General features: G+C 44.9%; 1 protein-coding gene and 1 pseudogene across 2 annotated transcripts; one reads left to right on the forward strand and one right to left on the reverse strand.

Annotated features, from left to right (window-relative positions):
- Positions 1–2,201: 2,201 nt before the first annotated feature.
- LOC100655480 (microtubule-associated protein RP/EB family member 1-like) lies at positions 2,202–3,750 on the forward strand (annotated as a pseudogene).
- A 37,502-nt stretch (positions 3,751–41,252) lies between these two features.
- Positions 41,253–95,384, reverse strand: COPS8 (COP9 signalosome subunit 8). 2 transcript variants are annotated; one of them, XM_003417901.4, is made up of 8 exons: positions 95,214–95,378; positions 93,286–93,356; positions 92,085–92,133; positions 90,730–90,862; positions 87,315–87,422; positions 83,339–83,401; positions 82,504–82,545; positions 41,253–81,726 (listed from the first exon to the last, which is right to left on the reverse strand). In XM_003417901.4, exons 1-8 carry the CDS (start codon positions 95,289–95,291, stop codon positions 81,647–81,649), a joined length of 624 nt encoding a protein of 207 aa, XP_003417949.1. In that variant the 5' UTR covers positions 95,292–95,378; the 3' UTR covers positions 41,253–81,646. The 2 variants fall into 2 exon arrangements, with proteins under 2 accessions (XP_003417949.1, XP_010595903.1); XM_010597601.3 differs by lacking the exon at positions 87,315–87,422 and having other exon boundaries at positions 95,214–95,384.
- Between the last annotated feature and the right edge of the window lie 48,795 nt (positions 95,385–144,179).

A 144,179-nucleotide genomic window follows, 5' to 3' on the forward strand; every position in this document is an offset into this window, starting at 1 on the left:
CCTGGTGCTGTCTTTGGTCTTACATTCATAGACTTTTCTAGGATGTATGAGAAAACGAACGGTGTCCCTGGGTGATGCAAATGGTTAAGCGCTTGACTACCAGCCAAAAGGCTGGCAGTTCAAATCCATCCAGAGGTGCCTTGGAAGATAGGCCTGGCTATCTGCATCCAAAAGGTCACAGCCTTGAAATTCCTATGGAGTAGCTCTACTCTGCATATAGGAGGTCGCCAGGAGTCAAAACTGACTTGATGGCAACTAACAACAACGACACAGAGAAAACAAAGAACCACTCTGGAATATTTGGTAAAATTCCATTGGAATAACAAAATTTTCACAGCACATTCAAGCTCAGCTTCTAGAAAGGAAGGCTAATGGGCCCCGAATTAGCCCAAGTGTAACCCTTTCTAAGGATTCACACTCCATCACCTTCCTTCTGTTTTGTTCCTTATTTTATTGATCTCAAATGTGGAATATTTAATCAATGTCCTGTTCTCATTCTGTGTTGGACTGAGTGTCAGCCGACATTCTTGAGGAGTGGCTGATTTATTTCTTGACTTGAAGCAAGGATATATCTCTTCTACTTTTTTTTTTTTTTAATTTCCTTGCTTTGGATACTCCTGAGAAGAAGAGCAAATCCATGTGCTGGTACAACCTCTTCTGGAACAAAGGAAGCAGAGCAGCTGGAACCCATTTGATAGGAAGGCTGTTTATCCTGGCCGAACAGCCCCGAGTCAGTTTGTGAGTGGTGGGAGTGTATAGTTGGCAAGTTCAGTAACTACTCCCCATCCCAACTCCTTCTGTGCCATTTTCTTATCCACAAGCGGTGGCTCCACTCCCTTCCACGGCCACGGGTTTACAGCTCCATCTTTCTTTTCTCCTGGCCTTATCAAAACCTGATCTCAGGAAAAGAAAGCCTATCCTAAGTTAATTAGTATTAATTGAAGAAAATATGCCATACTCTCTTCTTCCTTTGAATCTGGTTGTTTGGCGAAAAGTTTCGCCCCTGTGTAAATAATTTAGCTTTAAGCCTAATTGGAGGGGCCCTCAAGCACACTAATGGGCTTCTCTTTCTGCTTTCTCAGTGATTGAAAGGTGAGGCAGTCAGAGTGACTCATATTAATATTACACCCTTGTTCTAAATCTCAGTATATTTAGGAATATTGACCTTGAGCTCCCCAAGGGCAGGGAACCACATCCTACACAGCATTGTTTCTCCAGAGCCTAGCATGGGGCTGAGAGCATGTGAAGCCTCAAAAATGTTGCTTAGAGGGAAGTACTGTGCTATCTCATCAGAGGGAGAGCAGTTAGGAGTGTAGAGCAAGGCTTATGTAAATTTTTATATGAGAGACTGACCTGATTTGTAAACTTTCACTTAAAGCACAATAATAATAATAAAAAAATGTTGCTTAAAGGGACTGAACTGGTGCCTAAGAAACGCTTTAAGTAACAGAGGAAAGCAAGCACACTGTGGTGCAGTGAATTGCTTTAATACGGCCCTTCTAGCCATGGTCTTGTGACTCCCACAAAATGATTGGGTGGGACTATGTAAATAAGGTGCTTGTGGCCCACTAAGGAGATTGGAGAGTTTTGCTAGGTACATGGAACTCTTCCAGGGGTGGGACCATGCAAATAAAGTATATGTAACCCTTGCAGGGGATTGGTCTACTTTGCCATCCTGTTAGGCTTCAGTGTAGCCAATCCCAGAGACCTAGAGAAAGACCTCACTACCATCAAGAGGAACAGCCAGGAGCAGGGCACATCCTCTGGACCTACGGTCCCTGTGCTGAGAACCTCCCAGACCCAGGAAAAGAGACAGCGGTAACACCATATGGCAGCAGCATGAGATGGCAGAAACCAGGAGACATGTGAAGCAATGGGTTTCCTGGCCCACAAAGTGAGAGAGCTGACTGCCTTCAGGCAGGAGGCTTCTAGGTGGAGTGGGGTGTCTCCGGGCACTTATCAGTGGAGCTAAAGAGCTTTATAACACTTATCCAAGCAGGGCAGAGGCCAGCCCAAGGGCTGAGGGCTGAGAGCCGAGAGCTGAGAGCAGAGGGCCAAGGACTGAGAGAGAGGCCTGCCTGCAGGCACAGCCAAGAAGAAGCTGTTCTGATGAAAGAACTGTATCCTACATTGTTCCTGTCACTTTCAATTTGATCCTGGTCCTGTGTTGCAATCTGTTACTTCCCTAATAAACCCCGTAGTCGCTGCTGTGCAATGGGGGTGCGTGTAAGGTCAATGTATGGGCAGGTGAGCAGGGTAGGGCGGTTTGAACAAGACAAGACAGAACCGGAGCCAGAAGATGGCAGTGAACATACAGGTGACATCAGTCACCGGTGATAACCTAAATTGACATGACATGCTGGCTTGGATCAATGAGTCTCTGCAGTTGAATCTGACAAAGATGGAATGGTTGTACTCACGGGCTGCCTATTGTCAGTTTATGGACATCTGGTCCTTGGCCTCCATTGTCTTCAAGAAAGTGAAATTCCAAGCTAAGTTAGAACATGAATACACCCGGAACTTTAAAATACTACAAGCAAGTTTTAAGAGAAGAGTGTTGACAAAATAATTCCAGTGGACAAATTAGCAAAAGGAAAGTTTTGGGGCAATTTTGAATTTGTCCGTGGTTCAAGAAATTTTTTGATGTAAACCAGGATGGAAAAGACTATGACCCTGTAGCTGCCAGACAAGGTCAGGAAACTGCAGTGGCTCTTTCCCTTGTTGCTCCAGCTCTGAGGAAACCAAAGAAACCCCTCAGCCCGAGCAGTGCAGCTCCACAGAGGCTCATTTCAACAGAGAAGTACTGCACCTTCTAAGGCTGGCCCGGGCGTGGGGAGAAAGAGTCCTGGTGTGGAGAGGACGAAGCAGCTGACTTGATGCAGCAGGGCAACGTGTTAAAGTTTACCGTCGAAGATTTGGAGAAGGAGAAATCTCTGCTCTCGGAAGCTAAGGAACATTGAACTGATTTGCCAGGAGAATGAGGGGAAAAACGACCCTGAACTGCAATTTACTGCAAAGGACTGTGGACATTCTCCATGTCACAGATGACGGCTTTGTGATACCTGATGAAGGGGCCCATAGGAGGAACAAGAAGAGGAATACCAGCCTGGACCAGCAGAGCAACATCTGAATTCTTCACTCCAAATCATGGGCTTAACTGTAAAATACTCCCTCTTAGGATTCTTACAGGACTCATTAGTTTCTTTTCATGAGCAAAAAGTACTGCTTCTTCAAGTGCACTTTGCAGAAATCTCTCCTCTTTTTCCGTAAGTTTGAGTCAAAATCTTTTACCTCATAGCAGAGCAGTATTAACATCTAGGTGGCTCTCCTAGAGAACAGAGAGGTTGACCATGTGGCTCGCCATGTGGTTGCTGAAGAAGGTGTCAATAGAGAATGTAAAGGCTGAATTAATTTTTAAGCTAGTGTGAAATCTTGAAAGAGAATGTTTTATAAATAAATGCCTTCAGAGTATTTAAAAAAAAAAAGAAAAGCCCATAATTGTTAGTATGGTTTGAGTTTTGTGTGGCCGCTGCAACAAATTATCAAATCCAGAGAGTGCTATGGGAGGGACGGCTGGTGTCAGAATTGGTAAAAAGGATGGAGAGCAGAGGTATGTCTGACCTCTGCCTCACTGGAGTCAACTCTGGGCTGATGGTGATCTTGATTCTCTCTCCTCCCTCTGAAATTAGACAAGGTCGGATGCCATGCCATTTTTACACAGCCCCAAGCCAATGATGGATGGGAAGTGGTGATCCAACACCTGGAGTCCTTGCCCTCTCAGGTGGATGTAGTTTGGTTTTCCAGTGGGACTGAGTCCATCAATGTCATTACTCATTAATGTCCCTTGTATTTGCTTTCTTCTCTCCCCAGTCTCTACATCAAATTTTGAAGACTCATCCATTGCATTTCTTACCCTGCTGGACATCCCTGGCCAGGAGCTAGGGCAGAAGGCTCTTGCTAAGGCAAATTGTCATGAAGTACATTCTGGATGACCAACTTGCTGGCCCAACACACATGTTGCCATGGCTATTGCTCCGAGTGGGACAACAAGGATACCCCAGTCCTCAGAAGATATTTCCTCTGAACCCATAATTCCATGAGTTTGCATCTGGATGTTTTGTTCTTCACAAAGTACAGGCTTCAGATTATTTCCCAGATGCTGGCAACAAGGCCTTTTAGCATCACTCATGCTTTGTGTCCACACTGGGGAGAATGAGCTAACCAAATAAATAACACCTGCCACAGTTCTCCCCCCTAATCTATCCCCGTTTGAGATCAGCCAGTGTGGTTTGTGGTGCGGAAGCATTTCCCAGGTAGAGATGGGAAGTTTTCCTAACATTTGCTGCAGGTGAAGCTGGTGCCCAGACCACCACCTCTGTCCAAAACCAGAGATCTCCTTGTAGAAGCAGTGCCAAATGTTGGGCTTTCTCTCCCTTGGGCAAAAATCATGATAAACGCCTATCAACTCCAGGAAGAACGTAGATTTTCTTTCACATTTCCTGGCCCCAGGAGTGACCCAGTTAGCACTTCTCTGAGCTGACCTTGAGAAATATGAAAACCTTCTGTAGGACACGGTCTTCCCCAGCTGTGCTTTACTCCCATGGCACTCACCCACGCAGTCCTTAAAACCTCCAAGTCTTTCCCCTCAATGTCGTAGAGGGCTTTACAGTGAGTCATCGGCCATCTGAATCATCCTATCTTCTACCTTCTTTGGAGTCCTCCCCCATGTGTGCCTGAAGAAATGCTGCAGGGGCCTCTGAACTCATGGACAGAACTGGTCAAACCGCTGTGGGTCTTCCCATCTGAATGCAGTCCTAGGGACCTCATGACCCTGGGAATGGAGACCAGACCTGTTTGCAATATCCAGAAAGGAAAGACCTATTCCCAACACCTTACGTATTCTGATATCACTTGGCAAATAGCCACATAGTAGCAATGGAGTCCAAATACAACTTAATCCTCAATAATCAACATGAAAGACAGCGTAATTATTAACAGTATCCTCTTTCACCCCAGAAGTGCCCTGATTCATGCAGGAAGTCATATGGTTGCCCTTCCTCTGATGAGTTGGTTGCTAAGTCAAGAAGTCGCTCTAAGTATGGCACATGCCACCCCTACTTTCCAACTTCCCTAACGTCTGATCTCAGTGTTTTCACTGAAGGTGGCCCACGAATATTGATCTCACCTTTCACTGGTCATCCTACCCCTGCTCAAATCTTCCTGGGTTCTGCCAGAGGCCATGTCATTGCCACAGTCAATAAGGGGATGTGGGCATGCCTCAGGCACAATTTTTGATTGAGGTAAAATTTATATGCAGTGAAATGCATATCTCTGAAGTGTACAATTCAATGACCTTTGACAAATGCATATACAGCTGTGTAACCAACACCCATCAGGATAAAGACCCCCCCCCACCCCCCCGCCAAAAGCTCCTTCATGTCCTTTCCATTCAACCTCTGCCACCTTGGGCAACTTGATTTACATCAACATAAGGCAGTTTTTCCTGTGTTTGAGATCCTCAAAAATTTTCTAGCTCTTCTATTTTCATCGACTTCTAATTCAATTCTGTTATGATCAGACTGGGAAAAATTTCAGTCTTTTGGAATTTATTTTGATCTATTTTAGGATCCAGCACAAGACCTTCCTTGGTAAAAAGTTCCACACTAACTTGAAAGGAATATATATTCTGCAATTATTGGATGAAGTGCTCCATAAATACCAATTTATTGGAGTTGTTGGGTAATGTTGTTCAAAGAACCTATATCCTCACTGACACTTTTGTCTATTTTTTTCATCGTGTCATGCTTTGCTCATAGGAAGGGCAGCTGTTCTCAAAGTTGAGTCAGCCAATACAGTTCCCATTCCCTGTGCGTATGTTTATTTAGCTCAGGCTGCAGAATCATGCAAGAGGTTAGTCGTGTCTCTGCTGGGAATGTATACAGAGAGATGGCCAGCATCTAAAACTCCCAGGCCCTGAACTACCTGCTTGCACAGGCAGTCATGTGGGATGAGTTTGGATGCCCTCATCCTGCTATCCACTCTTCCTTCCCTATAGCAATTCTCTACGGGAGTGATTCACCCAGGGGCCAATGGCCAAGTGTGAGACAAAAAAAAAAAAAAAAGCCCACTGTCATGGAGTCAATCCAACTCGTAACAACCCTATAAGATAGAGTAGAACTGCCCCATAGGTTTTCCAAGGAACAGCTGGTGGATTCAAACTGCCAACCTTTTGGTTAGCAGCTATCATGGACTGAATTATTTCCCCCAAAAGATACGTATATCAACTTGTTTAGGCCATGATTCCCAGTATTCTGTGGTTGTCCTCCATTTTGTGATTGTAATTTTATGTTAAGAGGATTAGGGTGGGATTGTACCACCACCCTTACTTGGGTCACCTCCCTGATCCAGTGTAAAGGGAGTTTCCCTGGGGTGTGGCCTGCACCACATTTTATCTCTCAAGAGATAAAAGGAAAGGGAAGCAAGCAGAGAGTTGGGGACCTCATACCACCAAGAAAGCAGCACCAGGAGCAGAGCACGTCCTTTGGACCTGGGGTCCCTGCACCTGAAAAACTCCTTGACCAGCGGAAGATTGAGCACAAGGACCTTGCTTCAGGGCTGGCAGAGAGAGAAACCCTTCCCTTGGAGGTGACACCCTGAATTTGGACTTTCAACCTACTAGACTGTGAGATAATAAATTTTTCTTTGTCGAAGCCATCCACTTGTGCAGCACTAGATGACTAAGACAGCAGCCGAGCTCTTAACCACTGCGCCACCAGTGGGAGACAGGGCACTGGCTTATCAGTGGCTGAGCAAGTGTCTGACAACGTTCTTCCCTACCCCCTACAAAACGTAGGGCCTCTCTGGAGGGCACCGAATTGGAGGCTATGACTTAGGTAAGCAGTCCCCACATGAAGCTTCTTGCACCCCATGCTTCATACCCCCATATCTATAGAGCAGACCCCAAGTTCACTTGACCAGCTAGTGGGCAGAACAGAGCTGAGGGTTCTGGTATAAGCTGTCTGGGATGTTGTCGTTAGCTGCGGTTGAGTTGACTCCAACTTATGGTGACCTTATGTACGATAGAAAGAAACGTTGCCTGGTCCTGCACCATCTTCATGATTGTGGGTATGCTGGGGTCCACTGTTGCCGCGGTTGTGTTAGTCCAGCTCACGGGGGTGGTGGGGGGCTTCCCTCGAGAAAACGCTACAGATCACAGCAGAAAACCTGCTATGCTAACACACAACACAGGAAGCCAGAATAATAGGAATGGGAACTAACTAGCCCTAGTGACCCCGTTATACAAAGAGAGCCAAATGGCTGGTCCCTGCCCCCTTGGAGAGGAGCTGTCCAGGGAGCGGAGAAGAGAAACTGAACATTCAGAGTGAAGAGACAGCCAGAACGCGCTGCCTCCATGGACCAAGGTGAAGGGAGAGGGGGAAAAAAGCAAGCGGTTAACCTCCCAACACCCTCAACTCCCCTGTCTGGTTTTTCACAACCTCTTGGGCTTCACACCAGCTGGTCTGCAGTCTCCTGGTTGTGTGTCTGCACATAACTGATAACTTGTGAGGAGGGTGGGGGTTCTAGAAAACCAATGTGAAATAATACTTTGGAGTATGAAATTGGTAAATCTTGGACCTAAAGACAGAGAGGAGCCCTGGTGGCGCTGTGGTTAACAGCTTGGCTGCTCTCCAAAAGGTTGGCAGTTGGAACCCACCAGCGGCACCTTGGAAGTCCTGTGGGGCAGTTCTACTCTCTCCTATAGGGTTGCTATGAGTCAGAATTGACTCGAAGGCAACGGGCTTGGTTTTTGGTTTTAAAGACAGAGAAGAGACTAAAAGCACAGAGGCATTGTTGAAAGCTTTGCTCTGACAGCAAAACAGATGCCCTGAGACATTTGCACAACCAGCCACAATGGCAGTAATGTTCTGCTCCGAGAGAAGGCAGAGCATTTTCATTAACACAGTTCTTTCATCAGGTGACACCGTTTGGTGTTGCAGAATACCAGTGGCACCTACTAGTAAGAATTTTATTTTACAAATGGGTGAAGCTTGTGGTACGCAGAGCAGCACTTGGCTCTTGGATGCTGTGTGGGGGTCCTGAGAGAAGAAGTCAGGACAGACTGTTCCGTTATCACCGAAACCTCGAGGCTGGGCAAGCCTCCACGTGGCTGAGGCACAGAGCTGACAGTGAGCCCGCACCATCTGCAATGAGGGCGGGGCTGCTGTATGAATGGCAGAGGGGGGTCCCCAGGGACTGACCATGTGCCTGAGCTCTGGGAGTTCATCTGGCCACCATCGTCAGTGTTGTCCTTATACAGTGTGGGGAAAAATGGTGAGATTTGAAAATCACCAAATTCCATCCCTGAATACATGCAGTATCAGCACATCGTGCAAAGAAATGGGCAGAGAGCATAAGAATCTGTTTGTTTTCTACTGATTTGCAAGTGGTTTTCAAGGAGGAGTCCCTGGGTGGTGCAAACGGTTAACATACTTCTCTGCTAACTGAAATCCTGGAGGTTTGAGTCCGCCCAGAGGTGCCGTGGAAGAAAGGCCTAGTGATCTACTTCCAAAAGACCAGCCATTGAGAACCCTGTGGAGCATAGTTCTACTCTGACTGACATGGGGGTGCAAGTTGGAGTTGGCTGAACGGCAAGTGGTGTCTAAGGAGAAAGTTGCTCCCCTGGATTTCTGAAATGAAGGAAGAGATTTAACACCTCGTTTTCATTACTCTAGTGGTGCCAGCTTGAATCATTCTTTGATTTTAAGGGACCTGGTCAAATGGACTAGTTCAGCAATACTTAAATGCCTTGAATAGCCTAAATCTAATGCTTCAGGTTTTTTTTTTTTTTTTTTAAGATGAGATAATGAGGTTTGTTAAAGAAGCCACTGTGTGCAGACGGCTGGAATGCCAACAGCTTGACTCTCTGCTCTTCATTTTCTTTACCAGGCAGAGAGGGTGATACTGATGGGGGCCTTAAACCTTCAAAACCACATCCAAATGCTGCAGCAACAATGGAGAACTGCTTCCCAGACTGGAGGTAGCCACGCAGTGGGTTTGAAGTTAATATAGACATAATACGTATTCTTTGCAAATTTCAAAACAGAGCACAAAATAAAAATGAAATCCCTCTCCCCACACCTCCCACTCACTGGAGACACCCAGTCCTAACAGTCTGACAGGTTCCATTTAGGCTTTTCTTCTGTGCACACGCAGACGCTCACACATACAAATGCACACACAGAGATGTGGAAACCCGATGTCAGATGAGGTAATTTGTCCTTCGAGACTCAAATAAAATTGTCTGGGGCCTCATGTCACAGGATGGGTAGTCGGCACTCCTCCCACCATCTGGGACTCACTTAGGGATGGGCATGGGTTCACACCCCTCCTGTCCCCTTTGCCTGTAAGCTCCAGCTTTCATGGTGGTAGTTCAGGGACTGGCTGCTTTGCTATCCTGAACATACAGTACTCATTTTCTATAATCCTCAGGGGCAGAGGGCTGAGTTAATTATACTCGTTAGTTCATGGAGCATTACCATTGGGGATCTATGCTAGGTTTCCTTGCCTGTCTATTTTTCTGTCTATTCATCCATCCATCCAGCCACCTATCTGTTCATCCACCCATCCATCCATCCATCCGTCCATCCATCCATCCAACCATCCATCCACCCCCCCACCCATCTATCCATCAGTGGACTCAAACACACCGATGATCATGATCACGAGGATGGCACAGGACTGGGCAATGTTTTGTTCTATTATACATAATGTTGCTGTGAGTTGAAGCTGATTCAACAGCAACTAACAACAAGTAGGGTTAAAACCACTGTGGTGGTTTGTGTGTTGCTCTGATGCTAGAAGCTACGCCACTGGTATTTCACATTCCAGCAGGGTCACCCATGGTGGACAGATTTCAGTGGAGCTTCCAGGCTAAAACAGACTAGGAAGAAAGGCCTGGCCACCCAATTCCAAAACTTAGCCAAAGTAAACCCTGTGGATCACAACAGAATATTTTCTGACATAGTGCCGGAAGGTGAGCCCCCTAGGCTGGAAAGCATGCAAAACACACAATGGTCACAACAATGGACTTGAGCATACCAATGATGATGAAGATGATGCAGGGCTGGGTGACATTTTGCTTTGCTGTACATGGGGTTGCCATGAGCTGAGCTGACTTAACAGCTGCCAACAACAAAAGTGGGGTGTCATCCAGCAATCCCACTCCTTGGAATACATCCTAGAGAAATAAGAAACTTTACACGAACAGGTATATGCACATCCATGTTCACTGCAGCACTGTTTACAATAGCAAAAACATGGAAGCAACCAAGGTGCCCCTCAACAGATGAATGGATAAATAAATTATGGAATACTCACACAATGGAATACTATGCATCAATAAAGAAGAGTGATGAATCTGTGAAAACTTTCATAACATGGAGGAACCTAGAAGGCATTATGTTGAGTGAAATTAGTCACTTGCAAAAGGACAAATATGGTATAAGACCACTATTACAAGAACTCGAGAAATAGTTTAAACAGAGAAGAAAATATTCTTTGATGGTTACAAAAGGGAGGGACGGAGGGAGGGAGAGAGGAAGGGTGGGAGAAGGAAATTCACTAATTAGATAGTAGATAAGAACTATTTTAGGTGAAGGAAAGACAACACACAATACAGAACAGGTCAGCACAACGGGACTAAACCAAAAGCAAAGAAGTTTCCTGAATAAAGATGTTTCCCGAACACTTCAAAAGCCACCGTAAGACAGGCAGGGGTTTGGGGACCATGGTTTCAGGGGACATCTAAGTCAATTGGCACAATATAATCTATTAAGAAAACATTCTGCATCCCACTTTGGAGAGTGGTATCTGGGGTCTTAAAGGCTAGCAAATGGCCATCTGAGATGCATCAATTGGTCTCAACCCACCCGGAGCAAAGGAGAATGAAGAACACCAAAGACACAAGGTAATTATGAGCCTAAGAGACAGAAAGGGCCACATAAAGCAGAGACTACATCAGCCTGAGACCAGAAGAATTAGATGGTGCCCAGCTACAACTGATAAGTGCCCTGACAGGGAACACAACAGAGAACCCCTGAGGGAGCAGGAGAGTAGTGGGAGGCAGTCCCCAAATTCTCATAAGAAGACCAGACTTAATGTTCTGACTGAGACTGGAAGCACCCTGGAGGTTATGGTCCCCAGACCTTCTGTTAGCCCAAGACAGGAACCACTCTCAAAGCCAGCTCTTCAGACAGGGATTAGACTGGACTATGGGATAGAAAATGATACTGGGGAAGAATGAGCTTCTCGGATCAAGTAGACACATGAGACTATGTTAGCATCTCCTGTCTGAAGGGGAGATGAGAGGGTAGAGGGGGTCAGAAGCTGGCTGAATGGACTCAAAGAAAGTGGAGGGAAGGAGTGTGCTATCTCTTTAGGGGGAGAGCAATTAGGAGTATATAGCAAGGTGTTTATAAATTTTTGTATGAGAGTCCGACTTGATTTGTAAACTTTCACTTAAAGCACAATAAAAATTTTTTAAAAATTAAAAAAAAAAAAAAGGTGGGGTGTCTTAGTCATCTCGTGTTGCTATAACAGAAATACCCCACATGGATGGCTTTAACAAAGAGAAATTTATTTTCTCACAGTTTAGTAGGTTAGAAGTCCAAAATCAGGGCATCAGCTCCAGGGGAAGGCATTCTCTCTGTCGGCTCTGGAGGAAGGTCTTGTCCTCAATCTTCTCCCGGTCAAGGAGCTTCTCAGGCCCAGGGACCCTGGGTCCAAAGCACGCGCACTGCTCCCGGTGCTGCTTTCTTGGTCGCATGAGGTCCCGAACTCTCTGCTTGCCTCTCTTTCCTTTTATCTCTTAAGGGATAAAAGGCGGTGCAGGCCACACCCCAGGGAAACTCCCTTTACCTTGGATCAGGGAGGTGACCTGAGTAAGGGTGGTGTTACAATCTGATCCTAATCCTCTTTACGTAAAATCACAATCACAAAATGGAAGACAACCACACAATACTGAGAATCATGGCCTAACCAAGTCAATACACACATTTTGGGGGGAACATAATTCAATCCATGACATGGGGTCATAGAAGTGAGTCAAGCTAGTGCCCTTTCATGGCAAAGGAATTCAATCCGTCAAAACTACTTTCAGAGAGAGATAACACTCGATTTTTAGTCATTATGTATTAGTAAACTCAAGTCCAGTTTAAGACCTTTTTTTTTATTGGATTACATATAAGTTCATTTCATGTCTAGGAATTTTTTAAGCCAAATTTTAGTATGCTATTCAGATGCTGGAAAATTGCTAAATAAAGCTCTCCAGTCTTCAAGTGTGATTGTAACCGTAACATGGAAGATAGAGTTCTCATTAGCTACCTAATTTCTGGAAGGAATGTGACAAGGAAATCCTTGCTGTCAATCATCTGCAGCAGAATGTTATAAACAGTCTATCCTGCTATCTGTCTGCTTCTTTAGAGGCACCAAAGGCTAAGAACAATGCAGCAGTTGCCAAGTGCCCTTCAGCCTGGCTAGGGCGTTAAACCACCTCCCAGGGGCAAGCGAGATAATCAAAGCCACTTCTGTCAGCGTCAACCTATAATCCATTCTCAGCCTACAAATAACAAGGTGAAGAAATTACTGCACAGTTGAAAAGGGTGATAGTGAGGACATTTTGGATATCATATATACATCATATGTCATTTTGATGACTAACGTGGGTCTGACCCAAGCCATGGTCTTTTCAATCACCTAACATGCATGTGAAAGTCAGATAATGGAAAAGGAAGACAGAAGAAGAATTGATGCATTCAAACTGTGGTGTTGGTGATGAATATTGAATATACTGTGGACTTCTAAAAGAACAAGCAGCTCAGAAAAAATACAACCAGAATGTTTCTTAGAAGTGAAGATGGCAAGGCTTCAGCTTGCTTAGTTTGGCTACGTCATCAAGGAAGGCCAATAGCTAGAAAGGACATCACGTTTGGTAAAGTTGAGGCCCAACAAAAATAAGGGAAACGCTCTATGAGATGGGTTGACCCAATAGCTGCAACAATGGACTCAAACTTACTACAATCAGGATGACGGTGCAGGACTGGACAACTTTGCTTCTGTTATACATAAGGTTGCCATGAGTCAGAGCTGACGCGAAAGCAACCAACAACAACATATATATGTTGTTAGTGCATATATGTCTACATGTATATACATGTCTATATGTGTCTACAGGCACGTGTGTGTATATATACATATATGAAGAAAATATTGAAGTTGTCAGGGATTTGGTTTTACTTGGATCTACAACCAAAGACCTCTTTAAAGTGTTAAAAAGCAAAGATATCACTTTAAGGACTAAGGTGTGCCTGACCCAAGCCATGGTATTTTCAATCTCCTCATATGCATGTGAAAGCTGGATGATGAATAAGGAAGACTAGAGAAGAATTGATGCCTTTGAATTATGGTGTTGGAGAAGAATATTGAGTATACCATGGACTGCTAGAAGAATGAACAAATCTGTCTTGGAAAAAGTACATCCAGAATGCTCCCTGGAAGCAAGGATGGCAGGACTTAGTCTTATGTACTTTGGACATGTTATCAGGAGGAACCATCATGCTTGGTAAGGCAGAGGGTCATTGAAAAAGAGGAAGACCCTTGATGAGATAGATTGACACGGTGGCTGCAGCAATGGGCTCAAACATAGAGATGATTGTGGCTTTCCAACCACCTCTGAGGGTGAAAGTGAAGAGGACTTGAAGCACTTACTGATGAAGACCAAAGACTACACCCTTCATTTCATTTTATTTCGATCCACAATCAACAGCCATGGAAGCAGCAGTCAAGAAATCAAAAGACGCACTGCATTGGACAAATCTGCTGCAAAACACCTCTTTAAAGTGTTAAAAAGCAAAGAAGTCACCTTGAAGACTAAGGTGCACCTGACTTAAGCCATGATGTTTTCAATTGCCTCATATGCATGGGAAGGCTGAACAACGGATAAGGAAGACTGAAGAAGAACAAATGCCTTTGAATTGTGGTATTGGTGAAGAATATTGAATATACCATGAAGCACCAAAAGAATGAATAAATCTGTCTTGGAGGAAGTACAAACAGAATGCTCTTTAGAAGAAAGGATGGAAGGACTTGGTCTTATGTACTTTGGACACGTTATCAGGAGGGACCAGTCCCTGGAGAAGGACATCATCCTTGGTAGAGGGTCAGTGAAAAAGAGGAAGACCCTCAATGACATGGATTGACACAGTGACTGCAAAAATGGGCTCAAGCACAGCAAATATTGTGAGGATGGCACAGGACCAGGTGGTGTTTTGTTCTGTTGTGCATAGGTTCTCTATGAGTCGGAACCGACTCGACGGCACCTATCAACAACTCTCCACCCATGGAAGGGGTGTTGCATCCTCACTCTCCTTTACCTTCAGTCAAACGAAGGACCTTCAGATCTTGCCTGTGGAGTGTGAAGGATGCTGAGATGGAGGGAACATGATTTATGCATGAAAAAATCTAAAGGCAAGAGGCTGTGACCACACTGGCCAACCTGGTGGCAGACTTGGTAGTCAGCTTACTGCATGCACTGCACACTTCTGGAGTTGAGGAGATCAGGGGTGCAAGCGTTTCCTCTGAGTCCTGCAAAGGAGCCTTCTCATCACCCCTCTCTTCTGCTTCTACCCTGGAAGAGCCAGATTTAGCCCAGTGACTTCAGGGAAAGAGGAAGGAGGAAAAATGAAAAAGAAGTCAACCTCCAGTCATCCCTGAACTGTGGGCTTCTGAGCCCAAGGTTTGTCTGAGAGAAAGAAAGGGTATCTACCAAAAATCACAGCAGACGCCATAGTCAGTTTGAAGCTGTGAAAATATTCTCTTTAATTCTCATGAATATCAGGGACAAAAAAAGCTATCTGTGATCACAGTTTCTGTTTATCATTTCACTAGAAATTCCAAACAGTGAAAACAATAACAACAAAATTAAATAATAGGCAAAAGATTAGAAAAAAGAAATGAAATTGTCCTTATTCGCAGATGATATGATTGTCCACAAATGAAATTAAAAGAATCTACAAACGTGTCTGTCAGTTTGTCGTACTGTGGGGGCTTGTGTGTTGCTGTGATGCTGGAAGCTATGCCACTGGTATTCAGATACCAGCAGGGTCACCCATGGAGGACAGGTTTCAGCTGAGCTTCCAGACTAAGACAGACTAGGAAGAAGGACCCAGCCAGTCTACTTCTGAAAAGCTTTAGGCAGTGAAACCCTTATGAATAGCAGCGGAACATTGTCTGATATAGTGCTGGAAGATGAGCCCCCCAGGTTGGAAGGCACTCAAAAAATGACTGGGGAAGAGCTGGCTCCTCAAAGTAGAGTCGACCTTAATGGCGTGGATGGAGTAAAGCTTTCGGGACCTTCATTTGCTGATGTGGCACGACTCAAAATGAGAAGAAACAGCTGCAAACATCCATTAAAAATCGGAACCTGGAACATACGAAGTATGAATCTGGGAAAATTGGAAATTGTCAAAAATGAAATGGAACGCATAAACATCGATATCCTAGGCATTTAGTGAGCTGAAATGGACTGGTATTGGCCATTTTGAATCGGACAATCATATAGTCTACTATGCTGGGAATGACCACTTGAAGAGGAACAGTGTTGCATTCATCGTCAAAAAGAATGTTTTGAGATCTATCCTGAAGTACAACGCTGTCAGTGATGGGATAATATCCATACGCCTACAAGGAAGACCAGTTAATATGACTATTATTCAAATTTACGTACCAACCACTAGGGCCAAACATGAAGAAACAGAAGATTTTTATCAGCTGCTGCAGTCTGAAATTGATCGAACATGCAATCAAGATGCACTGATAATTACTGGTGATCAGAATGCGAAAGTTGGAAACAAAAAAGAAGGATCAGTAGTTGGAAAATATGGCCTTGGCGATAGAAACGATGCCAGAGATGGAATGATAGAATTTTGCAAGACCAAAGACTTCTTCACTGCAAATATCTTCTTTCACCAACATAAAAGGTGACTATACACATGGACCTCGCCAGAAGGAACACACAGAAATCAAATTGATTACATCTGTGGAAAGAGATGATGGAAAAGCTCAATATCATCAGTGAGAACAAGGCCAGGGGCCGACTGTGGAACAGACCATCAATTGCTCATATGCAAGTTCAAGCTGAAACTGAAGAAAATCAGAGCAAGTCCACGAGAGCCAAAATATGACCTTGAGTATATCTCACCTGAATTTAGAGACCATCTGAAGAACAGATTTGATGCATTGAACACCAGTGACCGAAGACCAGATGAGTTGTGGAATGACATCAAGGACATCATCCATGAAGAAAGCAAGAGGTCACTGAAAAGACAGGAAAGAAAGAAAAGACCAAGGTGGATGTCAGAGGAGACTCTGAAACTTGTTGTTGAGCGTCAAGCAGCTAAAGCAAAAGGAAGAATTGATGAAGTAAAAGAACTGAACAGAAGATTTCAAAGGGCAAGGAGCTGGAGATAGAAAACCAAAAGGCAAGAACACGCTCGGCATTTCTCAAGCTGAAAGAACTGAAGAAAAAATTCAAGCCTCGAGTTGCAATAGTGAAGGATTCCATGGGGAAAATATTAAATGATGCAGGAAGCATCAAAAGAAGATGGAAGGAATACACAGAGTTATTACACCAAAAAGAATTAGTCGATATTCAACCATTTCAAGAGGTGGCATATGATCAGGAGCCGATGGTATTGAAGGAAGAAGTCCAAGCTGCTCTGAAGGCATTGGCGAAAAACAAGGCTCCAGGAATTGATGGAATATCAATTGAGATGTTTCAACAAACAGATGCAGCGCTGGAGGTGCTCACTCGTCTATGCCAAGAAATATGGAAGACAGCTTCCTGGCCAACTGACTGCAAGAGATCCACGTTTATGCCTATTCCCAAGAAAGGTGATCCAACCGAATGTGGAAATTATAGAACAATATCATTAATATCACACGCAAGCAAAATTCTGCTGAAGATCATTCAAAAGCTGCTGCAGCAGTATATCGACAGGGAACTGCCAGAAATTCAGGCCGGTTTCAGAAGTGGATGTGGAACCAGGGATATCATTGCTGATGTCAGATGCATCCTGGCTGAAAGCAGAGAATACCAGAAGGATGTTTACCTGTGTTTTATTGACTATGCTAAGGCATTTGACTGTGTGGATCATAACAAACTATGGATAACACTGAGAAGAATGGGAATTCCAGAACAATTGTGCTCATGAGGAAACTTTACATAGATCAAGAGGCAGTTGTTCAGACAGAACAAGGGGATACTGATTGGTTTAAAGTCAGGAAAGGTGTGCGTCAGGATTGTATTCTTTCACCATACCTATTTAATCTGTATGCTGAACAAATAATCCAAGAAGCTGGACTATATGAAGAAGAGCAGGGCATCAAGATTGTAGGAAGACTCATTAACAACCTGCATCATGGAACCTTGCTTGCTGAAAGTGAAGAGGACTTGAACGACTTACTAATGATGATCAAGACCACAGCCTTCAGTAAAGAAAACAAAAATCCTCACAACTGGACCAATGAGCAACATCATGATAAATGGAGAAAAGATTGAAGTTGTCAAGGACTTCATTTTACTTGGATCCACAATCAACAGCCATGGAAGCAGCAGTCAAGAAGTCAAAAGACGCATTGCATTGGGAAAATCTGCTGCAAAGGACCTCTTCAAAGTGTTGAAGAGCAAAGGTGTCACCCTGAAGACGAAGGTGCGCCTGACCCAAGCCATGGTATTTTCAGTCACATCATATGCATGTGAAAGCTGGTCGATGAATAAGTAAGACAGAAGAGTTGACGCCTTTGAATTGTGGTATTGGTGAAGAATATTGAATATACCATGGACTGCCAAAAGAACGAACAAATCTGTCTTAGAAGAAGTACAACCAGAATGCTCCTTAGAAGCAAGGATGGCGAGACTGCGTCTTACATACTTTGGACATGTTGTCAGGAGGGATCAGTACCTGGAGAAGGACATCATGCTTGGCAGAGTACAGGGTCAGCGGAAAAGAGGAAGACCCTCTAACAGGTGGATTGACACAGTGGCTGCAGCAATGAGCTCAAGCATAACAACGATTGTGAGGATGGCGCAGGACCGGGCAGTGTTTCGTTCTGTTGTGCACAGGGTTGCTTTGAGTTGGAACCGACTCAACAGCACCTAACAACAACACAAACAATTCTTAAAAACGGAATTCAGCAAGGTCTCAGCTATAAGGTTGATATATAAAGAGCGACAGCATTCCCACACACTAGCCACTCATAGTGACCCCATAGCGAACCCACAGCGAACCCTATAGAATGGAGTAGAAGTGCCGCATAGAGTTTCCAAGGAACGGCTGATGGATTCAAGCTGCGACTTTTTGGTTAGCAGCCGAACACTTAACCACTGAGCCACCAGGGCTCCAGAAACAAATTAGAAAATATAAAATTAGATGCCTATCTCATTCATGATAGCATAAAGTTATAAGGCATCTTGTTGTTGTTAGGCGCCATCGAGTTGGTTCCAACTCATAGCAACCCTGTGTACAACAGAACGAAACACTGCCCGGTCCTGTGCCATCCTCACAATGGAAAGAGTAAAAACAAAAGCTGTTTGGAGAGAAAATAATAAAACTTTATTGGAGGATATAAAATATGAATTTAACACATGCAGAGAGGAAAAAAAAAAGAAAGATGGGGGAAGGCTATACTCCCAGAAGGGAGTACTCAAATTCTCCCACAAATTAATGTGTGAATTTAATGCCGGCCAATAAAGCCCTAACAGGGTTTTTAATGAACTCAACAAGCTGATTGCAAAATTTGTGTAAAAGAGCAAAAGGCCCCAAATGGCCAGGCTGTTTAACAAAGAATAAGTAGGAAGGATTCACCCAACCAAGAACTGGGACTTCTTATAAAGCTCTAATACTTAAAACAGTGAGGAATGGGAAAAGAAATAAGGCAATGGAATAGAACCCAGAGCCAAGAAAGATGCTCACACACACACAGGAAGCTGGAGATAGATCACGAGGGCATGTCCAGAGTGTGGAAGGAAGAGCCTATTTAGGAAATAGAGCAGGGACAGCTGATTGAAGACCTACATGTGAAAAGCATTACAGCCCTGGGACTAAGAAGAATTTCTTAAAGAAAATACACACTACATACCACACACATACACACAGTTTGATAAATCTGACTAACTATGGAAACCCTGGTGGTGTAGTGGTTAGAGCTGTGGCTGCTAACCAAAAGGTCGGTAGTTTGAATCCACCAGGCGCTCCTTGGAAACTCTATGGGGTGGTACTGCTGTGTCCTACAGGGTTGCTATGAGTCAGAATCAACTCGACAGCAGTGGGTAGGGTTGCGGGGTCGTGCAACAAACGACATGTTAAAGTTAAGACAAGTCGCTGACTAGAAGTCACATGCAACATATAAAATCTAACAAAGGATCGGTGTTAGGATTTACAAATGGATATTTCATTGTTGTTGTCAACTGCCACCTTGCCGCTGAATCAACTCTGACCCGTGGCAACCCATGTACAACAGAACAAAATGTTGCTCTGTCCTGCACAGCCTTCTCCATCGTTTGTGTGCTCAAGTCCACTGTTGTGGCCATCATGTCTGCTGAGTGCCTTTTGAGCCAATAAATAAACACTTTAAATAAAATAAATACTTTAAACCCAAATAAACAAGCAAACAAATAATAAACACTGTAGTAAAAAAGGAAACCCTGGTGGTGTAGTAGTTAAGAACTCATCTGCTAACCAAAAAGTCAGCAGTTTGAATCCACCAGCTGCTCCATGGAAACCCCATGGGGCAGTTCTACTCTGTCCTATAGGGACACTATGAGTCGCAATCAACTCAACAGCAATGAGTTTGGTTGGCTTTTTTCTTTTTTTTGGTAATAAAAAAAATGGACAAAAGACATGAGTAGTCAATTAATTAAAATATACATATATGTATATATACCCAAATGACTAATAAACTTTTGAAAAGATATCTACTCTCATTAGTTAAATTCATTAAAATATGAATTTGGGGGAAATCCAAATTAATGTCAATTAAAACAAAGTGAGGTGCTTATCTGTTCAAACGGTAAACTTTGAAGGTAAGGCACTAAAAACTATAACTATCAAACAAAACTAGCTTTGCAAAGATTTGCAAGTGGTTTTCAGACATCAGTAGACCCGTAAGTATTCAGTACGGTCCTGGACCCCCGGGGTGTAGCCCTTGGTTAAACCATCAAACAGGCAGCACAGGATCTGCCACCTGCCTGCTTGTCTCACTTCTCTCGTGTGCCCTAGTCCCTCGCCGACACCCCCGTGACTGCCTGGCCTATCCTCTTTCTTAAAACTAAGCTTTCCTGAAAAATATTATGCCCTGCAAGGAAGACAGGAGTCCCAGGTGGCACAAATGTTAAGTGTTTGGTTACTAGCCAAAAGGTTGGAGGTTCGAACCCACCCAGAGGCTCCTTGGAAGACAGCCCTGGAAATCTGCTTCCAAAAGGGATAGTTTTGGAAAGGAAACTTTTTTCAGTTTTTGTTTCCACAGAACCTAGGAATGGATAACCAAGAGGGTGTGGGGGGAAAAAAAAGGATAAAGAAATGTCTTTGATCGGGAGTCTCTCTCCTGAGCCTTCTGGAGAGCTCCCAGTTCTTTCCTCTCCAAACCTCTTTCCTGAAAAGCCTATGAAGTTAGTACACCTCTGCCCACTTGTGGTTGTTGTAAGTTGCCATCAAATCGATTCCTACTGATGGCAACCCCATGAGTGCAGAGTAGAACTTCTCTGTATACACGGAGTTGTCATCAGTAGGAATCGATTCAACAGCAACTTATAACAACAACAAGCAGGAACAGGGAGAGGGTACTAACTTATCCCATTCTGATACAGTCATCCTTCTCCAGGTAAAGATGGGTAAGCTCCCAAGTAGCATGGTGACCTGTCAAAGGGGTCTCCAATGACCTCATCCAAGGGCGTGTCTACAATGGAGATTTCAGAGCCTTGGACAATCCAGTGAGCAGACATCTGGAGAGCAGCTGACCCTTTGATCAAACTTTCTCAGTCATGCTCCTAAGCCAAAGGCTGTCACTGAGCAGCTGCCATAGATGTCACAGAACGTTCACTCTTCACTACACTCTATCCCCCGCCTGTCCCTGCTTAGTAAGAACCTCCAGGGATGTCCCTCCCACCACTTCCTTTCCACAGCTATCCCATTGCAGAGTGAGAGCAATTTTTCAGCTTTTTAGTCTAAATGTTCTCTTTTCCTGCTCTTGCCCTGCCAGATTCTACTTGTCCCCCCAGACACATGATTCCTTTCCCCCAGCTTTTAGCCTTTTGGGAGATATCTTTCATTATTCTGCCAAGCTAAAGAGCTTCCAAGTAGAAACGGCGTGAAGCACTGTGGTTAAGTCTTTGGGTAGAAGTTGGAGTTTGCCATTTCCTGATTCCCCCTAATGACTTCTCATGTGATGTTGGCTGGATATTTAAACTTCGTCTGGTCCAAGTTTCTGTACTAAGCTATTTAGGACATTTCTCAATTAAAAATGAGGTGTCACATGGTATTTTTTTCAGTTTCCATAGAACCTAGGGATGGAAACCAAGGGGGCGTGGGAAAAAAAAATGATAAAGAAATGCCTTTGATTGGAAGTCTCTCTCCAGAGCCTTCCTGGAAAACTCCGAGTTCTTTCCTCTCCAGGCCTCTTTCTTCACCCAACAGATGGCTCTACTTAATGCCGATTTTGGTTGTTTGTAAGACACTCTCATAGGAAATATACAAAGAAGGGAGTAGGACTCACCCATAATTCAAAACAATCAAAGAAAAACATTTTTAAAATTTGTTAGCTTTTTTTTCTTATGCATTTCACAAGACTGTATCACATATAAACTTTGCTATATGGCTTTATTTCATAGCCATCACATTATTATAATTCCCCTTCTTCATTAAGTAGTCTTCAGAAATTTGACTTTTCACACTGACTAGTACACTAGTCTTGACTATTGGAAATATAATCATTTACTATTTTCACTATTACAAATAATGCCACAATGGGTATTCTGAAACATAGATTTTTTTTTTTTCCATTATCAGTACTACGGATGGGCTTATTGGGTCAAAGTTGACATATGTGTTCATTTATTTTGAAAAAAATGCAGTTATAGTGCCTTGGAGAGAGGCTGGGCTGGGGAACCATCCCCCGCAGCTGGTGGAGAAGAACACCTCCCCAGATTTTGTTCATGTCCATCAGTGTTCTCTGTGGCCTGAGGGCTCACCACGTTGAAGCCTTCTCTACATCACGGCTCAGCTTCTGGGTTTCCCTAGTAGCCTCGACCCCATGGTGACACCGCCCAGGACCTCTGATCTAGGCCCCATTGCTCCTCCCTTTGGTCTTCGCCAATGGTTGGCCCAAAGCCGACTTAGCAGCCTGAGCTGGTCAGTCCCCGGTCGCCATTGCAGCCCTTCATTTTATCTTCTAACATGGAAGCCTTGTCTCTTCATTCCAGCCCACGGTCTTAAGGAACTCTCACACGTCCCCAGGGAAGTGGGTTGGAGGGTCTTTGAGAGCCATAGTCTCCAAGCACCCCTCCCTGCTGACAACAGGGATTCAGCCCCACATCAGAGTCTTCCTGATCTCCAGTGATTAGAGTGGTTAAAGTACTAGTGTGCTGGCCAATGTCAGAAAAAGGAGTTCTCTGGCTGCTCCAAAGGACACTGAAGAAGTTAGAGGTGACCAGGGTGGGCCACGTATGTTCAGCTTTGTCTTTCCTCAACACAGTTCTTGGCGGTGCACCTTGTGGGTGAGAAGATGAACACCCTTCCTCTCCCACCCCTCTAGGACCCCCCCGAAGTCTTTTAAGGCCTCCTTTGCCTTATTAAAAAGAACCCTAGTGATGCAGTGGTTAAAGCACTCAGCTGTTAACCAAAAGGTGGCTGATTCAAACCCCTGGGAGGAAGATGTGGCAATCTGTAAAGATTTACAGCCTTGGAAACCCTATGGGGCAGTTCTACTCCATCCTATAGGATAACTATGAGTCGGAATCGACTCGAATTCAGTGGGTCTGGTTTCTGGTTTGCCTTATTAATCAGATGATTAAAAACTACCTGGGCATGTAGAATGCGGCATTGTTAAAGTTAGGCTTTTCATGTGACAACAACAAAAGCTTTAAAGAAGGGCATCCCAAGAAAACTCCAATCCTATTATCTAGCATTTCCTTGCGTCTTTAATAAGGCCATCTTGCATTGGTTCACAAGCCCCGTGGCGAGGGGGGCGGGGAAGGGGGGTGGCCCGTGCTGCTTTCTCCCAGCTGCGTGTCTTCACCGCATCCTTCACATTGATCTCTTGCTTCTTGTGCCCAGTTTCCACTGACTGCCGAACCTTATGACTAAGGCCCAGTGAGGTCCAGAGCGGAGGCACGAAGCCCTTCTGGGTGGCTCCTCAGAAAAGTAATTTGTCATTTCCCTTGGAGTAATCCACAGACAGAACCCCAGCAGCTAGTCTGCTTTCTAGCCAATGAACAGGATGTGAGGACTGGTCTAATTCATTTATACTGAGGCAGTTTGAGTTTGAGAGGACATGGTAGCAGTACCAAATGTGGGCCTCATTCAAGGGGCATTTGAGTGTGTAGATCTCTTCCCAAGTGTAACTGTAGTAATGGTTCAAGAATTATGTACTTTCCCAATCTTCAATTATAATTCCACAATTGATAACTAGATTTTCCCCAAGGGTTCCTTTAGCATGACTCAAAATTAGAAGAAACAGCTGCAAATATCCATTAATAATTAGGATGTGAAGTATACGTAGTAAGAATCTAGGAAAACTGAAGTCATCAAAAATGACATGGAAAGTACAAACATCAACATCCTAGGCATTAGTGAGGTGAAATGGAACAGTATTAGCCATCATATGGCCTACTATGCCAGGAATAAAAAATTGAAGAGGAATGGCATTGCATTTATTGTCAAAAAGAACATTTCAAGGTCTATCCTAAAGTACAATGCTGCCAGTGATAGGATAATACTCATATGCCTACTGGCACCTGAAATATGAAAGATGGAAACAAAGAAGAAGGATTGGTATCTGGAAAATATGGCCTTGGTGATAGAAACAACACTGGAGATTGCATGATGGAATATTGCAGAAGCAATGACTTCTTCATTGCCAATACCTTTTATCAACAACATAAACGATGACCATGCCCACTGACTTCACCAAATGGAATGCATAGGAATCAAATCGACTACATTTACGGAAAGAGGAGATGGAAAAGCTCAATATCATCAGTCAGAACAAGGCCAGGAGTCGACTGCGGAACAGACCATCATTTGCTCATATGCAAGTTCAAGTTGAAGCTGAAGAAAATTAGAACAACTCCAAGAAATCCAAAATACAATCTTGAGTATTTACCACCTGAATTTAGAGACTATCTCAAGAACAGATTTGACACGTTGAACACTAACGATCGAAGACCAGATAAGTTGTGGAATGACATCAAGGACATCATACATGAAGAAAGCAAGAGGTTATTAAAAAGACAGGAAAGAAGGAAAAGATCAAATTGGGTGTCAGAAAAGACTTCGAAAGTTGCCCTTGAATGTTGAGTAGCTAAAGCAAGAAGAAGAAATGAAGTCAAAGAGATAAACAGAAGATTATAAGGCGCTGGTCAAGAAGACAAAGTAAAGTGTTATGACGACATGTGCAAAGACCTGGAGATAGAAAACAAGAAGGGAAGCGTATGCTCAGCATTTCTCAAGCTGAAAGAATTGAAGAAAAAATTCAAGCCTTGAGTTTCATTTTTGAAGGATTCTTCAGAGAAAATACTGAATGACTCAGGAAGCATCAAAAGAAAATGAAAGGAATACAGAGTACTGTATCAAAAAGAATTGGTCAATGTTCAACCATTCATTGTTGTTGTTAGGTGTCATCGGCTCTGTTCCGACTCATAGCGACCCTGTGCACCACAGAACCAAACACTGCCTGGTCCTGTGCCATCCTCACAATCGCTGTTACGCTTGAGCCCCTTGTTGCAGCCATTGTGTCAATCAATCCATCTTGTTGAGGGTCTTCTTCTTTTCCGCTGACCCTGTAATTTACCAAGCATGATGTCTATCATGGATTGAATTATGTTCCCCCAAAAATGTGTGTTATCAACTTGGTTAGGCCATGATTCCCAGTATTCTGTGGTTGTCCTGCATTTTGTGACTGTAATTTTATGTTAAAGAGGATTGTAATACCCTTACCAGGTCATATCCCTGATCCAAGGTAAAGGGAGTTTCTCTGGGGTATGGGGTTCCTGCACAGAGAAGCTCCTAGTCCAGGGGAATACTGACAAGAAGGACCTTCCTCCAGAGCCAACAGAAAGAGAAAGCCTTCCTCTGGAGCTGACACCCTGAATCTGGACTTCTAGCCTACCAGACTGTGAGAAAATGAATTTCTCTTTGTTAAAGCCATCCACTTGTGGCATTTCTGTTATAGCAGCACTAGATGACTAAAACAACGTCCTTCTCCAGGGACTGATTTCTCCTGACAACATGTTCAAAGTATGTAAAACCCAGTCTAGCCATCCTTGCTTCCAAGGAGCATTCTGGTTATACTTCTTCCAAGACAGATTTGTTTGTTCTTTCAGCAGTCCATGGTATATTCAATATTCTTCACCGACACCACAATTCAAAGATGTCAGTTCTTCTTTGGTCTTCCTTATTTATTGTGAAGATTTCACACGCATATTATGCGATTAAAAACACCAAGGCTTGGGTCAGGTGCATCTTAGACTTCAAGGTGACATCTTTGTTTTTCAACACTTTAAAGAAGTAAATTTGAGTCCATCGTGTGTCTACTGTGTCAGTCCATCTCGTGGAGGATCTCTCTTATTTTCTCGGACTCTCTACCAAACATGATGCCCTTTTCTAGTGATTGGTCTTTCCTGGTGATGAGTCCAAAGTGAGCCAAAATCTTAACATCCTCACTTCTAAGGAGTATTTTGGTTACTATAAGTGATAAATTTTGAGTATTTGTTATGTTTGCTGATCATAGTTTAATAGCAATATATATAGTTTAATTTTTAATGATGACTGTGTTTAACAACCGTCTCACATACTTCTTGTATTTTAGCACTCAGCGCCATGCACCTTCCTGAGCCAGCTCCTCATACCCCTGCCTCTAGGTAAGACAGGCAGTCTATCTGCCCCAGAAAATAGCAGCACTGAGATCCAGAGAGAAGGAGTCTAAGATTCCTGAGGCACCTCTCCGCGTCACAAAGCTCTCCAGTGGGAGAGAAAATAGATGCACATGAATTACACCAAGTCAACAAGAAGGAACCTCGTAAAACAGCAGAGCAGCAGGGCAAAAGCACATCTTTTGATCCAGTAGGCAAACCTGGTTCCGCATTCTTTGCCCCGTGTCTAATCTATGACATGCAGTGTCTGAGGAGGAAGGGGTGTGGGGATGCAGACAGACCCCGGGCTCTGAAGCCGGCAGCCTCAGCTCAAATCCTGGTCCTGCCGCTCAATAGCTGAGCGACCTTGGCCAGCTCACACTCTGGCCTCCAGGCTCTTCTCCTGTGACACAGTGACAGAGTCCATCTGAGGAGCAGAGGTGTGTCGGGCTCCCCCGTGGTAAGCGGATGAAGCTGTCGGCTGTTGTCCTGATGCCCCGGTTCTTCGCCGTGGTCCTAGAGAGGCAGGACCCACAGTCACCTCCTCCACATCCCAGAGTGGCCAAGCAGAGAAGAGAGGCAGGAGGAAAACTGGCATCCTCGCCTGTCCACGAGGAGGACACGGACCCAGGGGTGGATAACCAAGCACAGTACACATGGGCTTACAGTAAGTAAGATACCTGTCATGGATTGAATTGTGTCCCCCCAAAAAAAATGTGTGTCAGTTTGGCTGGGCCACGATTTCCAGTATTGTATGATTGTCCACCATTTTGTCATCTGACGTGGTTTCCCTACGTGTCGTAAATCCTATCACTATGATGTTAATGAGATGGATTAGCGGTAGTTACATTGATGAGATCTACAAGATTAGATCGTGTCTAAGCCAATCTCTTTTGAGATATAAAAGAGAGAAGCCAGGAGAGATGGGGGACCGCATACCACCAAGAAACCAGTGCTGGGAGCAGAGCGCATCCTTTGGACCTGAGGTTCCTGTGCTGAGATGCTCGCAGGCCAAGGGAAAGCTGATGACAAAGACCTTCCTCCAGAGCCAACAGAGAGAGAAAGCCTTCCCTGGAGCTGAATTTGGACTTCTAGCCTACTGGACTGTGAGAGAATAAACGTCTGTTTGTTAAAACAATCCACTTGTCGTATTTCTGTTACAGCAGCACTAGATGACTAAGACGGTACTCATGAGCTTAACTGTGCTTACTAACCTATAGTCAACAATTTCACATGGGTTTCACCACATCTTTGACATGGTGAAAACCAGGTGGAATTGTGCACTACAGATTAGTAAGTAAGCACAATTAAGTCTGCGTGTACCTTGCTTATTGGGTAATTGTCCCATGATGGACCCGAGAGAGTTAGGAAACCTGACGGAGGCGAGAATGCTCACTTTTCCTGACCCAGGCTGAGGCACTCGGCTCCCTGGCTGCATTCAGTGTTGACCAGATGGCCACATCTCCTTGAGCGTCAGTGTAGGGGGAGCCTGGATGTGGGGGGCAGGGCACGGGGCCATTTCTGAAGTGCTTTTCAAGCTGCGTCTGCTGTTCTGGGACTCAGTGTGTGGTGGGGTTAAGAGTGTGGGCACAAATGACAGATGCCTGGAAATGGGTTCTGAGCCTCAGCTGCTTTAGATGTGAGGTGGCTGTAAGAGAGATGCCTTCATCCCAATTGCTTTGAGGACTAAATGAGATAATCCGTATCACACAGACGCTGTCACCGAGGAAGTAATAATAGGTTGTCCTTGCTGTTAACCTGGGCAGGGGAAGTGCAGTTTAAACGATAGCACACGTGGCTGCTACGCGGAAAAGTCTGGCAGGTCCTCGTACGATCCAACACGGAGTTACCACGTGACCCAGCAATCCCACTCCTATGCACGCAAGAGACATGGGAACACATGCCCCTGCAGAAGTGTGTACATGCATGTTCACAGTAGCACTATTCACAGTGCTCCCAAACCGAGAGCAACCCAGGTGCCCATCAGCAGATGAATGGATCAGCCAGTTGTGGTCCATGCATACAGTGGAATATTACTCAGCCATGAAGAAAAATGAAGCCCTGGTACATGCTAGGAGATGCATGAACCTTGAAGACATTGTGCCGAATGAAAGAAGCCAGATGCAAAAGGTCACATACGTTACAATTCCCTTCATATGAAATATCCAGAATAGGCAAATCCATAGATAGAAAGATCACTGGTTGCCTAGAGGTGTGGTGGTTAAGCATTTGGCTGCTAACCAAAAAGTCTGCGGTTCGAATTCACCAGCTGCTCCTTGGGAAGCTTATGGGGCAGTTCTACTCTGTTCTACAGGGTTGATGTGAGTCGAAGTCGACTTGACAGCAACAGGTACAGGGCTGGTGGGATTTCTGGGGAGGAAAGGGTGGCATGTACAGGGTATGGGTTTCTTATTGGAGGGACAGCTGCACACATCTGTGAGTACACTAAAAGCCAGTGAGTTGTATACTTTAAGCGGGTGAATTGTATGGTATGCGAACTAGATCTCAATAAAGCTGTTGAAAAAAAGGAGAGATTGAGCACTCAGAGCTCCACGGCCAGTCTGAGCAGCGTCCGGTGAGGACAGTGGACACGGAGGTCCAGTAAGAGTTGCTCGCTGACATAACCCCACACGCCAGCTCTCGCTGAGCGGGCGCCTGACTCACAGAGCTGCCCCCGGCCTGCAGCTGGACGCCCGGCAGCGGGGCCTCAGCTCTGACTCATGTTTTCCATGGTTCTCCTGTGACATGCAAACTGTCTGGACACACCAGCGCCCACTCGGATGTTCCTCATCGCTCTTTGCCCTGATTAGGAATTATTTTAACCTTCTTCCAGGTTTCCTCCCCAAGTCGCAGCTCCAAATTCTGCTGACACGTAGGATGCAGGGATATGTCTGCCTTCAAACCCAAGACCAAGTGACCCAGGGGGCGTTTGTCCAAGGGACTCAGAGGATGCGCGTCGAGCTCCCTGTCCACGGGCAGGGCTGGGGTGGCGTTTTAGGTCTTTCTCTGGTTTTCTGTTCTCTCTCGTGCAGCCGTTCCCTCACATACCAACCACAGAACATCACACGCTCTTTATTATTTCCCAGAGCGCCCCCAACAGGCCATTTTAGGGCCAACGTAGCACGGACTGTTAAACCTAATCAAACCGGTTGCCATGGAGTCAGAAGCGCCCCTATAGAACAGAGGAGAACCGCCCCATAGGGTTTCTAGGGCTGTCACCGTCACAGAGGCAGACTACCACGTCTTCCTCCTGCTGAGTGACTGATGTGTTTAAACCGCCCACCTTTTGGTTAGCAGCCAAGTGCTTAACCACTGCGCCACCAAGGCTCCTACAGACTGATAGAAAGGACTGTTAGAAATTTCTAATTACAATGCTTGAATTTGAGGAAAGGGGGGAGGAAGGGGTGTCACAGTAGCGGCCCTCAAAGTTAACCAAGTGCAGCCACCACCCATCTGTCAGTGGAGGCTTGAGTGTTGCTATGATGGACTAGGAGGAAAGGCCTGGCCATCTACCTCAAGAATCAGCCAACGAAAACCCTACGGATCACAGGGGTCTGGCCTACAACCAATCATGGGATGGCGCAGGACTGGTCAGCTTCGTTCCGTTGTGCGTGGGGTCACCACGAGTCAGGGTGGCCCGGCAGCAGCTAACAACAGCAGTGATGGATACCGTCCAACCTCCTCCCTCCTTTCAGTCTGTATCTCCAGGGCAGGCTGACCACTCCCCAGGAGAGTTTTCTCTGTCCCCTTGGCTGGCTAGGATCCCAGCGTCTGGGGGCCTGAGGTGGGGTCCCCGTCTTCTGAAGCAGAGATGGGTGCTCTGCACTGGACAGGTGGAGAGGATGGAGCAGAGAGGTGGGTCTGCAGGCCGCCGCCACCTCAAGGGACAGAACCTGAGGGCAGAAACTTTCAAGCTGCCTTAGAGGGAGCGCAGTGCCCAGGCGGCTGAGGAGGAGAGGGAGGAGGGGCGAGGATGTGGGGAGGCAGCTGGGAGCCAGGACACGGAGACATGAAAGCTGGAGAGGATGGAGGAGCTTCAGGAGGGAGTGGTCAACGCTGCCACACGGCGGGGAAGTCACGTAGGAAGAAAGCGGAACAAGATGTGGAATTTGGCAGCTAGGAGGCCGCTGGGAAAAGGTGCTTCTGCGGAATTGTGGGCTGGAAGTCGGATTCCAATGACCCTGAGAACAAACGCTGAGGTTGAACACCCAGACAGGGGGTGCACTTCTCTTTCTAGAAATATGGCAGGAGGGGAGGAAGGAAAAGGTAGGAACTTTCAGTGCAAGGACAGGGATGTTTTTGTCTGTTTGTTTTTTGATGGTGGGAGACTTAGGTATTTTTTTAAGCTTGGTGGTATAGGGGTTAAGAGCTACAGCTGCTAACCAAAAGGCTGGCAGTTTGAATCTACCACGCGTTCCTTGGAAAGCCTATGGGGCAGTTCTACTCTGTCCTATAGAGTCGCTATGAGTCAGAATCGACTTAACTGCAACGTTTTTTTTGGTTTGGTGGCGATCACCAGGGAGGGGCTGATTGATCCAGGGAAGACCAGGAAGAAGGTGGAAGGTGTGCCTGGAGAGGAGAGTTTCAGGCGGGATTAAGGGTGTCCTTCCCTTGCTCTCTAGGAGGCCCTGGGTGGCACAAGCAGGTAAGCAATAGACTACTAACCAAAAGGTTGATGCTTCAAACCCACCCAGAGGCACCTCAGAAGAAAGGCCTGGTGATCTCCTTCTGAACAATCAGCCGCTAGAAACCCCGAGATGCACAGTCCCGCTCTGACACACATGGGGCCGCCCTGAGTCGGAGCAGACTCCATGGCAATTGTTTTGGTTTGTTTTTAGTTCCCAGCTCTCGGCTGGAAAGGTCAAAGGTACCCTTTAGGGCCCCGTCCCAGGCGTCTTCTTCAGGAGAAGGGCCTCCTCCCTCAGGCTGCAGAGCAGGCTGCCCTCCGTCCCTCCCCTGCAGTGTCCCAGCTCGGCTGCTTCAGGGCGGTGGGCGTAACCGTCAGCATCTGGCATCCCTGCCTCCCCGGCTGGTGTTGGTGCCCTTGGCCAGGGCTTGCTGAACGCGCGGGAGATCTGAAGGCTGAAGTAGCGCCTGCGGGTCCCTTTGCTGGTCCAAGCCTTCATTTAGAAACTGCTGGCCGAGCAGCCCCTGGCAGCTGCTCTGAGGAGGGGAAAACACCTCTTTTTGTCTAGCAAAGAATTCATGGCTCAGAAGAGGATTCGCCTCTGGCAGGAAAAAGTGAAGCAGGACAATCTAGTCTTCTCATTAGGTGACCCTGCAGAAGAAGACCCTGGCCCTTAAAAGTTCCCCTTCCTTCAGAGCACCTTTTTTGGCCACAGTTGGCCACCTGGGGCCACCTCCCTGTGTTGCAAGGGTGCCATCTTGTGGAAGGCAGTGGTAACAGCAAGTACTTAAAACATTTCCTCACCAGGCCTTTTTCATTCAAGGCTGGCCATTCAATCACTTGGGCACTAATTATACTCATTACATTACCTTGCAATTAGTGGTGCAGTGGTTAGGAGCTTGGCTGCTCACCAAAGGTCAGGAGGTCAAATCCACCAGCTGCTCCTTGGGGAACCTACGGGGCAGTTCTACTTCAGCTATGAGTTGAAATTGGCTCAGTAGCAATGGGGAAGGGGTATGTGTTTCTAATTGACTCGAGGGCAGTGGGTATGTGTTTTTAAAAGGAGCTCTGGTGGCGCAGTGGTTAAGCACTCAGCTGCTAACCGAAAGGTTATCGTTTCGAACCCACCAGCTGCCCTTGGGAGAAAGATGTGGCTGTCTGCTTCTGTAAAGATTACTACAGCCTTGTGAAAGCTGGACAGTGAATAAAGAAGACTGAAAAAGAACTGATGCCCTTAAATTGTGGAGTTGGCAAAGAATATTGAATATACCACGGACTGCCAAACGAACGAACAAATCTGTCTTGGAAGAAGCGCGGCCAGAATGCTCCTTAGAGGCAAGGATGGCGAGACTGCGTCTTGCATACTTTGGACATGTTGTCAGGAGGGACCAGTCCCTGGAGAAGGACATCATGCTTGGTAGAGTACAGGGTCAGCAGAAAAGAGGAAGACCCTCAGCAAAATGGACTGACACAGTGGTTCCAACAATGGGCTCAAGCATAGCAATGATAGTGAGGATGGCACAGGACCAGGCAGTGTTTTATTCTGTTGTGCACGGGCTCACTATGAGTCGGAACAAACTCAACGGCATCTAACAACAACAGCAGCCTTGGAAACCCTATGGGACAGCTCTACTGTGTCCTAGGTGGTTGCTATGAATCAGAAATGACTTGAAGGTGACAGGTTACAGTATATGTTTCTAAGGAACTTTCACATTTTTTTTCTCTTAATCTTCACGATAGTCCTGGGACATAGTATTATTATTCCTTCAAGAAAAAGAAAGGGGCGGGGGGTTGCCATCTAGTGTGTCCCGACTCGTGGTGATCCCACGTGTTACAGACCAGAGCTGTTCCACAGGGCTTTCTGAACTGTTTTCTTTATGGAAGCAGATCGCCACGCCTTTCCTCTGTGCTGCTGCTGGGTGGGTTTGAACTGCAAACCACTTGCACCACCCAGGGCCTCACCAAAACGAACAACAACAAAAAACAGCTGCTATAGAGTCAATTCCAACTCATAGTGACCCCCGTGTATCACAGTAGGACTGTGCTCCATAAGATCTTCATGGCTGATTTTTCAGAACTAGATTGCCAGGCCTTTCTTCCAAGGCACCTCTGGATAGACTCAAACCCCCAACCTTTTGATTAGCAGCTGAGCATATTAACCGTTTGCACCACCCAGGGACTCCGAGTGGCCCCTACATGCTGGAAAAGGCAGGGAAGGGGAGTCTTCCCTAAAGGACCCAGAAGGAACCTTGGCTTTGGCCCAGTGAAACCGTTTCAGACTTCTGGCCTCCAGAACTGTAAGAGAATAAATGTGTGTGGTTTTAGCCACCCATCTTGTGGTAACTTGTTACAGCAGGCACAGGAGACTCATACAGACCAAGTCTAAGAGAGACAGAGACATCACACTGGCCACTGCAGTGCATAGGCCAGCAGGTGTGGTTTGTTTGTATGGTTTTGCTTTCACCAAATTGTAAAAGGTTTTTTAAATTATTTGCCAACACTAAAAATCATGGTGTGTCAGGTGAACATATGAATTTCTGGCTTTTCTCTGTCTGTACAAGGCCCATGTTCCCACATGGCAACAACACCCTCCAGCTGGGCAGACCTTCATGCAAACCCCCTTCTCTTCCAACACACTTTTTAAAACATTGATTTTCATTTTTCTCAACGTAGTGCACTCGCATAATTTAAGGAGACCAAGCAGTACTAAGAGGCTGGACCAAAAAGAAATTGTCCCATGAACCAAGCCTTCCCACCCCCAGTCTGTACTCCTTACCTTTAAAAACATTCTATTTTCTTTCGTATTTCTAAATCATATGCTCACCGTGGTATAGCTCGAGTAGGGAAATTCTCTATTGAGAGTCTAGAAAGGAAGACAAGGATTTTCTCTCTTAACCTCACACCTACCCCAGCTTCACCCCCATTTCTCAATATGATTAAATCATAAGGTTTTATGCTGTTGTTATTAAGTGCTGTCCAATCAGTTCGGACCCATCGTGACCCTATGCACAACAGAATGAAATACCACCCGGTCCTGCACCATCCTCACAACTATTTTTACACTTGAGCCCATTATTGCAGCCACTGTGTCAATCCATCTCCTTGAGGGTCTTCTTCTTTTTCACTGACCCTCTACTTTACCAAGCATGATGTCCTTCTCCGGGGACTACCCCCAACTGATAACATGCCCAAAGTATGTGAAACGTAGTCTCACCATCCTTGCTTCTAAGGAGCACTCTGGTTGTACTTTTCCCAAGACAGATTTGTTCGTTCTTTTGGCAGTCCATGGTATATTCAATATTCTTCGCCAACACCACAATTCAAAGGTGTCAACTCTTCTTTGGTCTTCCTTATTCATTGTCCAGCTTTCATATCTATGATGTGATTGAAATTACCATGGCTTGGGTCAGGCACACCTTGATCTTCAAGGTGACATCTTTGCTCTTCAGCACTTTAAAGAGGTCTTTTGCAGCCGATTTGCCCAATGCAATGTGTATTTTGATTTCTTGACTGCTGCTTCCATGGCTGTTGATTGTGGATCCAAGAAATACGAAATCCTTGACAACTTCAATCTTTTCTCTGTTTATCATGATGTTGCTTACTGGTCCGGTTGTGAGAATTTCTGTTTTCTTTATGTTGAGGTGTAATCCATACTGAAGGCTGTGGTCTTTTATCTTCATCAGTAAGTGCTTCAAGTCCTCTTCACTTTCGGCAAGCAAAGTTGTGTCATCTGCATAACACAGGTTGTTAATGAGTCTTCCTCCAATCCCAACACCCCGTTCTTCTTCATATAATCCAGCTCCTCAGATTACAAGCTCAGCATACAGATCAAATAGGAATGGTAAAAGGACGCAACCCTGATGCACAACTTTCCCAACTTTAAACCATGCAGTGTCCACTTTATCTGTTTGAACGATCGCCTCCTGGTCTGTGTACAGGTTTCTTATGAGCACAGTTAAGTGTTCTGGAATTCTCATTCTTTGCAATGTTATCTATAATTTGTTATGATCCACTCAGTTGAATGCCTTTACACAGTCTAAAACACAGGTGAACATCTTTCTGGTGTAAGATTTTATAAGATCTTGTAAATACTGTTTGCCATTAAAATTTTCTAGTGTATAACTTTTTGTTTTTCCTTGAGTTAGTTATCGCATCACTTTTTATTTGCTTTTCCAAATGACCTCTCTGACCCGACAAATTCCCAGCAGTGGTACTATTTTCCCAATGCTTGCAGACATTGCAAGAATCTATCAACCCCATCATTTCCTTTGAAATCATCAGAGACAGGGAGCCAGGATTCAGCCCAGGCTCTCAGGGTGCAGGGCCAGGGGCTTACTGCTTCTTACTGATAAAAAAAGGATAGATTTAAAAAGAAAAAAGAGATTCCCGGATGGCACAAATGGCCAAGCACTCAGCTGCTAACCAAAGGGTTTGAGGTTCAAGTCTAGTCCACCCGAGGCACCGCAGAAGAAAGGCCTGGAGGCCTAGTGGTCTACTTCCGAAAAAACCTGCTACTGAAAACCCTGTGGGGCCCAGTTCTACTCCGACACACGTGGGCTGCCGTGAGTCCGAGTCCACTCCACAGCAAGTGTTCTTTTTTTTTTTTTAAAGGAAGAGGTGGAGAGAATTAAGCGAACATTAAAAACTATAATTCCGGGAAAAAATGAGGAACAGTAAGCAGAGGGAAAAGGCCCCTGGGTGGCACAAACAGTACGTGCTCGACTGCTTACCTAAAGGTGGGCGATCCGAACCCACCCAGTGGTACCATGGAAGGAAGGCCTGGCAACCTGCTTCTGTTAAGACTGCAGCCAAGAAAACCCTATGGAGCAGCTGCACTCGGACACACACGGGGTCACCACGAGTCAGAGTTAACTCGGCAGCAGCTAACAGTGACGAGAAAGCAAAGACACTGTTTTTAAGGAGAACGAGTTATAGAAAGATGGGGAGGGGAGGTTGCATGCCCAGAGGAATGAAGATTCTCAGGCACTCTGGCCTGGGACAGGAGGTTCTGGAGGAGACCCTCTTGGAGTCCTAGAGTCAAGAGGTTGCTGGCAGAGAACGTGAACATAATCGAAAACCAAAACCAAACCCATTGCCATCAAGTTGATTCTGACTCAAAGCGACCCTACAGGATGCAGAAGAACTGCCCCATAGTGTTTCCAGGGCGTGGCTGGCGGATTTGAACTGCTGACCTTTTGGTTAGCAGCTGAGCTCTTAACCACTGCACCACCAGGCGTCATGAACCTCGTCAGTGCTGGTTAAATAAACGGGGTAGAGCCTGAAAGGTCACGTTCAGGGAGTAAAAGAAAAAAGCAAGTAATCTCAGCCTTGGGGAACCCCCAAGGGCCCTCTCAGTTTGGGAGACATTCTGGGAGGCCCCTGGAAACTTCTGTTTGGGGTTCCCTCTTCTGCCCTGGCCTCCCTGCTCTGAAGCCCAGGAGCAAGGCTTCCCCCCAATCCCAGCTCCCCTCCGCAGCTAAGGCTCGGCCTGCATGGTGCTGGGTCCAGCCCTTCTCCCGGCCAGTGGCCAGCTGCTATGTGCCATGTCAAGTGCTGTGAGGGCATCTTGTAACTGTCACTAACTGCTGATGGTATTTGGCACTCGTTTATCGTTTAACCAGACGAGAAGCATGTACCTGGAAAGTCACAGCCACAAGCTTTCTGGAAAGTTTGCTGCCTGTGATTTTAATTAAGGACAGCAGGAATCGCCTATCCAAAGTCGGAGCTGGGGATACAAGAGCAAGCCCAGAGCCAGAGGTTCTAAGGCTATCTCCTTGTTGCTGTCAGGTGCCATTCCATTAAATTCAGACCCATGGTGACCCCAAGTGACAGAGTAGTACTGACCAATAGGGTTTTCTAGGCTGCAGTCTTTCGGAAGCAGATTGCCGGGTCTTTCTCCTTAGGAGACATTGGGTGGGTTCAAACCGCCGACCTTTCAGTTAGACACTCCCCAAAAGCGAGTTTCAACTGAAAAGAGATGAACATGGAAGACAGAGTGGCGAGATGGGAAGGGGGCTTATGCTCTGGGTAGGACAGACAGGCACTGCCATTCGCTAGCACTGGGGCCTCCTGTAAGTTCCTTTGCCTCTCTGGGCCTCAGCTTCCTCATCTATAAAGTGGGGATAATAAAAACTGCCTGCCAGCCAGCTGTGAGAATCCAGTAAAATGCTCTGCTATGGGGTTCTGTCTTAGACATCTAGTGCTGCTGTAATAGAAGTACCACAAGTGGATGGTTTTAACAAATTTATTCTCTCACAGTCTAGTAGCCTAGAAGTCCAAATTCAGGGCATCAGCTCCAGGGGAAGGCTTTCTATCAGCCTTCTCATCAATCTTGCCCTGGACTAGGAGCTTCTCTGCACAGGAACTTCAGGTCCAAAGGACACGCTCTGCTCCCAGCACTGCTTTCTTGGTGGTATGAGGTCCCCCACTCTCTGCTTGCTTCCCTTTCCTTTTATCTCTTATAAGATAAAAGGTGGTGCAGGTCACACCCCAGGGAAACTCCCTTTACATTGGATCAGGGATAGGACCTGGGTAAGGGTGTTACAATCCCACCCTAATCCTCTTTAACATAAAATCACAATCACAAAATGGAGGACAACCACACAATACTGGGAACCAAGGCATAACCAAATTGACACATATTTTGGGGGGACACAATGCAAACCACGACAGATTACTTTGACTGGAGGAGTTTCTGGGTGGTGTAAATGGTTCAGCACTCTGGCTACTAATGGAAAGGTTGGAGGTTCGAAGCCACCCAGAAGCACCTCGGAAGAAAGGCCTGGAGATTTACTTCTGAAATACCAGCCATTGAAAACCCTGTGGGGCACAGCTCTACTCTGACACATGGCGGGTCACCACGAGTTGGGGTCGACTCAGCGGGACTCGATGGTAACCATTTTTTTTCCCCTCCGAGGCCTCCGGCCCAGGCCTCTCCTGCAGTGAGTAGCCAGGGAAGGCATACAGGCCCTTTGAGGGTTGCCAGCCATGGGTGGTGTCGGACACCCCACGCCCAGTCTGGCATTTACCAGGAGAGCTCAAGGTGGCCTAGTCTGTGATTCAAGTTGTCTACACCACAGTCCCCAGACACCTCTGCAGCCCACCCAGTGGCACACATGCATCCTCATGGGATGTCCTCGTTCCCCTCAGCAAACACTTGGTAGCAGGTCTGTTTACTTCCCAACGTCCTCGGACTCTCCTCAGCGGGGCCGAGGCCATGTATTCATGTCCTCCACCCTGTAGGGTCACTATGAGTTGGAATTGACTTGAGGGCAACGGGTGTGGTCTGGTTTTGGCCGGACCTCTTGTTGTTTGTTTGTTGACATCTCTCTTGTTCAGAGTCAGCACTGGCTGCCAAGAAACAATCTTAAAGCTTCCTTTTAACCGGTAGCTTGCTGGAGTTATTAGCCTGAAGTTATAGTCGCAAGCTCAGAAGCTTCCATTTCAATCTCCTTTTACAGCCTCCCCCAGCTGCCAGGGTGGACAGCATTCCTGTGGCCCGAGTCAGCCGGAGGATGGAGAAGATGCAGGAAGGGCCCAGGAGGGACCAGAAGTGGACTCACTGTGGAGTTCATTTTTATGTATTCTGGAAACTTCCAGCTTGTATTAAGTAGCCATTCGGCTTAACTAATGAACAGACGATAAGAACGGCAACGTCAGAACATCCTCGACGGGAGCCCAGGCGGTTTCTTGGATGCTGCTGTCAGAGAGAGGGGACTCAGCCCACCCCTGCCCCTGTGCCATTTTGCTCAAGGGTCCAACCCCCAGAGAGGAGAGTCTGATGAAGCCTGGGAATGGGGACGGGTGGGGTGGCGGGGAGTGCAGGTGGGATGGAGGGTGGTCGTCCTCAAAGGAGAAGCGGGAAGTTATTGTTATAGGAACAGGGATGGATGGGGTGCACACACGAGCCAGGCAGACCCCTCTATCTGCACCCAGAAGGCTGGCTGCCCCGATATGTAATCAGGGAATAAATCACGGAGCTGGCTTGCTCCAGCACCCTCTCCCTGCACGGTGGAACCTCTTGGCAAGAAGATAGGGTGAAGGTCACAGCTGGGGGAACCAGGCTGCCCCCACCCTATCACACACCACAGCACAGGGATACTTGTCACAGCCTGTGGGCTGGGTGTTGGGCCTGGCTTGCTGCAAACACTTCATCAACACAAGTTGTCAGTGAGAACAAAGCCTCCTCCACACACAGTAGACGCCCTGCTCATCTTCTGTGGCCCAGGGGCTGGCCTCCCGTTCTTAGGCTCACCTGGTGGAATGAAGTGGTTCCCAGAGATGGACTGAAGGCGGGGACAGAGCCTGTAAGGAAGTAGAGCCTCAGGCTGCTCCCCGGGACCCCTGGGGAGAGCTGAGTGCAGTCTTGGGGCAGAGCAGCCAGCAGCCCTGTACCAAGAGTGGAATGGAGAATCCACAGGGAGAAGGGCCACAACCTCAGGCTGGGGGCCAGGCTGCCACGCTGAGATCCCAGCTCCCCACTTAGAGGTGAGAGCTTCAGGTCGCAGGGCTCTAGAAGACCAGCGTCTTCCTCTTCACAGCTGGGAAAACAACAGCAGCCGCCTCTTCAGTGTGCCGCACAGATGTTCAATGTGCGCAGCTTACAGGTCGGCGGCGCTAAGTGCAGTCACAACATTGTATCCTCACGACTACCTATCCAGAAACTTTTCATCACCCCCAACAGAAACTTAATGGCCACGTAGCAATAACTCCCTGACTGAACTACCTAGTGCTGCTCCAACGGAAATACCACAAGCGGGTGGCTTTGACAAATGGGGGTTTATTCTCTCATAGTTTAGGAGGCTAGAAGTTTGAATTCAGGGTGCCAACTCTAGGGGAAGACTTTCTCTCTCTGTTGGCTCTGGGGGAAAGTCCTTGTTATCAATCTTCCCCTGGTCTAGGACTTTCTCAGCTCAGAAAACTTGGGTCCAAAGACCCAAGTCCTTCTTGCTTGGTGATATGAGGTCTCCCTGTCTCTCTGCTCACATCTCAAAAGAGATCAACTCAAGACACAACTCAATCTTGTAGACTGTGTCTTGCCTCATTAACATAACTGCCTCTAATCCTGCCTCATTAACATCATTTAAAAAAAAAAAAACAACCCATTGGCTCCTAGTGACCCTATAGGACAGAGTAGAACTGCTCCATAGGGTTTCCAAGGAGTGCCTGCGGGATTCAAACTGCTGACCTTTTGGTTAGTAACCATAGCTCTTAACCACTACACCACCAGGGTTTCCATTAACATCACAGAGGTAGGATTTACAACACATAGGAAAATCACAAAATGGTGGACAATAATGGACAATACTGGGAATCATGGCCTAGCCAAATTCACATACATTTCGGGGAGACACAATTCAATCCAGAACAATCCCCATCCGCCTCTCCTCCCAGCCTCTGGCAAATTGTATTCTACTTTCTGTCTCTATGAATTTGCCTATTCTAGATATTTTGTGGTCTTGGCAAAGAATATTGAATATACCATGAGGCACTGCCAGAAGAATGAACAAATCTGTCTTGGAAGAGGTACAACCAGAATGCTCCTTAGAAGCAAGGATGGTGAGACTTTGTATCACGTACTTTGGACATGTTATCAAGAGGGATCAGTCCCTGGAGAAGGACAACATGCTTGGTAAAGTAGAGGGTCAGCAAAAAAGAGGAAGACCCTCAATGAGATGGACTGACACGATGGCTGCAACAGTGGGCTCAAACACAGCAACGATTGTGAGGACGGCGCAGGACAGGGCAGTGCTTCATTCTGTTGTACGGAGAGTTGCTGTGAGTGGGAACCGACTCAGTAGCACCTAGGAACACAGCAACAGCTTCTTTTATCCCACTGAAAACACGGAAAAGTACAAGTTGATAGCAGGGTTAGGAGCACAGGCTGCTGTCCAACAAACGTCTGCTCTGTTCTAAAGGCTTCTCTGAGCCTTGATTTTCCTTTCTGTGCACTGGGCTCTGGGTGCTGCATTGCAGTGTTGTTACAACAGCATGAGGCAGTTTGCACCGGGTCTAAGACAGAGCTCAATAACTGGGAGCTTGAGAATGGATGTTAAACTTTTTTTTTTCCTTAATAGGCCTTATTTTTTGGAGCAGTTTTAGGTTTACAGAAAGATTATGCGGAAAGTACGGACAGTTCCCGTAATCCATCTCCCCCCATACACATTTCCGCTGTTACTAACATCTTGTACTTGTGTGTTACATTTGTTACAACTGATGAAAAGATATCGATACATTATTACTAACTAACAGGAGCGCTCACTCTGCCTGGTACAGTCCTATGGGTTCAGACAAACGCTCCATGTCCTGTGTCTCCCATATGGCATCCTGCAGAACACCTTCACTATCTAAGACCTAGTCTGCACGATGTCAAACTTTTAAATTGAGAAAACTTGTATTTCCCCATAACTTTATTATAGCCCTTTAGCACCTGGTAAAGATTATCAATAAGAGGTCTCAGCAGCTTTATTAATAATAAAAACTCACATTTCTAATCATGCATGTTTGGTGACTTTCAATGGTATTTTCTTGTTCATATCACTGCTCGTGACTATGATTTTATACGACACACACGTACTGGTTCATGCTGGGCTGGATACATTAGCCCTGGTTTATACAATAGAACCATGAACTGTATTGATACACCAAACAGCACCACAAAGAACACCACGGTTTCTAGGGGCCCAGCCACCCAAAACAAGATGGAAAACTCCTGCCATTGTATCCGGAGCTCATTGACATTGTTGTTAGTAGCCATTGAGGTGGCTCTGAAGCATAGTGACTGTCTTAGTTACCTAGCACTGCTACCACAGAAATACCACAAATGGGTGGCTTTAACAAACAGATTCATTCTCTCACAGTTTAGGAGGCTAGAAGTCCAAATTCAGGTTGCTAGTTCCAGGAGAGAGCTTTTTGTTTTTGATGGCTTTCAGGGGAGGTTTTTGTCATGAGTCTTCTCCTGGTCTAGGAGCTTCTCAGTGCAGGGACCCAGGGTCCAAAGGACACACTCTACTCCCAGCTCTCCTCTCAGGGTGGTATGAGGTCCTTCTCTTCTCTGCTGGCTTGTATTTTTTATATCTCAAAAGACGACTGACTCAAGACACAACTTGATCGTATAGACTGAGTCCTTCCTCATTAACACGACTGCCTCTAATCCTGCCTCAATGATTGATAACACATCAGATGACAAAATGGAGGACAACCACACACTACTGGGAATCATGGCCTAACCGGGCTGACACATATTTTGCGGGGACACAATTCAATCCATGACAGAGACCTTACGTGTAACAGAATGCAACGTTGCCCAGTCCTATGCCATGTTCGTGATTTTGGTATGTTTGAGCCCATTGTTGTAGCCATCGTGTCAATCCATCGCATGGAGGGTTTCTCTCTTTTTCACTGACCCTCTCCCAAACATGGTATCTTTCTCCACTGATTGTTCTTTCCTTACGACATGTCCAAAGCAAGTGAGCTGAAGTGTCGCCATCCTCACTTCTGGGGGCATTCTGGTTGTACGTCTTCTAAGACTGAGTTGTTTGTTCTTTTGGCCACAGAATATTCGGTATTCCTCGCTGAGGTTAAATGTGGCTATTGGTAAAGAAGGAACATAGAGGCCCACAACGGCCCTGGCTTCTTGCTGAGTGATGCTGGACACGCCAGCTCTGTCCCATGGGTGTCTGCAGGAGGGCTCACAAATGTGTATATAAACTGCGTGTGCCGACATGCCAGAACTGCAGGCCGCACAGATACGAACGGGCCTGAGGAAAAGACCAAAGTGAGAGCTGAAAGCAAAGAGTCGCCATGACGTGAGTTCTAAGCAAAGCTCTGGTTACACTTCCCATCATCTAATCCAGGGGTCACCAACCTTCCCTGTAAAAGGCCAGAGGGCAATGTGGAAGGTCCCAGCATAGTATGGGAGCCAGCATAGCTCCCATACTAACAGTACACAGAGGCATTTTCTAAGATCAGAAACAAGGTGGGGATTTCTGCTCTCATCATTTCTATTCAATGTTGTAACAGAGGATCTGACCAGTGTATTCAGGTGAAGGAATATATATACGTATATATATAATGCAAACATATTACAGACACACACACATATGTATGATAGGAAAGGAGTTAAACTATTTTTTTCACAGAAGACATGATTATGTACCTAGAAAAGCTTGGAGAATCTGCAAGAAAAGCCACTACAGCTAACAAGTGGATTTAGTAAGATTGTACGCTCCCTCCCCCCGCCCAAAAAAACCCCCCAAACAAACTAGTCACTGTCAAGTTGATTTTGACTCATTGCGATGCCACATGTGCAAAGTGGAATGGCATCCCACGGGATTTTCAAGGTTGTGACTTTTTGGAAGCAAATTGCCAGGCCTTTCTTCCAAGGTGCCTCTGCATGGGCTCAAACCACCAAACTTTGGGTTACATTTGAGCGCTTAACCATTTGCACCACCCAGAGACTCAGATTGCAGGATACAGGTCAATAAATAAATATCAACTGTATTTCTATATACCAGACATGAAAACAGAAGAAGAAAATTTTACAATACCATTTACATTAGCATCCCAAAACATGAAATATTTAGCCATATATTTAAAAAAAATACATATAAGACTTGTATGGAAACTACAAGACATTGCTGAGAAAGAAAAAAAAAACTTACATGAAGAAATACAGCATGCCCACGAATGGCAAGTTCAACATTGTTAAATGTCATCTCTTCCCAGATTGCCAGATTGATCAAAGGATTCAACAAAACCTTAATGAAAACTCCAGCAAGTTTTTTTTTTATAGGATTTTACAAGCTTATTCTAAAATTTATGTGAAAATGCAAATACCCTGTTGTTGTTGTTAGGTGCCATTGAGTCGTCCCGACTAAATCTATGTCTACGTACAACAGAACGAAACACTGCCTGGTCCTGCGCCATCCTCACAATCGCTGTTACGCTTCTGTCTTCCTTATTCATTGTCCAGCTTTCACATGCATATGCGGCGATTGAAAATACCATGGCTTGGGTAAAGCACACCTTAGTCTTCAAGGTGACATCTTTGCTTTTTAACACCCTAAAGAAGTCTTTTGCAGCAGATTTGCCCAATGCAATGCATCATTTGATTTCTTGACTGCTGCTTCCATGACTGCTGATTGTGGATCCAAGTAAAATGAAATCCCTGACAACTTCAATCTTTTCTCCGTTTATCATGATGTTGCTCATTGGTCCAGTTGTGAGGACTTTTGTTTTCTTTATGTTGAGGTGTAATCCATACTGAAGGCTGTGGTCTTTGATCTTCATCAGTAAGGGCTTCAAGTTCTCTTCACTTTCAGCAAGCAAGGTTGTGTTATCTGCATAGTGAAGGTTGTTAATGAGTCTTCCTCCAATGCTGATGCCCCGTTCTTCTTCATACAGTCCAGCTTCTCAGATTATCTTCTCTGCATACAGATTGAATAAGTATGGTGAAAGGATATAACCCTGATGCATGCCTTACATGACTTGATACCCAAGAAGAGTCAAAACAATAAGGAAAAAAAGAAAAAAAAGGTTGGAAGATGCCAAGTACATGATTTCAAGACCTTCTGCACAGCTATAGGAACCTAGACAGAGTGGTATTAGCAGATAGTAGATGTAAAGATCATCAGAACAAAATAAGGAGTCCAGAAATATGCCCACACATATGGTCAAGTGACATGTGACAAAGGTAATTCAATTTGAAAAGCATGGTTTTTTCAACAAATGGTCCGGGAACAATTGGATATCCACGTTGGGGTGGGGGTGGGGGGGCCGGGATTTAACCTTGACTCTTACTTCACCACACACACGAAAATTAATTTCAAATGGATCATCGGCCCAATCATAAAGGATAAAACTATAAAGTTTCTAGAAGAAAAAATAAGAGAACATCTTCATAACCACGAGGTATACCAGAATTTCTTAGTCAGGACCCAGAAAGCATTAACCCTAAAAAAGAAGAAAATTGATTAAATAATGGACTCATCAAAATGAAAACTTGCGCTCTTTGAATGACTCTTCTAAGAAAGTAAAAAGGCAAATCAGAGACTGGGAGAAAATAGTCTCAAAACGCATATTTGACAGAGAACTTATTTCCAGAACATATAAAGAAGTCTTGTAACTCCATAATCAGAAGACAGACAACATTATAGAAAGGGGCTGTCTTAGTCACCTAGTGCTGCTGTAATAGGAATATCACAAGTGCATGGCTTTAACAAAGAGAAATTTATACTCTCACAGTCTAGGAGGCTAGAACTCAGGGTGCCAGCTCCAGGGGAAAGTTTTCTCTCTGTGTTGGCTCTGAGGGAAGTTCCTTGTTGTCATCTTCCCCAGTCAAGATCTTCTCAGCGCAGGGACCCCAGGTCGAAAGAACAGTCTATTCTCCTGGCTCTTATTTCTTGGCAGTATGAGGTCCCCTTGTCTCTCTGCTCTCCTCTCTTTTATATCTCAAAAGAGATTGGCTTGAGACACAACCTAATCTTATAGGCTGAGTCTTCACTCATTAACATCTAAACCTCTAATCCTGCCTCATTAACATCATAAAGGTAGGATTTACAACAAACAGGAAAATCACATCAGATGACAAAATGTTGGGCAATCACACAATACTGGAAATCACAGCCCAGCCAAGTTGATACGCATTTTTGGTGGGACAAAATTCAATTTATAAAGGGGCAAAAATCTGAATAGACACTTTACAAAAGAAGATATATGAAGACATACAAATGGGTCATCAAAAAAGAGAAGACCCTCAAGGAGATGGATTGACACAGTGGCTGTAACAATAGGCTCACGCGTAACAACAATTATGAAGATGGTGCAGGACCAGGCAGTGTCTTCTTCTGTTGAACACAGGGTCACTATAAGTTGGAACCAACTTGACGGCACCTAACAACACCACCACCATGAATGGCCAATAAGCACATGAAAAGGGGCTCAACATCATCAGTGCTATTAGTCATCAAATGAAATGAACTGATAATTAAAATCCCAATGAGACACCACTACAGACCCATTAGAATTGCTACAGTTAAAAACTGACAACACAGAGGTGGCAGTTGGTGGCCAAATGGTGCCCAGAGGTTTGGGTGTTGCCTCCATGAACCGGGTCCTTGAGCTCCTACCCACGTGTGCAGTGCTGCTGAGCACTCCTTTCATTCTCTTGCCCTTCACCCTGGTTACAGGAGTCCTGCAGCATCTGGGCTGGCCTTGCCTCCAGCACAGGAGGACGCAGCACTGGCTTCCCAAAGGAGACTCCCTTTCCACCACTTTGTATCTTTCAAATGTGGTTCCCTTGCCTATCCCTACCATGCCCCCAAACCTCTGAACACACTTTGCAGGCCTCTCTGAGACACCTTGCCAAATTTAACAAGCGCCTAGGGCTCCTGGTCTCCAAAGACTCTCCCTTTTGCCCGTTTATGTGACAAAAGTGAAACCACCAGCGTTCCCTACAAAAAAGGAGACTAGCAGCCTCCTCCTTTCCTGGCTTTCTAGCACATCTAAAACTATAGAAATCCAACTGTTTCGAGTTTGGCAAAACACAAATGGGGTCTTGCCAAGCTTCTTGCCTTAATTGTAAAGTCTGTGTTAACTGAGAAAAACACGAACCTTCTGTTTCTGGTGTGTTTTTTCTGAGATCTTGCAAAATGGTCTTATGAGTTATTCAGTTTTCAAAGAGTCCTCTAGTATCGAGAGCTGGCAGGTTCCAGAAGGAAAACAATAAAAACTGCAATATGTTTGAGTATTTTTTCCACCTAGAAAGCATATGACTGGTGAGATTCTCCCCCAGACAACACTGTCTCTCACCCCTCCTGGCATGGCTCTGTGGGATAGACAAGGACACGGAGGGTAGGGACAACACGTATATTCTAAAGAGAAATTAGGGCCACATGGCTCTGTCTTCAGGACTTTCCCATTAATAGGAAGATGTGAACAGCACCCAAGAGGTTTAACCTAGGAGAAAAGCCAAGTGGGGACTCTGTTTCAGAAGTCAGACTCGGGTTGCTATGAGGAAACTGAAAACAGACAGCTCCCTGATGGTCCATTTTGAAACTAGAATAAGCCCAGTCAGTGTTTGGCTTTCTCTGGCTTCTTGCATGTAACTGGAATGTTTCAGAGAAAACGTAAAACTGGAGGTCAATCTTATGCATGTTGAATAGAGTAAAATCCTATTTAAATGTGGTTTTCCCCCACCCATTACCTTTTAATGCCTGTGAATATAAACGTAAACTCAAATCAAATTCAAAAATTGATGGAAAAAAATATCAACTCCACATGATAAATGCAAAGGTAGAAACCAGACTGAAGTGGACTGAGGAGGGAGAGAGACCTGGGAAGATGGGGACAGTGGCTGAGGACAATTGTTAGAGGAGTTTATCTGGGAAGGCAGGGAGAAGATGGGATGGTAGCTGTGGGATGATGAGAGCAGGCAGGGGGTGTAGTGCACACAAAGGGTTGTGTGTTGTTGGTGGAGGTGGCTTTGTGCATGCTAATGAAAAGTAGACAATAGAAGCAAAATGGCAAAGATACAGGAGAGGGTGGGACTCAGACTGGGAACAGGATACCAAGCAGGCGGGAAAAGGCTGGCTGCTTCTCCATCATAAAGGAAAGACATGAGTGGGAACGCAGACTTGATGGTGCAAAATTGGGGGAGCACCTATGCTGGTTTCTATTTTCTCTGGGAAGAGGGAAGAAAGCAAATTCATATGTTGAGAGAAAAGGGGCTCAACGGGGTCAGGGCTAAGCAGTGTGGAGACCACAAATCCGGGTGAGAGAGATTCCCTGAGGACATTCCTTGGAGTCTCTGCTTCCATCTCTCCTCCTCAAAGCTGGAGATCATGGGCAGCTACATCACCGACTCCAGCAGCCAGGCTTTTTTAAGTGCAAGGAATTTTGCAATGTAACATAAATTCGATGAAATCTCGAGTTGTTCTTTGGTGCTCTGGTTTTCATGCTATTTCACTAACCCAGCCAAAATTTTCATTTATTTTATTTTATTTTTTCCCCCAGACAGCCTCTATCAAAGTAGGAGCTTGGCAAAAAAAAAAGTCCACTTCTGTTCACACATAAGGAAGACAAGACCGGCTTCTGACCACCAGTAATCATTGACAGAAAATAGGCTGTGAAGCTTCTCTCTCATTTTTTCTAATAAAAAGAACAATAACGTGGTAGATAGTATTTTCCAAAGACATATACTTACATATTTATCTATACTTATCCCATTCCACAAACTCTCCTTACAGTTTGATTGAGATCCCTGCCAACGCGAGGTGGGGTCTAGTTCCCTACACTCAGATTTGAGCAGGGGTGTCTCACTTCCCTGACCAGTGGAGTATGGAAGAAGTTTGGTAATATGTGACTTCTGAAGCTAAGTCATAAAAATGATAGAGCTTCCTCCTCCCTCTCTCTCTCTCACTCTGTATGCTCACCTTTGGAATTAAGACACCATTACATGAGGAAGCTCAAGCCACATGGAGAGGAATGAGGCCTTCTGCCAACAGTCAGCACAATTTGTCAGCCATGAGAATGAGCCACCTGGGATGTGGACCCTGCTGCCTCAGTCCAACCTTCAGATGATGCAGCCCTGGCTAACACCTGACTGCAACCGCAGGGGAAAGGTGAGCCAGAACCACTCGGCCAAGCTGCTCCTGCATTCCTGACTCACAAGAAAGCGTGTGAAGTACTACATGATTTATTATTGCTCTGCAGAATCAGATAACCAAAACAAATGATAACAGTAAACTAAACAAATACTATCTCAGCATCCACCTATGTCTTAGTCAGGGTTCTCCAGAGAGACAGAACCAAGAAGATATATGGAATATATAGGATATATACACAGACAGAGGAGGAGGGGAGAGGAGACACAAGAGAAGAGGTAAGGGGAGGGGAGGAGAAGGGAGGGGAGGGGAGGGGCAGAGAGAGATTTATTTTAAAGAATTGCCCCATGCGACTGGGGCGACAGGCAAGTCTAAAATCCATAGCTCAGGCAGCAGGCTGGAAACTCTGGCAGTCTTGTGTCTGAAACCTGTAGAGCAGGTGGTAGACTGGAAATTCTGGCAGGATGTCTATTTCCAGTCTTGAGGCAGAATCCTTCTCCTTTGGGAAACCTCAGTTTTTTGCTCTTAAGACCCTCAACTGATTGGATGAGGCCTACCCACATTATGGAGGGTAATCTTCTCTACTTAAGGCCAGCTGATTTAAATGCTAATCAGATGTGAATATCTTCACAACGTCTAGACCAAACAACTGGGCACTGCAACCCAGCCAAGTTGACACATAAAATTCACCATCCCAACTCCTCTGTCTGAGCTGTCAGGGCCAGCACCAAGTCCAGGGTGAATAACGCAGAGCAGCCTTCCCGAAAGCACCACACCAAAATATGGAAAACGTTAGGCAGAGTTTCATTTCAGCATTTTTATCTCATAATAATCCTCACAAAAATCCTGCGTAGTAGGTGCTGATATTAGGACGATTTTACAGATGAGGAAACTGAAGCCCAAGTGTCACACAACTACAGGAGCCATATATCTGTCCCCGAGGCCACGTCTGAGATGATCTTCACGACCACAAAAGGCGGTACCCTAGGCTGCGTTCTCTAGAGGAGCAAAGCCAGTGAAGCGTACATTTAAATACATAGAGAGGGATTTATCACAAGGATTTATCAATTGTGGAGGCTGGCAAGTCCCAAATCCATGGGTCAGGCAGCAGGCTGGAGACCTCCTAACTCATGTGGTCGCAGGGGCTGACGACCCAAAATTGGCAGGTCAGGTGGCAGACTGCTGACTTACAGCCCAAGAACTGAGGGTCCGAGGATGATGAAACGGACACAGGGTTGAGAGAGAGAGTGCTTACATACTGGACGCGGGCCTCACCCCCAAGGGAACTTACCCTCCAACTGATTGGCTGCTCACACCAGATCACAAAATGGAAGATGATTGCATAATGTCTGCCAAACTGCTGAGAATCATGGCCTAGCCAAGTTGACACATAACAGTAACAACCATAGACAGGCTTTCCCACTGCCTGCCTTCTCACCCAAATCTGGCCCATCTCAGGGTATAGATGAAGGACTATCCAAGCGACCCGCTCATGAGCTTCTGGTTAAGTTTCTCCCTGCCGACTCCCCCATGTTCCCTGTCCACTAGCTGTCCCACTGCTTGTCCATCTCCAGAGACTCTTGCTCTGACTTTGGGGGTATTTGTACCCCCCAAAGACCCAATCATCTGTAAGAAGAAGAAGGGAGCTTCTGCTGGAGGCTAACAAGCAGTAGGCATCACCATGGCGGCTCTCAGTGTCTCCTGCTGGTGATTTGTGTCACAGCCAATGTAGGTTGGGACTGGCAGAGCACACCATGGCCTCAGCCCACCCAGCTGCTGACTTTGCCGCATCTGCTGAAATTGTCCCACAGCGCCTCACCTGCAAGACCTTAGCATTTTTGAGCTTGCGGCTCTTTAGGGCCCCTGCCAAAGACTCCCTCCACTTCCTTCCCAGGAACAGATTTCCAATGCACGCGAGATATGTCCAGCGAGGACATCCTTCTCTCAATCCCATCCATCTTCTCAGTATGTTGAAGACGTTTCACAAAGTTTCCTGCCTGTGGATCTCAACCTATTCTGTTTTCCAGTGCTAATTCAGTTCTTAGCACTATTCTTAGCATTGCTCAATCATGAGAATTTGGAGGAGAGAAAAATTCACTTTATGGGCTTTAATTGCCATCTGAAACCACAGATTGAAGATTTTTTAACTGTAAAAGTACCTCCTCTGCAGAGAGAGTTAATTCAGCATAGAGAGCAGAACTTCCGGCAGCCCAACACTGGGGAGATTGGAGGCAGGGAGCAGCCCCTGCCCCAGGCCTCTCTGACATGACACCTTTTTGCCACTTGGCCACAAAGCAGCTGTTCTCTCAGGAGAACAGGAAGAAACAGAGGCAAGAGGTTGGGTGTGCGCCCACGGTTGGAAACTCTAGCTCCCTAGATGATTTTTGCCTTTTCATTGTGGTTAGAGAGGGTATATAATGAACAGTACTGAGTATTCTATGTCCTGGAAATGCAATTTTCCCACCCACAGCTAAGGCAACTAGCCAGCAGCAGTTCCCTCCAGCCAAGGAAAAGATGGCCTGTGGGAACATGAGTCAATGGTCTTGGCCTTGGGGAGGGCAGTAGCCCCAAATTTCCAGCAAGGATCACTTAGTCTGGTCTCCTCCCACCTAAATCCCCTGGAAGCTACATGGCAGGAAACCCAAAGGTCATGATACAGCATTTATGGAACAGCAAGTAAGTCTCTAGGAAACTGGAGTGACCTTCTGGGGGGCCATGGTCTGCTTCGTGAAGTCTCCATGGAAATGAAGTCAGAGTCTCAGGCTCGGTCCCTACAATGGACAGTCTACTCTTTTCTGATTTATGACCTGAGGCTGGACCCTGATCCATATGGTCACGCCCTATTGGCCTAATCATTGTGTTTCCCCCACACTATGGTCTTCTCAACCTCACAAGACACCGCCGTCACCACCAGAGCCAGTGCAGAAGGGTATAGTGGTCTGGCTTCAGTAGTTCTCTGGTTCATGGAGTTAGGCTCAGTGCAGGACTTGATATGATCATTTTGGACAAATCTCCTTTTGTAAACTTAATATTACATCATAAGCAGTTTCTATATAATTTATTGGAAAGCTGCTTAGTGGCTCTACAGTATTGTTATCGCATATATCTGCAATAATTTTTAACTTTTCCTATGACTGAATGTGGAGCCCTGGTGGCACTGGGTTTAAGAGCTAGGGCTGCTAACCAAAAGGTTGGCTTTTGGAATCCAGTAGCCACTCCTTGGAAAACCTATGGGGGCAGTTCTCTTTCTTATAGGCTCTCTATCAGTCTGAATCAACTCGATGGCAACAGGTTTGATTTTTTTTTTTTAAATGATTGAATATTTCAGAATTTTTTGCAAGTTTACTATTATAAAATTGTTGAAATAAAACCCTGCCTAATATTTTACATATTTTGGTTTAGTCCTTAGAATAGATTCCCAGAGAGAAAATTAATGAGTAAAAGGATACAAACATTTTTCAGTCTCATGAAATGTACTGCAAAATTTCTTTCGAAAATTTTGAAATGATGTATATTCCCTCCAACAGTGTTTGAGAATGCTTATTTTCTCACACCCTTTCTAGCTGTGGACAGCCTCACTTAAGCACAGGGGAAAAACAAAACTTTTGCTGATTAAAAACAACTCCATACACAACATAATGCATATATGGACAGGGATACCTATCCACATACTTCAACAGAAAATCTCCTTCCCAGTCCAGAAGTTTACAGTATTTCATTCAGGTGACTGGAAACAAATCCGGGGAAAAACTAAGGCTGAAGTGTTATTTGAAATTCCTTAACTGACTCATGATTTTCTCATCAGCATTACTAATTTTTTTTCCTTCCTAAGAGCTAAACTACAAGCATAAAGGTAAATGAGCCGTTTGCTGGGCTCTCAAAACTTGACCTGAGATCAACCGACGAGGCCAGCCAGCCGGCTCTAAGAGCGAAACCCCCATGCAGCTCCCTTAGGAGCCATTTTCAGATTAGTCAGACTTATTCCGTGCTCTTGACATACAGTAACGTGTATTGCAAGAAAGGAAAAAAAGATGGCTAAGGAGGTACTTAGAAGCAATCTGGCTTCCAGTGGGTAGAGGTAAAACACAGGAAAGGAACCTGTGAACAGCTCATCTTTTTTCACACACAGGATGTGGGGGGAACCCAAAATAGAATACAAACAGTGACAAGTGAACCCAACCCTGTTACAGATAACTGAGAAGCAGTGACACCCCAGTAGCAGTGAGCACACCTGGTGCCTGTATCTTGGTTTCTACGTAACACTCTCCAGTTAAAGGAACCAGGGTTCCTTGGAGAAATAGCTGACACCAGGGCTGGGACATGGGAAGTACAAGAGGAGCCAGGAAACTTTTGTGTGGGTCGTGCCAAACTTTTGGATCATGCCAAAAAGAGAGCCAATTAGGAAGGATCTCACACTGACTAAGTCTGGGATGAATGGCGGAACTACCCAGGGTAGTAATGGGTTATAATCCATGAAAATAGTGGATTACAACTCATAAAGGAAAATAAATACCCGTGAGTCCATACTAGTACAAATAAATACTTCAATAAATAAATAGGAGCAAAAGGATAGCTCTTCTTTACGGTAGAATTCCAGCTAATAAATCTAGAAGGAAATTATGGGAATAGGACGTCATTATTTGGCTGCAGGCAAGGATCATTAACGCGTGCTAAAATTAGTGAGTGAAAGTTTGCTGAGAAACAGGTTATTCCCATACTGCATAATACATGTTATTGCTGTTAGCTGCCGCTGAGTGAACTCCGACTCATGGCGACTCCATGCACGATGGAACAAAATGCTGCCGGGTCATGTGCCATCTTCATGATCACTGATGTGCTTGAGTCCATTATTTTTGCAGCCACTGCATATTTTGTGTGTCTTCCAATGTAGGGGGCTCATCTTCCAGCACTATTTCAGACGGCGTTCTGTTGTGGTCCACAGAGTTTTCACTGGCTAATTTTTGAAAGTAGATCGCCAGACCGTTCTTCCTAGTTTGTTTAATCTGGAAGCTCCACTGAGACTTGTTCACCACAGGTGACCCCGCTGGCATTTGAAATATTGGTGGCATGGCATCCAGCATCACAGCAACACACAAGCCACTACAGTATGACAGACTGACAGAAAGGTTGTGGCAGAATATATACCCATTGTTGTCGAGTTGATTTCAACTCACAGCGACCCTAAGGGACAGAGCAGAACTACCCTATAAGCTTTCCAAGGAGCATCTGGTGGATTTGAACTGCTGACCTTTTGGTTAGCAGCCAAATTCTTAACTACTATGCCATCAGGGTTTCCGGCATGGCACATAGTACTTGTTAATTACAGAGGGAAAAATAGTAACTTCACAGTGAAGAAATCTGGTGGACACCTCATTAACCAGTAACCGAAGTTACCATCACTGGTAATAAGATGTACTGACCTTGTGTACCTCTGAAAAGATGTGTTGAGAATGGCACAGCATTGCTTCCGTGGTGTCCTTGGAAAAAATGTGTAACCTCAATCTCATGGCGAGAAAACATCAGAGAAATCCAAATCATCCACAAATTCTTCCTTTGTGTCAAGGTCACGAAAGACAAAGAAAGATTAAGGCACTTTCCCAGATAGGAGGAAACTAGGGAGTTTGATGACTGAGTGAAATGTGGGATCGTGGATTGGATCCTTGACCAGAAACAGGACATTTGTAGGGCAGTTGGTGATATCTGAATAAGGTCTATAGGTTAGTTAACGGTATTATATCTATGTTAATATCCTGAAGTTGATGATTGTACTATGGTTATTTTAGATATTAACATTTGAAGAAGCTGGAGGGAGAGTACACTAAACATTTTAAACTATTTTTGCATGTGTATTGTAAGTCTTGGAGCCCTGACGGTGCAGTGGTTAAGAGCTGCAGCTGCTAACCAAAGGTCAGCAGTTCAAATCTATCAGCCGCTCCTTGGAAATCCAATGGTGCCGTTCTACTCTGTCTTATAAGACGGAGTAGAATACTGGGTTCAGATGAGTTGGAATTGACTCAATGGCACACAACAAAACAACAATTATTTAAGTCTGGAATTATTTCCAAATAAAAAGCCAAGAAGAAGGGGGGACAAAAGGAAAAGAAATGGTGGGTACACATAACTGGCGCTGTCCCCAAATACGACGTCTAAGCTGGCTTCTTCTCCCCTTGTTCCTGATAGGCTTGTTTTTCCACAGATTATTTATGGCAGATGTATTACATCAAAACACAACAAAGATACAGAATGATTACTCTCAAGGCTACCGCCTACGAGACTGGTTGTTTCCCTTTGTTCTTATCCCTGTCTGAAGAGACAGGCTTTTGTAACACACGCGTTCTGGGCGTTTACCTTAAGCAAGCCTCATGTCCTCAGTGGGCTGTGGTGGCCTGCACCTTGGCAAATGGCTGGTTTCTCTGGCAGCCAAGACCTTTCACGTGCTCAACTAAGAAGGAATTTGTTTCCTTTTAACTTTATTTAAAAAAAAAAAAAAAAAAAGCACATGCACACAAATTCGAAGTTATCTTCACCTATAAAAGTGATGAACTGTGTCCTTCATTTCGGAAATTTCTTCACTAGCTTTCTTTTTCTGCCTCGATAACTTAATCCTTTATCTACCTCCAAATATGGTTCTTTTTCTACCCTAAAAAGACTACTTTTCTGATTATAGAGACAATGAATGAATGTTCACTGTGCACTATTTCAAAAGCACAGAACAGCACAAAAAAGAAAATGGATTTGCTGAGGGGGCACCGAGTTTCCGTGAACGGTGGTGGATATATCCGCTGGAAAAGGAGACGACGAAGGCGGCACCACACGGAGGATGTAATCAATGGCCCTGAGTTACATGCGTAGAAGTGGCTGACTTGGTGAGTGTTTTCTTGTGTATATTTTCATCGCAATAATAAAAAGAAAATAGAAATCGCACGTATTACCACCCCAGAGACCGCCACGGCAACCCTCTCGTGAATCATTTCGCACTTCATCAGTCTCAAATGGCTGTGTATTATTCCATCGCAGAGGCTAACAAAATCTGTTTCGCTGACTCCCTGTTGTTGAACATTTAAATTATGGGCAAATTTTCCTGCTATAACAAATAGTATGAAATGACCATTCCTTGCTTATAAATATGTGCACATCTCTCTCCTTCTGTTTGGATGATCTTCAAAGTGGCATTGCTGCATTTTAAAAAATGCATTTTTTTTGTTTAGGTTGTCCATTGCCTTTCAGAAAATGCTATCGATTAAGACTCCCATCAGCAGTGTCTGAGCCGTTATTCTTGGCACGTTCACCAGGGGTTAATCCGTATCTTCAAATCTTTAACACATTTGCTCTGATTATTTTATACTTAAGTAGGGAACAACTCTTTATTGAATCATCCATCTTTTTACCACCCATTTCAGCTATCATTGCTATCATGCACAAAACATTTGATTCTGGGTTTTCTATGCTTTTTGTCGTGTGTGTGTGCGCGCGCACGCGCACACGTGCACACCAGCATCACAATGTTTGATTCCTGATACATTTGATATAATTGCCGCATTTGAGTGCCAATGTCTCCTTTAAAAAATAATATTTCCTTGAATACATTTGTTCACCTTTTACAGATCAATTTTAGTGTATTTTTATAAAGTTTCAAAATGTGTCACTGGGACTTTGATTACATTGCATTTGATTTATTACTCACTTTAGGAAAAAACTGACCGTCTTAATAATACTGAGCCTTTTGTCAGGTCACACGGCTTGGTCTCTTCCTTTAAAATGAACAACAACATGTTGTTGTTAGGCGCGGTTGAGGCAGTTCCAACTCACAGTGAGCCTATGTACCACAGAATGAAACCCTGCCTGGTCCACCATCCTCACAATCGTTGCTGTGTTTGAGCCCACTGCGGCAGCCAATGTGTCAATCCATCTCGTTGAGGGCCTTCCTCTTTTTCGCTGACCTTCACTTTACCAGGCATGATGTCCTTCTCTAGGGACCGATCCCTCCTGATACCATGTCCTAAATATGTGAGATGAAGCCCCACCACCCTCACTGTTAATGAGCATTCTGGTTGTGCTTCTTCTGAGACAGACTTGTTCGTTTTTCTTGCAGTCCATGGTATATTCAGTGTTCTTCACCAACACCGTAATTCAAAGGCATCAATTCTTCTTTGGTCTTTCTTATTCATTGTCCAACTTTCACACGCACATGAGGCAACTGAAAAAACCATGACTTGAGTCCAGCACACCTTAGTCCTCCAAGTTACATCTTTACTTTTTAAGTAAACGTAGTTTACTGAAAAGTCTTGGAAGTAAAACTAGCTGAGGAAGTGGCTGTATTTTAGTGGTGAGCAACAGACCTAATAGTTATCCAAAATCAACTGTGCTGGGCTAGAGGGAGGTCATGCTGCACTAATTATACGAATCCCTGATGGACTGTCCTGTTTAAAACAGAACTGAAACTAGCATTTACAGGAACACTTAGCAAAGATCGAGAACCCCACAGAAGTATTTATGTCATCAAGGCACTTTTCAGAGGCATGCCTTTGACTTCCTGCAGCTGAGTTCAGACACAGGCCAATCTGCTCTCCTAGCTGAAGGCCAGCTTTGGATAATTAGCTAAGGGCGTCGCTGGAACACTGGAGTGCCATGTAAATTGCTGATGATCTGAGAATGGGCTAACAACAGGGCTTCCAATGGTTTGTTCCAGTTCGAACCCCTGCTAAGAATTTGCATTTTGAACAGGTTCCTGGGTAATGCTGCTGGTTAGGCACCAAGTCTGACAAACACTAGCAGAGCGGTGGTTCTCAAAATGTATTATACATAAAGGAATCACCTGGGGATCTTGGTAAACTGTAGGTCCTGATTCAGTTTATCTGGGGTGGAGATGCAGATTCTCAGCAAGGGTTCAAACTGGAATGAACTGGTTCAAAGCCCTAGCTAATAAGGTAGGCTCTCCAATTGGCTGTGGGCTTTATCATAAAATGAAGCAATAGTCAGAAGCCTAGATATCAAGTTCAGTCACACACAATCCCTCCTCTCTGCTTTTACTGTTTGGTGATGACAGATGACTTCCATCAGGGACCTTCCATAAAAGCTTCTGGTTCTAGACGACATCCCAAACTTTAGTATTTTTTATAACCATTACTCTACCAAATCCCCACAAAGAGACCTAACAGGATAATGGGCAAATTCTCCATCATCCTGGGAGCTAGAAAAAGGCACCACTCAACTTCCACAATCCCTGATGACTGTCAGTAAGAAATGGTACCAGAACAGAATGGAGTCAAGTAGCTTGCAGAGGAGGTTACAGATGCGGGGGTTCAGTTCATGGGAAATGAATTCCAGGCCTGCTGCAGCCCCAGTCGGGGGCAACCTCAGTCTTCGATAACTACAGGCAGAGAGAGGCGGGGAGGGTGGCTCTTTTGAGGGGCCGGGAGTTCTGTTCTGTCAGTCCTTGCTGAGGGTTGCCCCTCCCAAGTCAACTGACAAAGGGGGATAAAGGCTCAGTGCCCCCAGCTGGCTGGAGACCACCACGGCACGTGTCAGTCTGCGAGAGGAGACCCCATCCTATGCTATTTTTTAGGAATCCCAGAGCGGAAGAGGGAAATGCTATTGTTTCATCTTTGATTGTTGTTATTGTTTTTTATGGCAGGGTTTCTTAACCTCAGCACTGCTGACATTTTGGGCCAGGTAATTCTCTGTCACAGGGTGGTCCTGTTCCTTGCAGGATACTCAGCAGCATCCTTGGCCTCCACCCCTAGAGGGCAGTAGTCTCTCCCCTCCCCAGCTGTGACAAAGTATCTCCAACATTGCCAAATGTTCCATTTGGCAAAATTGCCTCCAGTTAAAAACCACTGATTTAGGGCAATAAAAACCAGTTGCCATCAATTCCGACTCATGGCAACCCTGTGTGTCCAGAGTCGAACTGCACTCCGTAGGGTTTTCATGGCTGTGACCTTTCCGAAGCAGATTGCCAGGTCTTTCTCTTGAGGTGCATCTGGGTGGGTTTGAACCGCCAGCCTTTTGGGTAGTATCTGAGGGCTTAACTGTTTGCATCGCCTAGGGACCCCTGTGATTTAGGGCAAAAGAGAAATTAAAGGCTTTGGACAAAATAAAGTGTATTTCTGACAACCACAACATCTCCGTGTATTTGCCTGGAAACAAGGGGCTGCTTTCCTGCTGAGTGGCAGCTAACCCCAGCAAGGTTAGGACTCAAGGTCAAACTCTTCACATAATTGCTTCCATTTTCCAAGGCTACTTTGCTGGGTAACCTACAGGCTCCACCCCAGCTCTAAAGATTACTTTTCTGTAACATATACTAAAAATATAAAGTTTTGTTTTCTTAATACCTTTACAAAATGTTTCAGGCCACACAAGATATTGAGGATGAAGGACAGGCTAGAATCAGACAGAAGGAGCTCAGAACCCTGGCTGCGCATTTTCCAGCTGTGTGGGGTCAAATTCCTGATGTCTCTGAGGTGCGATTCTTCTAGACTGTAAAATAGTACCTCATCCACGGGAGTCTCCTGAGGAGTAAATGATAGCAGATTCCTTAAGGCCTTTGCCTCAGCACTTCTCTCCTGTTGTAGGTGCCTGGACTTCTAGTCACTGCCCATCTTCTCGTGGTGTGCCCACCTACGCATCTTGCCCCAGGGGAGAAGAAACAGCAGAAAAACAGTGAGATGTCCTGTTGCTGTGTGGGATTTTATTTCTCCTCATGAACCGGGCAAAACCCAGAGCCCAGCTTCACCTGACTGAAAATAGAACATGCGACCTTTATAAACATCCCTGAATTAACACGGAATAACCCCCAAATAAGCAAACAGGTGTGGTACATTGAAAAAGAAGGCTTTGTGGTCTCACAACCCACTCAGACCAGGCCGGCAGAGGCGGCAGGGGTTTGGGTGGGGTGAGGGTGGAAGGTGGTTGATGGGGCCAAGATGACAGCTGATTTCATGGAGCTGACGTCAGTCGGCCCTGGCTGAAAAAGCCTTGTTTCAGAGCCCTTATTGGAGGAAGCAAATTTGGGGAAGGGGGAGGGGGAGGGGAGAGGAAAGACACATGTGTGTGCACTTGCACTCACGCAATTCACACTCACACAGACTGTCCATAAAGACTTTCACACACACTCCTATACAACAATCACACGCAGGCCTCACACACACACACAGACTCACACATTCACACTCATACACACAGGCTGTCCACACAGACTCTCACACACACTCCTACACAACAATCACACACAGGCCTCACACACACACACACACACACAGGCTGTCCACACAGACTCTCACACATTCACACTCACACAGACTGTCCACACAGACTCACACACTCCTATACAACAATCACATGCAGGCCTCACACACACACACACACACACACACACAGAGACTCACATTCACACACACACACACGCTGTCCACACAGACTCACACACTCCTACACAACAATCACACACAGGCCTCACACACACACACACAGACTCACACATTCACACTCAGACTGTCCACAGACACACACTCCTATACAACAATCACACACAGGCCTCACACACACACACACAGACTCACACATTCACACTCACAGACTGTCCACACAAACTCTCACACACACTCCTACACAATCACACACAGCCCTCACACTCACACTCTCATACTCACACACATGCACACACACTCCTACATGACAATCACACACAGCCCTCACACTCACACTCTCATACACTCTCACACACATGCACACACACACACTCCTACATGACAATCACATGCAGACCTCACAGACTATCACATAAACACACATGCACACAGACACACACAATCACACACATGCAGACACACACTCACAGACTATCACACACATGCACACACTCTCACAACCACACATGCACAGATGCACACACACACATTCACACACAGACTCTCCCTCTTACACACCCTCCCTCCCTCTTACTCACCCTCCCTCCCTCTTACTCATACACTCACACACACACACACACCCTCCCCCCCTCTTACACACACACTCACACACTCCTACGCAGTTTTAGTCCCTAAGAAGCGTCGCAGCTCCTGTTTCCCTCTCTGACTCAGGGCTCCCAGAAGGAAGAATCACCATCATGGGCTTGGCGCCCCAGCCCACTCCGTCTTCCCAGACACTCATCCTGTGGTGAGTCACAAGCCTCTGGTTTATTTAACCACTTCAACAAGCTGGATTTCCTCCAGGTGCTTTGTGGGGCAACAGGGAATGCGAACTGGGAGAGGGGTGGGAAGGGAAAGCAGGGATGACTCTTGACTAGCGGTTTAGAAACCAGCATGTTTCCCCCGTGCTTCCAGCTAGAATGGAGACCAGGCCGGGCCTCCAGGCGTTATTCAGACCAGTTAGGAGCTCTGACTTGGCGTTAGAGCGCCCCCCAGGGCCCAGAGGACACGGTAGCCTCATTCCACCCCACTTGGTGGACCCTGGGGCGCCATGGAACTTCGACAGACGGATTTGACTGAGGTGGGCTGTCCTGCCCCCAAAGAAAATAAGAACCCACCGCGAACCTCACGCATGAACGTAGCCTGACAAGCTGAGAATCAAGGCAGCTCGTAGGAATGTCTTCATTTTAGCTGATGTGGCACTCACAAAACCAGAGGAAACAGGAGATTTGAGTAAACAAAGACGCTGCCTGAAACTTTTGGGAAGGCCTTTATCTGACAACTGTTGATAAGATCAAGGCGAATGCCTAAATAATGTTTTCTGCATTTGTTTCTCATGCTGTTTAAAAAAAACTTTTTTTAAAGCAAAGGGGAAAACAGCTGCCAGGAGTGCACGAAACAAAGAGATTTAACTTCTTTTCAAAGCAGCTGAAATCTAGTGATTTACTGGGGCTCAGATGCAACTTTTATTTTTTTAATAATATTTTTATTTATTTTACTGTGCTTTAAGTGAAAGTTTACAGTTCAAGTTAGTTTCTCAGACAAAAATGTATACACACATTGTTACAGTTGCTCTCCCTATAATGTGACAGCACACTCCCCCTCCCCACTCCGGATTTCCTGAGTTCATTCGACCAGCTCCTCTCTGTCCCCTCTTGCCTCTGCCCAGGAGCTGCCCATTTAGTCTTGCGTATCTACTTGAACTAAGGACACTCTTCACAAGTGCTATTTGATGCCTGTGGTCCAGCCTAATCTTTTGAAGAGTTGGCTTTGGGATGGTTTAATTCTGGGTTAACAGAGAGCTGGGGGCCATGACTTCTGGGGTTCCTCCAGTCTCAGTCAGATCATTAAGTCTAGTCTTTTTACTAGAATTTGAGTTCTGCACCCCATTTTTCTTCTGCTCCGTCAGGGACTTCCTGTTGTGTTACCTGTCAGGGCAGTCACTGGTGGTAGCCAGGCACCATCTAGTTCTTCTGGTCTCAGACTGATGGAGTCTCTGGTTTATGTGGCCCCTTTTGCCTCTTGGGCTAATATTTTCCTTGCATCTTTGGTGTTCTTTAGTCTCCTTTGCTCCAGGTGGTTTGGGACCAATTGATGCATCTTAAGATGGCCGCTTGCTAGCTTTTAAGACCCTAGATGCCACTCACCAAAGTCGGAGGCAGAACATTTTCTTAATAAACTTTGTTATGCCAATTGACCTAGATGTTCCCCGAAACCATGGTCCTCATTCTCCTGCCCCTGCTACTCTGTCCCTCAAAGTGTTTGGTTGTGTTCAGGAAGCTTCTTAGCTTTTGGTTTAGTCCAGTTGTGCTGACTTCCCCCATACTGTGTGTTGTCCTTCCCTTCACCTAAGATAATTCTTGTCTACAATCTAGTTACTGAATTCCCCTCACCCTCCCTCCCCACCATCATAACCATTAAAGAATGTTTTCTTCTGTGTTTAAACCTTTTCTTGAGTTCCTATGATAGTGGTCCTATACAATATTTGTCCTTTTGTGAATGAGTAATTTTACTCAGCATAATGCCATCCAGATTCATCCATGTTGTGAGATGTTTCTCAGATTTGTCATCATTCTTTATCATTGCTTAGTATTCCATTGTGTGAGTATACCATAATTTGTTTACCCAGTAGTATGTTGATGGGCACCTTGGTTGCTTCCATCTTTTTGCTACTGTGAACAGTGCTGCAGTGAACATGGGAGTGCATATATCTATTCATGTAAAGGCTTTTATTTCTCTAGGGTATATTCCAAGGAGTGGGATTGTTGGATCGTATGGTAGTTCTATTTCTAGCTTTTTAAGGAAGTGCCAAATCAATTTCCAAAGTGGTTGTACCATTTGACATTCCCACCAGCAGTGTATAACTGTTCCAGTCTCTCCACAACCTCTCCAACATTTATTATTTTGTGTTCTTTTGGATTAATGCCAGCCTTGTTGGGATGAGACGGTATCTCATTGTAGTTTTGATTTGCATTTCTCTAATGGCTAGTGATTGTGAGCAATTTCCTCATGTATCAGTTAGCCACCTGAATGTCTTCTTTGGTGAAGTGCCTGTTCATATCATTTGCCCATTTTTTAATTGGGTTGTCTTTCTGTGGTTGAAGTTTTGCAGTATCTTGTAGATTTTAGAGATTAGACCCTGATCAGGTATGTCCTAGCCAAAACTTCTTTCCTAGTCTGTAGGTTGTCTTTTTATTCTTTTGATGAAGTCTTTGGATGAGGATAAGTGTTTGATTTTTAGGAACTCCCAGCTATCTGGTTTCTCTTCTGGTGTTTGTGCATTGTTAGTTATGTTTTGTATTCTGTTTATGCCATTATTAGGGCTCCTAGCATTGTCCCTATTTTTTCTTCCATGATTTTTATTATTTTAGATTTTATATTTAGGTCTTTGATCCATTTTGAGTTAGTTTTAGATTTTCTAACCAGAGGACTCCCTTTAGTATTTCTTGTAATTTTGGTTTGGTTTTTATAAATTCCCTAAACTTCTGTTTATCTGGAAATGCCCTAATTTCACCATCAAATTTGAGAGAGAGTTTTGTTGGGTATATAAAAATTCTTGGCTGGCAATTTTTTCTTTCAAGGCTTCATATATGTCATCCCGTTGCCTTCTTGCCTGTGTGGTTTCTCCTGAGTAGTCAGAGCTTAGTCCTATTGACTCTCCTTTGTAGATGGCTTTTTGTTTATTCCTAGCCACTCTTAAAAGTCTCTCTTCATCTCTGCTTTTGGCAAGTTTGATTATGTCTTGGCGACTTTCTTTTGGGATTTACCCGTGAGGGATTTGATGAGCTTCTTGGATAGATATTGTCTCATCTTTCAGGATAACAGGGAAATTTTCTGCCAACAAATCTTCAAAAATTATCTCTGTATTTTCTGTTATCCTCCCTGTTCTGGTACCCCAATCACTTGCAGGTTATTCCTCTTGATAGAGTCCAACATAACTCTTAGGGTTTTTTCATTTTTTAAAATTCTTTTATCTGATTTTTCCTTAAATAAGTTGGTGTCAAGTGCTTTATCTTCAATCTCACTAATTCTGACTTCCATTGCCTCAATTCTGCTCCCATGACTTTGTTTGCTGTCTCTCTATGGATTCTTGCAGCCTGTTAAATTTGTCATTATGCTCTTGTATAACCTTTTTAAGTTCCTCTCTTGCTTTGTCTGTGTGTTCCTTGGCTTGTTCTTCATTTTGCCTGATCTCTTGAAGAGCTCTATATGTTTATCTTCTGAATTTTACCTCTGGTAATTCCAAAAATTATCTTCCTTCAGAAGGTTTCTTGTTTGGTCCATTGCTGAAGCCATCATGGTCTGCCTCTTTATGTGATTTGATATTGACTATCGTCTCCAAGCCGTCAATGAGTTATTATATTTATTTTATATTAGCTGTGTCCTAGTTTGTTTTGTTTTGTTTTGATATGCCCAAATAGGCTGGTCATGTTAGCTAGTTTGGTTATTGGCATCTTTGAAGCTCTCATGTCCTGTCACCAGGTGGCTAGAGCTGTTACCAGGTATGTGAGCCCAGGAGTCCACTTACTTTTCTTGTATGGATTCAGCTCAGGTGTCCAGGTAGTCAGTTGCCAAGTGTGTGGTGCAGGCTCTCACTACAGTCCTAGACAGGCATGGGTGCTGGAGTACGCACAGGTATCTGGCTGTACTGGGGGTCATGTGCTGAGCAAGGCAGGGGGCTGATGGCTGCCCCTGAGTGTCTGGGTGGAAGGTGTGTCCCTGTTCCCTAAGTGGGTGGGTTTTGCCGCCAGACTATGGGCACCCAATGCTGTTGGCTGTAAGGGCTAGGAGGCACCACTTATTCTTGGACCCCTGTCACAGGTGACTAGGTAGACTGAGTGAGCCACCAGTCCTCAGGCCTCTAATGTGGGTAGGTGAGAACCCTGCTTAATGGGCATGGTGGTATCAAATGTCATGAGTTTGTCACTCCACCATATAGCTGTTAGACTTCAGTTATATACCCTGTTGTACTGTGCTAATGAGGGCCTATGCTGCTGAAATGGGTCCACACAGGTCTATGCAGGGGTAGAAGGCATTCAATGTCTGTGGACCCCTTATGCCTGTGCCTAGGCAAAGGGCCTGTGCCTGCCCTGAGTTTCCAGCTTAGGGGAGCTGGCAGATTATTGTTTCCTGTTTGTTAATTTGTCCCTCTCCAAAGCTGGGAGAACAGCTCAGAGCACACGACAGATCGACAGATCGTACTTCTGGCCCAAGGGGCACAGCAATCACTGAAGCCAGACTGGGACCCTGAGCAGAACAGGGACAGGGCAGGTAAACGGTAGAGAGGTATCTCCCAAAGGGGGGAATTTTTGATCCGCACAGTAAGTTGGACGCTTGTACTCATCTTTTGGTGATTGAGTGCCATTTCACCCTGGTTCTAGAGGTTTGTGCAGACTCTCCACTGCTCAGTCTCTCCCAATGTGGAAAACACATCCTGAGCACCACTGCCTGCCTCAGCCCACATGTGCCAGCCGATCCAGCCTGAAGGGTACTGGTGCCGGACAGATCAGGACCAGCAACTCCTTGTGGCTTCTGAACCATCTCTCCCTCCCCCTGCCGCTCAGTCCTACTCAACTTTGTCTTTGATGTTCAGGGCTCCTAGATTGTCATATATAATCGATTTGCTTATTTTTTCGGGTCTCTGTTGTAAGAGGGACCACAGGAAGTGTCTGACTACTTCTGCATCTTGGCCCCGCCTCCTCACAACCATCTTTAAAATGTTCCTTCTTCTCGCCAGACCAGCTGTCATATGTTTTGAGTTTTCCTGAACGAAGTCAGTACCTATCTCTCCTGAACACTGATGAGATTTGGGGCCAAAGGAGGAAGGCCTCCAACCTTCCCCAGAAGGAAACACAGGTTAGAGGGGAGCAGCCCTATGTGTGGAGACATCTCTGAAGAAGGAGTGAGCTAACCCACTCAGTATCTTTACTCATTCCTTACTACATTTACTGGTTCCGCAAGTACAAACACATTCTTAATTTGGATGATACCAGAATGGCTCAAAGTTTACACTTTAAACTTGGAAGGAAGAAAAAAAAAACTTCTTTGTGGTAGAAAAATTTAGCCAATTGAACAAAAAAAGGCCAACTCTAAAATCTTTTTCTTGTAATGCTAAGGAAATTCATTTCTAGACTTAGAAATTTTCATTTCTCAATTTTCAAAATGTTGCAAATTATTTTCAGAGATTGGCATTAAGGACATGGAACGTGTTGACATTCACATATTTAATGGTTCTTCAAGGAGCTCTGGTGGTGCAATGGTTAATTGCTTGGCTGCTAACCGAAGGGTTGGTGGTTCAAACACACTCCCTGCTCCTCAGGAGAAAGATGTGGCAGTCTGCTTCTATTAAGATTACAGCCTTGGAAACCCTATGGGGCAGTTCTACTCTGTCCTACAGGGTCGCTAAGAGTCGGAATCGATTTGACGGCACACGACAACAACAAGGGTTCTTCAATCCTAGTATGACATTTATAAAAACAGATGAAACATTTGCTGCCCCTCCCAGTTTTTGTCTAGACAGAAAAAAACACACATAACAAAATAGCTCAGCAAGTTTAAATTGACGCATTTGAACAATGGAAAAAGCTTCAATTTTTTTGTTTTTAATTACAGAATGGGTTTGTAAATGCAAAGGTTCTAAATATATTTTGGAGTTAATTCAGTGGTCAATTACTCCAGTAAAACATTTGCTGCCTTGACAGAGAAGAGGTACAGCAGGGATGAGGGGGTCCTTCTTGGGCACAAATTTTAGTAAGTTTTATTTTCATTTTCATCTAGTTCAAAAGATTTTCTAGTTTCTCTTGAGACTTCTTCATTAAGCCATAGGTTATTTAGAAGTATGTTGTTCCAAACAATTTTCAAATATGTGGGGATTTTCCAGCTATCGTTCTGTTACTGATTTCAAATTTAACTCCACTGTGATCTGAGAATATACTTGGTGTATCTTCTAGTCTTTTAGATTCACTAAGGAAATAGCTGCAAACATCCATTAATAATCAGAACACGGAATGTATGAAGTCTGAATCTAGGAAAATTGGAAGTCGCCAAAAATGAAATGGAACACATAAAGACCTATATCCTAGGCATTAGTGAGCTGAAATGGACTGTTATTGGCCATTCTGAATCAGACAATCATATGGTTTATTATGCTGGGAATGACAAATTGAAGAGGAATGGCATTGCATTCATCATGAAAAAGAACATTTCAAAATCTATTCTGAAGTACAACACTGTCAGTGATAAGATAATGTCCATACACCTACAAGGAAGACCAGTTAACGTGACTATTATTCAAACTTACAACCAACCACCAATTCCAAAGGTGAGGAAATTAAAGACTTTTACCAACTTCTGAGTCTGAAACTGATCAAACATGCAATCAAGATGAATTGATAATTATTAGAGATCGAAAGGCAAAAGTTGGAAATAAAGAAGGATCGGTGGTGGGAAAATATGGTCTTGTGACGGAAACCATGCCTGAGATCACATGACAGAATTTTGCAAGACCTTTTTTCAATGAACATAAATGGTGACTTCTCATGTGGACCTCACTGTATGAAAAACACAAGAATCAACTAAACAAGGCCGGGGGCAAGAGTGGAACAGACCATCACTTGCTCATATGCAAGTTCAAGTTAAAACTGAAGAAAATTAAGACAAGTTCACTAGAGCAAAAATATGATCTTGAGTATATCCCACTTGAATGGGGAGACCATCTCAACAATACATTTGACTCATGGAACACTAATGACAGAAGACCAGAGGAGTTGAGGGATGATATCAAAGGACATCATACAAGAAGAAAACAAAAGGTCATTGAAAAAACTAGAAAGACCAAAATGGATGTCAGAAGAGACTCTGAAACCTGCTCTTGAATGTAGAGTAGCTAAAGCAAATGGTAGAAATGATGAAGTAAAAGAGCTGAACAGAAGATTTCAAAGGGAGGCTCAAGAAGACAAAGTATTATAATGACATGTGCAAAGACCTGGAATTAGAAAACACAAAGGGAAGAACACGCTCAGCATTTCTCAAGCTGAAAGAACTGAAGGAAAAATTCGACTCAAGTTGCAAATTTGAAGGATTCTATGGGCAAAGCATTGGAGGACACAGGAGGCATCAAAAGAAGATGGAAGGAATACACAGAATCACCATACCAAAAAGAATTGGTCGATATTCAACCATTTCAGGAGGTAGTATATGATCAAGAACCGATGATACTGAAGGAAGAAGTCCAAGCTTCACTGAAGGCATTGGCAAGAAACAAGGCTCCAGGAGTTGACAGAATTCCAACTGACATGTTTCAACAAATGGATGCAGTACTGGAAGTGTTCGCTCATTTATGCCAAGAAATCTGGAAGACAGCTAACTGACTGGAAGTAATCCATACTTTTACCCATTCCAAAGAAAGGTGATCCAACAGAATGAGGAAATTACTGAACGATATCATTAATACCACACAAGTAAAATTTTGCTGAAGATCATTTAAAAGCAGTTGCTGCAGTACACTGACAAGGAACTGCCAGAAATTCAAGCCGGATTCAGAGGAGAACTTAGAACAAGGGATATCATTGGTGATGTCAGATAGATACTGGCTGAGAGCAGAAAATACCAGAAAGATGTTTACATGTATTTTATTGACTATGCAAAGGCATTCAACTCTATGGGTCATAACAAATTACTGATAACGTTGTGAAGAATGGGAATTCTAGAACACTTAATTGTGCTCATGAGGAACCTGTACATGGACCCAGAGGCAGTCATTCAAACAGAACAAGGGGATATTGCATGGTTTAAAGTCAGTAAAGGTGTGTACCAGGGTTGCATCCTTTCACCACATTACTCAATCTGTACGCTGAGCAAATAATCCAAGAAGCTGGACTATATGAAGAAGAACGCAGCATCAGGATTGGAGGAAGACTCATTCATGACCCGTGATATGCAGATGACACAAACTTGCTTGCTGAAAGTGAAGAGGACTTGAAGCACTTACTGATGAAGATCAATGACCACAGCCTTCAGAATGGATTATGCCTCAACATAAAAAAAACAAAAATCCTCACAATTAGAATAATAAGCAACATCATGATAAATGGGGAAAAGACTGAAGTTGTCAAGGATTTCATTTTACTTGAATCCACAATCAATGCCCATGGAAGCAGCAGTCAAGAAACCAAACGATGTGTTGGATTGGGCAAATCTGCTGCAAAAGATCTCTTTAAAGAGTTAAAAAGCAAAGATGATGCTTTAAGGACTAAGTTGTGTTTGACCCAAGCCATGGTGTTTTCAATTGCCTCATATGCATGTGAAAGCTAGACACTGATTAAGGAAGACCAGAGAAGAATTGATGCTTTTGAATTATGTTGTTGGCAAAGAATACAGAATATACCATAGACTGTCAAGAGAACAAACAAATCTGTCTTGGTAGAGGGTCAGCAAAAAAGAGCAAGCCCTCAATGAGATGGAATGACACAGTGGCCCAATGGGCTCAAGCATAACAATGATTATGAGGATGGGGCAGGGCTAGGCAGTGTCTCCATCTCTCATACATAGGGTCATTACAAGTTGGAACAGACTTGAGGGCACCTAACAACATTCATTTAAGCTTGTCTCTAACGTATCTTTATTCTTTGTCAGCCTACATATTTTATCAATTATTGGGACGATGTGTTGCATATCTCTGCTATGATTATTTGTTAATGCCTCCTTGTAATTTTTTTTTCCTGTCTTTATACATTTGACAGTGTATTGTCTTAGGACTTGGGACTTTCCAGCCTCTACAACCACATGAGTTATTTCCTTGAGATAAATCTCTCTCCCCACCCCTCCCCGTTCTACATATATATATACACGTTTCACTGGCTTTGCTTCTCTAGAGAACCCAGCCTAAGACAACATTTAATATAGCATCATCTTTTTTGCTTAATCTTGATCTGGTATCTATTCCATCTTTTCCCTACCATGGCGTTTTAGGTGTGTTCCTCATGTCAGGAGCATATACCTGAATTTTATCATGCAATCTGATAATCATTGTTTTTGAGTTTAGTTTGTTCACAGTTACCGTGACTGCTCGTAAGTTTGGATTACTTTTTACTATTTTAGTTTGTGTTTTGTATTTACCATTTTCTCTTTCCATACTTTTCCTTCCTTTCTTAATAGATTGAATTTGCATTCTTTCTTTCCCCTATCTAATGGTTTAAAGGAGTTCCCGAGTGGTGCACACTGCTAATGTGCCCGACTGCTAACTGAACAGTTTGAGGCTCTAGTGCACCCAGAGGTACCTTGGAAGAAAAGCCTGGTGATCTACTTCTGAAAACCAGCCATTGAAAACCCTGTGGAGCACAGTTCTACTCTGACACATGTGGGGGTGCCATGTCAGAGTCAACTCGATGGCAACTGTTTTTTTTTTCTTTCCCCAATGGTTTAAAAGCTATATACATTCTTGAGTACACTGCACTATGTTCACATATACTTGGTGTCTCTCTTTCCAGAGCTTCTCCTTACAGGAGGATTATATGCCAAGCCCTGTCGAGCTCTTCTCTCTCCGTAACGTTTCACACCAAGGCTGCTCTGTCACCTGGACCCGAGTGACAGTGACACAGAGCAGTGCCTTCGCTGACCCTCAGTGGGCACGTAGCATGGCACACAATAGACATTTGCCTTTGTAAGGCACCCACATTTGAGACTCATTTGTTAGTGCGGCGTAACTTAGCTTATCTTGACTAATACAGTAGCTTTCGCAAATAATGAGTTCAATCTAAAATATTGTTATTGTGCCCTCATTTTAGATTGGTAGTTAACCAAGCAGAGAATTCTATATTTATAATTATTTTTCCTCAGCACTGAATCTCAAATATCTTCCCAATAGCTACTAATAACGCGTGAACCAAAGACAAACACACCAGTTGTCATTGAGTCAATCCCAAGTCGTGGCAACCCCATGTGTGTCACAGTAGAACTGTGCTCCACATGGTTTTTAACAGCTGTATTTTTTAGAAGGAGAATTGCCAGGCCTTTCTTCTGAGGAGCCTCTAGGAGACTTGAACCTCCAACTTTGTTAGCAGTAAGTTAACCATTTGCACCACCCAGGGACTCCAGTATATGAATAACTAACATCATTCATTGAGTGCTTCCTAAAAACCAAACCCTGGTGGCGTAGTGGTTAAGAGCTATGGCTGCTAACCAAAAGTCGGCAGTTCGAATCCACCAGGCGCTCCCTGGAAACTCTATGGGGCAGTTCTACTCTGTCCTGTAGGGTCACTATGAGTCGGAATCGACTCCACGGCAACAGGCTTGGTTTGGTTTTTTGGTTTTTTTTGCTCAGACCTTCACATGTTTTCTTGTTTAATTCTCACAACAACCCCATTTAGCAATGGAGGAAACGACAGCTTGGTGGTTAAGTTACATGCTTAAGAACCAGGACTTCCAACTGCTTCGCTCCAGTTCAAACCCCTGCTGAGAATTTGCATTTCTAACAAGTTGCCAGGTGAGGCTAATGCTGCTGGTTGGGGACCAATTCTGAGAACCACTAGTAGAGCAGTGGGTCTCAAAATTTATGATACATAGGAATCACCTGGTGGCATGGTGGTTAAGTGCTACGGCTGCTAACCAAAGAGTCGGCAGTTTGAATCCACCAGGCGCTCCTTGGAAACTCTGTGGGGCAGTTCTACTCTGTCCTATAGGGTCGCTGTGAGTAGGAATCGACTCGACTGCACCGGGTTTTGGTTAAGAATTACCTGGGGAGCTTGCTAAACTGCAGAATCTGATTCAGTGTATCTGGGGTGGAATTGCAGGCTCTCAGCCCGGGCTGGAACCGGAACAAACTGGTTTGAAACCCCATTAAGAACCAACCAGAACCCACTGCCATCGAGTCGATTCCGACTCACATCGACCCTGTAGGACAGTAGAACTGCCCCATAGAGTTTCCAAGGAGTGCTTGGTGGATTTAAACTGCTGACCTTATGATCAGCAGCCGTAGCAGTTAACCTCTGCGCCACCTGGGCTTCCCCATTAAGAACACAACGTAGAAAACGGCAGAGTAACAGCTCACAACCAGAGCTGTCTGCTTCCAAAGGGCTATGCCATGCCAGCAGCTCAGCAGCTCGTCGCCACTGCTCCACTGGAGAAAACTGTGCGCCAGCACAGAGCAGACTCAGATCACAACTGGGGTGTCTGTATCACCACTCATCCACTATTCTCTCTCCTCACTCCCACTGAGCGAGTGGTGTCTACTTCCTTGTCCCGTTGGTTTTGTGCTTGGCCATCTGACTTCCTTTGGACAGCGGAACGGTAGCAGACACGATGTAAGAGGGATCTTAGGGAGCCCAGCGGGGAGCAACGGTCAAGCACTCGGCTACAAACTGAAAGGTCAGTGGTCTGAACCAACACGGCTAAGTGGGGAAAGGCCTGGTGATCTGCTCCCATAGACTGCAGCTTAGGTAACCCTGTGGGGAAGTCCTGCTCTATCACACGGGGTGGCTGTGAGTCAGCATCAACCTGAGGACACCCAACAACAGGCTGGTCTCACCCTGTGGGACTTGGGAGATTCCACAGCAGAAGAGCGTGGTGGGTGGCTGCTGGCCATTCAGAAAGCACTCGCGGAGTTGACGCTCAGCTCACAGCCAAGCGCAGCCAGCACACAGCTGGAAGCAGACCCCCCCGCCCGCCACACCGCACACCCCTGCACACCCCCGAGTGGAAGAATGAATGCTATTTGTCGTAGCCACTGAGTTTCGGGGTCGTTTGTTACCCAGTGTTGCTGTGGAAAGAGCTGACACAACAAGGCGAACACTGTGCCTGCTGCGCTTCGTGCTGGTCTGTAGCCCTAATGTCGCTGTCAGGCTGAAGCTGGCCGTCGGTGGACCTCATCAATCTCAAATGTTACAACTGTTATTTGAGAGTAAGCAACCTTAAACTTGAAAATATAAAAATATTAAATACACCCAGTGGAAAAAAATGGATATAAAAAATGGAAATAAAAGGATTAAAGAAAAAAGAAGTTGAATTCACCAATAATCTCAACATCTGGTGGTAACCATGTGTAAACATTTTGGTGTATTTCCTTTCATTCTCTATTTTCTTCAGCAAAACTAGTGAAATGTTTGCATCTTTTTTCATTTATTAGTTTTCCTTAAAAATATTTTTCATATATTGTTTCACACCATAGTTTATTATATGGTTGTGCTATTATTTTCTTAATCAACAAAAACACCAACAATAGTAAACACTTCTACAAAAAAGAAAAAAAATTTTTTTTTACAGCGCTTTCTAATTCCCAAAAAACCAAACCCATTGTCATTGAGTAGATTCTGACTCACAGCGACTCTACAGGACAGAGCAGAACTGCCCCACAAGGTTTCCAAGGAGTAGCTGTTGGATTCGAACTGCCGACCTTTTGATTAGCAGCCGTGGCTCTTCACCACTGCACCCACTAGGGCTCCAATTCCTGGACACTACTACAAGCACTTCACATATAAAATAGCTCATTTAATCCCATGACAACCCTTGTTTTGGACATTTGGAGGCTTCCTTTGTAGACGCTGTTTTCATTTTCTAAGTAACGTGGTGATGAACATTCTTTCCCCAAATCTTCAGCCGCATCTCAGATTACGTCTTTAGAAACAACCAGGAGCAGCAAGGTCGATGGGTGGATGGCCAAGTGATCTTTGCAGCATTTAAATTATGCTACTTTCATCTGAACATTCCAGTGTGAGGATCTCAAGAGGCTTGTTCTTCTGAGACCTTCTATCTAATCAGTCAGTTATGCATCGCCTCTGAAGGACTCTGGTAATTTGTCTGATCTCTTTCCACTGAGTGCCCCCCCCCGCCCCCCGAAGAGCGGTTCAGCATGATAGTTCAGATAAGTACCTTGGGCTTCGTGGCCCCACTACAGGGCTGCCTGAGCTTGGGCACTTGAGACCCTGGCTTTCAGTGTTTACAAAATGGAGACACAGAGATCTACCCTCCAGTGTTTTGTGGGGATGAAATAATCAGGGGCAGACTGTCCAATAGGCAAGATAAACACGGTGCTTACCTTGCTTACCAGGTCATCTGTAGTGAACAATTTCATTTTTCACCACATCAAAGACTATTTCTAGGTATGGCTGGCATCTATCTCTCTCCCAACCCCACAGCACTTCCCTACAGAATCAGAGCCTCTTTTCAAATTTACAGTCCCTGATAGAGGCAGATGGCCCAGGAAGCAAGGGAAACACAGGTTTCCTTGTGCTTCCTTAACAATCTGTAGTGAACAGTTTCAAGGATATGGTGAAACCCCTGTGAAATTGTTCACTACATGCGATCTGGTAAGCAAGGCCAGCATGGGTTTACTTGCATTTACTTAGTAATCTGTGGTGAACAATTTCACAGGGGTTTCACCACCTCGAGGACCACGCTTACCTGGCCTATTGGATAATCCGCCCCGGAAATGCTGTACATGAAAACGACAGCAGTGTGCTAAATTACAGTAAAGAGCTTTAGCTCAACACTAAATAACCACACGCTGCTGAGCTGACTCCAACTTATGGCAACCCCGCATGTGTCAGAGCAAAACTGTGCTCAGTAACGTTTTCAATCCCTGACTTTTTCAGAAGTAGCTTGCCAGGCCTTTCTTCCAAGGTGCCTCTGGATAGACTTGAACCACTCACTTTTCAGTGAGTCCCAGACATGAAATACATAGGCAAAAGTTAACATCAGTACTCAGAGCTGGCACCCCTCCCCGATGGCGAAAGGACGACTGACCACGGAGCAGAGGCATCTACACACGCAAACCTGCTTCCCAGCAGCGGATGTTGCGGTGGGCAGGAAGGCTGGATGTCGGGGCTGAGAAACCTGGCAAGTGGTTCTTTGAAAAATACCATGGCAGCTTCCTTCATCGGCTGAGGAAACACACCATCAGAGAGGGCTGCTAGTTGTCCTTCATGGCACTGATTTATAAATGCATTTCCCCACTGGCTCTAGAAAAAAACAGTGTATTTACAGAAATGCATTCAGGATAAAAAAGTAACAAAGGCAGGGCGTGAGGCTGGTAAGTAGAGGGAGAGAAAGAAATAGCAAGTTTAAGAAAAAATAAGTGTCATGTGCTCACGGAGCGCTGCCAGACAGACTCGGAATAAGGTTCTGAGCTTCAGAGCCAAGGCAGGGAGCAGCTCGAGCCCATTAAGGCAGTATCCACGCATAAGACACTCCCCGGACACTGAGACCTGCGAGGAATTTCTCACTGGGGGCTGGGGGCCTCCTGTAAAAAAGTTCCTTGGTGACATGGGGACACCCTATTTTTACCCCAAATACAACAATGAGTTTCCTCAGGCCGCTTCTCACAAGGTTCCCGTCTTAACTATTACTGCTGCTGTACCAGAAATACAAGTAGGGCTTTAACAGAAACTATTCTCTCACAGTTTAGGAGACTAGAAGTCAGAATTTAGGGCGGCAGCTCTTGGGGAAGGCCATCTTTCTTTGATGGCTCCGGGGGAAGGTCCTTGTCTCTTTTCAGCTTTTGTTCCTTGGGGATTTTCACGTGACCTGGCATCTACCTTCCCCCATCTCTGCTTGCTGAATCTGCTCTACCTCAAAAGAGGCTGGCTTAAGGCACACCCCCGACTAATCCTGCCTCCTTAACAGAACAGAGAAAGCCTATTTCCAAATGGGATTATAATCACAGGTATAGGGGTTAGGATTAGAGCACACATTTTTTTTGGGGGGGGGGGGCACGACGCACTCCATAACAGTCCTGTAATACAAGTACACAGCACCCCACCTAAAACGGAGTAGCTGTGAAGCCCCTACAGCAGGCTCCCCGAACTTCCCTGTGCACAGGAATCCCTGGGGTCTTGTTAAAATGCAGACGTTGATTCCGCAGGTCTGGACTGGGGCTCCCGGGTGATGCCCAACTTGTGGTCTGGGACTCGGGGAGTCCGCCAGGAATATTAACTTTCACAACAGAGCTTTGGCAGCCTGGAGAGCAGGCATCGGGAGTGAATTTTCTAAGAGCTGTGTGCTGCAAGCACAGGCCAGGCCAGGCAGCTGGGCTGACTTCCCCACGCGGCGACGCCACGGGCCGGGCACCCAGGTCGGAAGTGAGCGTCCTGTGCTCCCTGCAGATGGGACCATGTCCTCAGCGGGCCCAGCTGGGGTCCCCTCACACCAGTGACTCTGTCCTTGATCTTTTTCTCTTAGCAAACCTCTAGAATAACGTGGCTACATTTAAATTTTGTCTTTTTTTTTTTTTTAAATCTATCATACAATTGAATTTGATATTCTAAGTTCATAAATTACAAATGCATGAAAACCTCCCAAAAAAACTACTTGGTGGAGTCATTTAAATTTTTATTTTTTAAACATTAGGAACTCAGCTCAAATTCAGGAATTTTCTATCTGGCCAAATCTTAGTAAGCTCAGCCATTCCACTCTTATGACAGAAGGTACTGGAGTCTCAAGGGCCGATAAAAGAAACAAAACCAAAAAACTCAAATATGACGTCTCTTTAAAAACATCTAATAACACAGCGGCGGTTTCGCCAGCCTTCGCAGACTTCTCTCTCTGCAGGACTGTGCCCACTGCCAGAAGTGAGAGCGACCGGATATCCGAGGAAGGGAGCCATCGGAGGGCCCCGGGCATCAAAGGGATTCCAGCAGCGTATTTCCAACAATGAGAAAGCCTAGAGGCGATGAGGGATGCCTGGCTCTCACCAGCTGGCTTTCCCTATCTCACTCAGGAGGGTTTGAAAACGCAGCATCCGCCCTGCCCGTGTGGTTTCTCCCATCAGCGCCCTCTGCCACCCGGGGGAAGGGGCGGGTGGAAGTGCGGGAAAGCTGCTCTGCAGTTTCTGACCCCAGAGCAGCAGCTCTGGTCACATGAAAGGCGGCACATCACACAGAAGAACAAAACAGACATTCGGCCGAGATGATACTGAAAACCGCACTAAAACCTCCTCATCTCTTGAAAGCAGGCCATGTTAAATTGCCTTGGGCAGAATAAAGCAACGGAGAATGAACTCCAATATTTCCATTCAGTCGTTGTGTCTTCTGGGGAAGTGGGCTCAAGATTCCAGGTACCAGTCTGCTGGAAATCTGTATTTTAAGGGTGGCATCCAAGGGGCTTAAAGCTCCAGATGGGTTTGGCATTTCTTGAGCCAATCTTCTTTGGTATTCTTCACCCCCACAACTTCAGCAGCACCCTAATCCAGTCTTTAGATGTTATTTAGCCGACATGGAAGAAAGCCCTGGAGGTTACTTCCAAAAAATCAGCCACTGAAAACCGTATGGGGCTCAGTTCTACTCTGACACACATGCAGTCGGAACTGACTCAAGGGCGCCTAGTTTACTGGTTAGCTGGCACAGGATGCCTGTGACTAGGTTCTCATCACCTCAGGGCTTATCCTGCATCGAGGCTTCTTGCTGTCTGTCCTGAGTTACTCTTCTTACAGAACAGGGAGCAGGTAAGCAGTCGGAGCACAGGTGAGCAGCCGCAGCACAGGTGAGCAGCCGCAGCACAGGTGAGCAGCCACAGCACAGGTGAGCATTGGGAGCACCGGTGAGCAGTCAGCACTGCTGAACCCATACTCCTTTCCTGTGGCTCCTCGTGGTGTGACTCCCAAGGGGAAAGCGGCCTGGTTCCTCTTCTATTCTGAGCGGAACCTTCTCCTATGGCTTTAAAGCCATAGGAAAAAAAAAAAGCACAATTCGCACCTAGGATCCGTATATTCTGGTCAGGTGGGTAGACACAGCACAACCGTCAAAGCTCACTCATTCCTGGAGGACGTTCAGAGCACTCCTGGTTGTCCACTATCCCTGCTGACCCAGGAGGCCCTTGACAATCATTTAAATCCAGACACATCCACCCTGGTTTTAGTTTGTCTTTTGGAATCAGATAAACTCACGCAGTCTCTTCACTATGTTCCGAAAACTGCCTTTACTCAGAGAAGCAACAGGACCAGAGGAAACCTACTACTCTGCTGCAAAAAATAATCAGAATCCAAGGTTGTCCTGAACTCCATTTAAAAGGCAAATGTCAGCTTCCTCAAACCGCAGAAATCCAGGCACAGCTCATGAACAAGGACGTACTTATGCCAATTCATGCCTTGTTCCAGCCAAGAGTCAATAGGTATCTTTGTGTCCCCGTTTTTTATGCAGTTTAATCACAGGTTGTTAAAAATGCCCCAAACGCACTAAAAGCTACAAGACTCATGGAAAACAGTTATTCTCTCCCAGAAGATAGAAACAACCCCTACTCTTTGCTGTGTGTCAAATGTTTCTGAAGACTTTCCAGTATGTTCCACTGTTTTTCTCTACATTAATGTGAACACTGACACTGGCTTGTCTCCTGGTTGCAGTTTTACTAACGTTTCTCTCTGGTTTCTACTTACAGCACCCCAGCCTCTTGTGCTTACGAGATACTGTAGGAAAACTACCCTAAGCAAAAGGAGCCCTGCTGGTGCAGTTTTTAAGAACTCTGCTGCTAACTGAAAGGTTGGTGGTTCAAGCCCACCCAGCAGCTCCACGAGAGAAAGCCCTGGCACTCTGCTCCTGCCAAGATTTACAGCCTTGGAAATCCTCTGGAGACAGATCTACTGCGTTGCATGGGGTCACCAGCAGTTGGAATTGATCTGATGGCGAATGGGTGCACGCAGAGACACACAAAACCCCGACCAAAGGAGGAGACCTGGTGGCCCAACAGTTAAGTGCCTGGCTGCTAACCAAAAGGTTAGCAGTTTGAACCCACCCAGCGGCTCCTCAGGAGAAACGCCCGGTGATCTGCTCCTGTAAAGACCACACATGGGGATGCAAGTGAAAATCTAACTCGACGGCACCTAGCACCTCAAGCAAATTAAAAATTCTCCAAATGTCTTGAAGAGTAAATAGGTGTGTGTTTTAGCCTCTCAAGTCTCCACTTTTATTCCTCCAGCCTTATGAAGTGCCAAAGGACCTGCAGGAGACCAGGTCTCCAGGAGGGGCCTGCCCTGGCAGAGCCTGGCTCTTGCTGTGCCCAGATTAGCAAATGCCCCAGAAAAAGGTAGCTGCAGGTCACCTCTGTGTGGCTCTGCCCTCTCCTGAAACTTGTTCCTCTAACCCTCATTGCTTCAGGGGCTCTCGGATGCTTATATTCTTTCTGGATGTACCAATCTTTGCAGTTCTTGGCACAACTGTGATTCTGCCTCAAACACCTTGAACCCAGCAGCGGCAATCTGCAGGTACTTAACCCCATCCTCCCTGCCCTGTTTGTTTTTTACAGAAACTCACCTACGTGTCCTGTGAATATTCCCCGCATGCCAGATTTGGCTAACAGGTTGCTCATCAATGCCTTCATTTCTTTAACTCCCACATCTCAAGTACAGCCTTCATTGTGCTCATGCTCACCTGCTGCTGCACCAAGAACGCCGCACGGCTGGGCCGCGTGCCTGCAGAGCACCCCATCGTGCTGGCCCGTCCCAGGCGCGTGCCTACAGAGCACCCCATCCTGCTGGCCCATCCGGCTGCGTGCCTACAGAGCGCCCCATCGTGCCGGCCCATCCGGCTGCGTGCCTACAGAGCAGCCCATCGTGCCGGCCCATCCCGGCCACGTGCCCGCGCAGCGCCCCATCATGCTGGCCCATCCGGCTGCGTGCCTATGGAGCACCCATAATGCTGGCCCGTCCCAGCCACGTGCCTGCGGAGCACCCCATCCTGCTGGCCCATCCCGGCCACGTGCCTGTGGAGCACCCCATCCTGCTGGCCCGTCCCGGCCACGTGCCTGCGGAGCACCCCATCATGCTGGCCCGTCCCTGCTGTGCAGCACCACCCTGTGCAGCTGCTGCCACTAAGTTGATTCCAACTCATAGCAACCCTATAGGACACAGCTGAACTGCCCCACAGGGTTTCCAAGGCTGTCATCTTTACACAAACAGACTGCAGCATCTTTCTCCCACAGAGCAGCTGGTAGGTTTGACCCACCGACCTTTCAGTTAGCAGCCAAGCACTTAACCACTGCACCACCAGGGCTCCTTACTATCCTGTATACGGTTGGTTACTCAACCAGTCCCACTTTACTAAACACGTGGGTTGATCCTAACCGGCTATGACGAATAGGGCCCACTGTACAATCTGTATTCATATCTCAACATTCAAAACTGCTATCACCACTTTCTCATTGCTAATCTGTGGACTTCTGCAACTGCCATTCCTCAACCGTAAAACAGGAGGTTTCACAACATGACTTACCCACCACGGTTAAACAAAAGTACAACTTAAAAACTGAAAGAGCAGGCCGGTTTTTTCTTTGATAAAAACGTCACCTAACTTTGTGGAATACGCTTAGCTTAGCGTTAGCGTGACGAGCTCTGCTGCTTTTTTCAGAGCTGGTGCGAGGGCAGTGGTCTGATCACTATCTAGTACTCCTTCACCTAAGTACAAGTTTCTGAAATAAACTGGAACACACTCAAGGAACATCCGAAACAGCAGGGATTCCAAATGACAGTACACGAGGACTAGTAGGAGCAGGGTGTTCACTCTGAGAAAAGAAGAAATTGGGGCGAGAAGAGTTGCTTTTCAAACATATGAAGGACAGCCACTTGTTACAAAAGCACCAAGGAAGGAAGCTCGGCTCATCCGAATGAAAACCTGAGCCCTGTTTGTAAAACAACGTGCGTAACGTCAGCCAAGAAAATATGCTTAAAATGAGTGAAAACATGAATCATGCAATTATGACTATACAGGTCATTTCTGCTTAATTAGGAAACTCATATTTTAAGAGACACTGACAAACTACAACGTGTCTACAGAAAGAAGGCCAAGAGTGAAATTTCCAGAAACAACTTTGGCTGAAACAATGGAAGAATTCAATTAAATATTTATTGAACAAATGCAGAATGAATGAACTAGGGGGTGTTTTAACCCAAAGATACAATAAACAAGTTCAAACAGTAAGAGGGGTCACACAAGAAATGAAAGATTCATTATTTCTGTAAAAGGCAGAACTTGAACCCGGGGTAAATGCGAGCAGCCGGCAGGTGGCAGGAGTCACACAAACTCATTCCCAAGCTGCTTCTCCAACAGCACGCCCTGCACACGTCCCTTCCCCTCCTGAGAGGACATAACACAACTGCAGGCTTCTCACGAGCACCTTAAATGAGCTGCTCTTCCTGGGCACCCTCTGCTGCCAGCAATGGGTATACTCAGGCCATCAGGAGAAATCTCGTCGACAGCCTGGCGTATGAAGGAAATGGTCTTCTGTCCCTCAGCTGTACCCAGTGTCCCACATTAGTGATTCTCAGGAGCTTGTAGGGGAGGGGGGGAGCATATTTTCCAAAGAAGGAGAACCAGAATCCCTGGCAATGTGGCTACGGCCTTCGGGGGATGGACCCCCTCAAGCCCCAACGAATCCACCCCACCTCAGCCAGTGGCGCCAACAGGAGTGCCGTATGCTGAGGCACAGACACATGGGGACAGATGGGGGCAGCCGCTGCGCTACACGGAACCGCAGAGGGACAGACGGGGGCAGCCGCTGTGCTACACGGAGCCGCAGAGGGACAGACGGGGACAGGCGGGTGCGGCCGCTGCACTACACGGAGCCACAGAGCCACGCTTTACGAGTCACTGGGAAACACAAACCAGCCACCTAACACTGATGGGCTCCAGCTGTTACACGTTGCAAACTGAGAACCCTTTCAACAGCTAGTCAGCAACGACGTTTCAGGGCAAAGTACGTACAATCTACTCTGTATTACACACTGACTTCCTCACCTACTCAGTGAGGGATGCTGAGGTGCTTAATCCATTCTAAAAACTGAAAACAAACGTTTTACGTTTCTCCATTTGTCAGCATACAGGACTCTGAAGGTGGATCTCGGACTCGGGGTGGGAAGTCAGTTTTCAAGGAAAGCCACGTAATCGGTCAGCCTGGCTAACTGCTGCTCGTTGGGGATTGGTGGGACCGGGGCAGGCTCTGTGGGTGGAGAGAGAACGTATGTTAAGTCACGTGCCAGGGTGACAAAGCTCTGGCCCTGCCCTCGCCCCCAACACCTTCACTTCGGAGGAGGAAACTCTATTAGCCTGCCCTGATTTTAGACATTCTAGGTCTCTTATAAGGCCTTGGCATTTTGGGGGGCGTTGCGGGGGAGGCCAAGAAGTCCCACATTTTATTAGTAGTGTTTTCCCAAACTGGGAGTATAGGTATGCCTGGCTTTGCTGTCCTTACTCAAGTATTCTGTGTGAAGGTTAAAAACACTTGTAACGTTTTAACATGCAAAGTTTCTCTTCAGAGGCAGCTACAGCTGTCCTTCCAAAGGCCCCTACCCATACAACCACTGACTTAACAAATAATTCCTGCAGGCCTATACATCGGGAACTATTCCAGAAGGGTGCTGTCAGTGAACGAGGCAGCACAAAGGCCCTGCCCTCGGTGAGTTCACAAGCTAGCATTAAGTCACCACTGGTCAGGCTGGGGTCCCTTCTGAATAAAGGAGAAGCCGTTTCAGGGCTCTGTCACACAATACTGAAGGGGCTTTACAGGGTCGGGGGTGGAGGGTGCCGCTGCCCCAAGGTCACTCTTGCAACCACATGCTGCGGGTGACTCAACACAACACTGAGTATTAGAAACAATAAATATAGAGTTTAATCTCTTTGTTCACAAGGGCAGAGCTAAGAGAAGCTGGATACATGTTATAAAAAAGAAGTTTAGAACAACGAAACATTTTTAAAATGAGTGTATAGAAACACATACCGGACAGGGGAATAAACCTGTGAAAGGACACATCCTGGGCTCCTGAAACAAAAAAAACAGAATTTACAGTCTGGTTGACAGAGATATCACTGCAAAGGGCTTTCCCGTGCTACATGTCCTTATTTGTTACGCCCTCTGCATTTACAGCACTTTGTTTCTCAAACAGAGAACTTTACTACGTATTCAACAATGCCTAAAACAAGAGGAATTCAGAGGAGGTGGAAAGAAACATGGGTTGAAGCAATGCATAAGGGCTCAGGGAAGTGGGCGTACAGCCTGGCCATGGAGGGGCTCCTGGTAAACAGGACGACCATCAACAAAAAGCAGGAATCAGCCCGGCTAGTTTGGGACAAGGAGGGGACATGTTCACCTGAGACAGAGGTCGGGGCCCTGCAGGGGATTCAGAGTGAGACAATAAGGACAGATCACATCGTCTAAGGCATTAAAAGGAAAGCCAGATAACTTAAACGGGTGAACATTAAGTCATTGAAGGTTTTTATTTAGAAGAGTCTACATGACTTGAGTACAAGGAGAAAAAGGAAGTATTTGAGTACTTGAAAAAGTTTTTTTTTTAAGGGCAGCAGTCTAGATATAATGAGAAGCACCGTCAGAAACGGCTTCATAGGTCAAAGGGCAGAAGACAATTAGTAACATTTTAGTTATAATTAGAATGATGAAACACCTATATTCTTCTGTGACTACATTTAAAAGGTGAGTCCCATCAATTTTGTTACTATACCAGACTTTGTAGCAAATGATTCAAATTCAATGCCTGAAAAACAAGCAATCTTACATGGAAGAGTTCAACGCCACAAGGGTGAAGAGCGCCACCTACCTGGCTTTTTGGGCATAACCATTCTTGTGGTGGAGTCGGCTTGCCATCCTTGTTCTAATATGCCTGAAAATGTGTATTTAACACAAAAATAAATTAATAATTCAATCTTCATTGAACAAGGTCCACATTCTACCAATGATGTTAACTGTCTAGGAGATCTGCATTTTTGGTTTAAGCTGTTACATGTACTTTTACTAAAAAGATATACTATAGATAGCATTCTCAACCATACTGGTTTCTGAAGTATTTCAAAACATGAAAGCTTGATTTTACTCTGTAAGCGCTTGGCTGCTAACCAAAAGATCAGTGCCTCAAACCCATCATCTGCTCCCCAAGAGAAAGCTGTGGCAGTCTGCTTCTGTGAAGATTTACAGCCTTGGAAATGCTGTGGGGCAGTTCTACTCTGTCCTATAGGGTCACCAGGAGTCGGAATCTACTGGACAGTAGTGAGTGTGGTTTTATTTTGTTATGCTGTTATGGTCCCGTTTGGGAGTGAGCTGTCCCTTATGTCAAGGAGGCAGGATTAGGGTGGGTGCGTCTCAAGTTATCACCTTACTAGAGGGTATGACTCAAGTCACCACCCTTACCCCAACACCCTTATTCAAATCACACCCTTGCACTGTCTTGCTCAAGTACGGGGAGTTTCCTAAAGGGTACGGTCTGCACTCAATACATCTGAATGCTCCTGACCAAGTCGGAGCCTGGTGGTGCAGTGATGAAGTGATTAGCTGCTAACCAAAAGGTCAGCAGTTTGAACCCACCAGCTGCTCCACAGGAGAAAAGATGTGACAGTCTCCCTCTGTGAAGATATATGGCCTTGGAAACCCTATGGGGCAGTTCTGTTCTATCCCACAGGGCCGCCATGAGTGGAACTGACTCGACAGCAGTGGGCTTTGGGTCTGGCCAAGTTCTCTCTCTCGCTCTGGATCCTGCATCTGGCTCATCATCATCTGACCTCCAGTTCTTGAAACTCGAGCCAGCAGCCTACTGTCTCACCTGCTTCGCCAACTTCAGCAGCCCTGTGAGCTAGCAGCCTGCTGTCTCACCTGATTCGCCAACTTCAGCAGCCCTGTGAGCCAGCAGCCTGCTGTCTCACCTGATTTGCCAACTTCAGCAGCCCTGTGAGCTAGCAGCCTGCTGTCTGACCTGCCAGCACGGGTTCGCCAGCCTCTGCAACCACGTGAGTCAGGAGAAGCCTCCAGCCTGGTGCCTGACCCACAGACTTGGGACTTTCCAGGCTCTGAAACTGCACGAGCCATTTCCTTCATGGCTGACTGAGTGCTGTGAGGTGCTGCAGCAGGTGATGGAGCCCAAAGACAGGGGGGAGAGTGCTGGGGGGGCGGGGGAGGAGTAGCCGATGTGAGAGATGATGGAGTGGGACGGCAGTTTGGAAAAGCTGGACGTTTGGGGCGTGTTTAACCTCTGCTTCATAGGAATCAGCTTTGTGCTGATCCTTATAAAAGAAATTATTCATTCAAAACCCAAAAGCTACTTTAAAGAGTACGGACTCTCGAGTACATTATATACTAAATAAATTATGGGTCAATTTCAAGAGGCAAAAACCAGTAAGTGTTTGAATAGTAAGTAACAGCATGATTTCATCATCCCGTCCACTATGTGTCTGGAATTATCCTGGATCCTGGAAATTTAGTAATAAGATGTGGTGCCTGACGGAGCTCACGTTTTAGCTGGAAAATCAAAACAACAATCACTGTGAAACAAAGCAACACGTGCTAAAATAAAAGTAGAAAACAATATTCTACATGGTAATACAGCAAGCTGAGGGTGTGGTTTAGCACCACCTAAGAAATTAAAATGCACAAGCACATAAGGTGAACGGTGGTTAGGAGTCGGGGGCGAACAAGAGACACCAAAGGGAAATGGGCTGAAATGGGATGCTGGGATGAGACTGCCTTTACAAGGAAGGGTGAAATGAGGACTTCTAAATGTGAGCCATGAGATAAGCTAAGATTTATTTTAATACACACATATGCACGCCCATTTACGTAGCAACATATTAATTTTCAGAGAAAAAGGAATAATTAAAAAAAAATAAAGAAGTTGTTGTTAGGTGCCGTCAAGTCAGTTCCTACTCATTGTGACCCCATGCACAACAGTGAAACACTGCCTGGTCCTGCACCATCCTCACAATCCTTGCTATGCTTGAGCGCACTACTGCAGCCACTGCGTCAATCTATCTCGTTGAGGGTCATCCTCTTTTTCACTGACCCCTACTTTACCAAGTACGATGTCCTTCTCTAGGGACTGATCCCTCCTGACAACATGGCCAAAGTATGTGAGACGAAGTCTCGCCATGCTCACTTCTAAGGAGCGTTCTGGCTGTATTTCTTCCACGACAGATTAGCTCATTCCTTTGGCAGTCCATGGTGTATTCGACATTCTTCGCCAAGAGCACAATTCAAAGGCATCGATTCTTTTTCGGTCTTCCTTATTCATTGTCCAGCTTTCGCATACATATGAGGTGACTGAAAACACCATGGCTTGGGTCTGGTGCACCTCAGTCCTCAAAGTGACATCTTTGCTTTTCAACACTTTGCAGCAGATTTACCCAATGCAATGCATCCATTGATTTCCTGACTGCTGCTTCCATGGGCGTTGATCGTGGATCCAAGCAAAATGAAATCCTTGCCAACTTCTATCTTTTCTCCATTTATCATGATGTTGTGAGAAGTTACACTATTTTCTTCCATCTTCATTTTACACTACTCATAAGAGCTACACTGTAATCTGTGGCTCAGATTTGGGGTTGGGATCAAATGCTCCACTCTGTCCCTCTCTCCCCTGCCCTCCTCTTCCAGTGACTCAGCCCTCCTGCCACCTTCCTTGGCCCTTGCACCACGAGTAGCTCCAATTGTTCTTTCCTGGGCATAAGCCTGGAGGGCTTACCACCGCCAAATAGAACATGGGCTCTTGATCAAAGGTCTGAGAGAGAAACTGAGAAAAAAATCCAGGGGACAGGCCATGGGAGCCATGACAAGATGACTGAATGGAAGATTAAAGAGGCTACATCGAGGAGAGAGGTCGAGTGCTCATATGCACCAAGGGTACATACCAGAGATACACATTTTTAATTTTATAAAAACGGCCAAGGACTCATTCGCAAAGCTCTTAATCTAAGATGCCTTTAACTGGTGCCCAACTGGCCAGAAGGGCTTTAAGAGTAAATTCTGGTTCAAAATCTCTTATTTGCAACTCAGAAATCCCAAAAGCTCTACAAATTAAAAGCTTCTTCTTAACTCATTTGGTGGCAAAACCTAACCAGAACCACTGTAATCTACTTTCAACCTCCAAGCCCCCGCGTGTGGGATGTGCACAGGTTTTGTTGCAGAGACATTGCCGTGCTTGGTTACAGAGGGCTACTGCCCCAGATCCCATACAGGGACAGTACAAAGTTTCATAAAAACCCAAAAACCAAACCTATTGCCGTTGAGTCAATTCCAACTCATAGCGACCCTATGGGACAGAGCTGAATTGCCCCATAGGGTTTCCAAGGTTGTAATCTTTACAGAAGCAGATTGCCACATCTTTCTCCTGCAGAGCGGCTGGTGGGTTTGAACTGCCGACCTTTTAGTTAGCAGCTAAGTGCTTAACCACTGCACCACCAGAGCTCCTCGTTCCCTGAAGATGTCTCATAGTACAGTAAAACCTGCAAAAGCCGGAACCTGTATAAGACAGAGACCTGCCAGAGAAGGAAAATGCAAATATTTTCCACGAAAACATGAGACAGGAAAAGTGTTAAGCTGTACCCTGCAAAAGGTGGAAAACTTGTTAAGACCCAGAAAAACAACGCAGTCCTGTCGAGTTCCAGCTCTCACAAGTCTCACTGTAACTTCTGAAAAACAAAGGTCTGAATTCCACAAACACATCTGATTCCAAGAGTTCAGATAAGGAACTGTGGACAAGAATTCCCATTTCTAGCTCATTTTCCCCTTAACAGAAAGCAGGCCAACGCTACCTTTCACAGCCTCCTCCACAGGAAGTCCGACGAAGGCCGCGAAGTCGTCGGCGATGATGGAGGTATACGCCTGGGAAACCAGGGCGAAGGCGCGTCCCCTGGTAGCGTCTATGGGGGGAACGAAGGGGGAGCAGACAGCGGACCCAAAGAGCAGACATTTTTAAAATACATAATTACACTGTTTTCCTCACCTCATTTTTATGGACCAGCAAGACCACATCAACCCCAAGATTTCTGTGCTTATAGATACAGATACACATGCCTTGCTTGTAGGAGGCGTTTCAGTATCATTAAATCAACAAATATAATTCTTACATTGCCTTTTAGACCAATAATCTCTCAGTCAACAATGGAAATTCCAAGATAGGAAAACAGTTAATACAAAGAAGCCTCAAACTGTAAGAAAATTTCATTTAAACATATTCATGTACCTGCGGTGTAAACTTTGTTTTTTTTCCCCTACGGAACATAACACCTGAACTTGTGTCTAACACACATCGTATAATAAGGTGCAAGCCTGATTACTGATGAAGATCAAACCGAAACACGTTACTAAATATGCTTCAACACCTGCGTTCACGTATTCATTTACAGGCGCTGCAATGAGTGAGGCAGAAAATGTCTACTTGCAAAATCAGCTGTTGTTTCTCAGGAGGGTCTCCAGCATGGGATCCCACCTGGAGTTGCAGAACAAACCAACTGCAGCCCTCTCCCTACCTTCCAAGTCTGTGCTAACTCATGACTTCATTCAGGTTCAAAATCCTAAATTCCAGACTGAAAGACTGAGCCTCAACAGAAGGGGCTGCCAAACCAATCAGCGACAGGAGTTCTTCCCTGGAAACAACATCTCGGACCATTCTGAGGCTCACCTAGCCACATTGAATCAACTCAGGAAGGAGACAGTCGATAAAGAAACAGGAGAAAGTCACACCAGCTGGCCTACCTGCCTGCCCAGCGCTCTCATGGGAACACAAGGGCTTCTCTACCTGGTTCTCCAAGTGTTCAGGAACTATTCTGTATCTCACACTTAACAAGCAAGTGTACATGTATAAGAACAGCCCTGCACCACACTGAAAACCCCCTCTCCAGTCCTGGCCCTATCACTGGCTCTCGGATGGTCTCACCCCTTCTCATCTCCAATCCTTTGGCTTATGCTGTCCCTGGCCTGGACTGCCCTTTCTCTGCTGGCCGAGGGACCACATTTTACCCACTATTCCCAGGGCTGTCTGTAAGCACCCCTACAGCACTAAATCACAGCAACCTCTGCCCCTCTCTAATCTCCCAGTCGTAGGCCACAGACTTATTTAATAAGTGATCTTTTACCCTATGGCATGCTTTGTCCCCGCCACACCGTCATCTCAATTACAACCCACGATCCTGACAGGAAGAGTTGTCTTCTGTATCTTTATATCCCCCAAGGCACCAAGCACAACACCTTCAGTGACACATGTGCTGGACAGCCCCTTCTCTAAGCTCTAGTAATACCAGCCCCCGATCTTGCTCCTCGAGGCCTAGGGTGAGAACGGCTACTCCCCATGTGCCTCACCAGTCCTCGTTGGCTTCCACGAACCTACCTTCAGTTAAGCCATTCTAATAGGACTAATTCCAAAAAGAATGAGATCTAAGAACATGACGTTTTAACTAGAAAACAAATGCTTGTAATGAATTAGAAAACAAATAGACTTAATTCAGCAGTGACTCAGATCTGTTAGGAGAATACCCTCATCGCGCTGTTTTACGTAGAAAAAATACAACAGCACTCACGAACGTGGGGATTTGTAGAAGTCTCAGCATATGCCTGCAAACACTGCAGGGAGCAGAGCTGTGCTTCAGAAGGTGGCAAGTACTCACACACCATTCGTGCAGTCCCTGAAACAACCTAAGGCCAGTGCTTTTGCTAACCCTATTTTACAACTGGGGCAGATGAGGCCCAGGGCTCACCCCTAGTGAGGGACAGAGCCAGGATGAGAACTCTGGAAGCCTGGCTCCACTGCCCCGACTCCTATGTGTTACATGGACAGCCGCTCCTGGGTCTACTGGCCTGCTTTCCAAGACGTTCTGACCTAGTGGAGACTCCACGGCAGGAGGGCCCTGGGGAAGGAACACACTGTGCACATGGGAGGCAGAGAGTACACAGTACAGTGCACAGCACAGTGCTGACGGAGTCAGGAGGCCTGCGTCCTCATCCTGCCCACCAGCTTGCTGGGTAACACTAGGAAAAGCACGGGGCTGAACTAGGCGCCTCTGACGTCCACTCCTACACAAAGAGGCTAAGGGCACTTCCTATTGTACCTATGCGACCTTACTGCACACTCATCCCCGCCAGCCGCCTGCCCTCTGCACCCAGGCAAGCCGGAGCCCTGCTCATTGTGTCTCGGCCGACAGCAAGGGCCATGTCTTGTCACTTCCCTCGTTTTATGCTGGGATGGCATTACCACTTCAGAGGACTTCAGTGCACCTGAAAAGCAGTCTTTCTGCTCTAACCAAACCAAACTCATTGCCATCGAGTTGATCCTGACTCATAGCGACCCTGAAGAACAGAGAAGAACTGCCCCCTAGGGTCTCTAAGGAGCGGCTGGTGGATTCAAACTGCCAACCTTTTGGTTAGCAGCTGAGTTCTTAACCACTGCGCCACCAGGGCTGCCCTTCCCCTTCACCACATTCCTCATCAAGTGATGAGTACATGGTAGTTGTTCCTAATTTCCTGCTAACTGCCTCCTCCAGAGCAGGAAGGCGTTCAGTGAGGGCAGGACTAACTACAGAGATAACAATAAGCAATAAAGGAATACGAAGATAAAAAGAAGTCACTGAATGATGTTTACAAGACGGGAGAAATAGTGAACCAGCAAGACTGGAAGCAAATGTTGGGGTGGGGGGAATGGAAAAACAAGGTAGGGAACAGGTCTCTACTGTGGGACAGGTATCATGCTGCACCAAGCTTTTACTCTAGCAAAGCAATTAATAAAATATTTCAGCCTCTACATACTAAATGGGTTAGTTATAAAGTCCAGAAGCTGGATACAACATTTATCCAGGATGAAGTCTACAATGTCCAAAGCATAGTCCCTGCTCTCAAATATGTGGATTTTGAAAGTCTTAACCAATAAATACTTTGAACTTATTAGAGTGCTGTAAGATTTCATTTTAGTGGCCAAAACAAACCCTTCTGCATACAAGAGTAAATTCAATCTAGAATTAAGAGACAGTGAGGCCACTAACTGCCAACATACTCAAGAAATATGAAATAAAGTCATGTGCTTATACCAAAATTACACCTAAATTACCAATCTGAAAAAGAATTCTCCCATTCTCCCAGCAGAAAGTGTCTCCCTCTGAGCACATCACTGACTCCCTTCCACAGTGGAGCACTCAGGAAGCAGCTGCAGTCTAATGTAATGCGTAACCGCCACAATACCTCTCAGTGCTGCCATGATGGGCTGGACCGTCTCTGACCACTGGTGAGCGTTGATGGTTGTATAGATCCCAGGGAAATCTCTCTGCCAGATTCTCTGTCCTACTGACCAGATCCCCCCAAGTTCAGAATTTGCCTGCAACAAATATTATTGCCTTTGAGGACATTCACTGCAGATTTACCAACGCTGTATCTTAAAACATCATACCAGAAATGGTATTAAACTTGTTACTTGTATCATTAAAAACGGAATTTAACACTCCTTAAAAGAAGTAACTTTTTCAGCCAAGTAACTATCAAAGAGGTTTCTAAACATTGTGAGCAGTCATATAAATTTCATCTGAACTTTTGATATAAACTTTTATTATTAAAGCTTAAGAAAACAGTCCAAAAACACTTCAGACTTAGGCCTGGGAATTAATTTTTTAAACATTTTTGTTTTTTTAGAGTGTTTTCTTTATATTTCATATGCACACACACACATACAAAATACAGACGAAACACCTCTCTCTGTATGCATATAAAGTTTACGAGAAAAATAATAGCAAAATGGCCGATGCAGACACTAAGCGTAAAGTAGCACACACTGTAGGTTCTCTAAGGGTGGAGCTTTTATCTGTACTATTAAACTATGCTGATTTTTCACAATTCTTTGCTTAAACCAACGAAACGTGGTGCAGGAACATACTAATCTTAACGGGACATCTGGGAAAAGAAGACAGAGTAAAAACACTAATTGGATATGCTGCTGAATGTCAACAACACACAAAAGAGTTTAGACGAATTCTTGGTAACATTCTGAATGTTTTAAAAAGTTGCTTCACGCTTACAACTGGACACAGAAAAGTACGTAAAATTAAAAATCTGCTTCATTCCACTTTAGAAGAAACTCTTCAGAGGTTATATAATCTCACCTCCCAAGCAAAATAAGAAATCTAAAATCCTGACTGGCAGAATCATCTCAATGCTGTGTACAGTACAACATCATTTTTTAGAAAACAGTCATAACTTACCAGTTTCAAGTTAAATACCATTATAGCAAAGCACACAAACCAGACCTAAGCTTGCTCAGCTGTTTAACTGACTGGCCGAGCTGCTCTTACAAGAAGTATCTCAAGAAATCTGTCAGTAGGAGCTAAGCACAGACTTCCACACCATGCGAGGGAGTAAAAATTTTTTATTAGAGAAATTTGGAAATCTATTCTTAAACCTGAATGCTAGTTGAATGACTACTTCTGTAAACCACATAGGAAAGAAAACAGACCATCTTAGAGGTTGCGATTTACATCACTGTTGGTGCCATGAACGGTGAGCGCCATTGCTACATAAAGGTAGAAAATACGTTAAAGAATACTTACAGATTTGATAGCAGGTGGTATTCTTTTCCAAAGATATCTTGCATTATTCCTAATTTACAATGCCCCCCAAAAGAAAATAAAAAAACCATGATCAATGACAAAAATAATCATCTCAATTAACATTTACACTTCCTAGGTTCCAACACAAATATACAGAAGTATATCCTAAAATACTCCATGCAGTGGAGTAGAATGTAATTTTATATGAATTTGTCCAGGGGAAAGAGAAGTGGTTTCCCAGATAAAAATACATTAAAATATTTTTATCAAAAGGTAACATTCTGCCATTTTTAGTGACTTTTTTATTAAAGATCTATGTTCTAAGCACACTAAAAACACAAAGCTTAAGACAGAACCATTGCCCAAATAAGGCATTCCAACATAAAGATAAGCAAATCCACACACCATCAAGGCTGTAGCATTTCCTGACAATGTGTGTGGGACCCAAAGCAATCACCTCATCATGGCCCTGCTGACCAGTGGCACAGAGCCTCCAAACTCTGCCAGGATGGGAGTTTATAAGGGTTTGAAAACCTGAACAACAGCAAACATATGATGATGGAATTATAAAAAATTAAGCAGAGAACTTACACAAACTGTAATAAGACTCTTGGTATTTAATTTTCAAAAAGGTATGGAAATAAAAAGATTTGGAAGAATTTAAACCAGAAATGTATCAGTAATTCTCTATGGGGTGTAAAACGATCAGAGACTCCTCTTTGCACAGCTGTGCTCTCTGGTTTTTCTTCAATGAACATGGATAATTAAAACACAAAACTCTGAAGAAATCTCATATGCTTTGCTAATAAATTCTTCTTAGCTTTCTCAAACAATTCTCCCTTTCAGCTCCTCTTGGACTATCGATTAAATGTGAGGTTACATCAACAAATGTCATTAGAAAGTTAAAAAAAAAGGTCAATAGATGTTAAGGAATAACTGCACATAGACTTGACTAACACTGTAGTCTCTCGTAACAAACAAATATTTTTATAAGGTACCTGATAAACAAATGTAAATAAAAATAACTCAGCCTAATCAGAATTCACTAAGTTATGCTTCAAGGTAAAACAGGTGTATGCAGTGTTACGGTAAAAGATACAGCTCGCTGTGTCCATGACTTAGTGTGCTGCTTCAAGGCGAGGGTGATTCTATCTAACTTTGGGGACACTGCTGCTGTCGGCTTTAGGTAGAAGGCACGTACATGTCGTTATAGAGCAGATACAAGGCCAGAAGCTGACCATACACTGGGGCTGTGGCAATTCCTCCAGGAGCCTACAAAGCCAAAAGGGAAAGAGAAAAACCTTATTTATTCTTACCTCTTATTTAAAAAAAAAAAAAAGCATTTTTTTAAATACAATGCATATTTTATAGCCCTATTACATTTATAAAAACAGCTTACAAAAGTATCAAACACTAAAACCATTGAACGAAGCTTAGCTCTGTCATCAGTTGTGACTTATCTCCCTCTGAGCCTTAACTTCTTCACATGATAATCTAATTGGGGTCTCTTTCCAAGTTTTCAAATTCTAATTTAAACGACTTTACTATTATAAGACACAAACATCCTGAACCAATTCCTAAAGCACTATGACTCTACCCATTATATCAAATATGTCGAACAGTCAACCAAAAAAAACCAAACCTGTTGTCATGGAGTCGATTCCGACCCATAGCCACTCTGTAGGGCAGAGTAGAACTCCCCCATAGGGTTTCCAAGGAGCAGCTGGTGGATTCGAACTGACAACCTTTTGGTTAGCGGCCAAATGCTTCAACCACTAAGCCACCAGGGTCCACATGTTGAATAGTTAAGTACCGGTAAATGAGTGGGGAATAGAAAAACATCATGGCTGAGGTACAAAAACATTTCTTTCCCCACTTAACTTCAGAAAACATTTATTAAGCGTTTTTTATCAGTGAGCTAGAGCTACTTGGTCTCACTGTTCTCTCCTTTAATTAATTAACTATTTATAACAATGTCATGCATTTAAATGTCTAACTCAAAAAAGTCTAAACTATTAACTTTAACAGCATAATAAAACTTTCATTTGTCTTACTAAAGACAAAACAGCAAATTTACTTGGTAGGAGTATTATGAGAATAAGACCGGCTTTCTGAGTCAAGGAAAGGTCCCACCTTTCTTGGTCTGTTTGTATATACATGGGCACGTGCCTGCACAAGTGTCTTTAATAAAACCCACGTTTCCCCTCCCCCGGCCAATGACAAAGAAAGCAGCGTGTCTCGTCTAATTAATATAAAAAGCATATTGGTGGGTGTTAGGAGCAAAGACGCATATATTTGTTTTGTTTTTTCTCTCACAAGCTGAAGTTATTTGTCTTCAAACTTCAGCTTGTAAGAGAAAAAACAAAACAAGCTGAAGACAAATAACAAGTTAAACAGCAACAAAAAAGCCTTGTATAAGAAATACTACCCTACGCTTTGAAAAGCAGAAAAATTGGAACGAATTCTAAAAAGTATGTTTACTGTCCCCGCACCTGGGTGCATGTCGCAAATCGTTAACAAAGTACTGTTAACACAAGCAATGTAAAGGTCTTATCTGGGTACAAATGAACCAAAAATTGATTATAATATGGAAAAACCCAAATCTCAAACCCGTCGCCGTCGAGTCGATTCCGACTCATAGCGACCCTGCAGGACAGAGCAGAACTGCCCCATAGGGTTTCCAAGGGGCAGCTGGCGGATTCGAAGTGTCCACCTTTTGGTTAGCAGTCAAGCTCTTAACCAAAAAGGGCCAAAATTAAACTAAAGCAAAAAAAAGTCAAAATACACTGTATCAGACCAACTTAAGTCCCCAACATGGAGTCGGGGGACAGGAGAATTTCCACGCCTAGTAAGCCCAACCCGGGTCACACGAGAAAGGTGGCCCGCGCGGAGGGCGAGGCGTGAATGACAGGTGGCCGGACAGCCCCGGCGCGGGGGCAGAGTGGGCCTGCGACCGCGGTCCAGGCCGCGCTTCCCTCCAGGAGGCCGGGCCCGAGGGCTTCCAGGCGGAGCCGGCCGCAGCCGCCCGGGCTCCCCGCGCCCAGCTCCCGCGCCCGTCCCCTGCCGGCCGTCCCAGGGCCCGTTACCCCGGAGACCCCGCGGCTTCTCCCGGCCCGAGCCGAGCCCTACCTCGAGCTCCTGGTTCTCGCACTGATCCAGCAGCTTCTTGAAACTGAAGGCACTTTCCGCCATCACCGCCACTGGCATCTTCCCCGCCGCTCCCGCCGCCTCACCTCCCCGAAAACCAGACCCCAGACTGTCCCTACGGGTGTCGCGCCGGCGATGACGTAAAAAGCCTCAGCTGCCGACGAGCGCCCGTAGGTACTGGCAGGCGCGCTTGAGGTTTCCGTGCGTCCTCAGACGTCTCTGCGTCGGCTTGGGGGCGGGGGCAGGGGTCGTGGCCGCTCTGGCCCGCCTCTCTATGCTCTGGAGGACCGGTCGGTCCTCGCCGGAAGTCGGCGTCAGAAGTCAAGGCCAAGTCCGGGAAGGTCGGCGTTTTGTGCCTGCGGGAGGACTCCTTTTGAAGACAACCCATACGCGGAAAATAATAAACAGAAATTCCTCCAGAGGCACAGTAAAACGTTTATGTATAATAAGAAAAGAATGAGCCCTGCCGTACTGGTCGATGCCCTGCCTAGCGTTCTGGACAACGCCCTGCGCTTAGTAGGTGCTCAAGTTATGTTTGTATGTCTTAGGTTTGTGTTTTCAACCGCCTACTTGATACGTCCGCTTTGAGGCCTAATAGGCACGCAGACTTAGGTTCAAACCCTACCTCAGTCTGTTTCCCAAGCCCGCTTTTTCGCACCCCTTCCCTCTTAGTAAAGGGCCTCACCATCCTCCAACCTGGCTCCCCTCTGCGCACCCCGCATTCAAGACTCAGGGAATCCCCGCTCTTCGCCTTCAGAATACATACAGAACCAGAACTTTTTCCAACTCGGACCCCTGAAATAGGCCAGCTTCCACCCCTGTCTGCCTCCAGCCTGTTCTCTACACAGCAGCCAAAATGCCTTTTATGAAACATAAATTAATTCTTGTTATTCCTCTTTTCAAAGCCCTAAAATCCAAAGGCTTTTCCATTGCTTACAAAGCTTACATGATCCAAATCCCAGCTGCTCTCTGACTCTGCTCCAGGCCTTGGGCTCCTTGGTTCTCTGCATGATACTGACTGCTGCCAAACAGTATGTTATAAATGTGTTTATTCGCTACTAAACCACAGGCGCCCCCAGGGCTAAGGCTTTGCTTTGTTCCCAGATGGCTTCACTAGTGAATTCTACCAAACATTTAAAGAAGGATTTATGCCAATTCTTCACAAACTCTTCCAAAAATTAGAAGAAGAAACACTTTACACTCATCTTATGAGGCTAGTATTACCCTAATACCAAAACCAGACAAAGTCATCACAAGGAAAGAAAACCACAGACTAAAATTGAAACCCCAAGTCGCCGTGGCTTCCTCCACTCCACTGAGGCACTCCCCCAACCTTCGTCTGCTGTCCTTGCAAACCACAGCTTCTAACTGCAGTTTGCTCCAAGCCCACAGCCCTACAAACCTTGGCTTCTAACCTTAGTTTGTTGGGGTCAAATCTTTGTACGTGCGCAGGTCAAGATCTTGGCACATGCGCAGATCAAGAGAATTCTGTACCTGACCCCAGGCCTGAGCATCACCAGAGGGGAAGATATTCTCCAGCACCCAGTGCCACCCGAGCTACTTTGGAAAGCGAGAAGTCCCCCAACTTGAACTTCCTGTGAAGAGTGACTCAGCATGACTCAGCACCCAGATCCCCAGGGATCTGAGGACATAAAAGCTCCCCAATCCTTACCTTGCTCCTTGTCTGCGCAGACAATAAATTTGCCACTTCCCATTTCCCTTGCAATTGGTGTCTGTCTTATTTTTGTGTTTTTTCAAAATCTCTTATGAATATAGATACAATTGTCCTCCACAAAATACAGGCAACCTCATCCGGCAATATACAAAATCGATTACATGCTATGGCCAAGTAGGATTTAGCCCAGAAATGTAAGGTGAGTTTAACATTCAAAAAACAATTAATATAATACGCCATATCAATAGAAAAAGGTACCAAATCCATAGATTCAGAAAAAGTGTGTGACAAAATCCAACACCCCTTCATGATAAAAATACTCAACAAACTAGGCATAGAAGGGAATTTCCTCAACGTGATGAAGGACATCTGTGAGAAACCCACACCTACAGCATATTTAATAGTAAAAGGTTGAATCCTGTGAGGCAATGAATCCCCTTACAGAGAGAAATTTGACCTTTGTCCTCAGTTCCTGAGAAATAACTGAAATTTCCTGAGTAATTACAGTACCTTTTGTTATTTGGGAGCCCTGGTGGCAGAGTGGTTAAGCACTCGGCTGCTAACCAAAAAAGGTCTGCAGTTTGAATCCACCAGTTGCTCCTTGGAAACCCTATGGGGCAGCTCTACCCTGTCCTATAGGGTTGCTATGAGTCTGAATTGACTCAACAGCAATGGGTTTGTTACTTAAGCTTAAGGACTATACCAGAGGATTTATGCTAATGAGTGGGGGGCTGGCCAAGCTAGAAGGACCACATCATGACCTGAAATCAGCTGACCTCAGGGAGATAAGGGAACATGATTCAATCACGCATATGCAATGAGGCTCTTACCATGAATATGAATATGAATATGCAATGAGGCCCCTATCATGCATATGTAATGAAACAAATAAAGGCTCTGGACACAGAGGCTTCAGGAGCTTCCTGGTTGGTGAAAGGCATGGATACACATGGGAGGGTAGTGAGCTTCTTGGGGGGTATGGAAACTCTTCATTGAGAATACCCCTGGACCTTGCCCTGTACATCTCTTCACTATGCTGATTTGTATTCTTTTTGCTACAATAAGCCTGTAACCGTAAGTATAGTATTTTCTGAGCTCTATGAATTGTTCCAGTGAATTATCAAACCCAAAGGAAGAGTGGGAGCCAGCAAGTGAAAGTTAGGAAGTCCAGGGGAGGCCCCCAAACTTGGACTGACATTCTGAATGAATAGTGGGAAATACCCAAGTTTGTAGCCAGCAGGTTAGAAGTAAGGGTGTCATGTGGACTCCCAGGTTTGTGGCTGGCATCTGCCTATTTGGCAGTCTGAAGGATGGTGTCCTTTTAAGTTGTGAGATCTGACCTAGCTGGGGGTGGCTAGGGTCAGAACGAGAAAGTGCCGTGTGGGCAGAGGTTGTCAGAGATAATTGAGAAATGGGAAAGTGGGCATTTGAGTAATCTTCACATTTTGAGGATTGAACTTATGTAAATTTTTATCTGTGAAAATGCTTTTCTCCCAAAATCAAGAGGAAGACAAAGATGTCCACTGTCACCACTTCTATTTAGCATTTCACTAGAAGTTCTATTCAGGGCATTTTGGGTTTGAGGGTGTTAATGTGGCCAAGAACAAGATGATAGATTGCTCAGGTACTTCCATCGGACCACTGGCTGAGAGGGACATTTGTGTCCTTGACGGGTGAAATATCAGTTTGAGCTCTTGGGCAAGGCACCCCTGTGGGTGGCCCTGTGGTAGATGTTGCCATTTCATTAAGCAAGGTAGCAATACACAATGAAAACCATGACATAGTCTTAGCCTTGGACTTAGTGTACTGCCCTTGGGAAGCTATCCTAATGAAATAATTACTGAAGAGGGAATGAACTGCAGCTAAAACGTGGTGCAAAATCATAAAGTACAATAGCTAAACCACTGAATGACCTAATAGGTGCATGGTTAAACATGCCATGTCTGTGTCTTAGTCTCCTAGGACTGCCATAACAAAATACCACAAGTGGGTGGCTTTGAAGAACAGAAATTTATTGTCTCACAGTTCTGCAGGCTAGAAGTCCAAGTCAGCGTCTCTTCCATGTTGATTCCTCCTGAGGACTATGAGAGCGGAGCAGCCGCATGCAGCTCCCCTTGTTTCTGGTGGTTAGAATCCTGGGAGCTCCTTTGCTGCTTCTATGTGCATCTGCTTCCATCAGCTTATGCTGTGTCTTCACCCCAGGTATGTCTCTGTGTCTAAAACTGCTCCTCTTCTATGAGACGCCTCTGAGAAGGGTTTGGGATTAGGGCCCACCCTACGCCTGTATAACTTCGTTAATTTTTATGAATGTATCAATAAATACAGGAAGTGAATAAAGAAGTGAAAACTGTTGTAAGGTTTTTATGGTTAAGGTTATGTGTCACCTTGGCTAGGCCATGATTCTCAGTGGTATGGCAGATATAACGCAATCACTGTCCATGATGTGATCTGTTGTGAGCAGCCAATCAGTTGAAAAGGCAGTTTCCTTGGGGGTGTGGCCTGCAGCCAATATACATGGATGTTACAGCAAAGCTTGCTCTCTCTTGATCCTACATTAAACTGTCATAGTCTAACCTCTGATTCTTGGGATGTGAACCAGCAGCCTGCTGTCTGACCTGCCAATTTTGGGTTCATCAGACCCTACAAATGTATGACTCAGGAAAAATCTCCAGCCTGAGAGCTGACCCACAGAATTTGGGTCTTGCCAGCCTCCATAATTACATGACCCAAATAAATCTCTCTCTCTCTGTGTATATATATATGATATGCAGATGACACAACCTTGCTTGCTGAAAATGAAGAGGACTTAAAAGACTTACAGGTGAATATCAAAGACTAAAGCCTTCAGTATGGACTACACCTCAACATAAAGATGAGAAAACTCCTCACTGCTGGACCAATAAGCAACAGCATGATAATGGACAAAATATTGAAGTTGTCAAGGATTTCATTTGACTTGAATCTACAATACCAACAACACCCATGGAAGCAGCAGTCAAGAAATCAAATGACATATTGCATCGCACAAATCTGCTGCAAAATGCCCCTTTAAAGTGTTAAAAAGCAAAGATGTCACTTTGAAGACTAAGATGTCCCTGACCCAAGGCATGATATTTTCAGTCACCTCACATTCATGTGAAAGCTGGACAATAAATAAGGAAGACTGAAAAAGAATTGATGCCTTTGAATTACTGTGTTGGTGAAGAATATTGAATATATCATGGGCTCCCAGAAGAATAGACAAATCTGTTTTGGAAAAATACAGCCAGAATGCTCCTTAGAAGCAAGGATGGTGAGACTTCATCTCACATTCTTTGGACATGTTATCAGGAGTCACCTGTACCTGGAAAAGGACATCATGCTTGGTAGAGTAGAGGGTCAGTGAAAAAGAGGAAGACTCTCAAAGAGATGGACTGACACAGTGGCTGCAACAATGTGCTCAAACATAGCAACAATTGTGAGGATGGCACAGGACCAGGCAGTATTTCCTTCTCTTATACCTATGGTCACTATGAGTTGGAACTGACCTGAGGGCAACATATGTACATATGTATGTGTGTATGCACGCGTGTGTGTGTGCGCGCGTGTGTATACACGTCACTGGTTTTGCTCTTCTAGAGAACCTAGCCGAAGAAATTTGGCACTGAGAGTGGTTCTTAAGGAAAAAAATAGTTAAGGATGAGTTTTCCGAATTGGTTCTCAAGTCTGTTTAGCCTTAAAAGCACTGATGACTGAGCCTCCAGTAGCAAAGATGGCACTGCCAATCCATGGCGCAATGTGGCACTGTTGTTGTTAGGTACCATCAAGTCAGCTCCGACTCATAGCGGCCCATGAAATGCCCCGAAGACACACCTGTTACTACAATGGTGAGAAACAAATTTGTGAAGGGAGCCCCAGAATCCTTGAAAACTGCTGTGATTACTATTTTATCTAAGTCAGATTTGACAGTGGGAACTGCCCCTACCTAGGAAAATAGTAAACCATAAGCAATACTGCATTCCTCGAGGGACTGCAGAGATTACTGCCACCATCAAGGACCTGAAGGGTACAGGGGCGGTGGTTCCTGCCACATCTCCATTCAACTCACCTATTTGGCCTTTGCAAAAAACAGGTGGGAGGCAGAGCCAAGATGGCGGAATAGACAGGTGCGTCCATGGAGCCCTCTTTACAACAAAGACCTGAAAAAACAAGTGAAATGAGTATATTTGTGACAAGCTGGGAGCCCTGAGCATCAAAGGCAAGCTTAGACAACGACCTGAGGGGCAGGGGGAGGAAGAGACCATTCAGAAGCGGAGAGGAGTTACCGGACCTGAATCGCGGGGAGCCCTCAAGCACCATTCCCGAAGCGGTGGCGGCGGGCCGGTCCTAGTGTTCGGCCTCAGTTTCCTCAGGGAGAAGCAGCAGCCACACAGCCCACTCACACCTCCGGAACCTGAGGAGAATAGCACTCTCGGCAAAAGCTAAGTACCTGTGGATATTTTACCGCATCTCCCCCGCCCCCAACCCAGCTTCAGCGGCTGAATCCCTGGGCCTGAGATAGACCCTGGTGAGCACCTGGAGCCATCCTCCCGGCCTTGGGGAAGGAAAAAGTTTCCAACTGGGGGGAAAAGATAATTTGCTAGCTCTATTAACCAGGGCAGCTCAGGGTAGAAGTGGCTCCTGTCCAGGCATAAACTGTCCATGGACCTTGAGCACCTTTCCCTTCTGCATGGACCTGTGTGGGCTATTTCGGGAGATTAGGCCCTTGTTGGCAAACTCCAACCATTTCAGCGGTGCAGTGGAGAGGTGGGTGTTTGACGTTTGACGTTGCTTTGCCTATTAAACAAAGTCCTCACCTACCCACAACAGGGGCCTAAGGACTGGTGGCTCCAATTGGGTCACCCAGCCACTGCGACAGGGGGCCAGGGATAACTGGTACCTCCCAGTCCTTACAACAAAATCTTTGGGTGCCCATGGTCCCTCTGCAGAGCCCACCCACCAGCACGCTCTAGGGAACAGAGACGCGTTTTCCTCAGAGACACTTGGGCGTTGGTTCTTAGCCCCCTGCTTTGTTCAGAGCATGACCCTCTGCTGCAATCAGATACGGGTATATACGCCAATCACCCTTGCCCCTCTAAGACTGTAGGACAGTGCCTGTACCACACACTTGATATCAGCTACCTGGAAACCTAAGCTGAATTCATAGAAGAAAACTGAATGGACTCCTAGACTGATATACCTGATAACAGCTCTAGCCAGCTGGGGACAGGACACCAGAGCTCCAAAGGCGAAAATAATCAAGCTAGCTCACTCAAGCAACCCATAGGGGTATACCAAAACGAAACAAAGCAAGCAGCTACGACACAGTAAGCAAGCATAAACTAATACAATAACTTACAGATGGTTCAGAGACAATAGTCAATATCAAGTCACATAAAGAAACAGGTCATGATCACCTCAACAAGCTCTCAAAACAAAGAATCCAGGGATCTTCTAGATGAAAGTGCATTCCTGGAATTACCAGATGCAGAATACAAAAGTTTAATGTACAGAACCCTTCAAGACATCAGGAAGGAAATGAGGCAATACGCAGAACAAGCCAAGGAACACACAGATAAAGCAACTGACGAACTCAGAAAGATTATTCAGGAATATAATGAAACATTTAATAAGGTGGAAAAATCCATAGACAGACAGCAATCAGAAATTCAGAAGATTAACGATAAAATTACAGAAATAGATAACTCAATATAAAGTCAGAGGAGCAGAATTGAGCAAGTAGAAGCTAAAATTTCTGAACTTGAAGATAAATCACTTGGCACTAACATATTTGAAGAAAAATCAGATAAAAGAATTTTAAAAAATGAAGAAACCTTAAGAATCATGTGGGACTCTATCAAGAGAAATAACCTGCAAGTGACTGGAGTACCAGAACAGGGAGGTATAACAGAAAATACAGAGAAAATTGTTAAGGATTTGTTGGCAGAAAACTTTCCTGATATTGTCAAAGATGAGAAGATATCTATCCAAGACGCTCATCAAACTCCACACAAGGTAGATCTGAAAAGAAAGTCACCAAGACATATTATAATCAAGCTTGCCAAAACCGAAGGTAAAGAGACAATTATAAGAGCAGTGAGGGATAAAAGAAAAGTCACCTACAAAGGAGGGCCAATAAGAATAAGCTCGGAATACTCGGCAGAAACCATGCAGACAAGAAGGCAATGGGATGACATATTTAAAAAATTGAAGGAAAAAAATTGCCTGCCAAGAATCATATATATCCATCAAAACTGTCTCTTAAATATGAAGGTGAAATTAAGACATTTCCAGATAAACACAAGTTTAGGGAATTTGTAAAAACCAAACCAAAACTACAAGAAATACTAAAGGAAGTTCTTTGGTTAGAAGATCAATAATATTAGGTATCGACCCAAGACTAGAACACTGGGCAGAGCAACCAGAAGTCAACCCAGACAGGGAAATCCAAAAAAAAAAAAAAGCAAGATTAAAAAAAAAAAGCCCAACACAGGGTAACAACGATGTTATTATATAAAAGAAGACAACATTAAAATAATAAAGAGGGACTAAGAAATGTAATCATACACCCTCCATATGGAGAGGAAGATATGGCGATACAAAGAAATAAAAGTTAGTTATAAATTTAGAAAAATAGGGGTAAATAATAAGGTAACCACAAAGGAGACAAGCTGTCCTACTCATCAAAATAAAATACAAGGGAAAAATACAGACTCAGCAGAAACAAAGTAAGCAACAAAAAATATGAGGAAAGGACAATATAAAGAAAATCTACTCAGCACATAAAATCAAGTGGGAAAAAGAAGCTGTCAACACGCAAAAAAAAGACATCAAAATGATAGCACTAAATTCATACCTATCCATAATTACCCTGAATGTAAATGGACTAAATGCACCAATAAAGAGACAGAGGGTGGCAGAATGGATTAAAAAACAAGATCAGTCTATATGCTGCCTACAAGAGACACACCTTAGACTTAGAGACACAAACAAATTAAAACTCAAAGGATGGAAAAAAATATATCAAGCAAAGAACAATCAAAAAAGAGCAAGAGTGGCAATATTAATTTCTGACAAAATAGACTTCAAATCCATCATAAAGGATAAGGAAGGACACTATATAATGATTAAAGGGACAATACACCAAGAAGATATAACCATATTAAATATTTATGCACCCAGTGACAGGGCTGCAAGATACATAAAGCAAACTCTATCAGCACTGAAAAGTGAGATAGACAGCTCCATGATAATAGTAGGAGACTTCAACACACCACTTTTGGTGAAGGACAGGACAACCAGAAAGAAGCTCAATAAAGACACGGGAGATCTAAATGCCACAATCAACCAACTTGACCCCGTAGACATATACAGAACACTCCACCCAACAGCAACCAACTATACTTTCTTCTCTAGTGCACATGGAACATTCTCTAGAATAGACCACATATTAGGTCATAGAGCAAGCCTTAGCAGAATCTGAAACATTGAAATATTACAAAGCAACTTCTCTGACCATAAGGCCATAAAAGTGGAAATCAATAACAGGAAAAGCAGGGAAAATCAAATCAATCAAACACTTGGAAACTGAACAATGCCCTGCTCAAAAAAGACTGGATTATAGAAGACATTAGGGATGGAATAAAGAAATTTATAGAATCCAATGAGAATGAAAACACTTCCTATCAGAACTTTTGGGACACAGCAAAAGCAGTGCTCGGAGGCCAATTTATATCAATAAATGCACCCATCCAAAAAGAAGAAAGGGCCAAAATCAAAGAACTATCCCTACAACTTGAACAAATAGAAAGAGAGCAACAAAAGAAACCCACAGGCACCAGAAGAAAACAAAAAATAAAAATTAGAGCTGAACTAAATGAAATAGAAAACAGAAAAACAATTGAAAGAATTAACCAGACCAAAAGCTGGTTTTTTGAAAAACTCAACAAAATTGATAAACCATTGGCCAAACTGACAAAAGAAAAACAGGAGAGTAAGCAAATAACCTGAATAAGAAATGAGATGGGCGATATTACAACAGACCCAACTGAAATTAAAAGAATCATATCAGATTACTATGAAAAACTATACTCAAACACATTTGAAAACCTGGAAGAAATGGATGAATTCCTAGAAACACACTACCTACCTAAACTAACACAAACAGAGGTAGAACAACTAAATAGACCCATAACAAAAGAAGAGATTGAAAAGGTAATCAAAAACTCCCAACAAAAAAAAAGCCCTAGTCCAGATGGCTTCGCTACAGATTTCTACCAAACTTTCAGAGAAGAGTTAACACCACTACTACTAAAAGTATTTCAGAACATAGAAAAGGATGGAATACTACCAAATTCATTCTACGAAACCATCCTATCCCTGATACCAAAACCAGGTAAAGACACCACAAGAAAATTATAGACCTATATCCCTCATGAATGTAGATGTAAAAATCCTCAACAAAATTCTAGCCAATAGAATTCAACAACATATCAAAAAAATAATGCACCATGACCAAGTGGGATTCATAGCAGGTATGCAGGGATGATTCAACATTAGTAATCCACCACAGAAATAAAACAAAAGACAAGAATCAGATGATTTTATCAATTGATGCGGAAAAGGCATTTGACAAAGTTCAACACTCATTCATGACAAAAACTCTCAGCAAAATAGGAATAGAAGGAAAATTTCTCAACATAATAAAGGGCATTTACACAAAGTCAACAGCCAACATCACCCTAAATGGAGAGAGCCTGAAAACATTCCCATTGAGATCAGGAAACAGACAAGGATGCCCTTTATCACCACTCTTATTCAACATTGTGTTGGAAGTCCTAGCCAGAACAATTAGGCTAGATAAAGAAATAAAGGGTATCCAGATTGGCAAGGAAGAAATAAAAGTATCCCTATTTGCAGATGATATGATCTTATACACAGAAAACCCTAAGGAATCCTCCAGAAAATTACTGAAACTAATAGAAGAGTTCAGCAGAGTATCGGGATACAAGATAAACATACAAAAATCAGTTGGATTCCTACACCAACAAAAAGAACATCAAAGAGGAAATCACCGAATCAATGCCATTGACAGTAGCCCCCAAGAAGATAAAATACTTAGGAATAAATCTTACCGGAGAGGTAAAAGACTTATACAAAAAAACTACAGTACACTTCTGCAAGAAACCAAAAGAGACTTACATAAGTGGAAAAACATACCTTGCTCATGGAAAGGAAGACTTAGCATTATAAAAATGTCTATTCTACCAAAAGCGACCTACACATTTAATGCAATTCTGATCCAAATCCCAACGGCATTCTTTAATGAGATGGAGAAACAGATCACCAACTTCATATGGAAGAGAAAGAGGCCCCGGACAAATAAGGCATTACTGAAAAGAAGAACAAAGTGGGAGGCCTCACTTTACCTAGTTTTAGAACCTATTATACCACCACAGTAGTCAAAACAGCCTGGTACTGGTACAGCAACAGATACGTGGACCAATGGAACAGAATTGAGAATCCAGACATAAATCCATCCACATATGAGCAACTGATATTTGACAAAGGCCCCATATCAGTTAAATGGGGAAAAGGCAGTCTTTTTAACAAATGGTGCTGGCATACCTGGATATTCATCTGCAAAAAAATGAAACAAAACCCATATCTCACTCCATGCACTAAAACTAACTCAAAATGGATCAAAGACCTAAATATAAAATCTAAAATGATAAAGATCATGGAAGAAAAAATAGGGACAATGTTAGGAGCCCTAATACATGGCATAAACAGTATAGAAAACATTATAAAGAATGTAAAAGAAAAACTAGATAACTGGGGGCTCCTAAAAATCAAACACTTATGCTCATCCAAAGACTTCACCAAAAGAGTAAAAATATTACCTACAGACTGGGAAAAAGTTTTTAGCTATGACATTTCTGATCAGCGCCTGATCTCTAAAATCTACATAATACTGCAAAAACTCAACTGCAAAAAGACAACCCAATTTGAAAATTGGCAAAAGATATGAATAGACACTTCACTAAAGAAGACATTCAGGTAGCTAACAGATATATGAGGAAATGTTCACGATCATTAGCCATTAGAGAAATGCAGATCAAAACTCCAGTGAGATTTCATCTCACTTCAACAAGGCTGGCATTAATCCAAAAAACACAAAATGATAAATGTTGGAGAGGCTGTGGAGAGATTGGAACACTTATACACTGCTGGTGGGAATGTTAAATGGTACAACCGCTTTGGAAATCGATTTGGGGCTTCCTTAAAAAGCTAGAAATAGAACTACCATACGATCCAGCAATCCCCCTCCTTGGAATATATCCTAGAGAAATAAGAACCTTTACACGAACAGATATATGCATACCCATGTTTATTGCAGCACTGTTTACGATAGCAAAAAGCTGGAAGCAACCAAGGTGCCCATCAATGGATGAATGGATAAATAAATTATGGTATATTCACACAATGGAATACTACGCATCAATAAAGAACAGTGAGGGATCTGTGAAACATTTTATAACATGGAGGAACCTGGAAGGCATTATGCTGATAGAAATTAGTCAGTTGCAAAAGGACAAATTTTGTATAAGACCACTATTACGAGAACTTGAGAAATAGTTTAAACCCGGAAGAAAACATTCTTTTGTGGTTACGAGAGGGGGGAGGGGTATTCACTAATTAGATAGTAGATAAGAACTACTTTAGGTGAAGGGAAAGCCAGCACACAGTACAGGGGAGGTCAGCACAATTGGTCAGCACAAAAGCAAAGAAGTTTCCTGAATAAACTGAATACTTCAAAGGCCAGCGTAGCAGGGGCAGGGGTCTGGGGACCATGGTTTCAGGGGACATCTAAGTCAATTGGCATAATAACATCTATTAAGAAAACATTCTGCATCCCACTTTGAAGAGTGGTGTCTGGGGTCTTAAACACTAGCGAGTGGCTATCTAAGATGCATCAATTGGTCTCAACCCACCTGGATCAAAGGAGAATGAAGAACACCAAGGACACAAAGAGATTAGGAGCCCGAGAGACAAAAAGGGCCACATGAACCAGCGACTACATCATCCTGAGACCAGAAGAACTAGATGGTGCCTGGCTACAACTGATGACTTCCCTGACAGGTAACACAACAGAGAACCCCTGAGGCAGCAGGAGAGCAGTGGGATGCAGACCCCAAATTCTCATAAGACCAGACTTAATGGTCTGACTGGGACTGGAAGGACCTTGGTGGTCATGGCCCCCAGGCCTTCTGTTGGCCCAGGACAGGGACCATTCCCGAAGCCAACTCTTCAGTCATAGATTGGACTGGACAATGGGTTGGAGAGGGATGCTTGTGAGGAGTGAGCTTCTTGGATCAGGTGGACACTTGAGACTATGTTAGCATCTCCTGCCTGGAGGGGAGATGATAGGGAGGAGGGGGTTAGAAGCTGGTGAAAAGGACAGGAAAAGAGAGAGTGGAGGGAGAGAGCGGGCTGTCTCATTAGGGGGAGAGTAATTGGGAGTGTTTAGCAAGGTGTATATGGGCTTTTGTGTGAGCGACTGACTTGATTTGTAAACTTTCACTTAAAGCACAATAAAAATTACTAAAAAAAAAAAAAAACAGGTGGATCTTGGTAGTGGATTATTGTAAATTTAGCCAGGTGGTGACTCCAATTGTGGTTGCCGTTCTGGATGTGGTTTCATTGCTCAAGGAAACCAGTACATCTCTTGGCACCTGATAAGCAGCTACTGATTTGGCTAATGACTTTTTCTCCATACCTTGTTCAAAGGACCACCAGAAGCAGTTTGCCTTCATTTGGCAAGGTCAGCACCTTCACTGTCCTGAACTGAAATAAGCCCCTACTTCAGGGGTATATGAGTCCTCCAACTGTGTGTCATAATTTAGTCTGAAGGGAACTTGATTGCCTTTCCCTTCCATAAGACTTCACACTGGTCCATTACATTGATGACATTATGATTATTGGACCTAGTAAGGAAGAAGTATCAATGAATCTAGACTTGTTGAGTCAAAGTTTGACGTGCACAGCAGCACTCCATCATTCAATGAAAGTGGTATATATGAGATGGGGCTTGAGCAGGACCTGAAGGTATAAGTAAGTTGCATGAGGAAGTGGCCCAAATGCCCATGGTCTCCACTTCTGTCACATTACCTTCCCTCTCTGGCCTCATGGAGAGTTGTTTGTAATCAGTTGACTGACGAAGACAAATCTTGTACCTGTTTACAGATACGATATGCAGGCACTTGTTTATGTACACGATATGCAGGCGCCACTCCAAAGTGGACAGTGACAGCACTGAATCCTTTCTGGGACTTCCCTGAAGGGTAGTGGTGAAGAGAAATCCTCCCAGTGGGCAGAACTTCGAGCAGAGCACCTGGTTGTTCACTTCGCTTGGGAAGGAGAAATGGCCAGATGTGCAGTTGTGTACTGACTCATGGGCTGCGGCCAACGGTTTGGCAGGAGGGTCAGGGACTTGGAAGGAACATGATTGGAAAAATGATGATAAGGAGGCATAAGGAAGAGGTGTGTGGATAGACCTCTCAGAATGGGCCAAAGAAGTGAAGTTATTTGTGTCTCATGTGAATGCTCACCAAAGGGTAACCTCAGCAGAGGATGATTTTAACAATCAAGTGGATAGGATGACACGTCCTGTGGAAACCAGTCAGCCTTTTTCCTGAGCCGCTCCTGTCATTGCCCAATGGGATCATGAACAAAGTGGCCATGGTGGTAGGGATGGAGGTTATGCATGGACTCAGCAATATGGACTTCCATTTACCAAGGCTAACTTGGCTACAGCCACTGTTGAGTGACCAATCTGCCAGCAGCAGAAACCAAAAATGAGCCCCAATAAGGCACCATTCCTAGGGGTGATCAGCCAGCAGCCTGGTGGCAGGTTGATTACATTGGACCACTTCCATTATGGAAAGAGCAGCATTTTGTTCTTACTGGGATAGACACTTACTCTGAATATAGACTTGCCTTCCCTGCATCCAATGCTTCTGCCAAAACTGCCATTTGTGGACTTACAGAATGCCTTATGCTACACCATGGTATCCCACACAGCATTGCCTCAGATCAAGGGACTCACTTCACAGCAAATGAAGTGCAGCAATGGGCCCATGCTCATGGAATTCGCTAGTCTTACCATGTTCCCCATCATCCTGAAGTAGCTGGCTTGATAGAATGATGGAATGGCCTCCTGAAGACACAATTACAGTGCCAGCTAGGTGACAATACTTCGTAGGGTTGGGGCAATATTCTCCAGGAGGCAATGTTCTATATGCTATAAACAGCACCCAATACATGGTGCTGTTTCTTCTGTAGCCAGGATTCATAAGCCCAGGAATCAAGGGGTGGAAATGGAGTAGCACCACTCACAGTTAGCCCTGGTGACCCATTTGCAAAATTTTTGCTTCTTGTTCCTGTGACCCAATGCTCTGTGGGTCTGGAGGTTTTAGTTCCAAAGGGTGGAATGCTCCCACCAGGAGACACAACACTGATTCCATTAAACTGGAAGTTAAGAATGTCACCTGGCCTCTTTGGGCTTCTTATGTCTCTGAATCAACAGGGAAAAGGGAGTTACACCATATTGGCTGGTGTGATTGCTTCTGACTACCAAGTGGAAACAGGACCGATACTACATAATGGAGTCAAAGAAGAGTATGCCTGGAATACAGGAGATCCCTTACGGTGTCTCTTAATAACTACCGTCCCCTGTGATTAAAGTCAGTGGAAAACTAAAGCAAACCAATTCCCACATGACTGCTAATGGCCCAAACTCTTCAGGAATGAAGGTTTTGGTCACTCCACCAGGTAAAGAACCATGACCAGCTGAGATGCTTGATGAGGGCCAAGGGGATACAGAATGGGTGGTAGAAGAAGGTAGTTCTAAGTATCAGCTACGACCACATGACCACTTGCAGTAACAAGTTTTAATATTTCTTCCTTGTTTTGTTATATGTGTGTGTGTATAGCGGATATCTTTGTTTTCTTCCCTCCATTATTCCATTACTTATTATAAAATAGAAAATGTAAATGGGGCTAGCACATTTTTGGTTTCACTCATGTTAGTTGTATCATGTTAGGTGCAATTATGACTTTATAATTATCTTTTATTTAGAGGTTATGTAGAGTTTAAGGAGATGTGTTCAGGTGCCAAGTTGACAAGGGGTGGACTATGATGGATAAGGTTATGTGCCGTCTTGTCTAGGTCATGATTCTTGGTGGTTGGGCAGATACAATGTAATACTGACCATGACGTGATCTGTTACGAGCGGCCAGTTGGTTGAAAGAGCAGTTTCCTTGAGGATGTGGCCAGCATCCAAGATATGTGGATGTTCTGGCAAATCTCACCCTCTCTCCATCCTGCACCTCACTCATCATCCTCTAACCCCCATTCTTGGGATGTGAACCAGCAGCCTGCCATCTGACCTGCTGATTTTGGGTTCCTCAGCCCCTGAAACCCTGTGAGTCAGAAGCCTCCAGCCTGATGCCTGGCCCATGGCTTTGGGACATGCCAGCCTCCACACCTGCATGAACCATTTCCCTGTAATAAATCTCTCTGTATGTATATTTATACATATATGGTTCACTGGTTTTGATCCTCTAGAGAACCCAGGCTAAGACAAAGATTAAGTGGGCTAGAATAAGAGTGAAAAAAAAATTTCTTTTAATATTTTCTCTAATACTGTAAAATTATTTTAATGATGATTTTTTCCCCCAAACTTTACACAATTTTAACAATTCAAACATAACAAAAATAGGACCTATCTCTTTCTTTTTTCTCCCCCTTTTTACTAATGCTTATGTTCACAGGTGAATAATGAAAGCGAACATTTTTGCAAAACTTCAGAAAGGCCCTGGAGCTAAGGGCAGATAAATGTTAGGGGAAGTTTGGAGGAATAAAGCAAAGCTGTAAAAATTGATGGCAATGTTAGAAGCAAAAGGGTTATAAATAAAGCAAGGAAGAAAAGCAAATGTACGAGGGAAGACAGGAGCAGCCTGATAAGTAGGTAACAGGGTGGTCTCTCAGCACACTGACATAGTTCAAAGACTCTTCACACGCTCATTATTTATTACCTTTGTAAAGAGGGGTCTCTTGTCTAACAACACAAGTGGGAATACAGAACAATTCATTATGCTTTTATAAAAATAATATTTTATTGTGTTTCCAGTGACAGTTTACACAGCAGTTTAGGTTCCCATTTAACGATTTCTACACAAATTGTTCAGTGGCATTGGTTATATTCTTCACAATGTGTGAACACCCTCATTATTTCTGTTCCAGTTGTTCCATTTCCATTAATCTGTTTTCCCCCATTATGCTTTTTTATTTCTAGTTTTATTTTAACTCTGTAAGTTCCTTTGGGCAGTGTCTCATCTGCTTATTGTATCCTGAGCACTCGACCTGAGGCTGCTCATAATAGGTGCTCAATAAATGTTTTTTGAATGAATGCTGATTAAATGTGCTGGTGTTTCTTTTATTCATTTCCTGATGAATTCATCACCTTGCTTCCTCCTCCTTTTTGCCCACCAAACCTTGTTCATTTCCTTTTGCCTCTACAACTCCTCACAGCAGTACCCACTGGGGTTTCCAGCCTCAGAGTCAGTTCTGATGAAGAGAATTCTTCTCAAGATCAAAGGGTGTCTGGATGCTGCTCTCCCCTCCCCATTGAGGGGGAATTGGCTCACTGTGTGCTCCCAGATCTCCATTCAGGAGCCCTCCAGGAAGGCTCTTGCCTTCAGAGAGCCTAGGGTGGGGTGGCCATATTGAATTCCCAGAATTCTCCTCTGCCGTCTTTGTACATGCCCTCTCCCACTAAGGCCCAATATCTCAGCCTGTGGCATTGGTTTTCTGCCCTGCCACACTTCCTAGTCATTTCTACTGATGACTTTTGCCCTTTTCACTCTTTCAGGCCTCAAGAGCCAGCCAGGCCCCAGACCATTCCTCCCTGGTTGGGTTCTCCCTTTTTCTATCCAGTTCTCTTAACTTTTCTCCCCTCATGTGAGGTCATCTCCTTCATATCCAGCCTTTGACAGAGAGCTCTTGGGCACAGACAGCAATTTTGAAACCAGATCAGAGAAGAAAGATCCATGGCAGGGATCCTGCCAATTCCCTAGCTGCCGACCTGGCAGACATTACTAATCAATCATAGCATTCTTCCCCATGGGGATGGCCTCAGAGCTCTCCTCAACAAGGCACCCCAGCCAGTCCCTACCAAAGGATCTGAGCTGGCGTGCAAAGCGAGACCTGTTGGCACCCAGAGCCAGAATGAAGGCTGCTGCCAGCCTGTTTGCCCCCGATTTCTCAAAGTTGCCTATCCCATGTGTTTGATCAGGGTGTCCTAATATTGAGTGTTTGCAGTAGTGGAATCGAGACTGTTACTCCTCCTCAGACAGTTTTCTGGCTGCTTCTCCTTCTCTCTGAGTTCCAGCATGCTTCGTACCGGAGGCCAACTGAATCATGAAGACCACCAGGCCTAACCAGTGCCTGACACCAGCAGCAAGCACCTGGGAATCAACTGTGGGTTCTCTTTGATGTCTTAGCCCAGAGTGTCTCCATCTAGCCCTGCATCAGGGTCCCCAAGGTCACCTTGAGTGATCCCTACACAACCCGGACTGAAAACCAGCAGCCCAGAATGTGAGCCTTGTGCTGCTGAACCCCCACAGTGCCTGACTCATCCTCCTTCAAGCAGCATGTGATCACTAAAAGTTGTCAGAAGAACGATTTGTGCCTCACTAGAATTAGACTGGAGTCTGGAGTTGTTTAATGTTTTTGCTATCGTGTGCCATAGATTTGATTCTGACTCATAGTGTTATGGATTGCATTGTGTCCCCCAAAACTATGTTTTGTAAATCCCAACCTCTATGCTTGTGTTTGTGATCTCATTTGGGAATGGGTGGTTTTTGTTATGTTAATGAGGCAGTATTAGTGTAGGGTGTATCTTGAGTCAATCTCTTTTGAGATATAAAAGAGATTAAACAAGCAAGCTAGGAAGCAGAGATGGGGGGAAGAGAAATGCCAAGCCACATGAAGATTGCCCAGTAGCAGAAGCTCAAAAGAGACAAAGACCTTCCTTCAGAGCTGACAGACAGAAAGCCTTTCCCTAGAGCAGCCACCCCGAATTCTGCCTTCTAGTCTCCTAATTTTTTAAACTGTGAGAAAAGAAAATTTCTGTTTGTTAAAGCCACTCATTTGTGGTAATTTTCTTATAGCAGCACTAGATAACTAAAACATATAACGACCCTATAGGACAGAGTAGAACTGCCCCATATGGTTTTCAAGACTATACTCTTTATGGGAGCCAGGTCTTTTCCCCCACAGAGCAGCTGGTGGGTTCGAACCTCCAACTTTTCAGTTAGCAGCCAAGCACTTAACCATTGAGCCACAGGGCTCCTTAATAAAAAAAATATATAGAAGGCAATATTCAGTGGGGTAAGAAATGTAAGGATTTTGGGATCCAAAAGAGAGTTCATTGTATTTTGAGGAAATCGAAGCAGAAGCTGTTGTGTGTTTCCCATGCAGTTTACAGCAGAGGGTTTGGGGGTGCAGACTTGAGTCCTAGGGACTGGCCAGGAACCCCTGGGCCCGTGTTCAGACTACTTCTGTACCTGTAAAACTTGGAGCTTCCCTGCTCGGCTGTTTTGAGGACTGAATTAGATTCCTCTTAGTCCAGTGCCTGGGCTAATAACTGGTGATTATTGCTAATTACCTGAAAGCAGCCAGATGAAAGCTAGGTAGGGATGTCCCATAAACCTTATTCGTACAGGGTTTTCAGGCATGTCTTTTTAGCCATCTGGAGTGGAAAGAAAGCCTTATACTTAAGTTTCTGGAGAGGACACAGTCCTAGGGAAGTAATTCTCACTTTTTTCCCCTCCAAAGTGGAGGGCAACCAAGCCAAAGGGCACCTGGAGATCTTTAGGTGCACTCTCAGGCTACCCCACCAGGTGGCGCTGCAGCACCATGTAGGTCTTTAACTTCCGGCTGGGCTCAAGGACCTGCGGCAGGTTTTGGGTTGAGTAGTTAGAAATGGCCTCATTTCACCCTCTCTTAACCCTGGTGGCGTAGTGGTTAAAAACTGTGGCTGCTGACCAAAAGGTTGGCAGTTCAAATCCACCAGGGGCTCCTTGGAAACTCTATGGGGCAGTTCTGCTCTGCCCTATAGGGTCACTAGGAGTAGGAATCGACTCAACAGCAACAGGTTTGGTTTGGATTTTTTTTTTTTTGGTTATTTTTCAGTTTGGTTTATTTCACCTCTTTAGAATGGCTTTGTAATGGAAACCAGGGGCACTATGCTTTTCATGTACCCTATATTTGTCTCTAAAATTCCTCGAGGCTCTCAGGCCTGTGGTCTCCTGTCTTGCATCCGAGTCGAGGGGATATTGTGTGAGGCTTAGAGTAAGTGTCATGATCAGCCTGGAGAACTGTTTTTAAACTGGTTGGAGTTTCTCAGTGAGCAGAATGGGGAGGCGTTAGGAAAGGGTTCTCTGTGGGCAGCCCTCAGTTTGGGCGGGGAAATGAGAATTCTGCAGGGAGGAAGCCCAGTGCCTCCCTCCAGGAACTCACACCCCAAAGCAAGGTTCTTACTGTAGCTTCCTGGGGGAAGAACTTTTGTTCATAGCAGCTTTCTATAGCCTTCATGACCTTCTTAAATGGGCGCGTGGGCCTCAGAGGTCTTTTTCGGCCCTGTCCTGGGGGAGCTGGCTGCTGTGGAAGGGGGCCAGGAGGGTGTGAAAATGTCAATGTTGCGTGTTTTGGGAGACGCTTCTCTAATAGAGTTGAGGATTGTTTTTCAAGCAGATTTAGCTGGATTTGAATGACCAGTTATGAAGCTACCGTTATTTGGGCCATCTCTTACAATCCCCACAGCCACAAAATGAAGAACTGGGGCTGGGAGAAGCGGGATGACTTTGCCGAGATCATACAGCTAGTTAGTATCAGGGGTCTGAATTCAGTGCTGTCTGAATCCAAAGCCCATGTTCTCAGCAGTACTGCAAACGACTGGGAGGGCCTGGAAGTCTGCTGCAGCCCAGGGAATCCTGCATCAATGAGTGCTCACTGCACCTATGTCTAAACTCCCCTGGGTTGACACCAGAGACAGCTTTATCCCCAAGACAGACTGAGTTTCTGAGGCCACATTGTCAATCCATTTCCTTCCTGACACCCTTTCAATTCCAAACTGCCTCCATACCCAGGATCTACTCTGCCTACTTTCCTTTCCCTACTCATTCCCACCTGTGCCAGCTCTTCTCCCTGGAACCATTCTTTTGTCAAGTACCTACTATTTATGGAGCCCTGGTGGCGCTGTGGTTAAGGGTGGTTAAGAGCTATGGCTGCTAACCAAAATGTAGGCTGTTCAAATCCACCAGGCACTCCTTGGAAACCCTATGGGGCAGTCCTACTCTGTCCTATAGGTTTGCTATGAGTTGGAATGGACTTGACGGCCATGAGCTTGGTTTTTTGGTATGTGGCATAAGGAGTCCCAGGGCGGTGCAAATGGTTAACATGCTCGGCTGCTTACTGAGATGTTGGAGGGTCAAGCCCACCCAGAGGAGCCTCAGAAGAAAAGCTTTGTGATCTACTTCTGAAAAACCAGCCAGTGAAAACCCTATGGAGCGCGGTCCGACCCTGACACACATGAGGTTGCCATGAGTTGAGTCTACTTGAAGGTAACTGGTTTGTGCCAGGTATTGCCAGGTGGGCCTCTCCACAGAGCAGCTTACAACATGGCACCTGGCTTTCCTCTGAGTGAGCAACAGAGAGCAGGAGGGAGTGCCTAAGATGAAAGCCAAAGTCCTTCTGTTACCTAACGTGGCATTCCATCGATTGTGCTGTTTCATACTCTTTAGAAGAAAGTCATAGATCATCCCGTTGTAGAATCAGTTCAAAGCCCAGAATTTTAAGATATGGATCAGATGGGGGTGTAACTGAAACTCCCTGGGTGAGGTTCTTTAAGTTCCTCTCAATCTATTAAAAAAAAAAAAAAACCCATTGCTGTCAAGTCGATTCTGACTCATAGCGACCCTAGAGGACAGAGTAGAACTGCCCTACAGGGTTTCCAAGGACTGCCTGGCAGATTTGAACTGCTGACCTTTTGGTTAGCAATCGTAGCACTTAACCACTATGCCACCAGGGCTTCCTTTCAATCTATAGACGTCTAAAGCTACAGAGAAATTTGCTGTCCCCAACACGCCAAACATACAGTGGTTGGACTGGCATAGGACAACCTCTATAGACATTCCTGTCCAGAAGAGGGGCAAATAGGGGTCCGTAAAGGAGTCACTGGTCCCTAGCAATTCTGAAATTCATCTGGGCAAATGTTAAAGGCTGAGGATAGTTTTACATGGCTTTTGGCTCCACCCTCTGGGCTCTTGGTTCCACTCTCTGAGCCATCCTTGCTTTATTCATGAAAGCTAGAAGGTGTTCTCAAAGGAGTAATTTTCTCAGTCTGTTTCCTATGCATACACTTTTGGGGGGAGAGTGATGGATCTTCTCATTTTGTATTGTCTTCCTTTCCTTTTAGTCCAGAGCCTTGGTGGTGCAGTTTTTAAGAGTTCAGCTGCTAACCAAAAGGTCAGCAGTTCAAATCCACCAGCTGCTCCTTGAAAACCATATGGGGCAGTTCTACTCCATTCTGTAGGGTCGCTATGAGTCAGAATCAACTCCACGGCAATAGGTTTTCTCAGTCCAAGTTGGCAGTGTTTCTGCTGATAGAATGGGAGAAGGGCACATGGGGTTTCAGCAGTTATCGTCATTCACTCTTTCTTAAAGTGGGGGACACATACAAGGGTCTCCTCCGTATTACTCTTTGAACATTAAGCTGTGTCTTCGATATTTTATAATAAATGTTTTAAAAAGAAGATATATTTAAAACGTATGGTATGAGTGCGTGATAGACGGATCAAGGAACAGAATAGAAAATCTGGAAATTTACATATGGACATTTACATATGAGAAAGACAGTCTTTCAAATTCTGAGAACACATTGGACTTTTTAGTAAATGATGCTGAGACAATTAAATAGCCATATCTCACACCACACACATAAATAAAATACAAGTGATTCAGAAATATAAATGTAAAAAATGAAATCGTACAAGCGCGAGAGGGCAAAACAAGTGAATTCCTCTATGGGAAAAGGATTTCCCATTATGTCTCAAAACCCAAATGCCATGAAAGAACAGATGGATAAATTTGAACACAGAAAAGTTGAAAAGAAGCCTATGCATACAAAAAGAAACAAAAAACTCACCATAGACATCATTTCCTTAAAAAAAAAAAAAGTAGAAAGTATTAGCAACGTATACCAGAGACACCTACCACCACCCATCTGTCAATTTGTCTGCTGTGGTGGCTTGCGTGTTGCTCTGACGCTGAACAGGTTTCAATGGAGTTTACAGTCTAAGACAGACTTGGAAGAAAGGCCTGGCAATCTGCTTCAGAAAATTAGCCAATGAAAACCCTATGGATCACAACAGAACATTGTCCAAAAGAGTGCTAGAAGATGAGCCCTCTAGGTTGGTTGGAAGTCACTCGAAATACACAGTGGCCACAACAATGGACTCGAGCAGACCAGTGATCTTGAAGATGGACTAGGACTGGGCAACGTTTCGTTCTGTTGTCGTAGGGTTGACATGAGTCAGAGCCAACTCAGTGGCAACTGACGTCATCAGAGACACAAGGTCAATTCTCTAATATATAAAAAAAATTCTCCAGGACGGTCTAGAGAGAAGGGAAGAGCCCAAGTTGGTGGTAGTGTAGTTCTCGAATCTCTGAATTCTCCCAGAAGAATAGACAGAGCAACCTGAGAGCGAAACAGAAACCCACAGATAAGGTGAACAATAAAACTGGGTCACAAGGTATTCTCAGGACCTTCAAACACTAGCAAGATTGGGGAACAAGCAATGAACAGCTGCAAGATTTTGTGTGTTTTTGGTGTCTGTGTAAGAGAGACAAGAAAGAAGCAACAGGTTGTCTGATGAATGCCGGAAGGGAGAACCCCAAAATAGCCAACAGGTGTTCGTCACAAACACAGAAGACCATTCTGAGAACAGTGACTGAAGCTGGAGGGTATGGCCAAAATCAGTAATGGTTGATGGCAGCCTATTCCTGGAAAAGTTTGAAACGGCTGGAGCTCTCAAAACTGACCCACCAGGGCATTCGTCCAGGACAGGGCCCCATGCCCAGGAGAGACTGCTGTGAGTAGAGTCAAAATTTTGCAGAAAAAGGACAATTGAGAAAGAGGAAAGAGAAAGTCCAGAGAAAACGGGAAGAGGGAAACAGCCAGGGAACTTCAGAAGCTGAGCTGCCGTATTTTTTAAACACTCCACAAAATAACAGAAGGAAAGCTGCATGGAGTTAGGAAAGCTGCCTGGAGCCATGACTCCTCAGTGGTTGGAAAGCTAACATCACATAAAAATGAACAGAAAAGGATTGAGGTCAAAGTTCAATAAGCTCTACTAGAACTAACGATGTTCTATACAAAGTTCTTTAAGAAAAAGGGAGGGGAAAAGACCAAAAAACACCGTTAGAAAAACAGGCAAAGACATGAGCAGGCCCAACCCCCAAATACAAATGGTCCTGACACATAAGAAAAAATGCTAAACTTTATCCATAATGAAAAATAAAACGCTGAGATGCCATTTGTCCCATAGAAGGTTGGCAAAAATTGAAAAGCTTGACCACACACGGCATTGGCAAGGCTTTGGGGAGCGGGCACCCCCGTCCACTGAAGGAGCCACACCACAGTGACGTTCGCCCTTTGACCCAACAATGTCCAGAATCAGGTTGTTTCAGGCAGGCTTTGTGCATGGGGTCACATGCTGTCAACAGAACCTGGTTTCTCCTTTTCCAGTTGTTGACTCAGTTTCCTTGAGGTTGGCAGCTGCTCAGGCAGGCCCTCTCCTTGGGATTGAAGCAACTTCAATCTCAAATTCTCTCAGGTTCAAGTCCAGCAGGAAAGAAGTCTCTTTCCCAGAAGTACCAGCTCCAACTGGGTCATGTGCTCACCCATAAACCAATCACTGTGCTCATGACAGTGGGATGCTCTGATTGGCTTAGACCAGCTCACATGATCATCCCCGCCCAGAACCTTTGGGCTTAGAGACAGGATGGGGTGGTTTCCACAAATGAAATCTAGATGCAGTTATGAGAAGTAAGGTGAATGGATGCCAGGTGTCAAACCAGCAGATAATAACCAACATTCATTGCGTGATTACTTCCTAAAGCAGAAATAGTGATGTGCAAGCTCATAGGGTTGCTGAATGGGTACAATGCTGTAATGCATACAGTGTACTGAGAACAGTGCCTGGGACACAGCAGGTAGGCTCTATTATCATTACTATTTGCTAGCAGCACCATTCTCAGCTCCTCACATATCATTTAATCCTTGCCTATGACTTAATAACGCCTATGAGGTGGGTAATATTGTCTCCATTTTACAGATGAGAAGACCATGGCTCAGAAAGTTTGTGTAATTGGCCCAAAGTCACATAGCAAATGAGAGATGGAGCCAAGATTTGAACCCTGTAACCTGATTTCAGTGCTGTGTGCTTAATTGTGAGCTGTAACGCTGCTTCAAGAGAGATGCCTGTTCCATATGCAGTCACTTCTCATTTGTCATGGTTGTTGTTGTTGTTGTTGTGGTTAGGTGCTGTCAGTTTTGTTCTGACTCATAGTGACCCTATGTACATTAGAATGAAAACACTGCCTAGTCCTCACAATCGTTATGCTTGAGCCCACTGTTGCAACCACTGTGTCAACCCATCTTGTTGAGAGTCTTCCTCTTTTTTGCTGACCCTTTATTTTACCAAGCATGATGTCCTTCTCCAGGGACTGATCCCTCTTGATAACATGTCCAAAGTATGTGACACATAGTCTCGCCATCCTTGCTTCTAATGAGCATTGTGGCTGTCCTTCTTCCAAGACAGGTTTGTTGGTTCTTCTGGCAGTCCACAGTATCGTTGATATTCTTTGCCAACACCACAATTCATGGTAGTTAGGTTCTATTAAAGTCACTGAAAACACTGAATTAGCAAATACCGAGTCATTGCTCCTAGGAGGAATACAGGGTTAGGTTCCTGCAAGCCTCTGGTCACAACATTTTTGTCAATCGGTTACTACATAGTCTTTTGTGTATAATTTTGCTTAAAGAAGGAGCCCTGGTGGAGCAGTGGTTAAAGTGCTCATCTGCTAACTGAAAGGTCAATGGTTTGAACCCACCAGCTACTCTTCAGGAAGAAGATGTGGCAGTCTGCTTCTGTAAAGATTACAGCCTTGGGAACCCTATGGGGCAGTTCTGCTCTGTCCTAGAGGGTCACTATGAGTTGGAATCGACGACGGCAATGGGTTCGATATTGGGTTTTGGTCTGCTGACACGTTGTTTAGTATCTATTGTTGACTCATTAGCCTTGAACTCATGGCCAGCAGCACTGTAACTGGTGCCTGAATGAAGCCGATCTGACGCCGCATGTTCTCTGTAAGGGACGTCCCAGCCTTCTCGCTCTTAGGAGCACTAGACAGCACTTCAGCACTACACCTGGGGCCACTGAAATAGCAAACTCACCAACAAAACACGCAACTGTGGAAAGTGTGGCGCTAAATAAACCGTGAAGAGGGCGCTTGTTTACACTGCAGCAGCTGAAACGAGAAGGCAGAGAGCTGCCTTGTTCAGCCTCCGCTGGGAACGTGAGTGTCGGGAGACTGACATCTTCCCCTGCCGTGCACGTGGCTGTGAAAGACCACAGAAGCACCGTGGGTACTGATTTTGGGGGGACAAGTAAATTTTAGTGAGCAGGTGAATTCACAAATATGGAATCTGTGAATAACGAAGATCAACTGTCTATGGGCCAAGAGCCAATGGCAGTGGGGCTCACCACCGCTATTTGCCATCACGTCGATTCCAACTCAGGAAGACCCCATGTGTGTCAGGGCAGAACTGTGCTCCACAGGGCTTCCAATGGCTGAATTTTTGGAAGTAGATCACCAGGCCTTTGTTCTGAGGTGCCATTGGGTGGACTCGAACTACCAAACATGTGGTTAGCAGTGAGCATATTAACTGCACCACTATACAGAAATACATTTAAACCAAAACAGAAACAAACGAACCTGTTGCCCACAAGTCAGTTCTGACTCATAGAGACCCCGCGCGTTGCAGAGTAGAGCTGTGTCCCATAGGGTTTTCTTGGCTGCGATCTTTATGGAAACAGATCCCCAGGCCTTCCTTCCATGGCACCTCTGGGTGTGTTCAAACTGCTAACCTACGTAGATGAGTGCAAACCATTTATGTCAGTATTTAAAGCCTCCCACAATAGCATGAAGGAGCCCTGGTGGTGCAGCGGTTGAGCACTTGGCTGTTAACTGAAAGGTCAGCAGTCTGACCTCACCAGCCTCTTCTTGGGAGAAAGATGTTGCAGCCTGCTTCTGTAAAGATCACAGCCTTGGAAGCCCTACGAGGCAGTTCTACTCCCTCACAGGGGGTTACTCTGAGTCAGAATTGACCTGACGGCAATGGGTTTGGGTTTTTTTTTTTGGTTTGCATAATAGCATAAATTAGATTCTCTCAGTAGCAAATTTTCACGCTGGTTTTAATTTAGAAATCCTGTTAAACTCCGTGAAGGCTTTTAAGAAATAATTCTGAAACAAGCGAAAATTAGCAGTACCTCCCTGCCGTTCTAGCAGGCCGAAAGAGTTAACGTCACTTCCGAAGCTTCGTAAAACTTACAGAGAGGGAGGAACTAACATGCTGAGAAAGTAAAACTCAGTGAATCATGGGAGCCAGGATTAATTCCCAAATTAAGTTGTTATCCTAAGAATTTATGAACAGAGGGATAAGAGAGGTTTAGCAGAATCCCCAGAGGCAGATACGAGACATGACCATCCAACTTTGCAGCTCTTTGAACGTTATTTATCACATCTCCCTCTGTTTTGTGGTCGGAGCCGGGAGCCCCAGGCCTGTGATCATAATGTTTTAAAAGGATCGCAAGTGGTTGGTTGCACTTGGAGGTAGGAGGGACAGGGGAAGATAAATGGGGCACAGATGAGACACAGACGAGCTCCCAGCCTGTGGATGCAGACCGTGGGAGGTGGACGCTTTAGCCAGCAAGCTCCAGTTCAGCGCTTTGCGTGCCTCTCGGGAAGCTTCACTCAGGATTTTTCTGTTTAATAAATGCAGAGGTTGTTGGGAAATTAAAAGAAGCACCCCTATCTGCTCTTTTTTCTGAGCGGAGCCCAGGACTGGTGGGCCTAATAGACGTGGATTAGGGAATGCGACACTTCAGCTTTGTCCACCCCCCCGGGGCCTGCACAGCTCCTAGGAGCAACTCCAGCCCCGGAGAGGGTGTGGTGCTTCCCATCTAAAGGGACACTGAAGCATCAGGCCACCTGAGCTCAGCTGGGGTCAGCAAGTGCTTCCTCCCTCTGCAGGGGTTTTGGAGAGACCTCAAATAGCTCCATGGTAATTTCTTCCAGGGCGTTGGTGGTTCAGGGGTAGAATTCCTGCCTTCCACACACGGGATACCTGGGTTCAATTCCCGGCCAATGCATTTCATGCGCCGCCCCCACCCGTCTGTCACTGGAGGCTAGTGTGTGGCCGTGATGCTGAACAGGCTTCAGCGGAGCTTGACTTGGAACATCTCCTGGCTTCCAGTGTTACTGACAGCATTGGGTGGGGGGCACCACCTGGGCAGGGAGGAAAGCAGGTGCCCCAAAGTAGCCCCAGGATCAGGCCTGGGTTCTGAGGCAAGGGCTGCAGGCAGAGCAGGATAGAATAGTGTTCAGGTGTCACCCAGGCCTGAGCAAGATGCCCAGTGAGGGAGGGGACACTTGTCCTTTTCTGGCTGCAGCGTGGAGGACCTGGGGGATCAGGACACAGAGGCTTCTCCCAAGTTTGCTCTGAAAGTGTTCCCAGGAAGCCCAGCAGCCACAGCTGTGGGGGTGCTTCCTGGCACGGCTCCTGAGCAGTGGCATCAATGAGCGGGGCTCATGGGAGATGCCCAGAGACGCCCAAATATACTGAGAGAGTCTTGGGGGGTGGGAGGTTGCAAGTCAGCAGGACTTGAGTGTTTGCGATGAAGTGAACTTCTGTGTATGTACAGGCTGATAATGTCTAAAGAAATGCAAGATAAACAAGGTTTTAACCTCCTTGAGCCTCAGTTTTCTCATCTGTAAAATGGGGAACATAACAGCCACCCCAGAGAGTTGTTGGGATTAATGAGATAACGAGCAAAGTGTCTTTTGCTGCCTGCTACGTGATGCTGTTAGGTGCCATGGAATTGGTTCAGACTCATGGTAACCTCGTGTATAACAGAATAAAATATTGCCCGGTCCTGTGCCATTCTCACAATTGTTGTTATGCTTGAGCCCATTGTTGCAGCCACTGTGTCAATCCATCTCATTGAGGGTCTTCCTCCTTTTCGCTGACCCTCTACTTTACTAAGCATGATGTCCTTCTCCAGGGACTGGTCCCTCCTGATAACATGTCCAAAGTAAGAAGTCTTTCCATCCTCACTTCTAAGGAGCACTTTGGCTGTACTTCTTCCAGGACAGATCTGTTTGTTCTTTTGGCAGTCCATGGTATATTCTATATCCTTCACCAACACCACAATTCAAAAGCGTCAGTTCTTCTTCAGTCTTCTTTATTCTCTGTCCAGCTTTCACATGCACACAATGCGATCGCAAATAACCACGGCTTGGGTCAGGTGCACCTTTGTCCTCAAAACGAGGTCTTTGCTTTTTAATACTTTACGGAGGTCTTTTGCAGCAGATTTGCCCAATGGAATACATCTTTTGCTACATGGTGGCTACTAAATTCCCATTTCCCTCCTCCTCCTCCTCCTCTCCTTTCTCGCTCTCTGACTGTACTCCATTCGGCTTTATTCAGCTGTGTATCTGTTGGCTTCAGGTTTTACCCAGAGCCATCATGGAGCTTCACAACCTATCTTCTTGGTGGTCCAACATGGGGTCATGCCGACTTCCTGGTCCCATAAAAGAAGAAGCCCCTGTGGCTGAATCCCCTTGGCTGCCTCACCCCACAGGGTGTCTCTGAATGTGGAGGGAAGGATTCGAGGTCAGCAGCCAGCCAGGAGGGGAATGGAAGTTTCCTGGTGGGTGGTGATGGTGGTCGCAGCATGTAACTCTTACAGGGGTTTATGATTGTTGTTGAACAGAGGACGGGACCTCTCCAGGTGACACTCTAGTGGGAAGGCTCGTGCTTTGGGGAGGGGCCTGGGCCCACCACTTTATGCAAAACAGCCCCAGCAAGTTGCCAAAACAGGAGGTAGGAAGGTGGAGATGTTTGGAGGCACAATGAGCAGCTGGTGGGGTAGGAGTCTCAGGTGTGGTGGTGGCCAGAGAAGCCAGGGAGGGGCAGGTGGCACGAGCCTGTCGGGGTGGGTCCGAGGTGGGTCTGCGCCCACAGGTGAGAGGCTGCAGCAGGGTGGGGCCACTGCACACTTTGTCCAGGTGCAGGAAGCTTGAGGGAGAGGCCGGTAGGAGCCCAACGGCCAGCTTTATACTAGCCTGGGAGTGGCACTTGTGTTCTTGGGAAATGGAGGTGGTCCATCAAGAGCTGGGGATGTAAACCTCAGGATTTACCACAAGGTGGTGCTCACCGCAAAAGAATTTTAGCACCAGTTAAAATTCAATCACAAATTTAATCTGAGACTTGTCCTGGGCATCTTTCCTTGTGTTTCTAGTTGATTCGGACAATCCAACCCGGCATTATCAACTGGGTCTAGTTCCGAGCATTGGTCTGCCCTGTGAACTCTGCTGATAATGAACACTTCAACCTTCAGAGAGACCTGCAAACACCGACAAATCCACGCACAACTCCCGCGAGACGTGATTTTCTGGAAGGACACGCTCTTTTCCTCGCAGGGTACGGAAACCGGTTGCTGCAGAGTTGACGAATCATGGTGACCCCGTGTGTGTCTGAGCAGAGCTGTGCTCCACAGGGTTTTCAGTGGCTGGCTTTTTGGATGTAGACCGCTAGGCCTTTCTTCCAGGCACCTCTGGGTGGATTTGAACCTCTAGTCTTCTGGCTGGCAGTCCCATGCGTTAACCGTTAGCACCACCCGGGGATTCCAAGGCACACACACCCAGGGTACAGAAAGAGGGACCCGTTCAGGGACCAGGGCAGAGCAGCCTTCGGAACGTACTCTGTGATTTTTGTCCTAATTCTGGTTTTCTAAGGAAATGGGAAGAGTTTGGTTTATGCAAAAATGATTCTGTTTCTATCCTCCTGGGTGTCTTTGACTTTTTGTACCCCTGTTGCTTCCCCTTGCATGTACACCACCTCCCAAGAGCTCGTCGGGATAACAGGCGCTTTCCTGCAACTCCTGAGAGCCACGGAGCACCTCGGGGCACAGCGTACTGCCTGGGGGGTATGAAGGGTTGGGGATGGAGTGGCAGGACCCCCGCGACAATGACACTCTGGGAGGGAATCCCAACCTTTTGAACATCAGAAATGTGTGTTTGGTGTCCTCGTGGAAAGCTGTATAAACAGCAAATTGTCACAATTATTTTTTTCCTCTTCATTTATAAGTTTCTTGATGTGTATGTATGTGTGTGTGAGTGTGTGTGCGCATAATCGTCTTTCGAAAGTGGCCTACAGTGACACAGTTCTGGCCTCAGAACGCGGGATTTTGGCTTCATGTCCATATCAGTCAGCATTAAAACACACACACACAAAACAAAACCCTTTGTATTTTTTGTAGGATAAATTGCGTTTCCCAAGTTATGTGGGAGTCCTAACCTTGTTACGTGGATGCCTCTGCTAGGTGAGCTGAACACGCTTCTCCTCGTGCTAACACACCTCTTCACCCTCCACCCCCTCACCTCCCAGTCTTCTGCCTCTTGGCAAAAGTCCGAAGCCCAGAGACTGGAAGCAGGATGACAGACGCAGCCCAGGAAGTCCAGTCTCAGGAGACAACCAACATGGTGGTGGAGAAAGGAGGAGCCTTGTATTTTGGCAACCTGGGAAGTGTGATGTTTCACATCAGGCCATAGTTCAGAGGACCGTCAGGCAGGGCGAGATGCCCCCTGGCAGACCTGCAAACGGAGAATCTGCTCAACAGTATGAGTTGGACTGGGTTTTAGTCCTGGTGGTGCCGTGGTTAAGAGCTACAGCTGGTAACCAAAGGGTCAGCAGTTCGAATCCACCAGCCACTCCTTGGAAACCCTATGGGGCAGTTCTACTTTGTCCTGTGGGGTTGCCTTGACGGCAACCAGTTTGGTTTTTTGCCTTTCTGTAAGGACCAGATGCAAAGATGGAATTTTATGAGGGAGTTGACTCCGGGTCTCCTGCATGGAAGGCGAGAATTTGACAATGGAAAGCCCATGTCCCCTGTAAAGTATAATAATATGTTTTATAAAAATTTATCTCTGTCAGGTGGGATTACAGATAATTTGGGGGTTTTATTCTTTTTTTTTTTTTTTGTGCTTTTAGCAGTATTTTAAAAACACCAATTAATGAATAAGACTCTCAGAGTGTGTTGAGATTCCCGCTTCCTGTCGGGGCCCATGGGGTGTGCCTGTGTGCTCTGCCTGCCTGCTGCTGCTTCTGCTGTGACGAAGTTGACCAGGAGAAGCCCCTCTCCAACAGGGATGGGGTTGTGTTGTCCATCTGCCCCTCCTCCTGGCCACTGACTTGGCAGAGCTGTGGGTGTCCCGGGTTTGATGCCTCCCAGGGTGGAACTGAAATCAGCCCAGCAAGGGCTGTGAACCTGAGCTCCACAGCCCTCACCAGGCCAGTCTCACCATGGTCAGCAGGGCTCGTCGAGCAGACTCCAACGCACGGAGACCCTGTGTGCGTCAGAGTAGAACCATGCTCCATAGGGTTTTCAGTGGCTAATTTTTCAGAAGTAGGTCACCAGGCCTTTCTTCCGAGGTGCCTCTGGGTAAGCTAGAACCACCAACCTTTCAGCTGAGCATGTTAACCATTGCACCATCCCTAACTCTGCCTCCAGCTACAGTCTGCAGTAATTTTCAGCTGTTTATCAAATCTTCAGCTCCCCACCCCCGCCGACCCCCCACAGGCTACCCAGCCCAGAGGCATGCAGCTTCTCCCGGTTCTGAATGCCTCAACGCAGATGCCCAGGCCTTCCCACTGGTGGTGCTTATTAAGCAGTGTCCACAGACCCGGAATGCCCAGCTCCCTGCAGGCCCATTGGAACGCAAACACCAATGACTGCAGGCATCTCTGGCCACGTGACACTGTGAGGCTCCATAAATAAAGACCTTGATCTGTTAACTCTCTTGTGAGTTTTCATATGATCTCCTTGCCAGTTATCTGGAGTTTTACAAAATAAATTATTTCATCTCCAAGGTTTTCGGCCCCTTTCTTTGTCCAGCATATGGAAAACCTTGGCAGAAGCCAGCCTTAGCTGGCCGGGGCCATGTTCCTTCCCTTCTCCACCATTCCAGCTATCACCGCCCTCCCAGGCTCGTATAATAAGAATCAGCTTCTCCCCTTCATGGTTTCACTGCTTAATGAGATGGACATGGTATGGCTTAATTAGAGGCCTGGTCTCCTTTGGACAGTCTTTTGACCTCTCTATACTGCACAAATTTTATATCTTCCAGATGCTGTCATTATTTCTGGAAAAGTGGAAGCCAGGATTGGCAATGATGTTACCTCTACAGACAGCCACGAGAACCAAGCTATATAAACCTAGCTAGGAAAACGCCTAGCCAAGTTTATTCTTAAATGTGACCTAGTATTGTTGGGCAGCTGTCTTTTGACTAAGACTGGGGGAGGCTTTGATTCTGGCTTTAGGGGCCAGAGTTAGAGATTATTAATGAAAGCTCTTGGCTGTTGTTACCACGTCCATTCCCAGAAAGAAAACAAGGTAACTTACAGACATAGCCCCAAACATGCACAGGGGTTGGAAGATGGTGCAGAAACTGAGATCCCTTTCCCATCTAGCCAGCCATATGCAGCCGACTCAGAGCATCACTTGGGGGTCCTTCTATCGTGTCCTCCCTCCCTCTTCTCTCCAGAGGTCCCTGTATTCCCTGTAGAGTTTTCATACACTGATCACCACAGGCAGTCTCTGTCCTCCCTAAGGGCCTCCACCCACAGGCGCTATGGAACATGTAGGCGATTGTACCTGAGGTACAATCAAGGTAAAGGACCTAGAAGTCAAACAAATGTTCTAGTTCTTTAGGATCAGAGGCAATCAAATGTTTCCCATGCTATAATGGCTATCTTGTACTTATAATGATCCCTGGGTGGCACGAATGGTTTGCACTAAACTAATAACCTAACGGTTGGTAGTTTGCACCCAGCCAGCAGTGCTGTGGAAGAAAGCCCTGGCAATCTGCTTCCATAAAGATTAATAAAGACTACAGCCAAGAAAACCCTGCATAGCAGTTCTGCTCTGTAACACATGGGTCTCCATGAGTTGGAATCTGCTTGACAACAATGGGTTTTCTTTTTTTCCTTCTTATTGTCATGAAATCTCTGTTTCTTTAATCCGTGTTACAAAAGATCCTCTTCCTACCAGGGATGAGATAGTGAGGGAAACCTAAGGGTGGCTCGGAAGAAAATTCTATTTTTCCGCTTACTAAATATCCCCACTGAGATTGCATATGGCAGCCTGAGCTCCAGCATAACCGCCTCTCGGCCCCCGGGACCTGGCTGTTCCAGTTAGATTGCAGTGCTAGGAAGCCTTTGGCGGGGTGCAGGGGTCTCTGGACAGTTAAGTCTAAAAATAGCTACACATGTGTCATCATCGTTGTTAGTTGCCATCGAGTCAGCTCTGACCCATGGCGACCCCAGGTACAACAGAACAAAATGTTGCCCAGTCCTGTGCCATCTTCACAACTGTTGGTATGCTTGAGTCCATTGTTGTGGCCATTGTGTATTTTAAGTCCCTTCCAACCTAGGGGGCTCATCTTCCAGTGCCATATTGGACGATATTCTGTTGTGATCCGTAGGGTTTTCACTGATTTTTGAAGGTAGGTCGCCAGGTGTTTCTTCCCAGTTTGTCTTAGTCTGTAAGCTCTGCTGAAGCCTGTCCACCATGGGTGACCCTACTGGTATTTGAAATGCTGTTGGCATAGCTTCCAGCATCATAGCAACACACAAGCCACCACAGTAGGACACACTGACAGATGGGCAGTAGAGTATAGGTTGTTGTTGGTAGGTGCTGTCAAGTTGGTCCCAACTCATAGCGACGCTCTGTACAATGGAATGAAACACTGCCTGGTCCTGGGCCATTCTCATGATTGTCGTTATGCTTGAGCCCATTGTTGCAGCCACTGTGTCAATCCATCTCCTTGAGGGTCTGAATAGAGTATATAGAAATATAGAGCAGGGCAGTCCAAGGGAAATATAATGAGGGCCATGTATGTAATTTAAAAATTTTTGATAGTTACATTAAAAAAGGAAAATATGAAGCAGGTAAAATTAATTTAACTAATATATCTGATTAAACCCCAAAATATATCTGATTTAACCCAATGTATCTGAAATATTATCATTTCCACATATAATTAATATCGAAATTATTAATGATACCTTTTGTGTTTTTTTGTTTTCAAATCCACCAGGTGCTCCTTGGAAACTCTATGGGGCAGTTCTACTCTGTCCTATAGGGTCGCTATGAGTTGGAATCGACTCGACAGCACTGGGTTTTTTCATACAGAGTCTTTGAAATCTCAGGTGTATTTCACACTTAAAACACATCTCAAGACACAGGCTAAATTTTCGTCAGAAACACTTGCTCTGTATTTAAATATCATAAAATTTACAGTTGAAAAAGTAGGCTCACATATCCAGTGGCTCCAAAGATAATTCAGAATTTTCCAGTAATAGAATTGAGTGTCAGTTTTTAGTTTTAAATTCATTAAAATAAAATTTAAAAGTCCAAGTTATCTATCAGATTAGAGACGCTTCCACGTGGCTAGTAGCTACCATACTGGACCTGGGGATTTAGCATGTGAGTGTATTTTGTTTGTAAAGATCACACAGCACCACCAGCAGCAGCAGCTCCTGAACGTCATACAGACAAATGGGAAGCCTGAGGAGGAAGCTTCTGGGAAATGTTGATCCTTAAGATGGTTTCACCAAGAGGGTTGGAGTTAGTGAGAAGTATCAAAACCAGGGGGGACCCAGCTCCTCAAGCTCTTTGTCCCAAAACTGTAAACCTCAGACTGTATAGAATCTACACTTATCTCAGCATGTAATCATCCTACCCATACCCATTCCTGTCAAGTCTATTCTGATTCATAATGACCCTATAAGACAGAGTAGAACTGCCCCATAGGGTTTTCAAGGCTGTAGTTTTTACTGAAGCAGATTGTCACATCTTTCTCCCATGGAGTAGCTGATGGGTTCAATCTGCCGACCTTTCTGTTAGCATACAACTGTTTTAACCACTGTGCCACCAGGGCTCCTTAGGGTCTCATGCTCAGTCAAATCCCAGCCTGCTAATAACCCTTTGGTAACTGAGCACCCCAGAGCTAGCAGCTTTCTCCTCATGATGAGAGCACGTGCCGTTGCTCCAAACTCCTCAGGATGACCTGAGATCCCTGGGTCCAGAGAGTGGTGACGTTTCTCTCCAGTTCCTCCCTGGTTTGTCTACTTCCACTATGGCACAGTAGGCGGAGAAAGACCCCAATCAAAGTTTGCTCTTTCTCATTCTTCAACAGCCTACCTTACACTGTGTCTTAGTGCTGTGTAATGAATTACTTAATATGGCCCTTCTAGCCTCAGTCTTTGTGTGACTCACACACAATGATTGAGTGGGACTGTACAAATAAAGTATATGGAATCTGTGATGGTTGGGGTTATGTGTCAACTTGGCTAGACCATGATTGCCAATATTGTATGGTTGTTCTCCACTTTATGTGTTGTGGATCCTGACCCCTGCTTGCTGATGAGGCAGGATTGGTGTAGGGTGTGTCTTGGTTCGAAGCCTTACAGGAGAGCGTGACTCAAGTCCCACCCTTAATGAAGTTACACTTTTCCATGGGGTGTGGCTTGCATCTAAGATATATGTGTGTGTCCTGGCAGGGCTCTCTCTCTCTGCATCTGGATTCCACATCCAGTTCCTGATCAGCTGACCTCCGGTTCTTGGGCCTTGAGCCAGAGGCCTGCTGTCTGACCTGCCAATTCTGGGATTCTCCTTCTTCCGGAGCCCCTTGGACTGGTGGCCTGTCGCCTGACCTGATTCACCAGTTTCTGCAGTCTTGTGAGCGAGCAGCCTGTTGTGAACTAGATGGTTTGGGTTCATCAGCCCCTGCAGCCACGTGGGTCGGGAGAAGCCTATTCCTGACCCATGAATCTGGGACTTGCCAGTCTTCACAACTGCATGAGCCATTTCCTTTACATGGTTCGTGAGTTCTAAGAGACGTTGCAGCGAAGTAGAGAACCTAAAGATGGAAGGGAGAGTGCTGAGGGGAGGAGGAGGAGTAGTTGATGTTAGAGATGGTGGAGTGGGACAGCAGCTTGGAAATGCTGGACATTTGGGACATCTTTAACTTCTGCCTCGTAGGAACCAGCTTTGCGCTGATCCTTATAAAATAAATTATTGCTTTACTTAGTTGTCTAGTGCTGCCATAACAGAAATACCACAATGGATGTCTTTAACAAACAGACATTTATTTTCTCACAGCTCAAGGGCCTAGAAGTCCAGATTCAGGGTGCCAACTCTTGGCTTTCTCTCTTTGTCAGCTCTGGGGGAAGGTCCTCGTTTCCTGCTTTCTTGGAGATCTCCGTGAGGCTTGGCATCAATTTCCCCCCCTCTCTGCTTCTCCTGCTGGCTTTTTAAATCTCCTTTATATCTCCAAAGAGATTAATTAAAACACAGCCTGCACAAATACTGCCTCATTACCATAACAAAGACAACTCATTCCACAATGGGGTTATAAACACAGGCATAGAGGTTACGATTTACAACAAATATTTTTTTGGGAACACAATTCATTCCATAACATTTCACCCTTTGGCCCTCCCAAATTCATGTTTTTGCCTCACGCAAAACACATTAAACTCATCACATCACCTCAAGAGTCTTAAGTCAGCACCAAGTCCAAAATCTCATCTTCGGAATCATCTAAATCAAGTGTATGTAAAACTTTAGGGGTATGCCCTGCAGGGGCAAGATTCCTCTTCATCTGTAAACATGTGAAATCTAGAATACAACTTATCTCTTTCCAGAGCACAATGATTGAACAGGCACACGATAGACACATCCATTACAAATGGGAGAAATTGGAGGGAAAGCAGGGATAACAGACACCAAGCAAATCCAAAACCCAGCAGAACAAATTACATTGGCTCTCGAGGCTTGAAAATAATCTTCTCTTCTCTGAGACCATTTGGGCAATGCCCCACCCTCCAGGCTTTGGGTATTGGCCATGCCCCCTGGATTCTGGTTAGAGGTATCTTGGCCCTGGGCTTCAGTTCCCCCTTCCAGGCCCTCTGGGATGACAATTCAGCCCCTTTGGCTTTAGGTGGTCCCATTCTCCTAGTTCACCTGAGTGGCAACCCTATCCCCATGGCCCCCTGCAGGTCCCATTCTTCTTCCCCTTGGGCATAGCAGTCCCGTCCCTCAGCTTTGGGTGGAAGACCCATCCCCATGACACACCTTAAGGGCAGCTCCACATTCCAGAACTGAGATGGCAAAATCTTAGAAGCTGCGGCCCCACTCTTTGAGATCCAAGAGGCCGTGGTCCCACTCTTTGAAACTGAGAAGGCCCTGCTTCTCCTGCTCTTTCCAACAGTTCTACTGATCTCTGAGCTGCTCCATGGATGGTCCTTTACTTTTCTTGGAGGACAACAGGTGTAGCTCCCTCAGCCCGTTTCCTGCCTATAGAATTCCAGAGGCAGGCAGCGCTCTTTCCTTTTGTTCTCTGTCCCCTTCTGTCTAAGCTGATGGGTTTTCTGCTGTGGCAGTCGATTAGATTCAGCAATCACAGGTTAACCTCTTTAACATAAGATCGTGTAGTCATGTCCTTAGTTTATACAGCAGAATTTTCCAAATCTTTAATTTCTGTTTTCATTTTGCACCGTTCATTTTAAGTCCATCTCTTTCCTCTCACATTTTATATAAGCAGTGTCTTAGTCATCTAGTGCTGCTATATCAGAATACCACAAGTGGATGGCTTTGACAAAGAGAAGTTTATTCTCCCACAGCCTGGGGGGCTAGAAGTCCAAATTCAGAGCGCCAGCTCTGGGGGAAGGCTTTCTCTCTCTGTGGGTTCTAGAGGAAGGTCCTTTTCATCAATCTTGGTCTAGAAACTTCTCCATGCGGGAACCTCAGGTCCAAAGAACATGCACTGCTCCCGTCACTGCTACGTTGGTGGTATGAGGCTCCCATGTCTCTCTGCTTGTTTCTTTCTACCTCAGACGAGATTGGCTTAAGACACTACCTACTTGTAGATTGAGACCTCCTTATTAACATAACTGCCACTAATCCCATCTCATTAACATCATAGGGATAGGATTTATAACACATAGGAAAAATCACATCAGATGACAAAACGGTTGACAATCACACAATACTGGCAATCATGGACTAGCCGAGTTGACAGGTATTTTTGAGGGACGCAACTAAATCCATAACAAGTGGCAAGGAGAAACCACACAGTCCCTTTAAGATTTTGCTTAGAAATCTCCTCAGCCAGATATCCAAGTTTATCACTTTTAAATTCTACCTTCCACCAAACGTTTGAACATAATTCAGACTAGTTGTTTGCCACTGCATAAAAAGCTTCACCCTTCTTCCATTATCCAACCACGTGTTCATCATTTTCTTTTAAAGCCTCACCAGGAAACTCTATGGGGGCAGTTCTACTCTGTCCTATAGGGTCGCTATGAGTCGGAATCGACTCGATGGCACTGGGTGGGGACCAGAAGCACATTTAACATCCATATTTCTAGCAACATTTCGTTGCTGGCGCCATATGTATTCTCTAAGGTTATAGAGACTTTCTCTAGAACTCGCTTCATTTCCTTCTGATCCCTCACCAGAATTGTCTTTGATGTTCATAATTCTACCAACAGTCTCTTCAAGGCAATCTAGGCTGTTACTGCTGTTACTATTAAAAAAAAAAAAAGGCACCTTAAAACTCTTCCAGCCTCTACCCATTACCCAATTCCAAAACCACTTCTACATTTTAGGTATTTGTTAGAGCAGCACCCCCAATTCTTGGTACCAACTTCTGTCTGAGGCGTCTAGTGCTGCCATAACAGAAATACTTCAAGTCAATGGCCTTAACAAACAGAAATTTATTTTCTTACAGGTTAGGAGACTACATATCTGAATTCAGGGTGCCAGCTCTAGGAAAGGGCTTTCTCTCTCTGTCGGCTCTGCGGGAAGGTCCCTGTCTCTTCAGCTTATTTCCAGGTTCCTTGCAGATCTCCAGGTAGGTTGGAATCTTTCCCCCTCCTTGATTCTCTCACTTGCTTGTTTAATCTCTTTTGTATCTCAAAAGAGATTAAGACACACCCTGCATTAATTATATTCATTAGCATAACAAAGACAACCCATTCCCAAATAGGATGATAACCACAGGCATAGAGGTTAGGATTTACAACACATATTTCTGGGGGACACAATTCAATCCATAACACAGTACTGACTGAATTTTGAGGTTAAGCATATTTTTGCCTTTAATTGGTTTCAGGCAACCGTAAGGACACAGCTTATCATCAGGAATTCCTGAGTGCAAACCCGAAGTCCCTTCCCCAGTCTCCAGCTCCCTTTTCTGACGTGCAAGGGAATAACTTTGCTCTTGAACTTTCCTATGAAGTATTTTGAAGACCCTGATGTATTAACTCCTTAGCTACCTCCCTCCTCTGCTTTATCATTTTTCTTGCAATGAACTGTTTGTCTTCTACTGAATTCCCTTTGCTTCATGGATGTTGGAAACCCTGGCGGTGTAGTGGTTTAGAGCTATGGCTGCTAACCAAAATGTCGGCAGTTCAAATCCACCAGGAGCTCCTTGGAAACACTACAGGGCAGTTCTATTCTGTCCTACAGGGTCGCTATGAGTTGGAGTCGACACGAGGGCAGTGGTTTTTTTTTTCTTTTTTTCATGGATGTCACCCTCTGGCCACAAGGAGAGTGCTGGTGTCTGTATTTGCTTTCCTCAGTATATGGGCCAGTTATTTCCTTGTTTGCTCTCAGACGGGACTGCCAGGTTTAGCAAATTAACATACTAGATGCCCAATTAAATTTGAATTTCAGATAAGTCATGACTAATTTTTGGTATAACTTTGTACCCAATATTTCATGAGATCAAATAGTTAACAGCAACTTAGGGGGAAGTGAGTCTATGTCAAGAGGGGAGGAACAAATTGGAAAAGGAGGGTGAGAAGGGCAGCACGACTTGAAGAATATAATCAGGGTCACTGAATTGTACATGTAGAATTGGTGTATGTACTTGTTGAATTGGTGTGTTTTGCTGTGTATATTTTTAACAATAAAAATTATTATATTAAAAATATAATTATTACGTTTGATTATATATGAAAATGATTCATTATTCTAAAAATTATTATTTATCTGAAATGCAACTGGGCATCCTGTATTTAATCTGGCAACCCCATTACCTGCCTAACCGCTGCTCTCCTTACATTACAGGAACCCCCATTACTCAGCTTCTTTGCCCTCCAGAATCTGGATACCAAAAAAAACTAAACCCGTTGCCGTCAAGTTGATTCCGACTCAGCGACACTATAGGACAGAGTAGAACTGCCCCATAGGATTTCTAAGGAGCAGCTGGTAAATTTGAACTGCTGACCTTTTGGTTCACAGCCAAGCTCTTAACCACTGCATCGCCAGGGCTCCTGAATAGGTTTAGTTAAGACTGGTGGACAGGAGGACAGGAAGCACCAGGCTATATCTCTTCTCTCTTCTTCTGGTGGAGTCTCCAGTTACAGCTAAGCTTCCCCAAGCCTCCAGCTCTGGCTGGATATATCTGCCTTGGTTGCATATCCCACCAAGTGGCCAGGATCCTGGGATATTGTTAGACTGCTCCTCCCTGTGACCCCCAGCCCTGGGGATGGCAGCAGCTGTCTGCTGTCACTCATCTCCACATTGCCTCGCCATCCCATTTGGACTTAGATCTACCAGTACCTGTTTAAGCAATTTCCTGGATTAAATTTCCTCTGTTGGAAAACCAGGGTGGTTTCTGTTTTCCTGATTAGACCTTCACTGAGAAGCATATTTTCTGTTTTCTCCTCCCGTTTCTTGGAGTTCCCCTTGCCTGTCTCCCTTCAGCCTGTCACAGGTACTGTCTGCTTATTCCCTTCTTCCTCTTCTTTCTTCCTCAACCGTCTTTGCCTGCAAAGAAGGCAAAACTGTAGGTTATAACACAAGTACTTTGTTACTAGTACTGTAACACCAACATTACTTCTCTCTGAAGATCTAAGTAGCTTCACAGCTATCTGTAAAATAACATTACCATCACGCACTTGCCCTCTACTGTTATTATCAGAAAACACGTAATCATAGTTCTTGAGGAGAGTAGTAAAGCCTGGAATGAGAGTGAGCTCCCTGACTCTGACTACACCCATGTCCTGTGCCAGCTGTTAAGTCTGTTACAAAAGAAAAAAAGGGTCGAGATGCCTGCTATAGAGCAATAAATCAGGTCATCAAAACTTGCAAACTTAGATTTCTATCTCTTTCCTGATAGTTGTACATAAATGTCTGGTCCTCACCAATCCATGACTACAAAATAAAGCTCGTTTTTGGCAAATACTTAAATGTTAATGTCATGAGAGACCCTCAATAGTTTAGAAAATGGTTTGATTTTTTTCCCAGTTACACTGACAAGTATTCCAGGAATGCGCCTCAGGTACTCAGGAATGGGCCCCTGTAATGTACTGATCTGTTTCTTTGTCATGCCGCCATGTCACTGCCTCTGCCCCTGAGAACCACCTGAGGTTATTGGCCCATGTGCCCAGCTGGTCTCTGCTGGTGGGTACCAATCCAGGCCCCACCGTGGCCTGCTTCAGCTGTGGAATACACATGTCTTTTAATTCTCCCAAGCATAGCAGAGACCAGGCTGTAAGTTTGGATAAGAATTTATGGGAATTTGGGGGATGTTGTTACTGTTGTTAGATGCCTTCGAGTCAGTTCCAACTCATAGCGACACTACATAGAACGGAATGAAACACTGCCTGATCCTGCGGAATCTCATGATTGTTGTGACGTTTGAGCCCATTGTTGCAGCCACTGTGTCAATCCATCTCGTCAAGCATCTTCCTGTTTTTCGCTGGCCCTCTACTTTACCAAGCATGATGTCCTTCTCTAGGGACTGGTCCCTCCTGATAACGTGTCCAAAGTATGTAAGTCTCGCCATCCTCACTTCTAAAGAGCATTCTGGTTGTACTTCTTTCCAAGACAGACCTGTTCATTCTTCTGATAATCCATGGTATATTCAACATTCTTCACCAATACCACAATTCAAAGGCATCAGTTCTTCTTCCATCTTCTTTATTCATTGCCCAGCGTGCTATGAGGCAATTGAAAATATCACGGCCTGGGTCAGGCTCACCATAGTCCTCAGAGTGACATCTTCGCTTTTGAACACTTTGCAGCAGATTTTCCCAATGCAATGGACAGTTTCATTGCTTGACTGATGCTTCCATGGGTATTAATTACGGATCCAAGTAAAATGAAGTTCTTGAAATTTCTACAATTTCTCTATTTGTCATGCTGTTGCTTATTGGCCCTATTGTGAAGATTTTTGTTTTCTTTTTGTTGAGGTGTAATCCATACTGAAGTCTGTCGTCTTTGATCGTCATCAGTAGGTGTTGCAAGTCCTCTTTGCTTTCAGCAAGCAAGGCTGTGTCATCTGCGTATGGGGGATAATGGATGGGAAAAATATCACAAGAAATGCTTTGACTTGCTACCACATGTTACTACTTTCAGAGACTACCAGATGAAGGGCTTTCCTTCCATGGCCCCTGGCCCAATTCTGCATGGTAGGAGCTGGCTGACTCTCCATCAGTATGTTGCTAAGACATCTCTCTCTCTCTGAGTCCCAGCCAAACTGGCAGAAATTCCCAGAAAGAGATAAGGAACTGCTTTATTTACTGTCCCCAGATAGGCCTTTTCCTGTTACATTTGACAGTGGGAATATCCACTCCCTTCAAGAGAAACAGGTCACTCACTCTGAGTGTGGTCCAGCCCTATCTTGCCCCAACAAAATATCCGTGCAATAATCCTAACGTCATTGCAGCGATTGGAGGTATTAGCTCTTTAAATGAGATGATATTACGTAACAGGCATCAAGATAACCCTGCTCCTTTTCGTAGTCTAGAGGATGAGGCTTACAAATCATCCTAAGCCTTTGAGGTTCTCTATTTCTATGATCCTGAATAAGAAAATATGCTCCTGTGTGCGGGTGCACATGTGAGCAGGAGGTTACATAAAACACAAACTCATCTCCCTAAACGCATGAGAACGAGCAATAATTTACATACACATGTCAATCTAAGTGAATATTTATTAAAATAATCCTTAAGAAATTATTTCTCAGAGATGCAACTCTGCCTAAGCTTTCAAAATCTTCTCCAGCAATCACCTATAACAATTATAGTCTCTGAAGTATACGATCTTGGTCATTTCCTTCTTGGAAGAAGGTCTTCTTTCCCCTAGAAGCCACCTCTGTGAACTTTTTAATTATTTAAATGTGAGAAAAGGGTAGTGAGCCCCAAAGGCAAACTCAAGTATCCATAAAAAAAAAAAAAATCTATACTCCATAGCAAATGCCACTAATAATCTAAATGATAGATGTTTTAAATTATGAAGTGATTTGGAGGTACAGAAAAATATAGATAATTAAAATAAATATCTTTTTAGCCAACCATCATACTTAAGTCATGCTAAGAGGTTAATATTTTGACACGTTTCTTTCATATTTGCTTCTTATTTTTTCAATAAGACTTACAAATAAAGTTCACGTCCCTTTTTTATTATTTCCAGGTCCTGTCCCCCAACTCTCTCTCCCCTGAGACAGCACCATCCGTATATTGGTTTGAGATTTTCCTATCCATTTTTAGTTCTGAGTGTACAAAATCAATATACAGGTTATGTTTGCATGTTCTCACACTATGTAAATATTTTGAGACAGAAGATATTATTCTTCAGATTTGATTTTTTTCCACTTAGTACTAGGTTTAAAGATTCAAGTTAATATGGAATATGTATAAGCTTAATTATATATCTAAAGAGCCCTGGTGGTGCAACGATTAAGCTCTCAACTGCTAACTGAAAGGTTGGTGGTTCAAACCCACTAGCAGCTGCACAGGAGAAAAGATCTGGCAATCTGCTCCTATGAAGATTACAGCCTAAAAAACCTTATGCGGCAGTTCTATTCTGTCACATTGGGTCACAATGAGTTGAAAATAGACTCGTTGGCACCTAACAATGACACAATTATAAATCTAGTTCATTTATTTAAACTACAATATTGTATTCTAGCAAATGAATTTCCTGTTTCATCCAGGAAGGAGTAATAACCTGTTACCACTGGGTAGATTCTGATTCATAGTGACCTGATAGAACAGAGTAGAACTGCCCCACAAAGTTTCCAAGGAGCGCCTGGTGGGTTCAAACTGCTGACCTTTTGGTCACTCTTACCCACTCTTTGGTCACTCTTCACTGCTACTTCACCAGGGTTTTTGAAGGAGTAAGAGGAACTGGAATTACTCCCCTGCATGAAGCAACCAAAAAACATTAAAAAACAAAACAAAAACAAAAAACATGAAACAATGATTTTCAAGACACCAGATATTTGACAATGAAGGACAGGGATTCCTATGAGATAGTAAACAAAGAACACAAGGCCTACACATGCCAAATCTTTCTGCCTCGAATGAGTTTCCAGGGTACACTGAAGGGAGTGGGGGACCAGGCACTCTGTCTCTCTGAATTGAGGACACAGAGCTGAGAGTCCCAGGAAAACAAAGTAGCTACAGCTCACAGGACAGAATACTAGACAGGAGAGAACAGTGTGGAGAGAAGCGCTGGTGATACACTTCATGTATTCAGCTGGATACCAATGGGGATACACATTTAAGGAAACCTCCTGAGGCTGGGGAAGGAACCACCACAAAAAAGGTTAGAGGTAACGGTGCCCAGAGCTTACACAGGTCTGTGAATAGCACCTGTTCCCATCAGCCACACTGGAAAATATTGTGACTCACAAGAAATTTGGTTAGGGAAAAAAAATCAACGAGCTGTGGGAGAACTTCACTTGGCTTAATATAAACGTAATTGAAAGGGGATGGGGGTAGAAAAGAATATTTAAAGGAATAATGGCCAGATATTTCTAAATTTGATGAAAGCTATAAATGCACAGATCTAAGAAGCTAAGAGAAGTCCAAGCAGAAGAAACATGAAGAAAATGGTACCAAGACACATAATAATCAAATTGCTCAATACCATTGATAAAGAGAAAAATTTAAAAGCATCCAGACAAAATAAAGATAAGGATGACAGCAGATTTATCATAATAAACAATGCAAGTGAGAAGACACTGGAGCAACATCTTTAAAGTGCTGAAAAGACAAAAAGAATTCCAACCTTGACTTCTGTACCCAGCAAAAATATCTTTCAAAAATGAAGACAAATTAGGGTTGTTTTTTGGACTTCACAAACTATTCCATCAAGCAAATACACCATAATTTGCTATTCTTTCTTCATTGATGGAATATTTAGGTGGTTGCTCTTTTTTTACTTGCTGAAGAGTGCTGCAGTAAACATCATGCAAATATTCTTGTTCACATGGGAGTTCTTCTAGGATAGGCACCCCAAGGCACAATTACTGGGTCATAGAGTAAACACATCTTCAGTTTTAGTTGTACTGCTAAGGTGCCCTCTGAAGTGACGGGAGAGCCACTTGTCAGCATAGCTATTGTAATATTTAATTTTTTTGCTTTAGTAATGGACCTTTGTTCTATTCTGTTGCATTGGTCTGTTAGCCTATCTCTGTTTTTACATAATATCACACTGTTTAAATTATATAGCTTTATGATAAATTTTGATATCTATTGGACAAGATCCTCTCTCCTAGTTGTTCTTCAAAACTGAATTTTAGAATCAGTTTCTTGGGTTCCACAAAGAAAAGCCCATTGGAAATTTGATTATAATTGCATTGGATAGATTTTGGGTGAGATGACATATTTGTGATATTGAACTTTCCCTTTCATTAACATGTAGGACTATCCTTTATTCAGGAACTCTTTTATGTCTTTTAATAAAGTTTAAATTTTACTCCTGATAGACATTGCATTAGTTCCCTAGAGCTGCCATAAAGAAATTCCACAAATAGGGTCATTTATAAGAACAGAAATTTATTGTTTCACAGTTCTGGAGGCTAATAATCCAAATTCAGGATGTCAACAGAGTCTTGCTCTCTCTGTCCACTCTAGAGGAGGATCCTTTCTTACCTCTCCCAGCTTCTGGTAACCCTAAGCATTCCTTGGCTTGTAGATACATCTTCACATGACTGTCTTCCCCTGTGTATCTGTGTAGCTTCTGTTCTGTTCTGTTCTGTATGACACTACCCAGGTGGGATCAGGAGCCCCCTACTCTAGTGTTGGAGCACTGGTGGTGCATAGTTAAGTGCTCAGCAGCTAACGAAAAGGTCAGCAATTGGAATCCACCAGTGCTCCTTGGAAACCCCATAGGGCAATTTTACTCTGTCCTGTAGGGTTGCTATGAGTCAGAATCAACTCAACGGCAACGGGCAACGGGCACTCTAATATGACCTTATGTTAACTTAACTGATCTTAACCTTTTTAAGACCTATTTCTAAACCAGGTCATGCTCACAGGCTAAGACTTCAACATAAATTTTTGGGAAATGCAATTCAAACCCAATCGGTCTATTCTGTTTCTCTTGGCTTACTACCCTCTCCTCACCACCCCCCAACATAGGGTCCACACAGCCTTTTTTTGAGAAGCTTTTGCATTCAAGGCACTGGTTTCCATGTTATTTTCTGTCCTCATTTCTTACCAATCACTATTTCAATGCTTCAGCAATGCCAAAATTCTTGAGGTTGCTCAAACATACCATGCTACAACACATCTCCATGTTTTTTCTTCAGCCCTCCTCCTGTCTTTAACCTAAGAATGGAGTGAGTTAAAGACTCAGCCCAGACAAAATGTCCTCCTGAATGGCACCCTGAGCCCAGATCACTGACCATTCCACAGACCAGGTTAGGTGGCCCTCTCTTTTTCCCTCTGGTCTGATGACTGCAGTGCCACAATATTTTATAAATGTCTCTGTAATTCTGACTATTCGAGGGTTGGAGTTGTAGATTCAAATTTAGATACCATTAAATCGCAGCAAGTGTCTGAGATATAGAAAGTTAGTAATAGATATTAATGGAATCTCTGACAGTTACAGTCATGTGTCAACTTGGCTAGGCCATGATTCTCAATGGTTCAGCAGTCATGATGTAATCATCATCCATGTTGTGATCTGTTGTGAGCAGCCAATCAGTTGAAAGGGCAGTTTCCTTGGGAGTGTGGTCTGCATCCAATATATATGGATGTTCTGGCAAAGCTCACCCTGTCTTGATCCTGCTTCCGATTATCATGCTCTGACCTCTAGTTCTTGGGACGTGAGCCAGCAGCCTGCGACCTGCAAATATGACCTGCAGATTTTGGGATTCTCCAGGTCCTGCAGCCCTGTGGACCAGTGGATTTGGGGTTCGTCAGCCCCTGCAACTACGATGAGTCAGGGGAAACCTCCACCCTGACACCTGACCCATATGTGTGAGACTTGCCAGCCTCCACAACTGCGAGAGCCATTTCCTTAAAATAAATCTCTCCGTATATATATTGGAAACCCTGGTGGCGTAGTGGTTAAGTGCTATGGCTGCTAACCAAAGGGTCAGCAGTTCGAATCCACCAGGTGCCCCTTGGAAACTCTATGGGGCAGTTCTACTCTGTCCTATAGGGTCGCTATGAGTCGGAATCGGCTCAACGGCACTGGGTTTGTTGGTGTGGATATATATATTTATATATATACACACTTCACTGGTTTTGCTCCTTCTGAGAACCTAGGCTAAGACAGAATGAATGAATGGGAAAAAACAAAGTCAATTTATTAATTTTTCATAATTTTTCATAGGTGATATTAATCTCCTTCTCAGGATTAGCGGGCCTGGGAAGTCAAAGAGTGATAGGAAAGTGGGGTGGTAAAAGCGGATTCAGGGAAAATCAAGACAAGACCTAAAAATCCCTCCCTACCTCAAAATAGTGGTC

This window comes from Loxodonta africana, chromosome 6 (genome assembly GCF_030014295.1).
Source record: "Loxodonta africana isolate mLoxAfr1 chromosome 6, mLoxAfr1.hap2, whole genome shotgun sequence".
In the NCBI taxonomy this organism is placed as follows: Eukaryota; Metazoa; Chordata; class Mammalia; order Proboscidea; family Elephantidae; genus Loxodonta; species Loxodonta africana.

Coding starts and splice junctions, on each gene's coding strand:
- COPS8 (XM_003417901.4), bottom strand. CDS start 95,291: ATGCCAGTGGCGGTGATGGCGGAAAGTGCCTTCAGTTTCAAGAAGCTG. Junction 90,863..92,084: donor TACCACCTGCTATCAAATCT/GTAAGTATTCTT, acceptor TATTTGTTGCAG/GCAAATTCTGAACTTGGGGG. Junction 87,423..90,729: donor CATCATGGCAGCACTGAGAG/GTATTGTGGCGG, acceptor TTCCCCCCATAG/ACGCTACCAGGGGACGCGCC.